The sequence below is a fragment of the Barbatula barbatula genome (genome assembly GCF_947034865.1).
Source record: "Barbatula barbatula genome assembly, chromosome: 19".
Taxonomy (NCBI): domain Eukaryota; kingdom Metazoa; phylum Chordata; class Actinopteri; order Cypriniformes; family Nemacheilidae; genus Barbatula; species Barbatula barbatula.
Window position 1 is genome coordinate 21,311,538 of NC_136782.1, and position 144,179 is coordinate 21,455,716.

At 38.2% G+C, this 144,179-nt stretch overlaps 4 protein-coding genes across 10 annotated transcripts in view; 1 reads left to right on the plus strand and 3 right to left on the minus strand.

Moving 5' to 3' along the window:
* taf15 (TAF15 RNA polymerase II, TATA box binding protein (TBP)-associated factor) overlaps window positions 1-526 on the minus strand; it is a 6,236-nt gene extending 5,710 nt beyond the window's left edge. The window contains exon 1 of one of the 2 annotated variants that reach the window (XM_079482202.1): window positions 390-526. In XM_079482202.1, the coding sequence (XP_079338328.1) occupies window positions 390-399 (10 nt within the window). In that variant the 5' untranslated portion in view covers window positions 400-526. The remainder of the gene's footprint in view (window positions 1-389) is intronic. The other variant, XM_079482203.1, reaches the window with a different exon arrangement.
* Window positions 527-2,849: 2,323 nt separating this feature from the next.
* On the minus strand, window positions 2,850-24,673 carry porb (P450 (cytochrome) oxidoreductase b). The gene is made up of 16 exons (XM_079481468.1): window positions 24,594-24,673; window positions 22,001-22,190; window positions 15,327-15,375; window positions 13,533-13,661; window positions 13,276-13,425; window positions 11,577-11,701; window positions 10,850-10,939; window positions 10,502-10,600; window positions 10,160-10,276; window positions 8,966-9,084; window positions 8,696-8,877; window positions 7,675-7,824; window positions 6,428-6,695; window positions 4,572-4,717; window positions 4,016-4,101; window positions 2,850-3,924 (listed from the first exon to the last, which is right to left on the minus strand). Exons 2-16 carry the CDS (start codon window positions 22,174-22,176, stop codon window positions 3,780-3,782), a joined length of 2,031 nt encoding a protein of 676 aa, XP_079337594.1. The 5' UTR covers window positions 22,177-22,190; window positions 24,594-24,673; the 3' UTR covers window positions 2,850-3,779.
* Window positions 24,674-27,310: 2,637 nt separating this feature from the next.
* sbds (SBDS ribosome maturation factor) lies at window positions 27,311-30,631 on the plus strand. The gene is made up of 5 exons (XM_079481469.1): window positions 27,311-27,916; window positions 28,168-28,297; window positions 28,367-28,567; window positions 28,707-28,871; window positions 29,766-30,631. The coding sequence occupies exons 1-5, from the start codon at window positions 27,789-27,791 to the stop codon at window positions 29,892-29,894; spliced, it is 753 nt and encodes a 250-aa protein (XP_079337595.1). The 5' UTR covers window positions 27,311-27,788; the 3' UTR covers window positions 29,895-30,631.
* A 538-nt stretch (window positions 30,632-31,169) lies between these two features.
* On the minus strand, window positions 31,170-103,177 carry dock10 (dedicator of cytokinesis 10). 6 transcript variants are annotated; one of them, XM_079481320.1, is made up of 56 exons: window positions 102,935-103,177; window positions 78,721-78,840; window positions 73,538-73,627; window positions 72,513-72,595; window positions 69,598-69,670; window positions 68,647-68,778; window positions 65,313-65,447; window positions 65,009-65,195; window positions 62,497-62,582; window positions 62,253-62,336; window positions 61,915-62,067; window positions 60,783-61,019; window positions 59,836-59,958; window positions 58,948-59,030; window positions 58,740-58,862; window positions 58,577-58,656; window positions 58,303-58,490; window positions 57,219-57,284; window positions 57,032-57,124; window positions 56,822-56,945; window positions 56,616-56,737; window positions 56,453-56,536; window positions 56,283-56,375; window positions 55,980-56,098; window positions 55,814-55,883; window positions 55,212-55,325; window positions 55,058-55,129; window positions 54,505-54,651; window positions 53,078-53,161; window positions 52,830-52,926; window positions 52,676-52,708; window positions 51,525-51,703; window positions 50,742-50,858; window positions 50,529-50,646; window positions 50,086-50,207; window positions 49,712-49,826; window positions 49,340-49,406; window positions 48,025-48,072; window positions 46,389-46,490; window positions 44,666-44,775; window positions 44,221-44,336; window positions 43,543-43,680; window positions 42,214-42,396; window positions 41,369-41,479; window positions 40,421-40,636; window positions 40,179-40,236; window positions 39,819-39,917; window positions 38,012-38,118; window positions 37,799-37,921; window positions 37,607-37,720; window positions 35,738-35,884; window positions 35,363-35,573; window positions 34,885-35,075; window positions 33,589-33,689; window positions 32,405-32,543; window positions 31,170-32,025 (listed from the first exon to the last, which is right to left on the minus strand). In XM_079481320.1, the coding sequence occupies exons 1-56, from the start codon at window positions 103,040-103,042 to the stop codon at window positions 31,978-31,980; spliced, it is 6,483 nt and encodes a 2,160-aa protein (XP_079337446.1). In that variant the 5' UTR covers window positions 103,043-103,177; the 3' UTR covers window positions 31,170-31,977. The 6 variants fall into 6 exon arrangements, with proteins under 6 accessions (XP_079337446.1, XP_079337443.1, XP_079337444.1 ...); XM_079481317.1 differs by having other exon boundaries at window positions 35,738-35,974; XM_079481318.1 differs by having other exon boundaries at window positions 35,738-35,974; window positions 78,721-78,837; window positions 102,935-103,123.
* Window positions 103,178-144,179: the final 41,002 nt, after the last annotated feature.

The window sequence follows — 144,179 nt, forward strand, 5'->3', positions numbered from 1 at the left end:
AACAAACACCGTTAGACAGGTAATGAGTGTTAAAGCCTCATAACAAACCCGTGCGATTAACAAAAATACAACAAAAACTTAAGCATATAATATTGTGCTAATGCTAACACCACGCCAAACTACAAGCAACCACAGACTTATCACCCAAATGCAATTTACAAGTATCAAAACAATATAACTGTATCTATTAAAATAAAACGACGTCGACGTTAACGTTTTTCTAAACGCAACACGTATTTATCAACAAGAAAATACACATTTATTAACAAAACACGCGCCATCCAGTTAGCTGCTAATGCTAACACGCGGCTATAGCTAGCCATACTCAACAAAACTCGGTAACGTAGCGAAAAGTCCGTTAAAGCGATTCTTCTCGCTGAACGTCTTACCTGAGGCCATCTTTCTGAATTTAATAAAAGCAAAACGGCGATCTGTTTCAAAAAATAAGAGATTAAAACCCCGGCGCGACCGAACCGCGCACTGCAGCTCTTATGAACTTTGACACCAGACCTGGCCTGTACCATCCTCTTACCGGATATGCGGGAATTCAATTGTTGAATATTTGGAAACACGCGTGAAGCGGTGCGTAACTGTGATGCGCAACTTGTTATAATTTTGAGGACTTTAAGAATGTAGAATTTGTGAACACAAACGCCTTTCGTCGAATATTTTAAGAACGTTTTTTTAGAAAGTGGTACATTCCGGGCGCCTTTTCTGTCACGTGACTAAGACGTCACAATACGATTGCGATTACGTTTCCTTCCTTTTTTTAAACGGGTCTACTTTTAATGTATATTCACTTACAGTAATGCAATTACTATTTTTTCATTCTGTGCTTTTTTCAACCGTTTTTATTTTCATGCTAAGAACAAGAAACATTGACTGCTGTGTGTTAGCAGCACAGTGTCATGTCACAGCCTGCGACTACAGTGAATCTGCCCTGATCTGATGTCTGACCTTATGCCATATTACATATCTTATGTTTCACCCCCGGGTCAACGGGCACGCGCGTGCTGGATGCGATAAAAGATCAAAGAAACCATCGGGGTCGCCAGTTCGTCTTCATTAGGTCACCGTAATATCACATTGTGACCGCTTCTGATTTCTTAGAATTTTGCTTACGTTCCAAAAACGTCATAGGCACGTTCCTCAAATAACGTCGTGAATTAATCCCACGGAGAACGTTGTAGCGACGTGACGTACTTGTTTTCGGATAACACGGACACTTGTTATTAGATTGAATCTGGTCATTTTTATTTATTATGTTGTTGTATGGAACATTTATGATCAGAGTAAAATCCGATATAATGTCAAGACGAATGCTATAAATCCGACTTCTGACAGATATTAAACAACTAAAACTGCGTTTCTATTTTTTGAGTGCGCGCACGCGCCTTCTCTGTTATGCAAGAGCCGCGCGCTCGCGTCGTTTAAACGTTAACGGTCTTTTCTTTTTACCTCAGTGCATGATATTACTTTAGCGGTTTATTCATATGCTTTCTTTACTTTATACCTTACAGATGTGAGATAAACACATATTTTCGATGATCGATTTGGCGCGTTTAATTGAACGGACCCTGATGTTTGTGAGTGAGACTAAAGAAGCTTGATTGTTGTTTCTAAAAACTTACAACCTGATAAGTATGTGATAATAACAAGAATATAATTTGAATCTTAAACATAATGTTTATTCATCTCTGTCAATGAATATCTGCTTTAATTCCTCTATAGTGTGTTGAAGTCTGTGATGTACAGTGCTGTGTTGAGTTTTATAATCGTTATACTGTGCTTTATACATATTTGAATAGATAATTAGTCCAATTATGCACAGATTAAATCACAAATTAATTTAATCCTCCATGTGGGGGAGATTTTAACGTGACTGTTTGGTCGTTAAGGTGTGCTCATCGTGTCCCAGAAACGTTGGTACGTCGCTGCGACAAATATGGTCCGACCCAGGTTTGTCTTCACCACTTAACTGTCTTAGCTGGGCGTTTTGCATCGCGCAAATTATTATGATTTTTTTATAGTCATTTGTTGCATCGCGCGACTCGCGTGCGGTGTAGACAGTGCAATGGTTTATTATCTGATGCTTAAAGTCCCAGTGAAATTAAAAATGACATTTCTTATTTCGTGAAATATTGCAGCGATTATAGTAAACAGTTTATCAATGTGGGTCTTTTTCTTTTTAAAATGTGTGTACTCTCATAATCTTCAGTTAAAATCTGAAAATGCACTTCCCCCCTGAAATGACCATCCATCTCAAGTGACGTAAACTAGACGGCTTGCGCGGAGCACCGGTTACTTCTCCTCTTCAACTGTCAGTCTTCCGCCCGTTTCATTTCAAAACAAATGCAACAGCTGTTTTTACACATCCAATGATATCGCAGTGAAAACACAAGCCACTCCCACTATTTTTCTCCGACACATTTTCGAATGAAAAGGAATTTCAGAGTAGGGAAATAAAAACGATCTCAACTTCCGGTTCATGTGGGCTTTAAAGTTTGGCAACCAAGCTGTGCACTTTGGCAACAGAATGGTTTGAAGCTTTAAATCACCGCGGAGTTGTGATGCATGTCGCGCTACAATTGTGCAAAAGTTGCAAGAATTTAGGACCACATATGGAAGTGGCTCAGATCAGATTGAAAAAGATCAGATTCTATATGGTTTGTCCGGTTCAGAGTTTCATGCAGCAATCCGATCTGGGTCACATATTTAAAAAAATGAATAAAATAAATAAAATCGCACCCCGTAATAATTACCAGATGCACCGCAAAGTTCGTATGTTATTTTATCCACTTCTCAAATAGCATGGCAAATGTTAAGTGTAGGACAAAAAAAGAAAAGATAACCGTGATGGTAATTTTTTTTATTAATTAAAAAGACATGCCTAAATAGTAGTGATGTATAAGAAACAAAAGTTGCATATGATGGACAATTGCCAAAACCGTCAAAGAACAACTATTAGAATTTATAATTTTATCATCTTTTCCCAAGCAAGGCTTCTATGCAGGTTAACATTAATAACTGCAAATAAGGCACTACAGCGGGGACTTGACAAAAAAGTTCCCAAGACCAACTTTTATAATAGTTACCAGTGAACAGATGAGAAAGAATAGGGTAGACACTTGTGAGCAGCCCAAGAAAAAGAAAATGCGTAAGGAATATCAAGATTGAGCATTAGTTACATCAATCTTTTTAAAAATTAGGACAAGCTAAACGAGTAATCCGCCTGTTGCATTATACATTCTGCAGCCTTCAGATTTGAGGAGTTACTAGTTTATACAATTTAAAAGACAACAATGGATAATTGTCCATTTCATAGTACAAGAGTGTTTTTCCGCATGTTAACTGTTTGTGCATAACCGTACAAGTCAAAGTCTCTTCACACTTATAAAAGGCAGAACAGTCCTACTTCTAGAATAAAGTTGAGCTGTAGTTATGCCATTGAGAGAGTCAACAAAAAATGACCACAAGTTTCTATGCATAATATGAAATGCTACATTCACCCACCTCTAAATTCATGAATCACACCACCATAATTAGAATTAAAAACACAATTCCACAGGTAACAACCTACTCAATGTCTTTGCTTTATATTTCTGCTTTTTGGTTTTACAAATCCCCTAACGTTCTGCATGGTTTCACTTTAGAATGAGATGCTGTGGTGTCAACGGTTTCCTTTCTTAGACAAACGTGTCAAGAGTAAACGTATTTAACCTTTCCATGTAAAAATCCTCAAATCAGGAATGTTTAGAAGAGGAATGTTGTTTGGCCATTTAACTCCAGACGTCCTGCGAGTAGCGTCCCTTAGTCATCAGTTTCTTGATGTAATCTACCGCTTGTGTGCGGCTCATACTGCCCAGCTCCTCAGCAATCTCGTAAAAGGAGTTCTGCACGTCTCGTGCCATGTTACGAGCATCTCTGTGGGGACAAATGTTTGCAACATTAAAATAGTTTCAGAGGCACATCGGCCGATAAAACACCATTTTTCTCAAATCTTAGGTTTACCCACCCGCAAACATAGATGTGGGCATTGTCTGTGTGAACAAGCCTCCAAATAGCCTCCTTGTTGTTCTTGAGGAGATGCTGTACATACACCTGGGAGTAAAAACAACTAAGCGTAAGTAATGCGAAGCAATCAGGTATGACATACAGGTGTGTTTATCTCAGCAATTTTGCGATGTTAAATTGAAAACACTGACAGCATTAGTCGTAAAAAATTGGTGTCTAACCAACTATAATTCATTGTCCATCCCCATTCAATCCCTCTGAAACAACGAATTCTCTTTTCTCCCGCTTTTCATGCTTACGGTTTTGCAAGTCTTTCGAAACATTTAAAAGAAAAGTGGCAAATAAATTCTGTTTATTTGTGGTTCATCACTAACCACCCACTACTAGCCACTCAGCAGATCAACACGCTTTTGATCCAGTTATTAATACATTACTGCAAACCCGTAGCTGTCATGTTTACAAAAATCACATCGATTATACTCATTATGAATGACTGCTTGGCAAAGATAATGGAGACAGACATTGACTTCAACAATTCAAATGAGTTCATGTGGTACCTTTTGTTCTTGATCTCTGGAGAAGGCTATATTGAGCTCGGTCAGAACTCTGTTTTTTTCAAACTCCTCGAGTTCTTTCTGGTAGAGGAAATCCTCCTTCTTATGACGACAGCCAAAGTACAACACAGTCTCTCCTACGTCCTTGGCTACAAATAAAACGTGTTAAAATGTTAGATGCTTAATGGCGAGTATCTAAGGCTTTGCAGAGACATTGGGATCAAGTCATCTACTTCCTTGATCTTTGAGTCTAGGCCACGCAGCCCATAAAACAGTAGACATCATCTCTATTTAAACCCTCTAGCACCACCAACAGTGCAAAGTTTCATTTGTGTTTATTCTCATTCATTCGGACATTCAAGACACTGATTCCTGATTTGCATGACATTTTGTACACATAATCTGGAAAGTTATTCTTGCATCACGTAAATGCATTTGAAAGCAAGCACATCAAATCACACAAATTCTTGTCCGATGTAATCTACTTTAACACCATTTACAGGACAGGTATGTGTATTATCACTCATCTCTGAACTACTGACAATGTGGTGCTTGATCTCAGCATCACTGAAGTCAAATGCTTGGTTAGTTGTTTGACAGAACAACTGGGTCTGGTTGAATTTTATAGTTTTATTTAATTTACACTGATATAGGAATTATAGTCTGTCTGATATTTGACCTGTGTTTTGACTTGCAGAACCTTATATGTTTTGCTTATAGTCAATGTTTTCTTGTACAGCTGCTTTGTGGGGGACTAACATGTTCTCTAATATAATTGTGCAAATACATTTTTTATTGTTCTTATTAACTGGCTCCACAGATGGAGCCGTCTTTTATTTAAGACAACTATTCGCTGTCTCGCTGCCAACATTATCTTTATAGACGAAATATTTATAAACCTTCATTACTCACACACCTCATTTGTTTGGTATCTTCCATAAACCAATGGGGAAAATTCATAGGTTTTTGGTTGAGGGAACCATTGCGGCACTAACTGCCGGGTACATCCCTGTGGCACTCTACTAGTGGATTTGTCACAACACGCGGGCAAAATCATTTGCATAAGACCTGCCCTACACCCTACATCAACTTTTACATCATTGCATCGTTGGCGGATTTCTGCGTTGGCTGAATACATTTCACCATTGACTGGCTTTGCCCAAAAACATTAACTTCGGGCTGTGCCAACTGTTGTGGACCCCAAAAGATGCAAGTAATGTACTACTAATACCTAGTGTCAGTAAGTACCAACTTCGACACACTAAATGTTCTTTTAGATTTAGCAAACGCTTGCCGCATATGCATTACGATTTTAAAATGAGACACTTACATTTTGTCCATAAGCTAATTGCAAGTGTAGTCTACAAAGCCAGGTATACATGTAGTAGAAAAGCTGGAGATAAGTTTTGTTTGAACAAAAGCTTAAGAGTTAGTGGTTGGTCAGGTGAGCAAATAACAGGTGTGTTTTCAATTGTTTCTTGAAGGTTGTTATGAACTCCACAGCTCAGGTGGAGCTTGGCACCTCATTTCACCATTTACATGACATTTATGCATTTGGCAGACGCTTTTATCCATGTATAGTACAATGCAATGTGTTTCTGACTATGTGCAATCCTCTGGGATCGAACCCACGACATTGGCGTTGCTAGCAGCGTGATCTAACCACTAAGCCACATGAAAAAACAGTGCAAGTGATCACTAGCCCTTTATTAATATGTTCCCATAATGAAGAAAACTAACCGTGACTGTTTGATTCCCTCACACAATTTGTTAAATAAGATAATTTGAGTAGCTTTACGTGCAAGGTAAATCTCTCTATGAGCAGCAGCATGGCTTTCTTAATCTTGCATAACTCTTACCTTGTTCTTTGAGCCACGCTCGCTCCTGAATGAAGCCCATGAAGGGTGCGATACCCGTCCCAGGTCCAATCATAATGACCGGGTTTGTGGACTTGAATGGGAGGCGGAACTGAGATTTACGGATGTACATGGGCACCGTAGCCTTGTGTCCATTGTTGGTCTGCATTTTGTTTTTCAGCCAGTTGGTGGCAACTCCTTTGTTGACACGGCCTGTCTTGGTCTCATACTCAACCACTACAGCACAAATGTGGATACTGTTGGGATGAACCTGTCACATAAGGAAACCCTTTAACTACATGAACAATACACCGTTTGATAACAATTGGCCAGTTCATTTAAAGGGATATCGCACCCAAAAATGTTCACCTTCGCGTTGTTCCAAATCTGAAAATAAATGTCTTTGTTCTGATGAACACACAGAACGATATTTGGAAGAATGCTTATAAATAAACGTATCTCGACCCCCATTGGCTCCCATCGTGGAAAAATACTTTAGTTGAACACAAAATAAGTCATTTTGAAGAATGGTGGACAGCAAACAGTTCTGGGGCACTTTTGACTACGATTGTATTTTTGTACTATGGAAGTCAATGGGGGGCGAGATCTGTCTGGTTATAAGCATTCTTCCAAATATCTTTCTCTGTTTGCATCAGAACAAAGACTTTTAAACAGATTTGGAACATCTGGAAGGTGAGGAAATGATCACAGAATTAATTTTTTGGGTGAAGTGTCCCTTTAATTTAATGGTGTTGTGTGGAATTTCTGGCTATAGAGTGCAGCCTACGATCTTAACACTGTTGAACACTTTTTGTGTGCAACAACACAGAAATAACCACTTTATTGAATTTCCTCTTTCCCCTGTCCACACGCATGCATCATGAGACTGACGAGGAAGAAAGGAAATTGTTAAAATCAGTTTTATTTTATTGCACATATAAAAGTATTCTCATATCTTTGTAAAATTAAGGTTGAACCACCATTTTACAATGTTTTTTAATGAACTTTCTGCTCTTTGAGTGTACAGTGCATTGCTGTCTATGGTGGGTCAGAAAGCCCTTGAACCTCATCAAAACTCTTAATTTACATCCCGGAGATAAACAAAGGTCCTACGGTTGCAGAACCACTTAATTAATGACAGAACTTTAAGATCACTATGTATTTCAATATTTTTTATAAACAATAATGTTAAGGTGAATTATTTTGGCCACGATAACCGTGAAGTGAAAATCAAGTAAAAAGAAACTGACCTTGGAAGAAGATGCAATGGAGTAGTAGCGGGCCTGGAGTCGTGGTAGAAGCTCACAGAGGTGATCAATGGGCGGTCGTAGAGATGGTAAATCCTCTAGAATAGCCAAAATATTCCTACATGAGTCCAGCACCCAGCTCTGGTACAGTGCCTGAAAGATGACAATTTCATGACAAATACTGCTACTCATCTTATTTTATCTTTTTTAAAATGAAATAATGTTTTTAAATTTTAAAATGGTGCATTGCCACCATACTAAGGTGATGCAGATAGTTACCAGGCTGTTGCCATGGGGTTGCCAGAACATTTAAGGGCCGATTGCTGTCCCAAGTGGCATTACATTTACATTACATTCATTCATTTCAATCAACACTTTTATCCAAAGTCATAGTCTTTATGATTTTGGGTCTCTGGATATGCCATGTACCCTCCTTCAGTGCTTTGAGGCCGTTTACACGAGACCGTTTTCAAAACTGAAAACATTTTATGCCTTTTGGCTGTTCATTTACACGAAAACTGCATTTTTAAGGACTGAAAACGCAAACTTTTAAAAACGGGTCTCAAAGTGCAAGTTTTTGGAAACGAAGGCATTACCGTGTTGTTAATAAGTGTTGTTTTTTGTAAGGAATGTTTGTAATCTAATCACTCTCCGGGAAACCGAAGCTGAGTGTTCAGGTGAGTTTTGTAAAATTGCACAAACCTTTAAAGGGACATTTGAGGCAAGATCCAAAATCTCCCCATGTTTTACTCATCCTTAAGGCATCCTAACTGAATACGTCTTTCTTCTGTAAAAATTATATGATGCATGGTATTATAACTCTGACTACAGTTTTCTTCCTAAAGAAAGACATATTCAGTTAGGATGCCTTAAGGGTGAGTAAGAGAGGCAAATTTAGAATTTTTACTGAATTGTTTCTTTGACCCCTAGTATGATCTTAAAAACACCACTAAATATTGATATTTGTCCGATTCTGAGCAATGAAAGCCCACAAAAAGGTTTTTTTAGTGATAGTGATGCTTACTTTGCCTTCAGGTGAGGAAGAGGCCATCTTCCGCATACTCTCCTGTTCCTTGGGTTCAGAGGCATATTGAGCCAGTTCATACAGCACATTTGTGCGTGGAAAGTTTGTGATGTCCAGATAGTGAGTCAACGCAGTGCGATATGTGGTGGGACATGGGAACGGGTGTTTCTTATTTGATTCCTCTGAAAGAAAATATACACACAGCTTTAGAAATGTTGGCAATTGGTCTCACATAAATGAGTCATTATGCTCTCAGGGTCACTGGCGTACCGTCAAGGTTGTTGAGAGAGATAATAGTGTCAAGGTCCACACCAAGGATATCACCAATCTTGTTCACTATGGCCGTGTCGTTTGTGGGATAAACGGCAACATGGTCTCCGGATTCATATCTGCAGGAACAGTTTTCTCTTAGTTAGCTACTGTAGCAAACATTTTAAAATACATTAATTAACAAAAAAAGCATTTTTCAGTCTAAGGGTGGGTAATATTTTTCTGCCTTCTGGTGATATTGAGATTTTCTGATGTCTTAGACATTTATTGTTAATTTCAATCAGGCTAGAAACATGGGACTTTGATTAAAGACTACGAGGACCACTTTTGAATAATAACTTTTATTATTATAACTTTTAGCAGCTCTTCCGCTTAAACATCCTCCCATCAAGGTGGGATCAGTTATTGCAATAGCTATATGAACTCTCACCTCACCCATCAACCACCTGTTATATAGACTGAATAAAACATACACAGTGTAACAGCAGGCTCAGTATAGAGAATGTGATGCTGACGTCACCTCATGTTGCGCTGTTATCTTGGGAGGATCATACTCCACTGCTATTATTGTTTTGTTATGCAAGTGCGTGCAATGTACATATGAACGCTACAGGAGATGCCAAGAGAGCAGATTGTTTTTCAGTGTTTTTTTTCTCTGACAACAGGGAGAACACAACGAACATTGTACATGTGTATTAGAAAGCTGGAATGGGGAGAAAACGATATGCTCGACAAATCTTTAAATCAATGTAAAGTTGAAATCCTGTCAGGCTACCGCGCCTTTCTGAATGTTAATGCATTATGTCCGTAGATGACATAAGAAAAGTAGGCAGTCTCTTGTGGCTATTCGAACGAATTCAATCACATGAGCGTTTACACCACAAACAAAATCCGATCGAATGAGCTTTCGACTACGTCTGGAAGAAGTTGAAACTGGACAATATCAAAATGTTTTTCACCCCATATACACCTTTATTTAGCGTCGCCCACTTGTGATCAGACTGACCAACACGCAACTTAATACCAGGTGTGAAAAGCTTATCAAGCATTTTATATTATAGTAAATATGAAATGTGATGCCCTGGAATCCACCTTGATTTGAATGCATTATTATTATAGTCATAAGATGCATGCATACTACTGGTAGCTTTTTTAATCCACCATTTTGAAGTAAAGCAGATAAGATCAAGGTACCTAATTTTAGATCCTGTGATGTCAAGCTCCAGATGCATCAGGTGTCTCTCGCCGCCCATATTGAGCTTGCGGTTCACAGTGACCAATGCCAGGAAAGGGTTCTTCGAATCAAAAGGCCTGGGAACACAAACAATGAACGACTTCAGACAAGAACACTGAAACAGTTGTGTTGTCTAGACCATACCAGCATTGAGCGAGCATGAAAACTACATGGAAAAAAAGGATCAGTCTACACTTTCCTGCATCCCCAAATTCAGCATCTCAAGTTTGCAAATGAAAATCTAAACCAGTGTGATACATTTTGCTAAATTTGATTAGGTAAAAGAAATGTATTTTACTCACGGTTTTTGGCTCTCAAAGCTCTTCAAGCGTCCCAGCTCTCCAGTATAGATCTTATTCATGTTTAGATCAGTGTGTTCTTTCAGCTCATACTGACGAATGCTGGGATACAGAGAGAGAGAATGTGATTCGGTAGCAAAATATGTTTGATTCATACAGCTTCACAAAACAAAGACTTCTGTGGCAAACTGTTCCTCGTTCAACTATGGAGCATTGAATTCTAATCTGAAAAGGCCGGTAAGTACTCTTAAAAAGCAGAGAAGAGGATCTTACAAGACTGGGTCACTGTGACCCAGCAACAAAGACAGAAAGAAGAACAGAAGGTGCTGAAGAGATGGAAAAAGATCAAACCTGGATTCATCACCAGTGGCTTCAACTCCAAAGTGTTCACAAACGGCTGGCCAGAACTGGTCTCTCCACGAAACAAAGTCCTCCTCAAGACTATGAGAAACACAAACAATAAAATCTATTCAATGCTTTGTCAAATCAAGTCTTTTTATGTCACATAAGGAATAATGCTCTACATTAGCGCTCAATAATATTGAATTTAATGATAGACATTTATTGATACTTGATGTTGATGTTTCTGAATGTTACCAAAGATTTTTGCTGTCACGATGGGAATATCAGCCGCTTTGTTAAAAAACAAACGTTAAAACTGAAATTCATCCTGAATGATGATAATAAATGATGACAAAAGCCTTGGCTCGCTAAAAACCATGTCCGTTATAAGCATTTTCACCCCAAAATGCCAATTGTCCAGTCTCCTAAAAAGCACCAGTGTTTCTATACTCTGATGCAACAAAGGTTTTCAGATCCTGTTTTCAAGTAATCCTTAAAATATTAAAGAAACCTGTCACATTTTGAAATGCAAACAATGACAATTATGTGCCTAGCTGATATGAATTATCGGCACCTCGGAATCTTATCTGAACCGATCCGCCACCAATCTGTACCACCAACTCCTCCACGATGTGAAAGGAGCTGTTTTTTGGGGGGATTTTATTATCCCAGTCTGTTTAAAATTCTTGTTTTTTTTAAAGACATTATTAGACAGAAACGTTAAAATGATACTCACTTTGCATCATCGTCTCCCATTCCTAAATCAAAGATCCTCTGGGCACCCAGCTCGGCCAGTCTTTTGTCAACATATTTTCCCATGGCATTATAGTGCTCGTACGTCTTATTGCCAAGTGCGAAAACCTTAAAAATAAGTTTTAGAATATTATAGCGTTCACCAAGAAACCTTTATTAGATTTTCCATGAGATGCAAAAGGGGATCCAAAGGTTTAAAAATCTAAGTTTGTTTTATTTGAACAGTATATGATGGGAGCTATAGGATAAAATAAATATGCTGGCCTGTATTAATTCTCACAAAACTATATTAACTAATGTCTTTTAGACCCGGATGATCTGACTTCTGTAGGAAGAAACAATTCAATTAATGCACATAAGAGAATGTTTTTGTGTGATGTGCAAAGCGACTATTTCACATTCATTCTAGAAGATCTATCAGAGAAATCCTTTTGTAATTACAAATTATTTGCTTAAATGAAATGCTTTATTGTCACTCTGAATATTTCTTAGTTTTTTTGGTTTGTAGAATGATGGCTCAAACCTTCAAAAGGGACCAAATTTTGATATTTTTTACATTTTTGCAGCTTTGGTGTGATCAGACTTTGCTTTGAGTTTGTAAAAATTCACTCCTTCCATTTTATTATGTAGCGTATTGAGGTCTCACCCTGAGATGCTTTTAAAACAGTATGGAAGGAGATCTATTTTGGGCTCTATTTGGATGCCTTTTCTACATTACTGGGGTCAAATCATTCATTTCTAAAACATTTAGTTTTATTAGATATGGTTTAAGTTTTTTTTTTTGTTAAAATATATATGTTGGTACTAGTGATTCCCCGAAATTTCATCTGTCGAAAATGTTCGGCCGAAAATGGCATCATCGGTTTCAGCCGAAAGAAAAAATTGTCCAAAATAAAAGCTGAAATGCCCAAAACATTCACCTCTTAGCAGGGAACACATATTTAATAAAGTTTGAAAGAGGTTTGGTGATGGCGGCGTTGATATAGAGCATCAGTTCATAGCATCGTGTTAGCTTTTTACCTCTGCCGATTGTATTTCGGCTTCAAAGGTAACAAATGGGGTGTTAATTTGTAAAGATTATCTTGATAGACAAAACGTGAGAACATCACAGAGCTTATTTTTTGCGATTCCAAAAGTCTACGGGAAAAATGCACAGGCTTTCAGTTGAGGGAACCAGCGCGTTCCGGGTTAGCCTACAAAAATACATTATCTCTGATCCTCTCCATTGTTGGAGATCACGCCCATTGACTCATGCATGTTTTAAAGCCGAACTCTTCATATGTTTATGATCTGTCAGTAAATGGTGATGTAACTGAAGCTCATTTTAAGCCCGTTTACACGACTCTGTGTTCTGCGTGTTGTTTTCATTAAAACGATTATGCACCATATATAAGATTCTGAGTTTGCCTATAACTTGACTACTGTTATGCATACAATAATTCCAATTCAGAGTCTATGTGGCATGCTTGTGGTTTAGCTGGTTTTAATGCGTGTGAGACTTTGGCTCATAGCAGCATTACTCAGCATTTACTTCAGCTCCGCTGACACTGTGTCAAGGTTCTCGACTGCTTTAGATAGGTATTCACATTACAGGAAACTGGTTTCTGGTCTAAGAAAGCTCCCTTGCGCTGACGTTTTTTCATGGTGAAAGCTGTTTGATGTTATTGTAATGAAGAACTTACGGTGTAGTTGACCCCACTGAGGTCAGCGTCGCCCTCTTGTAACCAATCATAAAAGTCCTGAGCATTATCAGTAGGGTCACCCTCTCCATACGTAGCCATGCAGAAGATTGCTAAAGAGTTCTCAATCTCTTTTAGCCGAGACAGCTCACCCTGGAGAGAAAAAGTTTGATCAAATATTTTTTGGGTATTTCTGTTTTGAAAAACAAAAGGCGGATCCACCTCATCTCGTTTGGTGCAATTAAAGTTTGAAGCATTACCATGTCATACTCTTCTGGGTCTGCAGCCATTCCCTTCATGCCGTAGCGCTGAGCATCTTTTGCGAGTCGATTGCTAAACTCTTCACCTGTGCCCGTCTGCGAGCCGTAAAACACAACGATGTTCTTGCCCTAGCAGGTGATCAAAAAAAGAGCGTTATTTTCTCATGGACACACTTCAATAAACTTTAAATAAAAAAGATCACTGACAGAAAACACAATGCCATCAAAACGACCACGTTCGTCATGGACTTTTGCAGGTTTGTCTTTACTTTCTGCACAGAATGTAGATAAGGCCACCAGATAAAACGTGCGTTAGCAAAGACTAAACAAACACACCGTCTCTCTGTGGAGAAATATTCAACCCACATAAACATATAGTTCAAGTCATTATTACTGAAAGATTTTTTTTTTTAAATGTACATAATAAACCATAAAAAAAATGACTGTGGTTTCATTAATGGTGACATAGATGGTGTTGTTAAAAATGTATGTTTGTACTCTTAAAAGTAAAAATTCAAAAGGTAACCAAAATCGCCTAGGAAGGATTTAGAGCAATAATTGTTTATTTCTAAGGGTGTGACGAAACACTTATCTCACGTGACAAGACAAGACACGAGACTTGGTTTATGAGAACGAGACGAGCTTTTTAGGTTATTCCTCAAAGATGAAATATACAGGGGGAAAAGTCTTTTATTACCTTATAAACATAACATGCTAAATATTTTGACATTATAAAATTATCTTGTACTTTATGAAACGCATGAATCTTTTTTAATGAATTATATTAATTCAGTAATAAACAATATGTAATCTAGGGATGCACAGATATGTAAATTTTGGCCGATAACCGATATATAAGCCGACATACAGTATGTCGATATTAATATAACATTTCCTAAGACTGAAACAAAAGGCAAAAAGTGGACGACTGCTTTTACATGAAAACATTGACTGCAGAACACAAGGTAACCGTTAGTTCTCTTTTCTCCTGAAAATCATGTACCAAGCTTACTTTACTCTAGTTAAACATTCTTTAACCTTCAAACCTTTCTGGTATATGTTTTATTCAACAAACAAATGATAAATGTTCTTAATAATCAGGAGTCTAACAGATCTCAAGACAGAAAGCATTCAGACAGCAGTCTGATTCAAACAATATGCTTTTGTTCCTATAGTTCACACATTCAGAAATACTGTATCTACATACTGTACCTACATCAACAGTGTTTTGATAATAGCAGTATGTGAACGATCATGACAGAAATACAGTTCAGTATTTTAACTGTGAGCAGCGTGAACCTGAAGACGTTTAACCAGAGGAAATGATTTAGGATTTATCGGCTATTATACTGTAAATATATATATTTATATCGGCATACATTTTATTTTATAGATAAGTAAACGATAAATTGTATTGGCCGATAAATGGTAATTTTTATCGTTATCAGCAGATACAATTTAATCGTGCATCCCTAATGTAAACACTGCAAAAAATATTCTCACAACCTCAACTGACAGGCGAAAATGTTTTGCTTTATTTTCGTAAACACTAGTGCTTAATGCTTGAGGCGTTGTAAACGGTCGCAATTTTGAGCCCAGCACTCCATTATGCCAATTGTGTGAGGACTAATCTAATCTTGCGAGACACATCGGATCTCTTTACATCCCAATTTATTTCTGTATGATTATGAACATCAAACATGTGTAAAAGGTACATTTGTAAATCGTAATGTTATACCAAGACAGGCGTCTATATAAGTAATATTTTTTGTCGTTCTTATAACTAAAACTTACCGTTTTTTTCATTTTTTCAATAAAACTTGTATCCCTAGTTGTTGGAGACCTACAAAACATAAATCAATTACAAAATCATTACATTTTGGATAACTCACACAAAACGTAATAAAACCAACACGTAAGCTAGATGCTACACCTACCAAGCTAGTCCCTTCCTTTGAATATCAAAGCATTTCAATTATTCACTGCTTGATTTATGACTCGAGAATGTTTCAGATGGCAATGTTCCAGATGAAGAAAACAAAGGCTGATTCATGAAAATAAGGACATGATCAAAAGTATTTAATCAGAAATAGATCTCAAATACTTCTAATATACTAACAAAAAGCAGTGTCCTCTCGTGTATGCTAATGCATACATTTGAATAATCCGATAAATCCGAACGGTGGCAACGGTGTGTACTCTCATTACAAAGAATAAAATTGTACTTGTATATTTCTTTGGATTCACGCGCGTGCCTGTCCTTAAGTTAACTTCCAGTGTGTGTTTGGTTGTAATATAAAAATGTACTTTTATATGAATATTTAATGATTTATGGTAATATTTTGTTGTATATAAATTGTATTAATCAAAACTAATTGATTCTTTGTGAATGTGTTCTAAGTTAAGTTTGGGCCACATAATATTTGTTCATGTTTTTTTGGCTAAAACACTCCATCTTAAAATAAGACCATGGACCAGTAGTAGTATTTTCTTAGGATCAATCACTTTATAATTAACACATTTTTGATTTTTGGGTCAACTAACTGTAACAAAGACCTTGCTTGCTTTTCTTGTTGCCTTTAGCAGTGATAAAAGTTAAAACAACAACAACCTACTCTAGAGGCAGATACTTCATTATACGATTGTTATCGTTCATCTGTGGAAGGTCCTGCAAACAGCAAGTGTCTGTTGCAAAATGAAACATGGTGCTGTGGTAGCCACTAAGATTAAATGCGGAAGCCTTGTTCAAGTCCATATGGTGTTCAAACCAAAACTGAGCTGATTTGACAGAGTCTGAAAAGGGGGTAAAACAAACGTTATGTTGTGGTACATGCTAAGCCCCTGCCTCCAACACCACACGAATACAGTGAAAGAGTGAAAGAATTTTCACATTGTAAATGCTCCGGGCTGGTGTCCAAATATTGCACAAAGACATGCACCACGTGATTTCAAGAGTAAAAGCTGCAGTTGTATGTCATGAGGAAACCCAGAGGCCCATCATTTATCAAGAAAAAGTTCATTTGAGAGCTTCCTGAATTGTTAGCTTGCACTCTCACATGAAGAGAAAGGTCTAAGATCAAGACAACAACATTACAGTTTTCCTGAGGATACGCCACGATATAAATCTGGAAACAATGCTGTGTGTTTACATTCACACTAGCAACTATTGACATGTCTTTGTGAATGAAAAGTTTACACATAGTAATAGATAGACTTTAGGAAAACAGTCAATAAACACTCAAAAAATATTTTTGTAAACTAAACTAAACAAACATACTTATCTTAAATGTTACTCATTACCCTTTCTTCTCTCTTTGTTACAGATATTTACAAAGTCTTACTCTATTTTACAGTATAATCAATATTCAAGACTCAATAATAATAATAGTTACAGTCTCTGGGAGGGTTAAACATGTTTTAGCATTAGCATAAAATCAGTCTATTCAACCAAAAAGCCAACTCAAAATGAGCAGTGAATATAAACAGACTGAATGTGTAACTGGGCAGTACTTTAACAGACTAGTCACAATCTTAAGGCACTCTGTTAAAATTAAACTGTGAGACTTACTGGAGTAAATACACACCTGTCTACAGCAAGTAGTCGGTCCTCCGGCAAGGAGAACACACAACCCATGACGAAAAACACTACAGCAATACTACGAAGCAACTCGGGTTAGACGAAACCAACTACTACAAGCTCCCACTGGAGAATAAAGGCACTGCCGTGGGTAAGAAACAACATTTACATGCATGTTGGCTTCTTGTTTACAAAGACAGAGAAATAATCTCCCACTGAACAGAATCGGAAGCTGACGCCAGCCATGAGTCACAAGACAAGAAAACAGAAATCCAGTGCAGGAAGAGAGCTTGACAATTTGTAAAGAAGCCGATTACAAAGACAAGCAGCGTTCCCAACAGCGACAGAGTTTGTGAGGGACCTTTCCACTGTCCCGCCTCCATCGAGATTAAGAGTACTGACAAATCCTCGGATGGAGAAAGCCATTGATAAGGTGAATCATTATCTCAGCGGAGCTCATTTCCTGCGTCAAACACGAAGCGCAATCGCAGGCGTCGGCAACATCTGGACACTACAGGACAGCGAGCAAGACTCTTTAATCAAATCTTCCATTAATAAACAGCAAACTCAATCATAGAAAGAAAAATTCCATCCCGTTGTCATCTCAGAGAAAAAGACAAACATCAGCACAACCATGTAGCCGCAGTCCGACAGCGCTGTTGGTTTTGTGAAGAATTAATGATTTGGTCTGCCTCCCCAATAGTGGGTTTGATCACCATGGCAACCACATACATCATAAAAGGATTCTCTTGTGACAAGCCAGGCATTGAGAGCAGCGAGACAAATTGGAAATGGCTCGGGGGAAAAAAACAAAAGAAAGTGAACATAATGGGGGCCTGTGTTTTGTCTCAACTTCCTACCTTTGGCTGAGCTCAGAAAAATCCTTGGAAACATAAACCACACAAAGCTTAGAAAACATACACAGACTGTCAAAAAAACACTTTAAAGTTTTATATTCGGTTTCTTTTTTTGTTTTAGTTTGAAACATTTTGTTGAAAGAGGCAAAATAAACATCTAAGGTGTTTTTTGTTTCTAAAACATATGACGCATATGATAACCTCTGTGTTACAATGATGCAAAATTAAGATTTTAATGTTAATGTTTGTACTGTCATGGATCATACTATCTCCCATCTAGTGCACTAAGCACCATTCACCATAGGACATCATATATGTGAGGACAAGTGGCTGATTTGAGGCACCGCTTCTGCTGTTCACATAGTGAAGGGGCGGGACTCTTGCAATTCTAAAAGCGAATTTGATTGGACAAGATTTCTGACGAGAGGCTGAAGTGTAGCGTGATGTCATGGAGTTTCTAGATTTGTTTTATACGAACATGCCAGACTGTCAGTTTTGAACTCTTATCTTCTAAAGGAAAAAAACTTTCATCGTGTTATCCATTGCAACAAAGTCCTTATTTTTTGCTTTTTTCCCCCTGTATGTGATTAATTTTGTACCCCAAATGAAATTGTTGACCATAAAAATTACATATTTAAACGTTTTTTCCTGTTAAAATAATTTTTCTTCCGTAAAATAGCATGAATGTAACTCTACACGGGGTCGGATGAGTTCATGTTGTCCTTAGGCCCGATTCACATTTCTCGTAAATAGGGAATGACACCGATCTTTCTGTGTTTTCCGGTATTAGACGCGAAATGTGAATCTGGCCTTAAGCAGATAAAAAAAATATATGTATTGTTCCAGACAATACTTTTAATAAATAAATTATATTTAATTAATCGAGCCCAGTCAAATCTGTATGTAACAAGTTAACATCTAATGTTTCTTAAGGCAATTTATTTTCAATATAATACTAATACCCACAGTATATAAGAAACATAGAAAGGCCTGGTAACTGGAGAAAATGTGTTGTAGGCTCTGGTGCTAAAGTTAAATCCTAGTGGCCTATATTAATATATTTAAAAAACAACAAAAATGAACTGAAATGAATGTATCATGAGCAGAAGTACCTACAAAGTTACTAATAGGTCATCATTCAATGCCATTCATACTAGAACTGATTCTAAATAATATCAGATAAAAAAATGATTCATTATGAAATGGTCTTAACATGCAGATTATGAATGCTATTAATATAGTTAATGCTTAATAAAAAGCCAGGAACCTCTGAGTCATATTTGATGAACAGCTGTCCTTCATTGATCACTTTGCAAAGACAACGCAGTCATGCCGATATGCTTCATTTAACATACGAAAGGTTAGACCCTGTCTTACTGAGCACGACTCCTCGTCCTGGCCCTGGTGATCTCAATCTCTTCCTGCAAACGCGCTAGCACACCACTCCAGATGGTTCAATGCAATTACATTTTATTTATATAGCGCTTTTCACAATGTGCATTGTTCCAAAGCAGCTTTACAGGGGAAAATAAGAAAAACTGAAAAGCACAATAAAGGTAAAACCACCGCTCAGTGCATGGTGTTTATATAACAAGCAAGATTATTCTAGTAAATAATATCTAATGTCAGCATCTCCCGGTGGTTTATTTAGTATATTCTGCTTTAAGTGAATGCTTGGCTGAAAAGATGCGTCTTTAATCTAGATTTAAATTGGGCGAGTGTGTCTGATCCTGGAATAATATCAGGAAGGTTATCCCAGAGTTTAGGTGCTACGTATGAGAAAGCTCGACCCCCTTTGGTGGATTTAGTTATTCTAGGTGTTATCAAAAGAGTTTTGAGATCTTAGAGAGCGTGATGGGTTGTAGTGTGATAAAAGCTCTGTTAGGTAGGTAGGGGCTAAACCCTTTAAAGCTTTATAAGTGATTAAAAGAACTTTAAAGTCAATACGATACTTAATGTGTAGCCAGTGAAGGGTTGATAACATTGGGCTTATGTGATGGTATTTTCTGAACTAACTGTAGTTTGTTTATTGATGATGCAGGACAAACACTAAGTAGCGCATTACAGTAGTCAAGTCTTGAGGTCATAAATGCATGAATAAGCTTCTCCGCGTCAAGCAACACGTAGAAATGTTGCCAAATTACAGAATATTTGAATGTGGAAGAAAGACGTTTTTTACATTTGAGATGTGATTTAGAAATGACAGGCTGTCTAATATAACGCTTAGATCTTAACAGTGCAGCCTTCAATACACTCCTAGATCCCATCAAGAACCCTGCGTTCAGCAAACCAGCGGCGTCTTGTAATGCCTTCTCATAAGGGCAGTAAATCCCTTTCCCGCTCATCCTGGTGGAACGTTCTTCTTAACACGGTCCGGTCAACCACATCTCACACAACCTTCAAAAACTACTTAAAACCTCTTCTGTGAATACTTGACAGACAAATGAGAGAAAAAACTAACTCTTTCTCTCAACAGGTATTGTTCTGGCTTTTCTTGAAACTAGTAACTTAGTATTAGCACCTATTGTACGATTGCTACTGTATGATATATCGCTTATTGGTCCTTGAACTCTCTGTAAGTTGCTTTGGATACGCTATAAGTACACAAGATTTACATGACATTGGCTGCATGTGTTACCTCCGCTTTAAGTCTGAGGGATAGAATTTCAGCACAGGATTGCAGGGAGTGTGCATATAATATTCCCGCAGGCAGGCCCGGTTTAAGTATTTAAAGGCCCCTGGGCACAAGTGTCTTGTAGACCCACTCTTACACACATGTGTGCACGAAGTTTTGAATTAAAAAGGTACTATAATGTGTTGTTTGTATAACAACACATTGACAAGTATGATCACAACATCAACTGTACAAATCATACAGAATTTACACCACATTGCAACAGTGCTTTCCTGAACCATTGGCAACAATATCTACATTTCATACTGTAACTCCCTGGCATATGCAATAGGAACCCATTCTCATCAATTGCGTATAAGCATGTAACTGATTGCTTTTAACCTCTAATTCTTTTCTGTCTTCTTATTAAACTAAATAAATAAAAATTATATATTTATTAATAGGCCAATTACTGACTGCTGAAAGAATGTATTATACACTGCAAAATGATTTAAAGAAAAAACATCCATGCAAGCAATTCCGACTGACAACCATTTCAGTTCATGTCTCTCCTCCAAACTCCGCCCACAAAAGCTGGGATGAACAGAACATACTTTGAGAAGTTGTTTAGGAAGCAGTGTGCACACCACCGCTGTGTATGATGTCAAAGGATGTCTCGAGTGGCGGGGCTACTGTCAAACCGCCGCTCCAGTCTGAAGCTAACGACCGGCATAGACACTTTCAATCAGAAATGTACTGTCTTTCTCTGAGACTTCTCTGGCTTATTTAATATAATAATTATACCATTTCCGCATATATTTGACTAACTGTCTGTCTGTATTAAAAGATCCGCTGCTTACTCCAGCTTTACTCCAAAAATCCTTTACTTCCTCTTAGTAGCATGGCCTTGTAAACTAACAGTACTGTTTAGCGTGTTGATGTTTTTATGCCCTCCTACTTTAAGTCGCTTTGGATAAAAGCGTCTGCCAAATTAATAAATTAAAAATAATAATACAAATGAATATTAACATAAATTCAATAAAACAAATAGTTACATCATTAGACACTAGCCAAACACAAACTGGAAGATAACTGGGGGTCAGGCGTGAGCGCGTCCGATGAAACGGTCTATAAATGATAAAAACAGATATTCTTGTCAGAATCTTATTTTCACGATTCGCTAGAATGGCATATTTTGAATCAAAACATCGAATTTCGGCGAAAAGTGGCCAGTTTGCAGGCATGAGAAACAACATGGTGAATTCCATTCCAGGGGACCATCTGTACGTAGATAGAAATAACTCATTCTATTCTAAGCATAATGCTTGATTATCTAAGGTGTTTATACAGTACGAAAAATTTCCCATGTAAGCATAATTGTTACACTCTTACTATTTTGATAAACAAGACAGGTACTCACACAGAATCCAGTTTTTTAAACTCGGGTATGGGGTCAGATTTCTTGCGAAATATAAACCAATAGATGAGCAAACCAGCGATGAGAGAGAAGAGGAAGATGTCCAGGTTACTGAAGAGAGGCTCATTCTCGTCCGTTAGCTCCGGCTGAGTGGAAGGGTCAGGCTGTGTGTCTGCCATATTTATGAGAAGCCCTGTTGGATTGAGAACGATTAACTCTGGTTAGCAGTTAATTCTTGTATTGACTTGACTTTCCAACAAGCTTAGGTTTTTAGCAAAAAATTCAAGTATCTATGTACCTAACTGCAACATTACCAATTGCTTCTATCGCCTCTTGTAGGCCCAAGGTCTATGTACAGCCTCTTAGGGCTCAAATGTTCTTTTACACCAGTACTTACTATATATTACAGTTTAATTCGTAACACTCCAATGACCAGATCTTATGACTGTTTGCAGATTGTTTTGACGAAACGCATACGAACATTCATCTCCACAAAATCTAATTTGAAGGGAATCCAACAGAACAATACACAAATGTGACCACAAAACCAGTCAAAAGTTGCACGGGTATATATTTTTTGTGACAGCTAGCAATACATTGTTCTGGTCAAAATGATTGATTTTTCTTTTATGTCAAAAATCATCCGGATATTAAGTAAACATCATGTTCTATGAAAGGGCTGCTCGATAATGAAAATAATCATAATCACGATTACTTTGGCCAATATTAAGATCCCGATTGTTTAACACGATTACTCATTAACCTTCAAAACAACATAGAAAATAAAAAACTTGACTTTAAAACTCTGAATTTAACTGAAAACTAAATGTAAAGAAATAGCACCGCTGAACCGCTGTAAAGAAAAGGGTTCCCTGTGGATTTATACTACAAGAGAGGATCCTTGCTAAACGGAATGCGGCAGAATAATCGTTTATTCTGTTTTTGTAATGAAAGGCCAAAATTTACGATTACGATTAATTTTGTATTAATTGCACAATTCTATGAAAATATTTTGTCATTCCGACTTCAACTGTAAATATATCAAAAGTTTTTTATGAACAAAAATGGCTGGAAACACACCTACAAAGTTTGCCCACTCGTCTGAAATAAACCCACTAAAGTTTAGCATCTATGTGAAGCTTAGAATCTCAGTCTTCGGGTTCATAATCTCCACCAAATCATTACAGCGGTAAACAAATCGGTTTCTTCTTCGCAAACAACCTGCTCCAACTTCTCTGATAAAAAAGCGAGGTGATTTTCTCACTATTATGAATTTTTACAACCTTAGATTCCAGATTTTCCAATAGTCATATCTCAACCAAGTATGGTCCCATCCTAACAAATCCCAACAAGGAGCTTGATAATTCAGCTTTCAGATGATCAAAAAATGACCCTTATGACTGGTCCAGGGTTCCATGCGATGCAGAGCCATTTAACAAAAAACATGCACATTAACTATACACAACTCTGTTAAACACTTAATGGGATGCTGTGATACATATTTAGTATAGTATAGTATAGTATATATGATCCAAAGAAAGATTTAAGCAGAAGTAACTTTCAGTCAGCTCTTGCTTAAAAGCAATGACGACACATTAGTAACGCATCTCCATATTACCACCACAGAAACTGGTTTCCTATGCCAACCCATCTTCTTGGCAATACATTGAAATTCCCTAAAGACCTCAACAGTTGCGCCGAAGACACATACAGTGTTAGCACTCAACACTGTAAACATAATGTAAGAAACACGCTGTGAAGATCTCACGAAGCAAGAAGAAGCAAAAACGAGGAAGAGAAAGAAAAATAGCGAAGACTACAAAAAAGTGACCTACTGCATTAAAATGACTGGACATTATTTGACAAAATCCCATGTTAGAAACTGTCATAAACTGAGAAATCTGCTGTCAGGGTGAAACATGACATGAACATGCTGACACATATAAACTATCATGACACAGCACATCAATCAGCCAATAGAAATCTCGAAATAAACAAATATTGGGGACAGATAACCAGGCATCTTGTGAGCTTTATAATGTTTAAAAGCAACAGAGGATACGTCTTGGGTTCATTGATAAAAGTACATTAATGTACACATTTAATGAATCTGATTCCTGTGGTATTTTGATCAAATAAGCATGTTTGTCAACAGATAAAGATCACATATTTTCAATCAATATAACGTTACTGAGAGGAAAATCCTCTTTTACTGACATGACAAGAATCAATGAGGCTCAGAAATGAAACCTGACTAACGTTACAGTTAGAATCGGCGTTTATGTAAATTAGATTCAACTTTATAACCTGAATGTTGGTTAAACTCGAATTTCCGATAATAGCAACAACATATGAAATACACAGCAGACTGAAACTCATTATTTGTGTTTGTTGACATGTTTGTATAAAGCTAACATCAAACTAACAACTTAAGATAAAATAGCGTTACGTTACATGGCCGCATTGCTGACTAACCTCGCGGCATTTAACCGCGCGCATTTTCGTAATTATATGAATGTAATGAAAGTGTATTTAAAGTAGTGTTAAGCGAAAAAGTTTAGTTAGAAAACAATGAAAGTTTAAGAAAAGCTCGTACCTGCTCACTTCCACACTCACCAGCGATCACTGGATGCGGAAACCTGACGTCATCGCTGCGTCATATACGCTGGACCAGTCTACTCCGTTAAAGAGGGGGCGGTTATATCTGTTGTTCACGTTTATTGGGAATAAGCAAGATGCCGTAGCGATCTGAGGGTCATTTCTAAAATCATTTCAAGTGTATGTGGCGTATTTATAACTTGGGTGTTTTACATCACATTGACATTTTAAATAATAATTCAACGTAAACCCTATCTGGACATGCGATGGACGAATCCAGCAAAGACGTGCAACGTTAAGTAATCGATCTCAAAGTGCAGCGTGTTAAAGGTGAGGGTTATACAACCACGAGGACGGTACAACATGTCTGTGTGTCCCTGAATCCGTAACGTTTCTACTGTCGCGTCGAACTACTTGAAATCATTGACAAGTTAACAAAACTACGTGCCCCCCCATCTGCGTGAAATCTCCCCCTCTCACTTTATTGGATTCTTGTAAATGTAGTTTCTTAGTAGTGGCGCATGCGTACCGTGAGGGGCGCTAGTTATTATACAACTATCATTTGTGTATATTTTTAATTGGTTATTAATCAAATGTATGTATGCCTAGGCGCTCTCGCGAGCCATCCACTTAAGGTTACTAACTTGGTTGCCAGATCTTCATAGACAAAACCAACCAACTAATACTCACCGAAAAGAAACCTAAAGAATCCAAATAGGTTATATTTTATAAGACCAAAAATACTCAAACCTCTGTAACTTACCATTTTTACAAATAAAGTGCTGAGCTTTATGATTTAAAGTCTGAATCAAGCATAAAAGCGCTGAAAATAAATGAACATGGAAACAGTTCAAAAAAGCTATGCGTGATGCAACCTCCCGAGCATAAACAAAACAAAGCACGTCTGTCAGCAGTAGTTTACTTAAAATGGACAGACAAAAGAGTATTTAGCTGAAAATAGCAGGCCTATATTCTTATTTACAAGAACATTGCTATGGTTAACCCTGATAGCACACACATTTGACGTCTGCAAGACATCTGCAATACATAGTTTGCTCATCTGCAATTTGTCTCCGAGAACTCTGCTGTCAGACGTCATATAGACCTCTAGAAGATGTCTGCAATATGTTTATGATTTGAACAAGATGTTTAGCAGATGTTTTTACGCAGCAGATGTTTCCAGATCTCCAGATCTTTAGCAGACGTATTACAGACGTTCAGACGTCTCCGAGACGTATTGCAGATGAGCAGGTGTAAATGTATTGTATTGCAGATGTCTTGCAGACGTCAAATAGACATAAGCCAGATGGATTGTGCTATCTGGGCACAGTGTGTCAATCATCACTTAATGCGGGTGTGTGACCACATACACACACACACATGGACGATCGTTTAGTGAAGGTTCATCCTGAGATTAAAATGAACAGCGACGAGGTGTTTGGGGGGGAGTACACTTCCATCACTTATGAGCATGGTTTATCTCATATTAATAATTTTTCTTTGTGAGGGATTCTGTGCGTACCTTGGAATAAAATTCTGCAGGTGCCCCTGGTTCTTTTAATGTTACAAAAGTGATCACAGGGCTTCTAATTGTAATTGTTAAGCTTTCTTAACGAAGTACAAACAGTAAAGAACTACCATGAAGATGTAATATGGGTAGTTGTTGAAAATGTTGAAAAACACTAATAATGAAGATGCATCTCCCTTATGCTATTTTATATTATAATAATATACAATAATATATTGAGTTTGTTTTTTAAATTTTTGCTATCACACCATAGGACATGGGTAGCCTACAGTATATTTGTCAACTACCCATATGTAAATACAATGATTGTATCTGAAAGTACATCTACATTTTGGTAAGAAGAAAAATCAATGCTGAGTACAGTTTTTTTCTTCAAGATTTATGACTGATGCTAGACAATTAAAGCTATTTGATATGTTATCTCACTTTCATACTCTGATATGATCAAGGACGTGTTCCCTTTAATGACCAATTGTTAGCAGTAATTATAGAACTGAACTGTGTTTTGGAGTGTAAGGTTGAACTACCAACATTACATACACATTAGCTACAATCACACATGTACACAGTCTGTAATTTTGTTGATAGTCAAATCGTTTTCCCTATGTCCGAAATCGTCACTTCCATACTCAGCAGTAGGCGAAAATCGAGTCATTAAGCTGTGTGTTGTTTCGTAAGGCTGCGTCCTTGTGTCCTCCTGAGGTATCATCCTCTAAGGATGTGGTATACGGAGGATTCTCAACTTTAAACTCAAATTAAACGAGACGTCCTTCGTAGGACAAACTGGCAGAAAAGGAAACAGGAAGTACCACGTTGCTATAACAACACGTTGAACACCTGTCAAATTAATTAAAATAATTTCTACATGATTTGAGTTGGTTTCTTTCTACCCTAAACAATGGCAAAAGAGTAAAACAAATGTACAATTTTTTGCCATACTGTTTAAAATGTTTAAAAATCACGAAACACCCCTGATAGCACTCGTACACCTGGCAGACATCTATGTGATGCTGCTCATCTCCATTTGACATATGTACCTGTGCTAGCTGCGACTTGTAAACCAATTTACAACATATGCCTGCTTAGATTAAACAAACGTAAACTGTTCACATTTAAAGACCACATATTTCATTGAAGCTGCGGCTGCTGCAGTTTATTCAAATAACAGAGGTTGGCAGACGCAAAGAATTGTGGGTTATCTCTAGCAACGAAGGATACACTTCATGTGTCCTCTGAATTCTCATGAAAGTAGGTCGCATTTTAAGGGTGCATAGGGAGTGTCCTACCTGCTTTTATTAAACGAGACCGCCTCCATGACGTAGCAGGCTTCAAATGAGACCCCCGGAGTACGCAGCCCTCCGAAAAACGCGACACAGCTATAGTATGACTGAAACCTCAGTACACAGAAAACAATAGGAGAGAAGTACTCGGATTCATAGTTCATTATATACAAAGTCTTTCTTACTTACGTATTTAATATCTGAAAATAAGTTTTAGCTTAAGGAAAACCGTTCAGTTTGTATTTATATGGCAGTCTTGTCCTGACCTCTAGAGGCGCTGTGGCGACGACGAACGGTCCATACTGACAGATCGCACGCGCGAGGAAGACACACAGGAAGAGATTCAAAGCAGCGCAGCGTCACGTGAAGTTTGTTCGATTTAAACATGTCGATATTTACACCGACTAACCAGATTAGATTAACAAATGTCGCCGTCGTGAGGATGAAAAAAGGAGGGAAACGGTTTGAAATAGCGTGTTATAAAAACAAAGTGATGAGCTGGAGATCTGGCGCGTGAGTGTGATTTATTTATTATATTGTATTTGAGATATAATCAAGGTTAAGACATCTATATATATTATCTTTTATCTAGTCATGGCTGTCAAAAGACTGCTACAGTCTGATTGAATCACTGTCATACGAATCGTTATATTGATCAATTAAAAACGAGTCATTCCCATTAAACAGATGTAAGAAGCGATGTCGTCTGCTGTCATACTGCTTCATTTGAGCTCATTCGTGCTGTTGTTTTTCATGTTGAACAGTGAGAAAGACCTCGATGAAGTCCTGCAGACAAACACAGTGTTTGTGAATGTGTCGAAGGGTCAAGTGGCCAAGAAAGAAGACCTGTCAAAAGCCTTTGGCACTGAGGACTTAACAGAAATATGCAAACAGGTAAGTTACAGGTTTAGTTTGTCCTGATGTGACCCGCCTGTCCCTCGTTTCATCTCAATCTCTTTCCAGATTTTAGCTAAAGGAGAACTGCAGGTGTCAGACAAGGAGCGACATAGCCAGTTGGAGCAGATGTTTCGTGATATTGCTTCTATTGTTGCTGAAAAATGCGTTAATCCTGAGACCAAACGTCCCTACACAGTGAGCCTCATAGAGAGAGCAATGAAGGACGCGCACTACTCCGTCAAAGCCAACAAAAGCACCAAACAGCAGGTCAGTAACGTTCCTAGTCATGTCAAATCTTTTGATCCACAATGAGTCCTGAAGAGGTCAAACGGGACCATGAGATAGTGTGGGTCATAGTAGTTGTTGGAGCAGACACACCAGTGATGACCATTGTCACCCCCTCCAGGCACTAGATGTTATCAGACTGCTGAAAGAATCCATTCAGATTCAGAGAGCTCATATGCGGCTACGCTTCGTCTTGCCGGCCAAGGACGGGAAGAGACTCAAAGAAAAGCTCAAACCGTTAATAAAGGTGGTGGAGAGTGAAGATTTTGACGATGAACTTGAAATGGTAAGAGTTTAATCAACCCATTCATTTATTCCTTGAATCGGGAGTGACTTTAGTATTTTAAATAGAATTTTTGTTCCTCGAGAAATAGCTAATTAAATATGGATTAATAGTTTTCAGTCAAGTGCATACAGCAGAGAGGAGACTTTTCTTGATAGGTTTGGTAGGTTTATCCAAAATCATCTGACCGGTATCAGTACTTGAACACATGGCATCGTAGTAATTGTGGGCAGCTATAGGAAATATAGGAATTTAAACATATTATTGATACTTACCATACCATTTTTGTATCTCATGCACCTTATACGACCCATTTTTATTTAGGCATTTGGCAGGCGCTTTTACCCAAAGCGACTTACATTGCATTATCCTATACATTATACACAGGTATCTGCAATCCCCTGGGATCCAACACACAACCTTCCGTTGTTAACACAATGCTCATACCACTGAGATACAGGAAAACGTTTTTTACTTTGATCATATTACATTACTAAGTGGTAAATGCCTGCTTTACATCTTAGTGGGATTTTTATGAAATAAATGCTTATGTGCTGTAAAATAATTGTCCAGTTGTAAAAATATATCTGTCTTTGCTGATAATACACAATTCCAAATATCGACCACGGCAGTATATCAGTCTATTACTAGTATAATTACCATCTATGGTATTTTTGCACCGCCAATGTAATGCTCTACCTACTGAAACCCCATTTCCAACCTGGAAAACAGTGCTTTTGCCTTCGCCGTAGACAAGTAATTTGGAAGAAAATTGGTTTTCCTTTGTCATTTGAGTACAATAAAACCACATAAAGCATCTTGGAATGATCCAGCAGGGATGACTGTACAGAATATTGTCAGTGTGTTATAGTTCATGTTGTCCTATCTCCTTCACAGGTGTGTTTGATTGATCCCGGCTGCTTTCGTGAGATCGATGAGTTTATCCGCTGTGAGACTAAAGGAAAGGGAACGCTGGAAGTGCTCAGTCTCAAAGATGTGGAGGAAGGAGATGAGAGAATTGAATAACATCCCAATGTGCTCCTCTAACACATCTGCAGTTTCATTTGTATTTAATTAAGTCAACGTATTACAGCCTGTGTAAGTTAAACAACCACAGGCTAGTCCAAGTTTAAAGGACAGTCTGCAAGTCACTTACATGTCAAAAAGACAGCTCAAGGTTGCAATAAGGGATTTTGTTTTAAAGAAAATAAAACTATTCACATACTTTGAATGAAAAGCTTATTTTTATATTTAATTGCTCATTATTTATATTTACTGATTGCACAGGAATATGCTCCGACACAATATAAATCAACTTTCCCTGTTTGAACTGTGTGCCTAATAAAAATAAACTACTAAGACAATGATTTCAAGCATACAATTTATCATCCTAAGAGTATTCCAAATGAATGTGTCCTAAATGATAGCATGTTGAAACGAGTATCCTTAATGTTTCTGGATGGTCTACTGTTTCTGGTTATATATGGGAGCGCCAATTCCTGCTAGATGGAGAAGTTCAGTGATGCTACACTGAATTAATATGTTAAGTGATGCTTTACTTATTTTATAAATAAATGATATAGTGAAAAGCTCATAAGCAAGGAGTTGTATTTTGATGTGTGATTAGCAATTACGATGTGCTTCTAGGCAACTGCATTAATTCTGTTACAGGTTAATATGTCCCAGTAGCCGCATACTCTGTTCTTTTAGTGGGCAGTATAAAAAAGAAAACTGGGGAACAGTAACAGACAATTCCTGTATCCAAACTTGCCAACATCAATTCTACATAGTATTTGAAAACTAAGTGGACATGTTCCCCTGAGGTGCCTGGAGCTCTTCCTTTACAAAATCCAGATTTTTTTTCTGTAACTGTAATAGCTAGTCTAACATCATTATTGATGTGGATATATGCCACCAAAACCCATGCATATGCCTGAAATGGCTTTTTGAATAGCTGTTTACATGAAAGGTCTTTGCACATACAGTCTGAAATATTCGTATGCGTTTTTTGTATTTGGCGTTCGTTTGTACGGTGGCTCTGAATTGTCGAAACGCCTCTCAAAATGCTCGCTACGGATTCAAAAAAACGCAGAAAATCAAACCCAGTCCGATTCTTTTGACGGACGAAAATATCGGAGGCAGTTTGTAAATTTGATGACACAACGTGAGGTCGTATTTACCGTGCGGAATGCCTTAAAATGTGCAGATAAACTCATTTGTATTTTATCAAAGGATTTTTCTCTTTTACACTTTTGAACAATTTAATTGAATGTCACACATACGGTAGAAAACGGTCAAACGAACAATCAAATATTTTTAATATAAAAAGACTTTTAAATATTAATTATTCTTATTTACAGTATTCAACAGTTTACATAAAAACAGCGACACGTTGGCAATCATAAAATTGTTATTAAACAGCACGTGTTCGTGAAATGTGCGAACGGGGTCTTTAAGAGAGTTTGGACTGTTTTACATTCACTCAGTCAGAAACTAGAGATGTGTTCAACCAGACTATGTGGACCTTGAAAATAAACAAATGCTGGCCATCGTCCTAAACTCTCGAAACAGTCTTAATATTAGTCAAATGTTTACGACAGAAGACAATGAAGTGAAAGCCTTATAAAATATTTAGAACAGGGATTTGCTTAGTTGAACACATCTAAAGTTAATCAAAGGTCACCGTTGTAAAAACAGTGGGGTCTAAAGGCATGTGTGAATTTAATTCTTAAGTTCTTTCTATATAGTTCTTGAGACAAGAGTCCGTCCGTGTATAACAGTCTGATGTGCTACATAAGCAAAGATCTAGATAACTTCATCTAAAGGACCCTACAGTTATGTAATGTCTAGATTTTTTTTTGTTTACTCTCGTCAGACTTTCCTTACAAAAAACGATTTAATTGTTAAGTTTTCACAACTCCTTATGCCAATAAATAATTTTCTGAGATGTAGATCGTAAACCATTGAAACCATTGCCCTGCCCAATATAGCATACATTTCAGCATTCATTGCGGCGTCTTATGTATGTGTATAGGTGTGACCAGCAATAGTCCTCCGCAGCCATTTTGGATCAAAATGTACATCTGCGTGTTTCCAAAACACTTGCAGCTCAGAGGGCGTTGTGTCTTTCTGCTCCGGGATGTCTGGTGTGTGGAATCTTTGAAAAAGAGAAAAACATGTTTATTTACAAACAATATAACAAGGGAAATGGGCAGAGTGATTACTAGTAATTCAATCATTTAAAAACGATGAGTTTATGTCTCACTTCAACAGATATATTGTAAAGGTGTTACACTTCTGCCAAGAAATGACAGCTATTGACGCTTGAGGTACAGTGTTTACAAATAAATGTGTTAATGTATCCTGATGTGACAGCAAAATGTATTTGTAAATGTAAATTGATATTATAAACATAAATTAAATTACATATTAACAATTTGTTTTCTACATTTTTGCTGTCACGCAATAGAACACATGCACGGTATATTGTCAACTACCCACATATACAGTAAACCTTAAGTAAAGTTTTTGCTGACCTGTTCATTCATAATGGCGGACAGTTCGGTAAGCATGTCTTTATAGTGAGCTTTCATCTCCATCTGATACTCCAGCTGATCTTCTTTTATTAGACGCTCGTTCACATTTAGGGCCTGACCACATGCGTCTGAAAACTGCCTGCAGGAGAGGAGAGAGAAGAGCGGTCCATATGAGCAGATCAAACATAATAACAAAACTGTTAAGAATGTATTTCATTTGAGCAAATAACAAAATACAGCAGAACTCTTGACGGTGGTGAATATGTGTATTCAACAGTTCATTAAGAACAATGTATTCGTCTTTAAAGTCCCAGTGAAATAAAAAATTACTATCGACATTTTTCATGACATATTGCAGCATTTATTGTAAAAAGTTTATCTATGTGGGTCATTCTCTTTTAAAATGGATGTGTCGTCATAATCTTCAGTTAAAATCTGAAAAAGCACTTCGTCCTAATGACTATCCATCTTAAATGATGTATGTTAGACGGCTTTGGCGGAGCCTCCGTTAACTCCTCCCCTTTAACCGTCAGTCTGATGCCAGTTCCATTTCAAAATGCAACGTCTGATTTTATACATCCAATCCAATCGCAGAGAAAGACGAAAGCTACGCCCACTCACATTCCATTTACCACAGACATGCGTCAAAATACGGAGGTAAAAACGATCGCAACTTCCGGTTCACAGGGACTTTAAAGTTAATTTCAACATTTACATATACAAAAGTTTCGTATTTGTAATAGCCTAGCATGGATGAACAATAAACAACAATATTACACCATTTGTAAATCTTGATTGCATTAGTTACAATCTATATCTAATGCAATTAATGTGTTAAAGCCTATTATCTTTTTAAATGAAACAAAATCAAAACTGCTTTAATCAATTGCTCAATTTTCAATCAAATGGGCAGTTTTGACTTGAATAAAACTGCTCATAAAGAGTTTTTACTACTAATTCAAATAGGTTATCATTTTGAAATGTAACCAATCAATCCTTTCATTACGTGTATTTTCTGATTTTCCGACAACCAATTTTTACAGTTGACCTCATTTATAAGTCCCTTTGGATAAAAGCGTATGCTAAATGACTAAATGTAAATGTAGAGTTTAGTAAGAACCTTTCCAGAGCACTGGCATTTATCATATGACAAGCTGATGGACAGAAACATGCAATATAAGTACCTGAAGATCTCTTTAAGCAGTTTGACTTGGTTATCAGGGTATTTCTTGGCATTTTTCTCCTCGAGGAAGGCTCGTGCATACGCCATAGGCCCTGCGTTTACCTAAAAATTCACAAATTTAGTGTCCCAATAACGGTAAAATAATAGTTGTAGGAAAAACATTAATGAATATAGAATCACAGCTTTTGTAAAATATCTGACAACAGATGAGTATTTTGGGATTTAAATGCAGATTTATCAGCTTTAGATCACTCTTCTTGGGATTGAAACTTTTGCCTTGGTTTGGATTCGTGTTGGGTTCAGATACAGTACATGATCTTACTCTGTGTTTCGACCCTTTATTTTAATTCAGCAGAAAAGGGAACGCAACATAAAGAACAGACACGTGTAACCTAAATACCACGCAAAAAACCTAACATAATGCAGTTATGTCTGTAAACGTGCACATTCAATAATGCTGTACATTCAATAAGTCTCATTCACTAATAATTGCGTAAAACATAAGATCAGATATATAAACACACAGGGACAGTAGGTGGCGGTATGTCCTCTTGACACAAGCCTGCCTGCCATAAAAGAAGAACACATTCAGTATCAGTAAGCGCCTGTTCAAGGTAAGCGCGCATTAAATCATCGCTTTAAACGAAAACTCTAAAAGTTAAAATCTGGATAAAATGCATTGTATAATGGCTGAAACATATAATAAATTCGAAATGATTTTGGTTATTAATATGCATATTTGTATTGTTTCTGACAAATAGTATTAAAATGTATGAAAATACACCAAACAGCATCTTTATTTTCTTTCTTTATTATTTGAGCATTATATGTCTATATATTATCCTACAAAACCTTATATTTACTGAAGAACTGATTCATGTGTCTGTGTTTAGTTTGGCTGTCTAGCTTTGCGTGCAACCATTAAACGTCATCGAAAGAAAACACGGCGGCCTCCTTAGGTCAAAATGAGTATTACATTAAGGTTTTTTTAAGAATTGAATATATTTGATGTGTTTCTAACGACAAATGCTAGTAGTGTGAGGCTAATACCACGCATTGAGCCACACATCTCTCTACACACCGGGTTCCCTTTAACCTCGTCCTAATGTTAGTGAATTTGGACTATTCTCAATGAGCGGCCACGTGCATGCATTTAGCGTATGTGTTCCCATTTCTTTTCTTATATTCAGAATACATTTAGTATGAATGTTTCAGTGAATCATGAGTTGAAAACATTCGTACGCAGGCGTAGTGAATGACACCCAATGTTTGTAGTGGTGAATACGAGTCTATTCACCTTTACACTGACGCTGCCCTGCAGTTTCAGCTGGAGACGGATCATGTCCACCTCCTCCATGTTACATAGCTGATTGAGTTCAGATACTTTACGGCTCATCTCATCTATTGCCACCTCAATAGGGTTCATCTCCGTACTCTGCTGTTCCACCACCTCTATCCGTTTCTTTAGAAAGGGAAAACTTGACCTTGCTGTAGAAGAGAGAGCGAGAGACAGACATAGAAAGATGTGGGATACTGTAACACATAAACTGGTATCAGTTGCTTCTAGATTTAATGAGAATACCAGAATCAGTTTTGAAAGAAGATGATACAAAGGCAGATTAGAAAACAGTTAAAATATATTGTTATCAAATAAATAACAGTCAATATCGGGAACAATGTCTAGTGTGCATCACTACAACTGAGTGCCCTACAGGATCAGACCCATATCATAATAACAAAGTGCATCCATGTATCATGCATTGAGAAAGTCTTACTGGTCAAGATGGTCCGTCTTTTGCACTGTTCCTCCACGTCTCCATGCTTCTTTCCAGAAAGTGTGAAGGGCGTCTCGAAGACAAAGCGATCGATGTTGTGATGCTGCTCAAAGTCAGTCTTCTTCTCCAGCTGTTCTTTAGCGTCGAAATAAGGCACTACGTAGGTCACCTGGATGTAGGCAAATCTTGGGTCCAGGTCTTTGGGATTAACCTGGGAAAAACCACAACGGCAATGAATGAACCAAACTTTAACCCGGAAAAAGCTTTCAAAGCCTACGAAAAAGTACGAAAGCAATCTTTTTTGTGGAACTGCAATAAACCCTTTTAAAGTAACGTGAAGAGGAAACATAAAACGCAAAAGAAACCTGAACACACCTTGTTAGAATCTTGGATCATCTTGACATTATCAGCTCCAAACTTGTCGGAATAGAGTTTGAGGAGCCGTTGAGAAATCTCTGACAGTCCTGTGAGTTTGGGCTCCTTATAGATGAACTCCCTGCTCTCCTCGTCTTCAAAGAAGCCCTGTCGACACACAACTCTGCACATCTGAGCCATCACGGACACTGAAGCAGATCTCAGCAAAGCCCAGGCTGAGGTAAGTGATGAAGTTAACTGTGAATGCCATACTCTGCTGTTAAAACGACAGCGGCGTTCAGCAAAGCCCCTGCTTCACAATGCTTCAGGGTACATCCACACGCGTTCAGGATTAGACGTCGGGTTTTACAGAGGACAACGGCCATGTTCAGCAGAATGAGGGTACATGTATAAAACCAAGTATGATATGAACACACGGCACACATATTAGCGCTTGAGGGGAGATTAGGAGGGTTAAACCACTGAAAGGTCGGCAAAGAACAAAACAAACCAATAACCAGAAAACTTACCACTGCCTGATATACGTAACATACAGGAGAGAAAAGCACAGGAGGTGTTTAAAGTCCAGAGGAAAATCTCCAGTTTTGGTTATTTGAATCAAATATCTGTTTGCTTATATTAGTAGAATCAGCCTTAAAGGGACAGTTCACCCAGAAATGAGAATTCTGTCATCATTTACATTACATCATTTACTAAATCCCCCCATTGACTCCCAAAGTATTTATTTTTCCAACTGTTGGAGTGATCGGAGTGATTTTCCAAATTTCTTCTTGCGTGTTTAGCAAAAGAAAGAAATGTAGTTATGTCTGGAACCATCTGAGGGTGAGTAAATGATGACAGAGTTTTCATTTTCGGGTGAACTGTCCCTTTAAGTGTATTACTACTGGAATGACTGGATTGGACTGCGACCTATCCTGGCTAAATACTCAAAAAATATGAATTGATTTTACTAACAAATCATTTCGCTATAGAAAACATTTATTAAACCCCCTGGAGTTGCATAGATAGTTTTATGATGGAAATATGGACGTTTCGGAGCTTCAAAAAGTGGGTTACACTACAATGCTTTTACTGAGCTGTGAAGAGCCAGGTCATCCTTCACAATGACTCAAACTGTGTCCACCTTAAGAAATAAACTCATATACACCTAGGATGGCATGAGGGTTAGTAATTCAATTCAATTGAATCGAATTCATAGTTTTTTATTTTTGTCAAGAACCGCTGTCGACCTATCAGGGATTTTTATTTGTTATTTATTATAGTTTTTTATTGCTATTGTATTTTTCTGTGTGATTACTGTAACATTGTTTTGTTACAGTAACAAAATGTTCAATAAAACAAAGTTATAAAAAAATCATAGCTTGGTGAACTATTCCTCTATGTTCCCCTACGCTGTTCTGTTTTAAGTTTCTTATGTTATGTCAGTGATGTCATGATGTTGTGTTGGCTGTGTTTGACATGAAACCTGTGTTTTTGCATTTTCCCTTCCAATTGGTTTAGAACATTATTGCTTTCTTCTGAATATTAAAAATACATCTCCTTCATTAACTTGTATGTGTTTATAGAGGCGTGTTGCCCTTTCCATCATGGCGGTGAAGCTGACGTACAATTCAGCTGCTATTGATCTAGACATACTGTTCCTCTTACAGGCACCAACATATTTTTTCCCATATTGTGGAAACCATCAAGAATCAAAAAGTGATCCCCAAAAAACATTCAAACTATGTTATATATCTGAACTGCGTGAGCGTAAATCAAAGACAGAATGTAAATTTTTGGGTGAACTATCCAGAACAGATTAAAACACCTCAACAAACACACATTTTCTATACTATACAGTGTGTCAGTTTGCCTGCTTGAATGTCTTACCTGTCCATAAAAAGCCACACGGTAGTATCGACCAAACAAGCGTTTCTCGGTGTTCACCACTTCTGTCACCTTCAGGTACGAGCGATGAATGTCGTAGTACAGCTCTGATAAACGCTACACAACACACAAACACAGGCTTGATCAATAAACCTTTCCCTCCCTCACGAATCCACCAAAGAGCAAATACAGCACCTTGAAATCTCGTCTCTTCTCAAAGACGGCTATCACGGGTTTGTTAATATCTGCAATGAGCTCGTATCTCTCAGACTTCCACAGATAATCCACACACATCTCCAACTGCTCCACCAGTGTGTCCTGAACACCAGACAGAGAGAAAATTCAGTCTGTGTGACTGAAGGATTTTGATGCTTAGATCATTTTCTGAAATATATATAGACGGTAAACCTCAGTGTAAGGAGTGTCCTGAGTTCCGGCGTCTTCCTTCATCGCGCCCTCTTCTTTCACATTAGGAGAGATACTCATGAAGGCTGCGCAGCCCATACTGAACAAATCTGTAGTTTAACATACAAACACAGGACATATATATATATAGTTATGAATATTGGCAGAATATTGTGCATTGTATCTGTCAATTCAATCTCATACTGGACATGAAACCAAACGTTCATTTCCCCAAATCAATCACTTTCACCAGTTCAACTTTATCCATCAATAAGACATTATTATTCATTCCAAATCATGAGTCTAACAGTAACAAAACAGTTCATTATACATCATCACATTAGTTTCAAGGACATTTGCGTCTGGTTGAGGTGTAACAAAATCTGCTTTTGGACGTTTTACCTCTGGAAATATAGTCAAACCAAGAATTCAGACACCAGATATCATTTTTGATATGTTTTTACTAGCAGGTGCAGGACACTGTAGTTCCTTCATGTAAGACATATCAAGTTAACTGTACACAAATATTCTCCATCCCGCAGACTACCAGTCAAATTTGGGACCAAATTATTCAGACACCTTGACCTGAGGTTATTCCTTTAATTGCTAATGCCACCATTTTACACCGCAGACTGTTCAAAATTAAAGTCCCAGTGAAATGCCTACTTTTTCATGAAATATCGCAGCGTTTATCGTAAATAGTTTATCAGGGTGGGTCATTCTCTTTTTTAAATTTGTGTGCACTTATAATCTTCAGTTAAAATCTGAAAATGTATTTTCTTCCTGTAATGACTATCCATCTTAGATGGCGACGGTTAGACGGCTTGGGGCGGAGCATCTGTTAACTTGAAATCTGTTCAAAATGCAAAGGATGTTTTTATACATCCAATCAAATCACAGTGAAAGACGAAAGATTTTCCCCTGTAAAGCTGCTTTGGAACTAATTGTGAAAAGCGCTATATAAATAAAATTGAATTGAAAGCCACGCCCACTACTTTTCTCATTAGAAATTCCTTTTCACTCGGAAAAGCGTCAAAATACAGAAGTAAAAACGATTGCAACCTCTGGTTCACGGGGACTTCAAGCATTGCTTATAGTAACTGGTTGCCATAAATTGGTATTACTGTATCTAATTGTGTCCTTAAATTTCACAACTGACAACTTTCATTAGATTATTAATGATAATCTTAAATCTAATTATTTTGTTATTTTGTCTTGTTGTGCGCGGACTGTCGAGCTTGTGCAGAGGCTGCAGTTTTTGCCAGAGAGGAACTGGAATCCCCTGGTTAGTCCTGGTTTCCCTCTGAGGTTTTTTTCTCCTCCAATGGAGTTTTGGGTTCCTCGCCACCGTTTGCAGACTGTTTTACACTGTTTGCCTGGCCGGGGGTCTGGTTGAATTTTATAGTCTTATTTAATGAACACTGCATATAGGAATTTATTGTGTGTCTGATCTTTGACCTGTGTTTTGACTTCCATAACCTTATATGTTTTGCTTATAGTCAATGTTTTCTTGTACAGCTGCTTTGTAACAGTGAAAATTGTAAAAAGTGCTATATAAATAAAGCCGACTTGACTTGACTACATACCTTTCTATCAAAGTTATCTGATATTATCGAGATGAATTTGTTCTCACACAGTGTCTGAATTATTCTTGCTTTGACTGTATAGTGTTGTTAATGTGATAGACTACACCTTGCAATTCATTTGGTACTAGTTACAAGTAGTTGCCAAAATGGCTCAGAAAAGTGAGGAAAATGTAGAATGCTGGGTAAAGAATACAGCATCTGAGGGAAGGCAGAGGGGAACTCACTTTCTCCATCATGGGGAGTTAGTAAGGGGCAACAGTTAATGACACAGGCTTCCTCTTTGCTCACGCTGGACATCCGACCCTTCTCAGGCTTCCAGTAACCTGCGGTTGCAAAGCGGCATCAGGATCAACACAGTTACGTAAACTTAAGGTTGTCTTGTAGCACTCCAGCCATGCACTTAACGTTATTTCTTGCGAGCATGCACACGCACGGTTCCACGATGAACCAAACCACTGGAACAACCAGAGCAATTCTGAACAGGAGAGCTTATTCATGCTAACTTTTCAGAAAACAAGACACTGACAAGCGTTGACGTTAGCAGGCCTTGCTGTAAAATTCATGGTCACAAGGGGGAAGCTCACCTCTTCTCTTCAGAGACTCTGCTATAAGGGCTGAGATGTGGATGTAGCACATTGCTGCCTAAAATATACGAAAGAAAGAATCGTTTGATATCAATATGCACACTTATAGATATATATTTAATAATACATATTTAATAGTATTTCAAACGGAAACCAAACTTTAGAATTAAAGTCCCAGTGAAGTTAAAAAGACAATGCCTATTTTCCCATGAATTTATTTTGACAAATGATCTCATTTTGACCTCAGACAAGTCTCCATTTCTAACGTGAATTTTGGCCATGCTCTCTAGCCAGGTTCGTCTGAGTTCTGGTGTGCTGGCGTAGGAGTTGGCAAGGCTGTACTGCAGGTCCACCAACATTTCTGGGTCCTTTTCGTGTTCCTTCATTTGAGATGTGGCCATTAGCACAGTGCGGATCCTCTTTGTCAGGTCCTTTACCTCGGCTGGGAATGCTGTGCTCTGGAACGTAGCCACATATAGAGATATTATACATTACAGCATGTGACAGCATTTTCTGGACAAAACATACATGGACACAAAACGTTTTGTCCATGACGTACAGCCCCCTTGGTAAATATGAGCGAAGAAGGCTCATGGTAAGGTGAACACTAAAATGTCAATCTAATCAACATGTACAGTTAATACAAAGTTAATAAAAATACAAGCATACTGAGAGTAGTAGTTAAATGAGAGTAAACTTTAAAGTGTGCTTCTATAGACAACAACTCTACTTAAGAAAAAACTACTTAACTACAAGTTTACTGGTACTTCAAAGTGTACTTAACTAAATAATAACTAAAAGTATTAAACTGGAAAACTAGTTATACCAACAGTATACCAAAAGTTTACTACATAAATATACTTGTAGTTAACTTAAGTATGCTTAATAAAATTTAATTAAATGTACTTTTTAGCAAGGGTAGCTAACATTAGCATTATTACCATTACAACAAAATAAAATATATATATAATGATTTATTTCTGGAAATATCATATGATATCAAATCTACAATTATATATCAAATGGCACATTTCCTACAGGGGGAGATATAAACAAACAAACATGGTGGATAAACTATGTCAACAATGTTTATAACACATTCAGTGATAATGATGACTGTGTATATAGCAAAACCTCTGAAGGTTCATTGTGGCATGAAAACACTTGACATTGTGTTGGTAAATTCTTACTTTGAGAGGAGCATCCCCATTGGCAAAGTTGTTGATAATGGCTAGAGACTGCTGAAAGCGTGACCCACCGATGCCCACATCAGCGATTAGCTGACTAACTGCTTTAATCACCTGCATGAGAAGAAATAAATGTTTATTTCTATTTATTTGTTACGCAGGCCTAGTCCACATGTACACTGCTTAAAAATATTTTTATAAAGTTTTCCCTTTGTTTGAAAAAAAAAACGTGTCCACACGACAACGCAAAAACACGCTTTAATAAAGCGCTGTCAAAAGCATGCCAAACCAACAGGTGGCGATACAACCCTGACCGTAAAGCCGTGCTAGCCAATCAGAAGCCTGCAATCTGACGTGAAAAAAGGATAGCGGCACGCATTCCAAAGTCATATACATAATCTCACGGTTTAACCGTCTATAAGACCAAAGAGTTTTAAAAACAGTTGTGTTTCAGTGATCGAGTAATGCGTTTACGTGTGGACAAACTAACCAAACCGATTACGAAAATACAGAATATTTAAAAACACACCATTTTTAAGATGATCTTACATAAATAATGAATGAATATAAATGTATTTCCATATTTCCTGATATAAATTTTTAATTAATTAATCAGTCACCCTTAATGTTAACATAGTATTTATTCATCTAATATAGTGCAGTGTTTCGGAAGGACAGCAACGATTAGCCTATTGACATTGTGAACCTCAAATCAAATAAAAAAAGAAAGTTAATTTCCTACAGACAAGACTACTCGTATGTATTAAACATTTTCATCAATTTGGCTAACACAAGGCATACAGCAGGATGTATGCATATATAATTCAAGACCAAAATGAAATACTGACCTGAAGATGCGAGCGGACGATGGACTTGCCCTTTGTAAATTCAAAGTTTCTTCTCATGAGGAAGTAGAGTAACGCCGCTGCCTCCGTCTGTGTGGAGCTGGACCGATGGTTACAGCACTTCAAAATCTCATAACACAGACTGCCACACAGATCAGCCGTACCCTGGAAAAACGCTGACGGGAACTAAAAGAAAAATCAAGTGATGTAAACTGAATCTTTGAAATATAAAACGAGACATGGGGTCTGTAAAAAAACATTTCGTTGGGAAAATCCCAACAGAGTATTGAACCAAAGTAGAGGGACGCCCCTTTCTAATGAACTGGTTTGACGTGAGCACAAATCTTAATGCCATAGCATATTATGATATTCTAGAAAATAGTTTGCTTTTAATTTTATTGCCAAACAAAAACAGTGACAGTACACAATAAAACGAGCAGACTGAACGGAAACGATCATTAAAAATGGCCGCGTTTCACGTCATAACACTTAAGGTAAAAAAACTACTGTATTTGTTGGTGTGGGTTATGATTTGGGTATGTCTCTAAAAATATCTCACATCAGAAACTGGGGAACAATGTTATTTTCACGTAGCGTTATCTTTTGAACGCAATACGGTATGGTATTTATACAACTAGCAGTTAACTATCGTTCAGAAACTAAACATAAAGGAAACTGTTTGTCATCTCTTCGTTAGTTGCTACAAGTGCATTAATAATAATTGAATAATTAATATTTTATTTTATTTATGTTACTATACATTTTTTATGTTACTATAAAATTTAATTATTTTACCGTATAATAATTGTATCAAATATATGTTTGTTCAATTTTTTTGTTAGTCCAATTGATTAAATAAACAATTTGTTTGGTTCTGCGGTTTTGTCGCATTTAAAGAAACCGTATGGCGCATTGACATCTAATGGTTGAGTTCGGTATCGCAGTCTAAATTAAAGGTTTAGCCAAGAAACGGCTCTTCTGGGTTTCTTTCGCTAGTTATCAGAAATAATCTACAGGCGCGTTATTGTTTGTGAATGTGTAGCGGAAGTTCAGTTGGGGTCACTAAAGTGCGCATGAGCAGTAACGTTTGTTTATGTTGTTAAGATGAAACCGTCTGTACAGTCTCATGGCATACTCACAAAATGTAGAATCTATCTGGTCTGGAGTGAAAGAAGTTGCCTGCTCAGCGTTAAGCCTAGACCTGAACCCCGATAAACACCTTTGGTATGACTTGCAGTCTTTGAGCAAAACGCTCATCACCCGAACCCAATGACTTGTACACAGAGGTGCAGAAAGGGAGAAGAGAGAAAGGCCTATAAAAGCATATTAAACCTTCTGAATAAGCAGGCGCAGAGCAGTGAACACGTGTCTGAGGGTGGTGGTGGACTGGTTGATCTGGAGGAATTGCAGGTACGTATCAAATACTTTTTTCATCAAAGCGTTTTGTCCTTCATCATGCTGCAGCAGTTTCTGTTAGAAGGCAAAAAAAGCTAAAGTCAGTCGTCTTGAAAATGAAATACTTTATGTTTCAGCATAACCTGGGGTGTCATAACAGCACAAACACAATGTTCCTCAAACCGCTACTGACTACGACGTTTACAGAATAAATAACCAACAGACCTGCGGCATCTCACATAGTTGATAGTGTTTATCGTTAATCGTCTAATCTTTAAGAGATTCTGATTGTATTTTTGAGTTGTTTACATAGAATTATTATATTTAAATACATTAACAAATTTGTTGCATTAAAGCAATAAATGTATTCGGGAGAGACTTGTGCATTCACTTAGGCTACACATATCTGTCCGACACCCGGTGGCACTGCAATTTGTTATCAAAGGTGTTTTGCATCATAGCTCTTGAACTATAAGAGCTAGGAACAAATGTGCATTTCCATCAAATCCTTAGGTAAAGCTATGCGGCGTGAATGAGACGTTGTGTCGAGACGACACTAGGGCTTTGTTTTTGGGAAACTATCATGTCTAATCATAATGCGACTCCCAGTCTGACCTTGTGATGTTGGACGAACAGGCCTAGAACATCCAGAACGGTTAGGGCTACTTCAGTAGAGAGGTTAGCCTCAATGTCTGTAGGGCTGAAGTTATCTCCCTCGGGAACATTGCCATCTAATACAGGCACACACACGAAAACACACAGACAACGCCTGTTTTAGCACTGTGACAACAATGTCAAACTTCAGTACATTTCTACCATTTCTTCCAATGCAAACACCTCAAAATGTATATAGAAAAAAACAAAATTTGTCATACTGTTTGTGATTTATGTTGAAAAATAATTAGTTTTGTTACCACTATAATGACAATTGTCAGGCTTGAAAGAATAACAGAACGTATATAAATCTGGATAATTATATATTACATACATATTACAAATACCATTTTAATTCAAAAAGTGAATAGAGATGAACAGTCTGTTGAAGTGAAAAAGTCCAAACCTGCTTCCATCATATGCAGCAGTTTAGGGTTGGTGAGGGCGTTCTTCGCCCTGATGATGGGCATGGTCTGAGAGCGGGCATGCCTGTGCCCATCCTGAGTGGACGTCATCCTGGGGACAGTAACCGATCCCATTATTTAGTGACCCCTGGGTTTTGTAAAGAGCTTATTTCCTTATACATGTACACAGATGTTTAAAATGTGGTTATGTTCATTTAAGCGGTTTATTTTCTTTGTAGACAGATATATGATATCAGAGGTGAATGGGGGCCTGGCACAATACGACATACATGAATCCCACACTATGGATGTAACAGAGGCACATCTACATAAGGACTATGAAAAGACAAGGAAACACAAATGTTTTGTGCATGTAATGTATGTTCGTGTGTGTTAGAGGGTTATAACCAGTTCAAAATGCATATATTGTTTGCATTTGGGTTGTTGACAGACTAATATGCAAATTTGTCCTATGGTGTGATGGAGAAAAAACCATGATAAATCTCTCTTTTGCTATTTTATATGATAAATATAAATAAAGAGTTTGTTTCCAAAATGAGATGACTTTTGTTTTGATGTAAGCCAAATAATAACTCGTAAATAAATAAATAAAAAACTCAAAATATGAATAAATAACAGCTAACTGACGCACTAAAAGACAATTAAAACATGATAACATAACGAAAAACATGATTTTTGAACATGTCTTTAAATTATTATTTTTTAAATTCTCATTTTGGAAACAAACTTTTAAATAATATAAAATGATGTAATATCAACAGTTTGTTTCCTAAATTTCACTGTCACACCATAGGACACATATGTACTTTATGATTTATTCGTCAGCTACCAATTTACAGTCGTGGACAAAAGTATTGACACCTTTGGAAAATACGGTTAAAGAAGGCTGTGAAAATAAATCTGCATGGATTCTCCTTTTCATCTTTTATTTAAAAAATGCACGAAACTCTGATGTTTCATTCAAGTAACACAAATGAAAGTGAGGTGAAATCACATCATTGAAATAAATGTTTTCCTCTAATACACACTGGCCCAAATTATTATTATTATATTATATTCTTTTGGCAGCAATAACACAAAATGCAGATAAAAAGTGCACCATGTTCACATTTAAATATACCACCAGATATTAAGTCATGTGACCATTGAGTGTATGAAAATAAACTGAGATGACTGGAAGTTTAGACAGATCCTGATGTCTTGTTCAAATAGATGGGTTGAATCTTACAATAGGACAATAAACCGAAAGCAAATAAATCTAAACAAATGTGGGTCACTGATCAAAAAACGAAGCTTCTGCCGCATGGCCGTCCCACTTTCTACACCTGAACCCACCCTATAAAAAATGAGTGACTAGAGAACAGGGTCTGGAGCGATTCTGTCAGGTGTTCTCCAAACGTATTAGCCATTATAAGTGAAGACGAAGAGCTGGTATCTTGTCCAAAAATAAGAAGTTGTAAAAGGGTGTGAATGATTATGAGCAATGTGTATTAGAGGAAATCACATTTATGTCTTATTCTCCAATGAAAGGTTAGATTTCTGTAACAGTTTTCATCTAGAAAAGATCCAAAAGTTTAACGGTGCAGATTTATTTTCACAGCCTTTCTTGATCATATTTTCCTGTAGGGTATGCAAACGTTTGAGCACAACGGTGTGTGTATTTCATGATTTTCTGAGCTCTATGTAGACCTGTGAGGTGTTTACCATTGAGGAAAGAGCCCTGAAGACTGGGAGGATGTGTTAGTGCCCTTCAGGGTGCCATTGTTCTGCGTGGCCTGAGCCAGCTTTAAAGCGGCCGCTAACTTCCTGCGTACACAACGAGCCAATCACAGCGGGGTTAATGCCAACTCTCCTCCTGAACTGATCTTTCTCACACAAGCCATCAGGAAACAAAAGCGAAACTACATCAGAGTTTAAGTGCAAGGGAGGCACAGGTTGTGCCGTGATGTGGTTTAATAGCTGTTAATAGTCTTAAGTGTCGTTTTTGAGCGAGCTTAAATGACTCTCTATCAAGGTCCTAGGATGAAAATGTGCAGTGGCTCTGGAAGCCAGACAAGAAAGTGGGAAGACAGCGATCGAGATGAACATGACCATGAACGGAAAATGAGAAAGGAAGACAAATACACAATCTCTGAGAATGAAAGAGGAAGAGCCTCGTGTGCTATTATATACTGGTAAGAACACATTTAAATGCACAAAAGAACGATAAAAACAGCCCAAAAATACATCAATGGAACCAAGAAAGATTTAAAACACACACAAACCACATACTGTATTATTATAACACATACACTAACATGAACATCACAGTCAACTCTTAGTACAGCGTGAAACATGTTCTCATGCACACAGCCATTTTATATTCACAGAATTCCTGAAATACGATATTATTTATATTATAAAATGTGAATACGGTCACTTTAATACAGTAATAATAAAAGACAGACAGTGAGGCCACATCTACACCATCTATACGAGTTTCCCTATCCGATCTTTTTTTTGCCTTCCTCAAGAAATATCTGTGAAACCGACTCAAAGCGGTGTAGCATACACTCCACATCAGTGTGTGGCGCTGTCCTTCTGCCACACAGACATACGCTTAAAACCGAGAAGAAGATTAGCAGCATGCGCATAAACTTTGCGCGCCGTGATGACATCATCATTTTAGATAATATCCGGATTCTCTGTACACATGAAAACGCAAGGCTGTTTCTTTAGATTTGAAAACTAGCGGTTTCAGTCTCCCAAAACGCCGGATCCCTGTGGACGAAATGTAGATATGATACATAATCTTTACAGATGAAACCCGTCTCCGTGTGGATGGCCTCTCAGACAGGTGGACAGACCTTATGTTTAAAACACACTACATTAATATTATGGAGGGTCTACAATAGGTTATACACTACAATGCTTCGTTCCTTTCCAATTTGTATACTATAGTTTTACCGTGGTGAAGATAGTGGTTTACACTTGAAGACAGGTGAGAGACCCCGGTCATTATTAACTCATCAATCGTGAACTGAACATTTTTTACAGAGCAAAGGATGTGAAGCATAAAGGCTGAAAGTCATCACTTTAGACTAAAAACATTCATTATTTACCTTTACTAAGGGAAGCAGTATATCAAGTGCCTGGTAAAATGGCAAAATGTAAATCTTTCTTTCTTTAACAACCTTTACTTATAACCTTTCTTGTTTTTAACTGACTGCTCAGACCATAGGACGTCTGTTATGAGAAACACCGGGAGAGGTAAACAAGAAAGGGCCGCATGACTTAACGTTGTGCCACACAAACAGGAAACACACATCGAGCTTTTGAATAATCTTACAAAGGGATTTACCTGGCAATGTGACGCTTTCCAAGGAACCGAAAGTGTTGGAGACATAGTCTGTTGACAAGAGAAATGAGAACAAAACTGACAATTTTGCTTTAGCTTTGCCTACAACATGTTTGCCGCTGCATTTCTACACCCTTGCAATAAGTAAAGCATAATACACAGCTAGCCGTGCGTTAAAGGGTTTAAATGAACGACGTGGAGGCCAAGAAACGCCCAACACGACATGGAGTGCATTAAAACCCTTCTGTGGATTCTCCCTCTTATACCATGGTTGTTTGCCAAGTTAAAGCTTTTATTGATGTTTACAGTGTCATTTTACATCAAACAGGTGAAAAGTAGTTATTTTGTTAGTTCATTTAAAATGTAATCAAACTGACTGCTACCCGTGTGTTAAAGGGTTAATGCACACCTTCCAGCCAATCAGAATCAAGTATTCAAACAAAACACGGTATAACATATTTATTTGCGTTCAGAGTTGCATTAGGCCTAATCTTTAGCTGAGACTTTTCCAGCATTCAGATTTACGAGACATGATTCTTGTCTGGAAATGAATCCCCACACTGCCTGAACCGCCATTTTGAGCGCACCGAATCTTGGTGTTTAAATTGCTGTAAAATGTCTCAAGAATTCGCTCACTCGTTCACTCAGTCACTATTCTCTATATAGCGAATGCTAAATAGTCCACTATATGGGGAAGAAGTGAGGGAACGATTTCAGACACTGACGAAATATAACCTGTGTCTTACAGTACTGTCACGGACATTCGTCATAACGCTTATATTACACCTGCGCGGCTTTACGGATTGATAAATCCTTAAATTTAATAAAATGGTCAAGTAAATTTTTACCTTATTATCAAGTTTTTTTTATTAGTTTTAATAAAGTTAATAAAGAGAACAAAACAACTGTTTGCCACATTTATTTGATAACATTTATTAGGATTAGTTAAATATATTTATAATTTATTTTTATTCAGTTTATTCTCAAAAAGTAGAAAATAAGTGTCAACAAGAACAAAGTATAAACGTGCATTCGTGGCATTAACAGTCAGCTGATTCTCAGACGGTTGATTCGCGCTGCATCGTGGAAAAGTAGTATTTGAACGAGTGGACATCGGATGTACACTCAAAATCAGAATGCATTGTGGGTAAAGAGTAGTGAACGAATGTAGGGAATGAGTTGTTCACTCAGAATTCGGACAACACAACAAAATGGCGGACAGCGATATAGTGCGCTATATAGGAGAAAGATATTCAGACACAGCTCTCGCCTTCTCTCATCTATGTATTTTGTTTTAGTGTATAAAACAGACACTTACTCCATAATCTTGAAGAAATCGCTGATTTCCTGTGGAATCGCCCGATGCCAGTATGAAACCAGCACCTCTGCAACACAAACACCAAACCATCCTCAAATGTTAGATGACATTACAGATGCTTGAGAATGTGAAATACACCAGCAATGTTCACATACGTGCTGTCGAACACAAAAGGGTGGTCCTGAGTAGCTTACATTTCTATCTAAAGGTTGTTGGCCGGTCAACATACGTCTTACAATGAAAATAGTTCCAGAAAACAAGACATAAGCATAATCATACGGTACATATATTCAAACTATTTGACTATTTATTAAAACACTGGCTTTATTATAAGACAGATGAGAAGGGATATCACAGTTTGCGAGGTCTCACCCTCTGAAATGGTCTTCATGATGTGCAGAAAACACATGAGTAGGCTTCTGGTCTCCGCTTGGTCCAGTTTGTCAAAGCGAGAACCAAACCCAATGAGGGACTGAGGCCTGGCAAACTAAACACAGTATTACAGACTCAATCTCTCTTCGTGTAAACACAAAACAATTTGAATGCTTGACAACAGTTGAAGGGACGGGTCTCAACAGAAAGACATTTGCCACCATTCTCTGTAGCAGCATACAACACAGACAGAGTATCAATTACATACCTAATGCACATTAAAGGGATACTTCACCCAAAAACCTTTGAGTTCTTCCAAATCTGTATAAATGTCGAACTTCCAAATATAAGACCGGACTTGTGAAGTCTATTACCTTTTCACACGCATCCATCTTCTCACTGTTCTGGTCGCTGTTACTACGGTTCGACTCGATGCTGATGAGTGAACCTCTCGAGTCTGCATTGTTCGCCGTTGATACGGCCAATGAGGAAAATGCTGGGATGAGAAGTAGGTTAATGGGAGTTAAAACAAACACTTTAACACTTAACAACAAAACTGCACGCTCCTCATTTTATCAGCGAAACATAATAAAATAGATATCATATAAATATCATTCACGTTGTAATTTGTGACTCGATATGCATAATGCACTGTACAGTCATGATATTTTTTATTCAAAGCATATCTTCGTTGTGCGACTGAAACCTTGTATCTCGGTTTGCACATATTTAACATTTCTTTCCTCTGAGGTGGCAGTTTTAGAGATTGAGTCCGACAATGAGAAATCTGTGAAGCTCACATTCAACCTCCCCTTACCTGTAATGGAGTTGAGCACTTCTTTGGAGAAGGACGCATCCATTAAGTTGCCGTGGTTTAAAACGTGGGCCATCTGACCTGCTAAACCTCCTGCGACAGACAGATCTTCTTTGGATCCCTGCATAGGAAATTGCATAAATACGAACCAAATGTCGATGTTATTTGAGTCTAAAACAGTGTAGTAACGTTTGTTTAAACTTCAGGATTTTCAACCTGATCACTAGCGGTCAGACAGATTGGAAACAGAACTCTCAGGAAAAACCGAGGCATGTTGTCAAGGATGAGTCCATAAAGGGGCAGGTACAGAGTGGCTATCCGTGCCTGTTTCTCCTGTGCAGTAAACACACACAATACAGTTAAAAACTAAATAGACTTACATAAACAGTGCACAATATTTCATTAGACTTTATATTATGTTGTCTTAACTATCATGTGATTGACCATTTGTTCAAATGTACTTGTGCATACACGTTGAATGAAGATTGCATTCATGAACATGCACTTCACAATATACACGTGTAGTCAGATGTTAATGTTACCCTAAAGCTTGAGGTATAGTTCCTTTTTCACGCGTACATTTCACGCTGTCATTTTGTTACCTCGTGTACAAAGTATGCGCAGGTCGCGCATGCGCATTCCATTTCTTGCAGTAGTTTGTTTAACCACCAGGCGGCGACCGTGTCCTTGGAGCATAGATTTAAGGTAGTAGTAGAAAACCTGACCCCTTTAGGCCTGGAGAGGTATTGCAATATGTCGTAATGCGCATGCGTCAAAACCCGTGCGTACACTTATGATTTGTAGGAAGTATACTTTACAAGGCTGTGCGTTCAGCAAAAAAAGAAGTAAGCCACAGGCATAACTCTAACCCCTAATCCTAACCTTAACCGTGCCCTTTATACAAATCACATGGCACAAAAATTGTACAGCACATATACAATAACCGCCACCGTATCAAATCGTTACGTTTTCCCATGAGATCAGCTTGACATTCATCACCTTTTCAGCATAGCGGGAGTCTAGAGAGTGTTTGGCCATGAGGTTCTTCAGGCAGGCGAGGGCGAGATGTCTCAGGTCTTGTTCATCTTGAAGAGCTAGTCCCAGCTCTCTCAACAACAATCCTGTGAGAAAATGCTTTCTGCAAAACTCTTCCGTCAAACTGTACTCCGGAATGGCCACTGAAAACACATCATTTTACTACTTGTTACTACAACATCACTTGAGATAATATAAAACAATGAGACGTCTCGGACTGACAGACATGATACAACGGGCGACGACAGCAGATAAAAGCTTCACGATGCAGCAGTTCTTAAGTACCAGTGATAGACTATTAGCCCTTAAAGCTCCGGATGTTGCGATCTTTTTACTTCCGTAGTGAAATGGAATTTCGAATGAGTGAAAATAGTGGGCGTGGCTTTCCTCTTTCTCTGCAATTTGATTGGATGTATAAAACAGCCGTTTCATTTTTAATCATTACAGGACGGAAGGGCATTTTCAGACTCACACACAACTTTTACAAAGAGTATGACCCACATTGATAAACTTCTGATTGATATTACAATAAACACTGCAATATTTCATGAAAAAATAGTCGTCATTTTTTATTTCACTGGGACTTTAACTATCAACCTGATCAGTTTTTATCTGACCAATGCAGAGGATAAAGTATTATACAGACATTATGGCTATATAATGCGCATAAATTCAAGGCAACAAAACAATTTTTATTTTGCAAAACTGTATTAATATTATTTTATAATTACTTTAAAAACATAAATACAACATCTAGTGCTGTGCCACCTTAAATGCTTTAGACGACGTTGCTTGAGCAATTTCTCAACGATATTTTTTTTTAAATCACATAAATGGTTATATGTACACATTTGTTTATATTGAACGCATATAAAATAAACATAAAGTGAAATAATAATAAAACGTATTCTGAAATCTCTAGATCATTTCAGAGAATTCCAGTGTTCACCGTCGGACTCTGTTATCACATCACGGTGCATCACACATTACAGGAGCAAAACGATTAAATCTAGGATTTGTGGTCTCTGGGAGTTTGAAATCTTGAAATGTTTTGCCGTGGCCCGGCATTATGTCACAAATATAAAGTATTCTCATTCATTAAAAGACATAGTTACCCTGAGAACTTCTGGTTCCCGGTTCTGCCTTATCTGACACAGAGAGAAATGAGACGAATGTTACACAGGATGTAGTCTATGATAATGAGGACTAAGAATTAAGACATGAAATGATGAAATAAAGAGGTTGGGTTTGTTGTTGTTGTCCTCTGACCTGTGATTCGTGCAGATGGGATGGGTAGGCTGAGGGGGATGTAATGCTCATAGTTACAAACTTCCCTTATGAACTCAAACTTCAGCTCACACAGCATCTAGAAAACAAAACAAGCCTCAAAACCAACATTCAAACACAAAGATTAGATTAGATTAGATAAACCTTTGTTCGTCCCACAATGGCACATATCAGTGATACAGCAGCTAAAAAAAGGAATTGCAAGTATAGAAGAAAAAGCATTGCTCTACCTTGTTGTCACTGGCTGTGATCATGTTGATGTAGTTGCTAATCAATTTAAAGGTGACGCCTCTGTCCATAAATGTGAAGCACCGCTGCGGAGAAATTCAGCATTTACTAGTTTGCAACAAATGTATAACAAACTAGAACTCTCAAAGAGTGTTCACACCAAACGCGGTAAATCGTGTGTAGTTGGACGCTTGAACATTTTCAGTTTACTCGCATCATTCACGCGTGAAATTCGCTTCATTACAGACGCATATTTGCGTCATAGGAGGGGCTTCTGCACGGCGGCTCCAGTCTCGTTGAAAAATGGCTGAATTTTGTTGAGAGGATAGCTGCGCATTATGTGCTACGGAAGGCTGAAGAACGACGTAGACTCGTTCGGCGGCGTGTCTGGGTCCATCAGATCCTTCAGAGGCGCAGTCCTTCATTGTTGTTTTGGATTTCTGCCTCCACTCGCTTTGTCATAATCACATCACTACCAGAGCAAGCTCCTGATTGGTTAACGTGGCGCGAATTCTCGCCAAAGTTCAGATTTTTCAACACGCTCAAGTTGTGCGATTCGAGTCATTTGCGCAATTCGCGTCGCTCGTGCCACCTCATTCGCGCAAATCATGTCATTCGCACCGCGTCATTCGCGAAAATCGCACCGCAAGTCGGCCTATCGCGTCTTTGCATTGACTTAACATGTAAATCACTCGCGCTTGATGCTTCATTCGCGTTTGGTGTGAACGCACTATTACTCTCTCTTTAACAATTTAACAAAATATAAAAAGAAAGATTCTTCTCCATAGGCTGTGCAATTTTAAATGCAACTACGCATTACTACAAAATGAAACAACTTTATACACTTTATTTATAGGTGTAAATAGCAATCGATTCTATTTACACTAGCAGGATTTCTTAGCGATATGCTATTTACATTAACGAAAATAGCTGTATTTTCTTATATGCTCGTGGTACTTCTAAATAGTGGCAGATAACGTTACTATTTGCACCTCAGAATTGTTGTAATAACAGAGAAAAAAAATGTAAGGATGGCAACTTATTGAGATATTAAAGCCCTTAACCCAAACCCAAACCTAAACCTAAACTTTATGAATAAAAATTAATTTTAAGTCTTTAATCAATTGTATTGAAAACAAATGCGTTTATGATCTGTAATGTGATAGAAAGAGGTAAAAGAGCATTTTCAGCAAGAGGTGGATTAGATCCAGTATCAAAGCCATAAAGACTTTACACCTTACGACACTGGAGTCGCTGTTTTCTTATTCCAATCACAAATTGGTGGGCGTAGCTAGTGCAATAGTCTCTGCCAACAAGCCGGCTTTTTGCACTCGGTGTAAATAGACACTCTGTTATTTATATCTTTGCTTATCATGACATTTGCTGTTTTGTGTAATGATCTTGTCTTTCTGTAAGTGCCATTACCCACCTTCACAAATGCAGCTATCGCCATATTAGCCCTACGAGTCTCCTCAGCCAAGTCTTTATTCTTCCAGAAGATATGATCGGACATGGCCATGATCAGGGTCTCGAGTCGACTCTGGAAGGCTCCGGGGAATCGCTGCGGTCGGGGGAGCTGGACAATTGTACGTTCATATCACATTTTGGATTTCTGACTTTGATGATAATTTGCATGAATATTTATTTTATTCCTTTTACGAAAATGTTTCATGGTTTTATTATTGCCCGGCTGCTACACGTGGACCTTAAACTACACAGCCTGAATGGTGCCAGTGTAGCATGTGCCTACCACTTCTGATAGTCCATCTTTGCCTGATTTACTCACTTCGTCATATATTACCAAAACCGAACACTGGATTTTGCAAAAAGCCTTTTCTTGCATATGCATGTGCATTAATGACACAATTACACTTCAACAACTACTGAGGACTCTATAGTTCTTCATCCTATACAATGATACCTCTTTTGAATTAAAAGTGACAAATATGTGTTGCTCGAGTTTACATCCTCCCCACGCTTACCTTCACCTTTCCTGAGTCCACTAGGTGCTGAGCCATAGACTTTGCCATGATCTCCAAGAAAAACCAAGAAAACTGTTGAAAATTAACATACGACGACATGTTATAACATGTTTATCACTTCATTCTGAGGGGAGATCATGTCATGTCTTCTCACCCTAAGGGTGTTTCGGATGACTGTCTGCTCGTTGCTCTTGAGGTCAGAGGTCATTCCCTTCGCAAGCTCCTCGTGAACCGTTCTGAAGCCACACGCTTCAGTCTTAAACACAAACTGGATAAACAAAAGACAAACAAACATGTGCATGAGTCCCTATACACACACGTGCGCTATCACGCAAAAGAGTTTACTCTTAAAAACAAAAAAACAAAGAAAGCTGCAAAGAGCAATTTCTACTAAGGAATAGAAAGAAATCTTAAAGTCCCCATGAAATTAAAAATGTTTTCTTTCTTAAAATATGCCAAGCATACCATGTTCATCAGTTGCCATGGTAACAACGCCTCCCATCCCTTCTTCCATGTCAGAGGTCGACTATGACCTCTGCTGGTGAAAGTGTGGGAAAGCGCTGTGTCGCAAAATGTTTCAAAATGGACATACACATTCATTTTGCAATCAATAATGTTTTAATGAGTGACTGCATGAACTGGTAGATTAGTAAATTATTTGCTTCCATTTCATTACAGTGAACGCCATTTGTCCGGCAGTTTCTAAAACACAGTGCCTGAGTGTAGTGATATGAAGTGATGGTTTGGCAGACTCACCTTTATGTAAGAGTGCAAATAGTGGTGCAGGTTCTCCTCGTGACACTTTGATAAAATGTGGACCAGGACCCTAAATAAAAGGCTTGTGTGTTATCTTACAGCAAATTTAAATCAAACCCAAACAACTTTTGCACTGTTCAGAAGAGTCTGCGATGGGTTTCTGTACCTAGTTGTAACGGTGGTCACCTCGTCTGTGTCGTTGTGGGTGATCACTTTGAAGAGTTGGTTGAAGATAATGGGAAGGAATCGGACAATGACATGAATCCTGTCCATACTAAGAAGGCCCTGAGAGGACAAAAGTCAAGGAGACTGGTGAAGTTCTGGTGTCATATGGAAATGTTGCTACGCATACAGTTTGCAAAACATGACATATAGTATTGCTCTACAGGAGAAAAGTTGACCTGTTCATGAATTTAGGATAATTTCCTGAAATGTCTGTACGTAAAAGTAATATGCTCAACTGATATACCTTAAGGGAATTGAGAAAGTTTGAGGTAAGAGGTTGAGAGAGGTCTGCCTCTCGTTTTTGGCACTGCTGGAAAAAGCCATTCAGATGGGTGTCCTGAAGAAAAGATCATCCAATGAAAACAAGATGACAGTAGACAACAGTTATTTATTGTATATGTCCCTCTTATGTACCTGAGTGTAAACTGTAGAAAGCACCAAGGTGGAGACTTTGAAGATTGGTTTACCCCCATCCACCCATTTCACATCTGAGCCGTTCTGCGAAAACACAGAAAAAAAAACATTTTGAAAGATAAAGCAAAATCGTGAACCTGTTTTTATGTCCACCTGTCCTCACCTTGGTGGACGTGGGTTCTTTAATGAGAAGATATCCACCAGGCAAAGTACAAGAAACGGAAATACTGAATTCCTGAGAGGAAAGACGTCCATCCTTCAGAAGAGGAAGCCAGGCGTAACCCACTATTACACAAAGCCACACAGTATTATGCATAGCACTCGATTATCGCGTGTCATATACGGAAAAACAGCATTTGTGGTTGATACCTGGAGTTTCGAGAGCTTCTCTCTTTTTAGAGCTGGTTTTGGCAGTGATGTCACACGTCACGTGATAGAAGGAGAAGAGCAGATGGTGTTTCTCATGAAGATGTGTGGGCAGCTCGATCTTCACCTGAGCAAACGTTCAAGGAAAAACATTTCAGAACCAACCATAGTCTGAATCGAACAGTGCCGACGTGTGAAAATCTCCAAACTAACCTCATCGTAAAAGTCTGGGTTCTGTGAGTGGTGCAGAACTGTGGAGCAGGCAGTCGTGGTGAAAACTGGACCTCCTGGTTTTCCGTAGATGCGCTGTGAAAATAAAATGGGTTTCGATTAGTTTCAATTAAAACAATGATCCTATTCACATTTAAAACATCATTGAATGCAGATAGAGGGATGTTACCTTTAGTGGCTTGGTATGTTCATCATCAGAGCTTCTGAACTCCACGTAAACGGCAATGTTTCGAGCCTGGCAAATAAAAGAAGAACGGACATAGCATCTGTCTCCAAACATTTTAAATAGTATTTCATTTCTAGCATTTTAATATACATTGCAAATTAAGTGAATATTTAACAGAAAGAATTAAACTCTCATATAATTAGCTCACCATCCCAGATGTATATGACTCGTTTAAAGTCCCAGTGAAATAAAAATGAAAATGCCTTTTTTCATGAAATATTGCAGCGTTTATTGTTAAAAGTGTATTAATGTGGGTCATTCTCTTTTTAAAATTTGTGTGTCTTCACAATCTTCAGTTAAAATCTGAAAATGCACTTCCGTCCTGTAATTACAGTCCATTTCAAATGATATGTTAGACTGCTTGGGCGGAGCATCCGTTAACTCCTCCCCTTTATCTGTCAGTCTGCTGCCAGTTCCATTTCAAAGCACAATGGCTGTTTTTACACATCCAATCAAATCGCAGAGAAAGACGAAAACAACGCCGACTATTTTTCTCATTACAAATTCCCTTTCACTCGGAAACGCATCAAAATATGGAATACCAACTTCTGCTTCACAGGGACTTTAACACAGACGAATATTTTTATAAAAATATGCTTATATGTCCATATAAGGCAGTGAACGTTGCTTAAAAAAACTACAGAGGGTTGTTCCTATGCTGTTTGTCTCCAGTATGGTATTTTGTCAAAAGACATGTAAGAACCAATAAGAAAAGACGTTTTTATTTTAATCCGGCGCTGATAAAGTCAATGGATGGATCCTATTAACCCTTAAAGGATTACTTCTATGAAGGAGGGATGGACCTTATACCCCATTCAATTGCACTACAAAACCTAGAGAAGAGCTAGGATAGTATGTCATAACCGTGTGCTGGGCTAAAGAAATCAGAATAAGCTTTATTCGGCAAATGAAGTCATACACACCTAGGATGACACGAGGATGGCTAAGTTATGGGGTATTTTAAATTTTCCTCTTTAAACTTTGCACTCTGGATAAATAACCCATAACAAAGAAGAGTCTACCTCACCTTTGCAAAGCTCTTCTGACTGTCATACTTTAGGTGTTTAGGGTAAACATAGATGTGATTCTTGTAGACTCTGTAAGGCTGGGCGAACTTGGGCGTGTCCTGCAGAAACTCCTCTACCTCCACCGTAGGAGCATATAGACCGCCTTCCTCAAACGGCCTCAGAGGAACATATGATGACGTCAGACAATCTGAGGAGAAAACACATGTGGATATACAGTCATAGGAGCATACAGTATAGTCACAGATGCATTTGGGAGGATGTTACAAAACATACTGTGACACTCCAACGGAACACAATCCACATTTATTTCAAGGCTTCCCGGGATGGTCTGGAGTTTACTGGTCTTTTCAGCCCTATCAAAGCAAAAAGCTTTACTTTTCAGGATTTGATTTCATTTCATTGTTAGGAATGTGTGCAGGAACGCGGGAGTTTCTACCTCCTGTACTCCGTGATGAGCTTCACGAGGTCTTCTGTGGAGATCTTGTTGCTTTCCTGTTTGAAGAGAGGGGAAAAGCGAGATTCCCTGTCCACCATGCCCTGGTTATCCTTAAACACTGACCTGGAAAATACAGTGGAGTTTAATGGGTGTCAAGAAATACGTGTATTTCATTTTGCACTCGCTTGACATCTCTTCTGCTTCTCACCTTACAGACCAGGCAAAAGGCATTCGGTACTTTCCAAGTTTGGTACAGAACTGCTTATTGGATTTCAAAATTTTTTGAACAGTCTGGTAAACAGAAAAAATGAAAGAATGTTTGAATGTCTGTCTAAAAGGTGAAGAAATATCTTCTTACTATTTAAATGAGATAATACAGTTAAGTGGAATATTTCAGAATATATAGTAGACACCGTGTCTTATTGCCTGTTAAGCAAAGATCGCAAAAGCTAAAGTAGCTTTAGAAATGCTATTACCCGACAAAACAATCTGTCAGGGTAAGACTTACGTACAGTCTGGACGGAGTAACATGTAAAGAATTAAAGCATCTGAATGAAATGTACAATTTAAAAAATTACAATAGTAAACACTACAACAAAGTGAAAAAAGACATTCTCCACATGGCACGAAGGTGTTGGGTTTAATTTCATTACTTTCCCCTTGAAAAAGTTAAGTAAGGGATTACTCTCTTTTTAATGTAATTTAGATACAGTTACTTCGGATGTAAATTGAACTAAATACTGTGTAATGTATAGGATAGTGGAATTGACATTGAAATTCAAAGTCTAACTTTAAAATGCACGTAACACATAAATGTATCTTAAATGTACATAAATGTTGTCGTTTAGTGTCTAGCCTTGAATCACTTAACTAACCAAGTAATTACAGTATTAATAAATTAATTTGTTCTTAAGTAGTAAATTGTACAGTCATCTAATTACACAATTGAATATGTCATTAGTAACTAGTAATTCATTACTTTTTCAGATTAATTTACCCAACACTGATGGCAAGGAATGACATTTTTAAAGCTTTAAGATCAATATAGGATTAAAATAGACAAAATCGTATTCATTATACCATACAAATGTGATACCTTGCTAGAATCTGTGTTTTTAATGTAAGGTTCTGCACCACTCGTAATATTTCCCATCAGAACTTTCTCCAGCCGGGCAACCATCACGATGTCTGTGTGCGTGTTTGTAGTGGAAAAAATTGCCTGGAAAAGAAAGATACATGTAAACCACACCAACCGTGTAAACATAAACATGTATCAACATATAATAAATATAATATACACCAAGACATTAAATACTATTACAATAATATCATCATCACATCACACACTTTCAGCAAATTTGCTCCAAATCTCCTTATCAACCACCTTCCGAAGGTGCACTATTAAACTAAAGCAGTGTCAAGTTTGGCTAGTGTCTAATAATCAAACTATTTATATTTTATTTTATTTATGTTCATATTTATTTATATTACTATTTTACTGTATAATAATTGTAATAAATAATAGATGTTCCTTTGATAAAATAAACAATTTGTTGAATGTGTCCTGTAGTTCGTTCGCATTTAAAGAAAGCGTACGGTACATTGACATCTAGAGGTTGATCTTGGTATTGCAGTCTAAATTCAAAATATCAGAGAGACAAGTTTAGCCAAGTAACGTTTCTTCTGGGTTTCTTTTAAATGTTATCAGAAATCATCTACAGGCGCTTTATTGTTTCTGAATGTGCACCGGAAGTTCAGTCGGGGTCACAAAAGTGTGCATGGGCAGTAGCGTTTTTTTTATATTGTTAAGATGTTTATGTTACTTTAAAAAGGTAGAAATGCTTAAAGGAGTAGTTCACTTCAAAATTTGCCCCATTCAATCATAGTAATTTTTAGTCCTACTATAGAAAGTGATTTTCGAGTGAGCTACTCCTTTAACTTACTTAAATGAGTTGAACTGACTTGTAAACCGCAAAAGCAATTTGATTGTACCTAAAATGTTTACAGTGTGCCCACTACTCTGGGGGTCCCGTGCATTGCTACCTGTTTAGGAAAACGCAGCCAGTTCTCCAGGTCTGGGTTCAGATGGCAGTCTTCAGTTTTTTTCTCTCCATTCTCCTGAAGCGCATCATTACCTCCGACCAGCCCCTGATCTCCTGAATTACTCCAGCTGAGCATATTCCGCACAACCTCGTGGTTTAAGTCTACATGAAAGTCAGCAGAAATCTTCCTTCCCTCACGAAGGTCCAGCAGAGCGACTGTTACAAAAAAAGGCTCGATCTGCAGAGAGACAGTGGCAATGATATACAAACACATATACAGATGGCCCAAAAAGAATAGTTTAATTCACCCAAAAATGAAAATTCTGTCATCATTTACATCATTTAATTGCTTTGTTCTACTTGGAAATATTTGGAAATACGCTAGCAAGTTTTGATCAGTTCTGTGAGTATGATTGACAGCCGACCGGACCAATCATAACGCCGATATTTTGCGCCCCCTATTTTCACCCGTCGCCTAAACGTGTCAGAAACCAGTGGTGCTATCCAGACGTTATGTCGTTACAGTAAAGCGCAGTATGTTAGGCTAGAGCTTCCATCTTTGTTTTGACTTTATTCCGAGTCGCTTTCACATCCTGAATATTAACTTCAAATGCATATTGCAGTGGGAGCGGTTTGGCTGATGTCGGACATGGCTAAAGGGGGCAGGCTTTGCGAGGGGTCAATTGAAAATGATACTCAAAGGTGCCCAGATCATTTTGCCATCCGATATTTAAATTCTAATAGATACTAATTCTGAAAATCAAATTCAACAGAAAAGCATTTTTTCTACTATGATGTCTCAGAATTCACAATCGCTAATATTCCTCCAAATATCGTTGTTTGTGTTCATCAGAATTTATGCAGGTTTGGAGGCGAGTAAATGAAGACAGAATTTTCCTTTTCCCCTGAACTATCCCTTTAAATTTGTCATATTAATTAATCACATTCATTCGTTTTAAAGATAGCGAATTTAGTTCGCATTTTAACAATTTCACAAGAAGATGCTTGTTATTACAGTAGGTTTTACATGATGAAGCCACAGATGTGGCTTGATGAGCATCATGCATTTCGCTTTGTTTTATTCATTGATCGTATAAAGGAACGTCACGCAGATGACGTGAAGAACTTCATACATTAGTGACCGGCTCAGTGTTGGCCTCGTTCAGGCATCCCTGCAGCGTGAGGTTGAGCGAGCGGCAGGATATCATCAGTCTCTTCCCCAGTTTCTCCTCAAACTGCCGGATGGAAGCAGACTCCGTATGCTCCATCTTTGGGCTCCTCGAAACCTTTAAACATAAAGCATCCTTCAATGATCCCATTTCAACTTCATTTTATAAACTAAAAGTTTAATTTAATCTAGACTCAAGTGACATGTAAAACTAATTTGATTTAACTTAATTAAACAATAATGAATCATTTAAGGCAGATTTTGAAGTAAAGTTTTAAAGTTTTTCTACGACGGGAGACATACGGGAATGTCAGGGTCCAGGGAGAACAGGTTCAGTCTGTTCTCTCTTCTGGCAGCTCTCGCCAGCTCTTCTGTCTCTGAAATATACTAAAACAAATAACAGCAAAATTAATAATCTGAATCATTTCTGTGGTTATAACACACCATTTATAACATCTTTAGGTTTATTATTATGTTTAAAAGACTCTGTCTAAGTAACAAATATTTCTTTGTGTCTTTTAGAAAAACATAGTTTGGTTTAAATTACCTTGGCCAGATCTGGGTGGATTCCATTTTCAGTTGGTTCCTCATTTTCAGCGGCAGGAACAAGATTCAAAGATATATCCATTATTTCTAAAAATAAAAACAAACAAAAGGTTTAAAACCTAAATTGGCACACCATCCATAAGGTGTGGATGAAATCGTAAAATTGTATAGCTAAAAAAATGTATTTACATACAGTACTTGCAATTTAAACACTGTTTTGTCCATAACCAAACTAAAAAATAAAGGTTTTGGGACAACTCCTGAAGATAATAGTGTATTAGTAAATTGGTATTAGTATGTTGATAAAGAGTTTTGATATCACGATAGAGTCATTTTAATGCGAGGCCTTCTACAAATGTGTATAGAGCTTGTTAATCGAAGTCACGCCGTGTTGAATGTTGCGCCATCTTGGGAGGCTGGCTGCTAGCGCGTTCAATGCATTGTTTCTTGTTTGATTAGGCAAAATAACTTTGGTAGGTCGGTCTTGCTGTGTTAAAAAATATAATTTTGCAGAGTGATTCAGGAAATCCCCTGGTTCTTTCACTTTCAATTTCTCCATATATCAAACAAAACAAGTAATGGTAGATATCAAAACAATACTAGAAGTGGAGTATGATCCTCCCAAGATGGCAGCGCCACTGCAACATGCAGCAAAGAGCGTGATGTCAGCATCACATTCTCTAGTATGTACAGTACATATGTACAGTATATGTTAACAAGCCTGTGGCAAACTTATTTTTGTACGTCTACGCGAGGGTACGCATACAGCCCAAGGCACAGCCTTGCAAAGAATACTGCTTTTGACTCGTATACATACACACGGGTTTTGACACATTGCAATACCTCTCCGGGCCTACAGGGGTCAGGTTTTCTTCTATTACTTTGAATCTCAGGACACGGTTGCCTCCTGGTGGTTAAACTAACTACTGCAAGAAATGGAACGCGCATGCATGACCTGCGCATACTCAGTAAGCGAGGTAATAAAATTTAGTAACTTTGTATTAGCACCTAATGTACTATTGCTCTTTTATGACATATCGGTTATTGCTCCATGAACTCTGTGTAAGTCGCTTTGGATAAAAGCGTCTGCTAAATGACTAAATGTAAAATTCAGGTGGTGTGCGTACAGAACGCGCATACTATCATGATGACGAAATTTGCATCACACAAACTTAGCCTCAACCTAACACTTTGCAAAATATGCTTGAATCTTTCCTTATTAATACTTCAAATCTAGCTTTCTTTTACGAACTGCTTTCGAAACTACCTATCCTAACTTTAAGTGGTTCAGGCTAAAATTAATTGCAGATGTTTAATACTGAAGAATGGGGTAAAACGTAAACCAGATTGTTTGAGGGAAACATTGCTGCCTTGTAGGCACTAGAGTATATTTGTGAAGTACAGTAAAAAATCTTTCTGTAGTTTTTAATGCTGCGGTAGGTTATGTTTTATTCAAAAGCTCAGGCACAAGTACTTGATCTTAGTATTTTTACATCTGATGGAAAGATTATGGAAAGAGTAACTTTTACAAGTACTTGGGCATTTGGATTGATGATAAGCTTTTGTTCAATGTACAAATTGCTAATCTAAGGAGGGAAGCTCAAACTGAAACTTGTAGAAGCTACTTTCCTCAGAAACTTGTAGAAGCTACTTTCCTAAGAAACTTGTAGAAGCTATTTTCCTAAGAAACTTGTAGAAGCTACTTTCCCGAGAAACTTGTAGAAGCTATTTTCCTAAGAAACTTGTAGAAGTTACTTTCCTGAGAAACTTGTAGAAGCTACTTTCCTCAGAAACTTGTAGAAGCTACTTTCCCGAGAAACTTGTAGAAGCTACTTTCCTAAGAAACTTGTAGAAGCTACTTTCCCGAGAAACTTGTAGAAGCTACTTTCCTGAGAAACTTGTAGAAGCTACTTTCCTCAGAAACTTGTAGAAGCTACTTTCCCGAGAAACTTGTAGAAGCTACTTTCCTAAGAAACTTGTAGAAGCTACTTTCCCAAGAAACTTGTAGAAGCTATTTTCCCGAGAAACTTGTAAAAGCTACTTTCCTAACTGTGCTTGATTATGGTGATATATATGCATGCAGCCTCTTCTATCTTAACAAGCCTTGATTCGGTATAGTATGCTTCACAAAATCCCGTACTCATCATTGCATTTAATATGATATGGTGGGAGGGAGGGACATCATTGAGTTTGCATGGAACTGGGGAAAACTGCTTTTTCATATTATGTACCCTGGGCTTGGAATAATTAGCAAAAAGATCTAAAATGAGATAAACTTGTGTCTATTTGTGAATTTAAAGGCATCATAGTGATGTGTGAGTGGTATTGGAAGCTTGTGATTGTTTTTGTTGAAAGGATATTGTCTAAATATTGTTATAATGTGTATTTTAAATTTGTCTTACTGTATGGCTGCTACCATGGCCAGGTCTCTCTTGTAAAGGAGATTTTAACTTTTAATGAGACTTCCAGGTTAAATAGAGGTTAAATTAAAATAAATAAAAAGAATCACTCACCTTGCTTATTGTCGCTCAGGTCCACACTTTTGCGGTCCAGAACTGGGCCATCTGGAGAACTAATCTGTAGGATGCGTGTAAGAGTGCCGATCCAATCGTCCATGTCCAGCTCATTCTCTGCAGCCAGGACAAAATATGTCACCTCGTTCATTTTCAGCTCAAAGGCGTGTTTTCGCAGCCGGCTGTTCTATATGAACCACAAATGAAGCCGAAAATCGAATCAAATTCGTATGTTTAATAGGTTAACTGGAGGATTTTGTGCTGTGATAATGTGATGTTTGCTGAACTGTTTTAAAGCACCAACCTGAACAACTCCCGTGCACGAATCTAGAAAAATGCAACCTTTGGGTTCTTTTGAGATTTTCTCATCTTTGTAGAAGTTCATGATATACGAGTTGTCAGTCAGTTGTGTTAATTGAAAATATCTCCTCTTGAAGGACTGTTAAAGTAAAAGAGACTTACATAAGAGATACATTCTTATACCACATATTGTCACGGTGTCGCGCCGGACGAGACAGACGAGAATGCAGGTTTTACAAAAAGACAGGTAACTTTAATGAACAGACTGGTACACGAAACGCAAGACTTTACACGACAATCAATAACCGACAGGGGAACAAAGGAAACACAGGGTATAAATAGTCTTAAATGATGACAATGATCGCTGGCAGGTGCGGGAAACGGCGTGATACAAATGACAGACAGGTGCGGGATAGCAAATGAGTCCATGGGGAAAAACAGGCAGGGAAACGGACGGGAGTGTTACAGTACACCCCCCTCCCCAAAGGCGCGTCCTCGCGCCAACGAAACACCAGGGAGGGGGGGTGGGCAGCTGAGAGACTCGTGCGGGACATACAGACTAGGACGGGACAGGGAGTCACTCAGCTGGCTTCCCCCTGGCTTGGGGTCAGGAGGCTTGGGCTCGGGCTGTGGGTCCGGAGGCTTGGGCTCGGGCTGAGGGTCCGGAGGCTTGGGCTCGGGCTGAGGGTCCGGAGGCTTGGGCTCGGGCTGAGGGTCCGGAGGCTTGGGTTCGGGCTGAGGGTCCGGAGGCTTGGGCTCGGGCTGAGGGTCCGGAGGCTTGGGCTCGGGCTGAGGGTCCGGAGGCTTGGGTTCGGGCTGAGGGTCCGGAGGCTTGGGTTCGGGCTGAGGGTCCGGAGGCTTGGGCTCGGGCTGAGGGTCCGGAGGCTTGGGCTCGGGCTGAGGGTCCGGAGGCTTGGGTTCGGGCTGAGGGTCCGGAGGCTTGGGTTCGGGCTGAGGGTCCGGAGGCTTGGGCTCGGGCTGAGGGTCCGGAGGCTTGGGTTCGGGCTGAGGGTCCGGAGGCTCGGGCTGAGGGTCCGGCGGCTTGGACTCTGGGCTATCCGGGGCCATGGAATGACTTGTGGGTGCCGGGCTCCCCGGATAGGCAATGTGCACCCCCCCAAAAAACATTTGGGTTGGCCCCTGGGGTTCCTTGGGCTCTGGAGAGGGCTCGGGCACGGGTTCGGAGGCCTGGTGAGGCTCGGGCACGGGTACGGAGGCCTGGTGAGGCTCGGGCACGGGTACGGAGGCCTGGTGAGGCTCGGGCACGGGTACGGAGGCCTGGTGAGGCTCGGGCACGGGTACGGAGGCCTGGTGAGGCTCGGACACGGGTACGGAGGCCTGGTGAGGCTCGGGCACGGGTTCGGAGGCCTGGTGAGGCTCGGGCACGGGTTCGGAGGCCTGGTGAGGCTCGGGCACGGGTTCGGAGGCCTGGTGAGGCTCGGGCACGGGTTCGGAGGCCTGTTGAGGCTCGGGCACGGGTTCGGAGGCCTGGTGAGGCTCGGGCACGGGTACGGAGGCCTGGTGAGGCTCGGGCGCTGGCACGGGAGTGCATCGGGGCGCTGGCACGGGAGTGCATCGGGGTGCTGGCACGGGAGTGCATCGGGGCGCTGGCACGGGAGTGCATCGGGGCGCTGGCACGGGAGTGCATCGGGGCGCTGGCACGGGAGTGCATCGGGGCGCTGGCACGGGAGTGCATCGGGGCGCTGGCACGGGAGTGCATCGGGGCGCTGGCACGGGAGTGCTTCGGGGCGCTGGCACGGGGGTGCTTCGGGGCGCTGGCACGGGGGTGCATCGGGGCGCTGGCACGGGGGTGCATCGGGGCGCTGGCTCGGAACACCAGAGGGAATCCAACTCCCGGAGTGCCTCTGGTGCGATCAGGACCGGTAGCTGTGCCTGGGAAGGCCGGGGATTTTGACCCTCACGGCCTTCCATATTCCGCTGCTGCGGAATCTCAGGAGCGCACTCGCGCTGCTTGCGCTGTAGTGCCCGCCGACGTGGATGGCGCCGACGGGACTTCGTGGAGGAGTGAGGCGCGGTCCCGGAGTGAGTCAGAACAACCCCCACGCGGATGACCGGTACCGGACGCGAACCGCTCAAGCCACCGTCCAGCTCCCCAACGCGGTCCACGGATTCCTCCCCCGGGAGAACCTGATTGATCAACTCCTCCAGGGGAAGGTCGTCCGCGTACGGGAGCAGAACGGCGGCGAGCAGGTCGTCGTCCAGACCGGTCAAAAACACACGGTTAAGTGTGGGATTGTCCCAACCCACCCGGTAACACACCTCAACAAACTCCTCCACATACCTCTCCAGTGGCCGTCCGTCTTGAAGAAGACCCACGAGCTGGTCCACTGGAGAGACGTAGATGTAATCCATTCGTAGGTCGGTTATTCTGTCACGGTGTCGCGCCGGACGAGACAGACGAGAATGCAGGTTTTACAAAAAGTCAGGTAACTTTAATGAACAGACTGGTACACGAAACGCAAGACTTTACACGACAATCAATAACCGACAGGGGAACAAAGGAAACACAGGGTATAAATAGTCTTAAATGATGACAATGATCGCTGGCAGGTGCGGGAAACGGCGTGATACAAATGACAGACAGGTGCGGGATAGCAAATGAGTCCATGGGGAAAAACAGGCAGGGAAACGGACGGGAGTGTTACACATATAAGATGAAGCTTGAAAAATTGGTAAAGAAACTGTAATGTACATCCAGTCACGTCTAACCAATCCGAATTCCAGAGAGCCGTTTCATAAGAGCTTTTAAAGGGATACTTCACCCAAAACATTTATCCTGTAATAATTTGATCGTCTTCGAGTTGTTCCTAATCTATAAAAATGTGTTTGTTCTGATGAACACAGAGAAAGATATTTAGAAGAATGCTTATAACCAAACAGATCTCGCCCCAAATGACTCCCATAGCAGGACAAAATACTTTATCATTTTTTCTTCTTCTGTTGAACGCTTATAAAGACATTTTGAAAAATGTAGGACAGCAAACAGTTCTGGGGCACTTTTGACTACCATTGTATTTATGGGAGTCAATAGGGGGCAAAATATGTCTGGTTATAAGCCTTCTTCCAAATCTTCTGTGTTCATCAGAACAAAGACATTTATACAGATTTGGAAGAACAACATTTTTTGAGTGAAGTATCCCTTTAAAAGTAAAAAAACCTTTTGTGTAGATTTCAGAACTGGACTGAAACAGCAGATTGAGTTGGTTTGTTCTTGAAGTAAATACTCACCTTTATCAGTATAAATGTATGATTGTGAGCCTACGTCTTTTCTATAGCCTGAAAGGTATGTGGAATGCGTTTATAGAAAAGTCACTGACCCGAACAGTGATACTGTTGTTGACGGTGCTGTTAAAGTTCCCTTTATACAGCCAGCCAGACTTAAAGACACCAATTGCCCCTCCACACCCACTACCTCCTCCGCCTTTAGACGATGACAAAGACGTGGTGTCCTACAAAACAGAAGTGATGTGAATTATCTGTTCATTCATATGCAGGGCCGTGGCAAGAGCATTCTGGGCCCCCTGAAAAAATATTGATGTGGGCCCCCACCGCCTTCCAATAAATAGAAAGACATCTTATATCAAGTTATAAATCACATTACTTTGACCTAGTCTATTTACATCTGACAGAAAATGGTAAATCTTTTGTGAACTTATGAATTATTATCTTAAATAAATGCATGAAGACTTTTATCAAACTAATAAAAGAATAAGTGAGAGATATCCTTGGGTCAACACCATGTAGAACCTGGGAAAACATTTCATTCAACCAATCAGATTTGAAGGATACGTTTACAGTTCATGCGAAGTTTAAAGCCTCTTTTCATTTCAAACCTGTATGACTTTCTTTCTTCCCCAGAACACAAAAGATGATATTTTGAAGAGCGTTGTTAACAGCCCCCCATTCACTTGCATTGGTTACAACAGAAGTGAAAGGGGGGCTGTGCTGTTCGGTTACCAATGTTTTTCAAATAAAGTTGTTTTGTGTTCTGCAGAAGAAAGAAAGTCACACAGGTTTGAAATGAGCTTACAGGGTTAGTGGTTTGTTCACCATTGTAAATCACCTATCATCTAGGTTTTGGGGCTTTTTCTACAAAATTGTTGTCCCAGGGTCAACAAAGCATGTTGCCCAAAGTACGTCTCTCACCTTGCAAAATCAGGTCGAGGGTCTTTATACACATCTGAAGACTATATAAGTTATAAATTACACACGGCACCTTTAAAATTAGAGGGAACTGTTCAACTAGAGAGGTACTGTACTGTACTGACCTCATCCTTGTCAACATCTTCATGATCGATCTCAAATGAGTGTGAGGGCAACTTCTCAGCTTTATTCGACTCCCTGTAGAGGGAAAAGAATTATGGACAGAGATGAGAGTCGTGATGAGAAAGAAAAGGTAAGGAAAGGGAAATAAACCCCAATCGGTTTCTTATGCAATCCAATCCAAAGACATTATACAGTTACAGTATACGTTATACTAGACGGCAACAGTATACAATTGGTAAACGCCCTTGGTATTCATTTGTTTATTAAATAATTTGGTAACAATTCAGTTTAGGGGCCAATTCTTACTATTAACCAGTTAGCTATTAGCGTGCCTATTATTGGCATATTGGCTGTTAATTAGTACTTATAAAGCACATATTCTGATGGATGGAGATATTGTGTTTATTGAGATATTTCAACACTACGCCACAGTCTAATTTGTCCTGCCATACAGGTAGTTTCAAAACAAACACAAAGATCTATAATTCATGTGTTTACCATCGTTGTTTCAGCAAAGCATCTGTCACTCACAGTCAGATCCCACACCCTTCATTGTAAAAAATCCAACTCGAATAGACGGTTTCAACAATAACCCAACAATAACCCATACATGATACTTGAAAATATACTTTTAAACGTCAATGAAAATTGATCACCAGGAAAAATATTTATCAACATTTAATACTCCAGTGTAACCAAGTTTTGGTTCGCCCAAACTTTTTATAGTTCTTATACAATTCTGTGATGCCAATTATTATGGTTATATTTATTTTCACGTAGTATCAATGTTTTAGTGTATGTTTAGCTCAAGGAAATTTGAGCTAATCGCATGAATTACGATATACAGTATCGGTATATTGCAAATAATCAAGCGTTTATGTGAAGCGATGATGGGTGACTACTTCTGGAACTTGGTTTGTGAGGACAGTATTAGTCATAAAAGACAAAAACGATCAAATGTACACTACCGAAGTTTTGGACGATACATTTTTAGTAACCGTTAAACTGTTGTTTTGAGCTCAGTGGTATACCAGTACCTTGTCATTTCAGTGTATGAGTAATAACACCGAAATGTATAAATGTGTGAAAATATTTTGTAGTTTTTGGTAAGTTCCGTCGATGGTAAAATATTATATTGTGATTTCTGTAGTCAGTGTTAGCAAAACATTGTGTGAACACTCTGAAAGATATTTCCAAGCATCCCCAAACCCAAAACATAATAGCGCTGTCGTTTTAAATGTCTTAATATAAAGCATGCTTTGCACTTCAGCAATGGCCTTTCAGGTCCCCAAGGAAACCTAGTCTGGTTAGAATGAGCACCTAGCCAAGAAGTCCCTTTAAGAACTGTAGGTGGTATTTTCCACATCATTTAGTATATCTCACCACTTAAAATATCCTTCATTCTGACAGAAGCCCACACACAGGAATTTATTCTTTGGTCAGCCTGAGCACACTTTAAAACCACACCAGACCCAAGCACTAATGTCACAAAGATTCACAAGCATTTAATCTGCCCGCATCCCCCTCTGACCTTTAAAGGGATCCCTTACAAGGAAGACTTGTATGCCTTAATAGCCTTACACTAATAGCAAATGTAATGTAATGTAATACTCATTTTAACTTGTTTTTGATGACATTAAATGGTTGCACACACCGGCAGACAAGACTGAACACAGATACACTAGTTCTTCTGTAGATAAAAAGTGCTGTAAAGTCAAGAACAATATTGCTAAAATAATAAAGACAAATTAATAACCAAACCGCAAGCATCTTGCTAAAGTGTTTATCAGTATATTCTCATAATGTATGAAGTATACTTTATGGCAGGCAGGTAATTCGTTTATTCATATTTTGCATATAACTTGAGTGAAAGACGTCATATTTATTGTATTTAATAAATTTTCTCTATGACATTTTGTCGACTGTATTGACATAAATCGTCAAATTGTCTAAACTATTTTGTATATATTGACAACAAATCCAAACTAAATGATTGTGCTTACATTTAGGTAATGTCAAAATACGCCACCATATTTGGTAGATTCTTAGAAAAAAATGGTGTCCAGGACCTCGAATAGGTTCAATGTTTGGTCCAGATTTACGTCTAAGTTTATAGATCAAATCTAACAAGTCCCAATCAGAGAAGAACCAGCTGCCCCGATCATATCAAGCATGTTTGATGTTAAAGATTTAGAATTAGGAAGATGACCTCAGATTTCCTTAAAGATACAGCAGATGAAGATGCTCTGCAATATGATATTTTATTTCAGTCGAATTAAGAATAATATCCGTAACATCTATTTGCTTATGAATGGTCTGTAATGCTTGTCTAAGCACTAGTTGTCATGATTACTGGTGGTGAGACACGGACAGAGGACCCAGGTGCAGACAGCGGGTAAGGGGTTAACAGATGTTTAATAACAAATGACAAAACAAAGACCCACGAGGGGGTAACATAACAAAACATGGGATGGATACAATAACATGACAAGACAGGACTAAGACTAACTACACTAAAACAAGAGTAAAATTAACTTTAAACATAAACTAGACTAGACTAGACTAGACACAGGAATTCGCCACACAACCACAATGTACCAGCACAATACAGAAGACACAAGGGCATTACGTAAGGGACCAAATCAAGAAGGGAACAGGTGAAGGGCATGAATCAATAGAGACAAGACCGGAGAGAGCGTATGGCAAGCCAAATAAACAATAGTCGCCTCTCTCCACATTAAACATGAGGTTCTGTCATGATCCTGCCACTAGACCAAGAGAAACAAGACATGATGTGGCAGAATCATGACACTAGTAGCCAGGGTCAAACAGCAACCAACAGCAAAAGCTACCATCCAACACAGTGTAAAAAAGTTTTTATTGTAAAAAGTCCAATAAAGCAGCAATTAATGTTTACCTGGGCAATGTGCGGTAATCCCCGGCGTACTCTTCATGTTTGTATTGTACAACATGCCAGGGGGAGTTGAAGTATTGACAGGCCTGTAAATTTAAAACAGAGTTAGATACAATCATGTTCATGTGTTATATAACAACTACAAAAAATCAGGAAGCATTGACTTTGTGTCATTCAACTTTAACCTCCAACACAAAACTTTCCACAGAATGATTGTTTGATGAGTATCTTAATGAATGTAGGACAAGAACGCTAAAATAGTTTTATAATCATAAATGTATAGAGTAAGGGGCGATCATTTTACGTAAGGTGGACTGCTTTCTCATGCGGTGCACGTGTGGCATTCTGTAAAGTGGAAATATTTTCACCTCGATGTGGCGCAGACGCACCTAGAAAAACGGCGTCGCTCCGCACGCACATTGCAACCCTGTTACTCGGGTATTTTGTCAGTCCACATTAGACATTTTACTCACCATAAGTCTAAACTACACGTCAATTGACGAGTACAAAATTAAAGCCTGTTCAGACTGCGACATGATCTCATTCATTTCAATGGTCGCACGGCGACATCCGGTGACACGAGCGACAGTGAACGTTGGCGACAAGAAGTGACAAAAGTGAAGAAATCTTCAAGTTTATGCAAATGAGAAGCGAATTTCGCGAGTGACTACCAATAGGAGTAAAGCATTGGGTGGGACCATGACACGGCGCTCCACCGCAGACTCTGGCTCCACCGATGAGTCCTTCTGCGCATGCCCAGGCTCCAAACTGATGTTTTCAAACTGGGTTATCAGTTTAACACTACGTATAATTTACCAGAGGTTAAGAGATATAAGTAACCCAGGGTTCAGCGATGTACAGTGTGAAGCATGTGACCCAGGGTTATCACTTAACCCCTTGTCAATTATAAGCAGTGTGAAACGTGAAACAATTTTGAGTGTGAAAAGCCCTTTTGTGTGCTTATGACCAGCTGTTTCATATGGGATTACGATCAAATAAACGCACATGGTTGGATTGCACACACTTACCTGTCTGACCAGCAGACATTCAGCCTGTTCATCAGCTCCTTCTGGCACAGTGGACTTCACTGTTCTCCTCTCTATGGGAGGAGTGGTCACCTGGAATGAATCAGAGACAAAGAGTTCAAGACAGCGTGTGTGCTTAGTCAATGTTTTCTATTTAGTTTTCCTGTGTCTTTAAAATAAACCCATGACAAACAAAACCAAAGATGTATTGTGGCCATTCTAGTCCAGCGCCTGTTGAATTTCAACAAAATCAAACCTCAGGAGTGACAAAGTCATCCAACAGCAATGTGACAGTATGACAAGACATATGAAAACTGATAAAAACGTTGAGGTTATCACATATATATTTTTAACTTTTCCTAAATACATGATATTGATGAGATATCAAATGTGTTCTGGAATTGATGTATTTTCTGTTTGATATTCACATTCATGTGTCTAAAAACAACCATGCATCAACATTCTCCTTTTTTTAAAAAAGCACTTGGGTACCGCGCTCTCAAGGCATCTGCAGTTGCTAAGCAACTACAAGCCACGCAGCTCTCTATATGAGTGCTCTTTTAATACACTCATCTCTATTTGACCTCTAGACACACTGGAATTAAGATCAGTTTTGGTCGATCGCTCACAAGCGGACGATTGAGACACATAGCTATTTTAATCTGTCTCTTTTTACCATATTTGACCACTTCTCTTCTGATTCATGGGCGGGTAAATGTATAGGCCTTTTCTAATCGTACGCTCTAATGGACCAAAAAAGCCACGCAATTTACATACTGTATGAACATGACGGGAAATGGTGGAAAAACCTACAGAGAGCAGCAGTTTTCACAGATTTCTTTCCTTCCCTGTTGATTTGACACTTTTCTTCAGAGAAATGTTTTTGCGCTCAAAACAATTAACACAACTATCTAAACCCAAACGTACCTTAACCGAGCAGTTAAACTTAACTGCAAAATGAAGCTCTGCAATCTATCCTAGTCCATGTATTCATTAAAAGTCAATATTAACATGAATCCTATAGGTGTGTTCTCTGTTGATTTATAGGCTGGAGACATCAGGGCTGATTCCAACAACGCTTTATTTTGTTCTCTACACAACATTGTAAGCGCTTATGGGAATTATTTCTTACGTCACTCAAACCCATGAACACATTTACCACTAAATAAACATTTTGTTGGCTTACTCTTGAATCAAAACAAAGAATAATTCTTCTGCAACACCATCTTTCTATATTACTACATTCTTCCATCTATAAACATAATATCTCCCAGCCATACTACTTGTCAATATAACCTGTTTACATGACAACATGTTTTTTCTTCAAAACACAAAGTCTTCCGAGTGTTAGGGCTTCAAAACAGTCATTCACTCCAGGATTGAACTCATGGTTTCCTTTCAACAGTCCTGTGTTGGTCCTCTTAAGAAACAATACACATTGAAACGGTCGTAGTCTTTCTACAAATAGAATCAGTCCCACTACACATTTACATGTCTAACGCAACATCCTCACACCCACTCCTGTCTGTCTGTTAACCTTCCACCTCCTGTGAGAGAATTTGATGTCTACGCACTGTTTGCCATCTCCGAGCATGACCTAGTACGAGAGAGGGCCTGTCACTCTGGCAATGAACCCAGGAATCCACTTGGGTCCATAACTAAAGTTTATTGTCAAAACTGCAACTTCTAACTTGCCATTTGTTGTCATGATACTGCTTTTGTTTGTCAAGTACCTTCCATTGCAAGTCTGGATGCAATCGATTCGTCTTCCTTCCCAACAGCATTTCGCCAGGACTGATTCCTGTGGTGTGATTCAGCTGAACAGTACACTTGCCACACTTCACCTAACCTGACTTTTTCATCATAGTTTTAAATGTTCTCAAAAAATAGGTATCATTGTCAGAAACAAGATGTCTGGAACTCTTAATCAATTCATAGTATTTCCAGAGGATGCAGTGGAAACAGGATACACATCTCGTTAATGGAGGTAAAGAGTTCATTTCATTGCATTAAATTGATCTCAAGATTGACAAATTATTTAAAATATAAGTTTTCATACACCCTCCAACAAACAACCCCTTGGTCGTTTATGCAAGGAGCTTCTTACAATCAATTACAATTTTATAACAAAGTCTATGGCAGTGTTGTGTTCCGTGTCGCAACAAATCAAACCGAGTTATTTATTCATAACATACAAAATTTGCTTTAACATTTATATCTTTGGTAGATGCATTAGATAAGTGACTAACAGTAAATTGAAGCCATTAAATAGATAATTATGTCTTCTCAAAGTGCTCTTAATTTCCCACTTTTTCAGTTGCCTAAAAATGCTAGACAAACGCTTTACGTCATTTTTTTTTAAATATATTTTATATATTCAAACATCATTATTGGTCAGCCTTTAAGTCTGCCTCTAAGTTTTGCCAATATTGACCTCACGACAGGTTTTTGTGAGAGCTTGTGACTGAACCTTTTAACTTCACTGGAAGTTTGTTAAACCCTATTTCCGTCAAGAGTAAATAAGGAACTGATATTGTCTCATGATTTAACTGGGTTTTATTTACATTTTATAACATGCATCGTTAATCAAAATAGTACTACAGTAGATTTTTCTGGTATCCTTACTTTACTTTATTTTTCTGACCACTTTTTACTTTGACTTCTTACATTTTTCCACAAATGTCTTCTTATACTTTCAAACCAATCTCCTTACTTTAGTTTTTTAATCTGTATTCGATGCACAATCAATATTATTTCTTGTCATAACGTGACTTTTTCAACCTAACGATAAGAAGCCGAAGTGCTGTGTGAGGTGCAAACAAATGTAAAAAGGCGGGACTTACTGTTTACAGTGTCCAATCAAATTTTCCTGGTATTTATTATATTTTGTCATCTTGTCATACTTTATAATAAGGACGTGGCATAGGTGATTTCATTTTTTTCCATTAGTCTTTTACATGTTTCTGTTCTACATAATGGTGGTTCAGTTGTGCGGTCAAGTTACGAGCGTGACCTTAAAACAGGTAGTAGCATTGGACGACTTCTTCCATTTTTAGAGCCCATACTTCGTTACTTTTACTTGAGTAAACAAGTTTAGTAAGTATTTCAATTTTAACCAGAGTACTTTTAAACATGAGTATCTGTAAGTCATCTCTGGCACACAGTACATGAGAGCAATACAAAGTGTTAGGTGTTGGGTTGGTGTAGCTGTGTGCAAACGGTGTTAATATGTGTAGCCCAGATCTGAGTGTGAAAGAGGATGTGGTCTGAATAGGCCATCTTCTCGGCTGTTCTAAATGCAGCCTACAGGGAGAACACACACACATGCACAGAATTATCAAGGCCTGTGGTGACTAGGCAACATCAAGTTGACATAAATATACAAGAGGCTTTGCTCTTTGAGAGTTGTGTAAGCCATTTTCTCATGATCCATCCCTGAATTTCAAAATGACAAAATGTTACACTATAGTCCATGGGTTGGGAACCTTTTTGTAACGGTGTGCCATTTAAAATGTTTCTTGGGCTGTTGTTCAATATGCCTTCTTCAGCGGTCTTGTGTCCTCGTCTTCTCGCTCTACGTCATCAATAACCGTCTGGTTCCAATTCTCAAGAACACAAAATCAGAGAACGCATGATTGTATCCGGATGTGTTCTTGATATCAAGAACTGAACCCGCTTGAAGTCCCACAAGTCTTTGCATCCAGTTCGTTCTTCCGAGGCTGCCTCGCGAAATCTGTCTCTGCGAGAACACAAGTCCGTTCTTTGCTTTCTTAAAATAGAGAAACGCCCTTGGTGGAAGTGAAATAGTGTGAAAGTGACCTATTTGTCAGTTATGGTGACCCATACCCGAAATGTGACCTCTGCAAATAACCCATCCAGAGAGTAGTGAACACACACACAGCAAATCGTGAATACACGTACACCCGTAGCAGTGGGCAGCTATCACTGCAGTTCCCGGGGAGCAGGTGGGGTAAAGTACCCTGCTTAAGGGCACCTCAGTCATTACCCAACAGCCACTACGGATCGAACCGGCAACATTCTGGTACGAGTCCGTCTCTCTAACCATAAGGCCACGACTGCCCCAGTTGGTATTCACTGTGCCATAGTAAACATTAACAATATAATTGTCCAGTAGGATATGTAATCTGTTTACATAACATTACTTTTGAGAACACAACGCAGCAAAAAAGCATAATTGAATGTATTAATAAATATTGATCAAATGCAATCTTTCAAATATGATTGATTAGAGTTACGTTATCATAACCAGATAAATAAATGTTGTAGAAGTATTTAATACAAATAAACTTGACCGTAGAGAATGCGATAAATGTATCTGTTTGGGAATAATGAAAAGAAACTGTGTTATAATACAGAAAGTCTTCATTCTACCACATTAATAGCAGATGCAGGAAAACTATAACAGATTGAAAAACGTGATATAAGACTATTGATTAAATAAAATTCTTTAAAACCACTAAATAACAAAGACCACACTGTTTAATATGAAAAGCATAAAATTAAGTTGGTCCAATGTGCATCGAGTAGACTTTGAGCTTGATGTCGTGCATGTAAGGGTATATGTCTGGTATGTGATGTGAGCACATGTGACGCAGTGCGGCGCGTCTGGTTTGCGAACCTATTTACAGTATATTTGAAGGCATAAGCATCATGTGAGCTAATGATATGGACTGTATCATAACTTCAGTTTGCGAAGCTTAAAGAAACACTATATATCTTTTTAATGTGACGTCATGTGCATACCCCCTATAGACAATTAAACCCATCACTGGGGCGAGGCCTTGTGTGAGATATATTATTAACATACCAGTAAAATAAGATTATTGAAATGGTTTTGCCCATAAATGTATTTAAAAAGCATAACCCGAACTTGTGATGTACTAGTCGTACATATGATTTAGCTGTGATTGACTTCCGGCAAACGTACTGCTTCAAATTTTTGCATCGAATTCAGAAATTATCACTTTGATACTTTGGAAAGCAATACACCGGATGGCTAGAAGCCCAAATCAGTCACTAGCTCATTAGGATGTCCCAAGATTTTACATCGTTATTATATTTTTATTATTTCCCCTTCTTGCAGGGCCCCCTAGGGAGGGGCCTGGTGCGGTCTTAACGCCCTAAAGACACATGCATACAATTGCTTGAAGAAGTTAAAAACTTACATTGAAGTCATCCTCTGGAAATAGTAGCAAGTCCTGCTGTGGGTCTTTTCTGAGCTCAGGTTCAAGCTCTGAGATCACAGCCTCGTAGTCCAGAGGGTCAATCAGTTTTGGTTTCTCCTGCTTAAGGACACAAAGAGAATCATCATCAAAAACCGTCTTTGAAGTCTTAGAAGCTCCAATCCTATGTTTTTATAGTAAAAACTATACTAAATCTATATCTTTGGTTGGTCAAACGTATACAATTGTATTTGACACTATAAAGTTTTAGTCTAATTGGATTTATTTCATATGCAAAGTTGTTATCCTACCATATAATATGGCATTATTTAAGGCTAGTGTTTAATGTATTCTTCTCACAGTATATTACACACAATTTTATATAACCAATTCCATTCCGTTAAAGGCACTTACATGATTAATGAACTTTACTGAACAGGTACTTTAAAGCTGTATTGTACCATACAAATAAAAAAATGAATTGTGACTGTCAAGTTTTGAATTGGTGTGAAAGTAAGGAAATGATGCAAGAACAAGTATAATAAATGACACCAGTCCTGGCAAATGTGTGACTATTTTCTGTTATTTTCTGTGAAATCAGATCTCGCACTACCATTAAAAGCAAGCAGAACATGGCATAAGTTAAACTGTAGATGTAGAAAGTATTTTGGCACTGATGTTTAATCAAAAGCCGAACTCCAGCAGAACACATGAAAGTTCCTGAGCTGGTATTACAATACATACATTATATCCCCACAAACTTCTAATAATACAATAAACAGAAAAGAGAAGAGGTTCCAAACAAATGAATCAATCTGAAGCTGAATTGTGATACTGTAATAACACAAACCATCTATTTTAAATATGCTATATGCATGATGCTGAGGATAAAAAGTATATTGAAAGTTTTTAAAATTATTTGAGTAAAAGTAGATGTAATGTACTTAAGTATTAAAGGTCAAAAACATGTGAACATTTATTTTATGAAATGTGGCGGATATTATACATGCTTGAATAATGACTTGAAGTAGTAGAATTGTCCCGAAATAAAAACACACTGATCATGATACTTGATAAATGTACTCGGGTGAAAAAACTCTGAACAAGTCACAGGTGAAAACAATTAGGGAGGGAAACGATGACAGAACTACAGGAGACTGGAACAAGGACTACAAAATAAAAGTCAACCAAGATTAACACCCTGTAGTGTTCTATTATATAACACAGTCATCTAATCATGCAGGGCTTCTGGTTGATGTAAAATTTAAAATGTTTTTACTAATCGGATTTTAACAGCCAATCCAGTCCACATTAAATCTGAACATCCAACAGCTCCATCTGTCATTAGTCTGTTATGAAACCAAAAGAGGTCTATGAGATATTAGTGTCCCTTTTCACAAGTTATTTCCCTCCAATTCACAACCACTAACTGGTGTTTGAAATCAACGATAATGACTTCACAAGTTGACATATATAATCTGGGTGACCTTTTTATAGCAATCTTTAAATACTTGCTATTCTAAATGCTATTCTATACTTAACAGAAAATATGAAAAGTACATATGCAAAATAAAACGATGAGCCAGACAAATGAATGAAATAAGACAATAGTGGAACAATAACCAGTGGGTAAATAAAGATGGCAAACAGCTGTGGCACTATTTCATCTGAACGGCTATTAAACGCCATTAAATCTGATAAGAAGTTAGTCCAAATTAGGGCTGCTCGATTATGCCAAAATCATTCATTATTTGGGCCGATATTGAGATACCGGTTACTTAACACGATTACTCATTAGCTTTAATAAAACACGTGTGTTTTTGTAGGTTGTACTTTTATACTACAAATAGAATGGAGGATCCTTGCAAAATGAAATGCAGCACAATAATGTTTTACATCGATTATTTATTTTTTGAAATGTTGACGATTATGATGAATTTTCGATGAATTGCACAGCCCATTCCAAATGTTCCCATAAACCACTGAAAATGGACAGGAACAACAGGTGTACACTCTTAAAAATAAAGGTGCTTCAAATGGTTCTTTGATGCCATATAGCAGAACCTTTTTAGTGTAAATGGTTCTGTAAAGAACCTTGAACATCCGAAGCACCTTTCTGTCTCGCAAAAGGTTCTTTGTGTTGAAAACAACTTCATCAGATTATGAAACGGTAAGAAAGAGATGATTCTTTAAAGAACCTTTCGAGGAAATGGTTTTTCTCACTGAAGACACTGACACAAGATTCCCATTTAATCTCAATGGAACTTAATAAGCCAATAGAAATGACCATGCTGACACCATCAACAGTGCAATCTATCACAATGTCACAATACAATCTACAAATAAGACATGTCTGGACCACTTTTTACTTTTTAACTGCCAAACTGTTGTCTAGCTTTAGGTTGTTCTGCTTTCTGATGGCTATTCTTTGTTGGCTGTGAAATAACCTTTTTATTTGAATCGACCATTGTTCCAGAGCTTCCCCACTTGATATGACACTCTTGCTAGGTTATTTCTACGCATTTCTACGAGCAAACACCGGTCAAAAGTTAACCAGAACGGTTTGCTTTCCTACATTCTTCAAAATATCTACTTTTGTTTTCGACAGAACATAAAGCAATTGTCCTACTATCGTAGTCAATGGTGGCCAAGATCTCTTTGGTTACAAGCATTCTTCAAAACATGTTACTCTGTGTTCATCAGAACAAAGAAATGAATACAGATTTGGGGTGAGTAAGAAGACTTGCATTTTGTCAAACACATTAACATACGATATAGTCACAGTCATATATCATTACAGTCCAGTATCATACCATCATATATCATACTGTAATGGCAACTACAATCCTATATCAAAGGATTCTTCACTTGAATCACTGAAGATCAAATGTTCTTGACTTGAATAAAGGGCACATTTAATTGAACACGGATGAGTCTTTCTCCATGGTTACAAGCATTTTAATCAATCAGTTAGTGATGTTTGTACACCAGTTACTCAACTACCAGGCTGTGTATGCCAACATGTGCCCATCACATTTATATGTACTTGACCAATTATCCTTAGGTCAACTCAAACTGATGCTAAAGAGAGCCAGCAGTATCCATGTTTCAAAGAAAGAAAAATAGGTCACTGCCAGAGAACAGACAGAACAATGTTCTCACACACACACCACACAAATCAATAAAAGTGTACACTACTGATGTAAAACAGATATGCAACAACACCAAATTAGCAACAGAACAAGACCCTTGAAAAAGCACCTTCTTCCTGTAGAAGTAAACTGATGTGAGGACACTGAGAGTCAAATAAAATAATCAGAAAGATCAAATACATACACAGCTGACTCGAGTGCAGTCTGCTCGCAGCCGCCTGCCTTTTGTTTTCTTACGAAACGTGATTTTACTTCGAAAACTCATAATCACACTCGCATCCACAAATGAGCATCGAGAAGAGAAGCTGCACTTTCCTGCGTGCAAGTGCAAGTGAAACCTTGCACGCACGTGGTTGGGGAAGTAGACCTTTAGTGACGTGTGACCATCAAAGATAAAGACAAACACACAAAGGATCAGCTAGAAATAAGAAAGGAAATGACATATTTTTTGACACCTTAGTTGAAAGCACATACGCCTCAAGAGGTGCATAGATGTTCGTGCATGTAATCACACATATTAAGGCCCAACTGTACAGGCAAACAGAAAAAACTACTAGTCCCACACATTTCATATGCTAGGAGTTCTTAATAACAGTGACAAATTATATCGTCTGGCCAAAAAAAGAAATGTAACTTTTTTAGGTTACCAGGAAGTAAGTCTTTCTTCTTGTCTGATTAACAGAAGCGGTATTTCCCCCTTTTGTGAGTTTAAAAATCTATGAACAGTGTTGTCGATAAATAGAGTACCCTGGCAAAATGTCTAAATCCCTGGTAGCCCGACGGGGACTCTTCAAACATTTCCCGAAGTTGTTCATTAAGTCATGATTCTGCCTCCTTTGATCATGACAGACCACATGTTAAGTGTGGGGAGAGACATGGAATTGTTTGGCATTCGATGTGTTCTCACCGTCATTGGCCCGACCCCTTGTTTCCCTGTTTAGCTTCCCGCCGTGTCTCATTACCCACACCTGCCCCATGTTAGTTTCCCTTTTGAATGCCCTTGTGTTTGCTTTCCTGTGCTGTGTCGTTTTGCTAAGTTTGCTCTGTGTCCATGGTACACGCTGTCTAGTTCGCCATCTCCATCGCCAAGTTTACCTTGTCATGTTCTTGTCTTGTGCCTTGTATCAGTTTACCTTGCTTTCTGTTTTGCCCCCTCGTGGGAAGTTTTACATTTGTTTAGTAGCCTTTCTGTTCAGTTACCGTTTACATTTTTTGTTGAAACTAGTAACTTTGTTTTAGCACCTATTGTATTATTACTCCTGTATTACATATCGCTTATTGCTCCCTGAACATCTCTGTAAGTCGCTTTGGAAAAAAGCGTCTGCTAAATGTAAATGTATGCTTTAACCATGTTTTTGTCAGGACCACTACCATCAAAGATTTAAACAATAGCAATATTTCAGGCGGGCAGAATGAAAGTGTTCTGGGCAAACTCTCTGCCTGTCTATGGAGCCTTGCACAAACAAAGCATGAGTGCAGCAATAATAATATCCCCCCACATGGGGAACAAGAACAATTTTCAAAACGGGGATATACATCCCTTGGCAACAGTGATATGCAAAATAAAAAAAATTAAAAGACATCATCTAATAGAGGATCCATAAAGGATGAAATTAAAGGTTACCTGATAGGTGCAGTCAGATGAGGAGGAAGTGGGGATGGGGTGGGTTTTTGAGCGTGGCATGATTAAAACGCTGTAGAAGAGCTATAAGAAGATTAATTTCAAAACACTTAATAGCTGTGTAAACAAAACCCCTTTTGCCTCGTCAAATCAGCTATGCCCACAGCAATCCGTTTTGGTGCATGTCTCTTTAAATGATAATGAGTTACAGCGCTTAAATACAGAAAAATGGAGGGTTTTCATCCAATGACACCTTTATGTAATGTCATGATTCTGCCGCATCATGTCATGTTTCTCTTGGTTTAGTTGCAGGATCATGACAGAACCTCGTGTTAAATGTGGAGAGAGACAATTATTGTTCTTATGGCCTTCCATACTCTCTCTCCAGTCTCGTCTTTGTTCCCATCCTCTCGTTACCCTCGTTATTGATTAATGCCCTTCACCTGTTCCCCTCTTGATTTTGTCCCATATTTAATGCCCTCGTGTCTTCTGTCTTGTGTCTTCTGTCTTGTGTTGGTTCATTCTAGTCTAGTCTAGTCTAGTCTAGTCTAGTCTAGTCTAGTCTAGTCTAGTCTAGTCTAGTCTAGTCTAGTCTAGTCTAGTCTAGTCTGGTCGTCATGTTATTGTATCCCTGTTTTGTTCTGTTACCCCATGTGGGTTTTTGTTTTATTTTTTTGTTAAATATGTTAACCCCTTACCCGCTGTCTGCACCTGGGTCCTCTGTCTTTGTCTCACCACTCGAGAACCATGACATGTAAGGTATTAGTTACTCAGTTGCACAGCTAGGTCGGAGTATTGTGATTTTTATGGTATTTACATGTTAGCAAATTATATATCGCGGTGCTGCTTTAGTTATACTTTTGTTTTGCGCGCGCCTGACCTACAGTTAACTTCCGGTACACATTCGCAAACAATAGTGCACCTGTAAATTATTTCTAATAACAATCAATAGAAACCCAGAAGAACCGTTACTTGGCTAAACTTGTCTCTCTGATATTTTGAATTGAGACTGCAATAGCAAGCTCAACCACTAGATGTCAATGTGCCATACGCTTTCTTTAAATGCGATAGAACTACAGATCCAAGTCAGTCAAGAAGTAAGGTAATAATAACTGCCTATTATTAAAAACTTGTGTTTTTACACCGTGTTTGTGTGTAAACTTGTTGTTGGACACTCCATAAACCAAAGTAGGACCTCAAAAATCACAAAATATTTACTGTTTAAAGATAAAACATTCATTAGATCAGTAAACAAACAGTGTGGCTTCGAAAGTGTTTGGTGGTTGTGGTTTGCTCCCCTAAAACTATTGAAAGGAATGAAATGATGTTATCAAGGCAATCACAATACACTTCTAATGCAAGTTGTGTTTTTACAACTTCCCATACGCCATACGCCATCCAGCTACACCCACCATCCCCCCGGTGTCGAAAAATATCACTCCAAGCTGAACAAAAAAGTTGGCAGCTCTGCATTGTAACCGATGTAAACACGACAGCTAATTTCTTTCATCAGATAGATTTGTTTCCAGGTGGACCGTTAAAGAACGCGACATTCGCGTCTCCCAGAAATCCTGCAGAAATCAAAGGACGACTTCGACTGGAGTGTTTCTCATAAAGGGTGCCATATACATCACAAGTTCAGCCAGCCGTTCACAAGTGTGACGTATGAGGCCGAGACTAGTTTTACTTTAGTGACTCAACCACTGCATGAGATCCAGTCTCGCTCGATTAACACAGATCCCAAACCAGTCTCTCATTCACAAGAGCATTGATGCACAGATGCTGCTTGGCTTTTCACAAAGAACCTTTAGCAGTCTTCCGCAAATCCTTTTTCCCCAGGGCATGGCTGCTGAAATATTTCTCTCTCTCTCAGCTGGAACGGAAACCACTCTGCAATGCTGGATCACACATCTTTGCCTCCTTTCCAAGTACAGTATGTTAAAGAACACGTGTGAACCATACACACAAGTTAATCTTATACATGACTACTACTTTAATCAGAAAACAGTAGGGAAAAAACGCAATATGACGTAATCTCAGCCTCAAACGTCACGAATACGGACCGTTGGCTGAACGTCTGACGTTTCTGGAAACACTTCAGCAAGTTCCAAGTGATCATCTGATTGGTCTAATTTTATGGCGCGCCCGGAAAACAGCACGAAGCCGTCTCTGATCGAAGAAATATGCTGTCGTGTTTACAACCAGACGCTTAAAAGTATGCAAAGATCACGGCATTAACTCAAACGGTGTTGCTGTTAACTTATGTCACGTTCGTGAATGTACACAGGTCTGTTACTGCAGGGACATTCCCACGCCTCTAAACATGATGCGGCACAAAGTCAAACGTGATTGGATTTCCTGGGTGTTGAGACTCGGAAGTTCCCAGACTTCCAGTATGTAGGTTTGTCTACGCAAGACTAAATATGAGGTAACTTGCTAAATAACGTAATATGCGATACAATAATGGCATTGATTTCTACGCAAAAAGTTGCACTTTCTTGATGGATACTCACTACAACTTCTGAAAGTGAACTGTCATGTAATACTGTTGCAGTACATTAATAATAAAACAATGCAGATTAGCATGCATATGTCACTCATGCACACACCAATCCTAGAAACATTTGCACGCCAAGTTTTTCTGCATTGACTTTAAAAAGTTTTGCATATTCAAAGTATTGAAATCATTCAGTTTAGCCGTGTGCAAACTGTGCCATTTTGGCCGCGAGTGTTGACCATCTGAGACAAATTTTGCAAATCTTATGCAATTCCTATGATCCTAGGCTAAAGTCAGGAGTCTTTGATCGCTAGTTCGACATGCTCGCTGATCAATGACCATTGCAATCAAACGTTTCCTTTAATACAAATCTGCCAGTATCTTCTCATACATCAACCTTTAAGCATCCGACATTTACTGTCGTACAGACACTACTGAGTTCCTACAGCGGGACATGGTTTATACCTGAGATCATGTTAGCGCAGTGTGACGAGCAACAATCTCAAAGAACCATTTCCAAAGAGCTTTCCTCTAGTTCAGTGGTAAGACATGGCACTAGCAATGCCAAGGTCATTTGATCCCAGGGATCGCACATACAAATGTATAGTATGATGCACTTCGGATAAAAGCGTCTGCCAAATGCATAAATGTAATGTAAACGATTTCAAATCACACTCCCGGCTTTAAAGGCATACAGAGATTTGCACATTTGTGCTATTTCGATCATTGCTATATACTTTATAGCAGACCTATTTACCATGATGATCGTCTGTCTCCTCTTCCAGTGGCGTGATTTCCCAAAAAAAGTATTTCTTGCTGGTGAGAACAGATGTTGGAGTTATTGCGTCTCAGTATGGAGTGCAGAGCATATAGTAGAAACACACTGGGCGTGCAGCCCATGCCTGAAGATTCCTAATCCAGCTCAGGACTCCATGGATTTCACCAACAGACTTTTAGAATTAATAGTGGCAAAAAGGCTAATGTCCACCACATGAGCTCTTACGGCCTAAAGTCAGGTATGTGTCGCCCCATCCTTCTGGCATGTACGTCTGTCTGTTTAGTTCTGCCTCTGCATTTCTACTCACATCCTGTGTGTATCTTCCTAAAGTATGTTCTCTCTCTCTCTTTCTGGAAGAATGAAGACCAGGAAACACTAACAACATTGTCCCACACAAATCAGCCTTCCCTGCAGCTGTGCACAGCTGGACGCACCAATCAGCACCCGCCCTTCGCATCAGCTGACCAGAACAGAGAGCCAAAATCATGCTGGCAGCATACACACTCCCACACTCCGCTTCTGTACTTTGTTTTGCACATGCCCAGTAAGTCTTCTTTTTTTCTGCTTTGTTCTGCCAGAATGTAATGCATATGAAATGTTCATCTTAAAGGAGTAGTTCATTTTCAAAATACATTTTTATGACAATTTACTCACCCCATTTCCGTCAAGATCTTTATGTATATTTTTCTTTAGTCGCAAAGAAATTAAGGTTTTTGATGAAAACATTGCAGGATTATTCTCCAAATAGTGGACTTCAATGGACTCCAAATGGTTAAAGGTCAAAATTTCAGTTTCAGTGCAGCTTCAAAGGACTTTAAATGATACTTCACCCAAAAATGAAAATCCTCTGTTCATTTACTCACATTTGAGTTGTTCCAAATCTGTTTAAATCTCTTTGGAGATATTTGGAAGAATGCTTATAACCAAACAGAGTCTCTCATTGACTCCCATTGTAGGAAAAAATACAATAGTAGCCAAAAGTGCCCCAGAACTGTTTGCTGTCCAACATTCTTCAAAATATCTTCTTTTGTGTTCAACAGAAGCAAAAAAATATAAAGTATTTTTTCTGGGCTTCAAACACTCTAATAATTCTAATCCTATATGGGGAATACCTTAGAATCCTTTTCAAATCCTTTGATTTATGATGAGTCCACTGGATCCGGACTGCCATGATGTTCTTGCAAGCAACTTTTTGCTTTATATTGCAAGATTCTCAAAGAACTGGTGTTAGTCCTGTTAAAGCTGTAACTAAATCAGCATACTACCATCTCAAAAACATTGCGAGCATTAAATGTTTTAAATATCTCCAGTCAAGACTAGATTAACGCAATGGTCTTCTCACCAGCTCATCCAGGATTCTGACTAGAACCAGAAAATCTGAGCATATTCCTCAGGTCCAAACACTGGCTTCCAGTTACTTTTAGGGTTGATTTTAAAGTAATGTTACTTATTTATAAATCATTAAACGGACCGAAATACATTGCAGATATGCTCACAGAATACCATTAGATCATTAGGATCAAATCAGTTAGATATACCAAGGGTTCACTCTAAACAAGGGGAATTTCCGCCCGTGGCTTCCAGAAGAGATCAGAAGTGCATTGGCATAATTTCAATCCAGACTCAAAACTCATCTGTTTGGCATTTTAAAGGTTTTGAATTCCTTGTTTTTATTGTTGTGATTATTTTAATTATTTTTAAATAATGATTATATATATATATAAACTTGCCTTGCCTAGCGTACAAACATACTTGTGCTTAAAGTTGGAATCAAGTTTGAGCCAACACTTTATGTGAAACTAGTTACTTAATAATTAGTTGAAAAAAGGCGCAATACTTTTAGTACGTGTGAGCCACAAACGAATGCATGTGTGTATGAGCGGATACTTCTGAGTAAAACCTCAACACACAGGATATGATACACCTAGTGAAACTTCTGAGAAACAGAGAGTGTTGACAAAACTACAGCTTTTTTGCCATCCAGTGTCTGTTCAACTATGTCACATGAATCCACCCCGTTTCAATGGCTATATGAGTGGAGTGATTAAGTGTGTGTAGAGAGAGAGAGAGAGAGAGAGAGAGAGAGAGAGAGAGAGAGAGAGAGAGAGAGAGAGAGAGAGAGAGAGAGAGAGAGAGAGAGAGAGAGAGAGAGAGAGAGAGAGAGAGAGAGAGACAGACAGACAGACAGACAGACAGAGAGAGAGAGAGAGAGAGAGAGAGAGAGAGAGAGAGAGAGAGAGAGAGAGAGAGACAGACAGACAGACAGCATTTGAAAAGAGGAGCTACACTTATGTAAGTGGCGGTGAAAATCAGAAAGGCCTGGAGATGGCAGTGTCAGCCAACTGAGACTCTGAACAGAGAAGGAAACTATTAAATAGTCCTCAGGGAGGAATGAATAGCCTTCAGACATGAAGGGTGAGGGAAGATAAATACTGAAGGGTTTGAAGAGTTATTCACACTGACAGCTGCTTTACTCTTAGTTCTTGTACGAGTTGTTTTACTTTATTTTAGCAATGAATGAAGACATACCGAACATTGAACACGGATCGGAATCTGTTAATGATAGTAAAACACTTTGATCGATTTATACTACTGGTTAAAAAATGATTAGTTTTGATCCAAATTAATAAGCAATTGTCGCTGGCGTGTTGCAGTACTGCTTTTAAATGAAGTGCATTATGGTGGCTGCTCGCACTAGGGGTCAGTAGTAACCTTCAGGTGGACAAAGAGAGTCTGAGAGCAAGAATAAAGCCTGTTGTTGCAATAAGGTGCGTGCAATAAGAGTAGTGCGTTAACATTGAAATTCATAAAAAAGAAGTGCACTTTAAATTCCCGGATGATGCACTTTTTTAACCAAAAATCTGTGGACACTTCACGCACTCAACACTAGCAGTTTTGCTTTCGTATTTGCAAATCGCTCAAACAAAACTCTCCTGCAAAGTGATAACGCTTCAATCTGATGATGACTAAAGTAGTGCTGAGCAAAACAGATGAAAACTACATTAGAAGTTGATTTTTATTGATGCGCATTGTGCCGTACGAGTGATGTCATTTGCGTCCCATACACCGGTTAGTATGAAACGGTTTAGTATTCCATTTGGGACGATGCTACTCTTCTGAAATTCATACACTAGATAGTCGAGTGCATACTACATAGTGTATAGTATGTCATTTGGGAAAAAGCTTAAAGGCCATTGCACAATGAGTGCGAAAAATGGGTCCGTAATATCTGCATAAATAAAAAAGACCTGACGTTGTGTTAATCACATTTACACACTCCCACCGATATTTTCGCCCGTCATAAAAAAAACGGACTGGGTTCAATTTTCTCAGTTTTTCGCATCCGTAGCGAGCATCGTGAGAGAAGCTATGCGTAGAATGGAAGATGCTTAAACAAAGCACATTAAGCACTGTTTAAAAAGTATTAGAGAATAGGACACTGAACAGCACCATAAATGAAGTTTTTTATTCATGTGCTGCTCATTTCAAACTGTAGAAACGGTACAGAGGTGTTGAAAAGGTTTGTTATGTCTGGAGTGTAACGCACATTGCCGATCACGCGACCTGCACCAGCTACTCACGCTCACCTGACTTCTGATTGAACCTGTTGCCCATTACCCAGCATTCAATCAGGTCTAGTTCTTGCATGTTGTTGTTAACGTCTATAGGGATCTTACCTGTGCATGTGTTTTGTACAACCGATCTGTTTACACACTGTCTCACTCAATAATGGACGCAACATGACAATCTGCTTCTTCTCAATGGGTTTGTCGTGTCGCATCCAGTGTGGACGTTTTTGTTGAATTATAACGGGCTCTGATACGTTTATATTGTCGTGTTGTAACGACGTGTTGTTATCGTAAGTCACGGTTTGGTTTCTGAAACGGTTTCAATATCTACAATTGATGTCAAAATGAGAGCATGCTCATGCATGATGTATAGCTAGCATTATGCGGGGTCAGACCTTTGTTCATTTGTTTGTGTGAGGACCTTCTTATTCTCCGCTGGCACTGGCTGAGGATGGAGGTGGACTGCAGTAGCTGCATACTAGCTTCCCACTCAAGAATGCAGAGAACCCCTAGAGAACGCAGGAATTCATTCAAACAGCAGCGCAGGACTGAAAGACTATTAATACTCTGTGCTGATGGCCCATCCCCCAAACAACAGGCCCAATTTGTTTGTGGCCTAAACATCTGGCTTGTTGTTATCAGAATCTTCTCTAAACAACCATCATTTCTAAACATTAATATGAAATGAAGTGGGCGTCTTTCAATGTTTTAAAAACTAAGCTCTAATGGAAAAAGCTACTTGGAACATAACGCACCAAAAAGTTCAGCTAATGTGAAAATTGCCATTATTTACTTTCTTTGTTCTTCAGAATGAAGACATTTTTTTATTGTTTGATGAAGCATTTGTGTAGTTGTGGAATAAACTGCACCATAAACTGCCTTTGAAAGGACAAACATGAGAAAAACACGCTAGTTGCCCATTAGCCATGTGGGCGCATGCGCCTGGCCCGAAGTAAACTTCCTGTCTGTGTTTGTTTATCGGTCTGGCTAGTGATATAACGATCTATATTTCATTTATATCAATATTAATTAATTGTATTAAACAAACAATTACTTGAATGGGTCGTGTGACTTTGTCTCATTCAAGTTTAGCCAAGTAACGTTTGTCTATCGTCAAACTGGGACTAAAAAGCAAGTGGCCCTAGACTTTTCCGTTCACGTTGCATTCCCATTCTGTCTGGTGCGTTCTCGTGAGGTGTCCCACTCCGTCCGTTCACAATCGTGTTCAAGTCTGAGATCGCGTCCCCGCATTAGCAGCAGTCCATCAGGAAAACTCAAGTCACTCAAATGATTTATAACATACGTCACATAAATATTTGTACAACAGACAAAAGATTGGATTTGCTCAGAACAGATTGTTGCAGACACAAAGTACCCAGTGTTCTGAGTACTCCTGAATGGTTCCCTCTCACAGTTAACTTTGCGAGTTATATTATTGTAGTGAACCATTTGTCTTGTTCAATGCCGTGAGACTCATTTTTTGTGTCCCTGGGGTTTAATTTACGGGCAGTCATGACCTAATGGTCAGAGATTCAGACTAGTAACTCTAGTAAACGGTTCTGTGTGTGTTACTCACTGCTATGTGTGTGCACTTGGATGGGTTGGATGGGGAACACCATACTTGGCCACATGTCACTTCACTTTCACTTTCACTTTAATTACATTTAAAATGTATCAAAATACATTTGCAGATTACTTGCATACAATCTCTTTTCTGAGGACCAAGACGAAAGAAAAAATCTAATTGAGAGAATATTTGGGGGATGATTGCAGAAATGTTAATGCGGTGCAGGACCGGTCCAGTCTCTGTTGGTGCCCTTGGCATGATAGATCCTATTAAAACATTTATAAATAAAAATATCATAGTTATTTCATTATAACATGAATTGGGATTAACATTAACAGGAAGTAAATAAATAACAACTAAACATTTTCTAATTAGGCTACTTTCTCATTGTTTGAAAATAATGCTGATTACTTTTCTCAGTAATACTGTATTTGAATGTAAAGCCCATAACAAGAATATTTGATTATTATTATTATTTAGATAAAGTTTAATGAGAATCTTTCTAAACATTTTGTCAACCTCTGCGCAGATGCTGTAGGGACACAAAATGCTTGTTGTATTGTTTTAGATTTTCTTAAATAAATGTAATGGACTAGTCACAGCGCCAGTAAACACAAGTGCGGTTCAAAAACAGCACACAGTGTCAGTGTTACCAGTAAAAAACTTCTAAAAACGTTATTTTAATATTGTATGTGAAAATAATGGCTGACATGAACTTGTACTTCTATTTTGCTACATTTCATGTTTGTCACCCTTTCGCATCTGATATTTTTGTACTCACCTTTTGTATCAATGGTTGATGTGGTACCAAATAATTGATCTTGTCTAACACGGTGAAATTCATATTTAAAAACCATATCAGCTAGCTTGGCATAATCTTACATTAGCCCTATTAATAGTAAATAAAAGTCAATGTAATGCCATTGTTCTGAATATTATAATCAATTCGTGGAATCAAGTCAAATTCATGAAACGTCAATGCGGTTGCAATTGTGTTAATATTATGCAAGACACGTAATAGAAAATGAAAGCCCCTGCAGACACTAACTGCTGCATGCACATGTTAGTAACTCTTTTTAAAATGTGAGAGTCAAGATAAATGATGATACTTTTGTTGGGCAATATTAGTTGAATGATTTAGTTTTAATGCATATTTCTATTCCATTCACTTCAAATGTAAACAATATATAATATCATGTCATTCACATACTATATAATATACGCATTATTGTTACGATTGTGTCTTTCGTGTTTGAATGACTTAATTATGTAACATTGACACTAACAGAGTGTTAAATAAGTTACTTTACCAGGAAAGAGATGAAGGGGTGGATAAAGGTAAAAATATTAGTAAAACATATCAGTCGATCTTTAATTAAATATGTTATTTCTAAAGCCAACATACAGAATCACTGAATTTGATTATTTGGGAAAATAATGACTTGTATCCACTCCACACGCTTTACATACTCATAGACATCAATGCATGTGAGATCATGCCACATGGGACAGAGGAGCGCAGCACCAGGCCCCTTCATGACATCAGAGTTTAAACACTGGAACAATTGAGACCTATTTTCACACACAGAGACACACAAACACCACTGTCTACTTACACCTCCCTTCTTTTTCACAGTTTTGAAAAATCTGAAGATTCTTGTTGTGCTGGTTTACCGAAACCAGTGACCTCAACAATGCAGAGTTGATGCAGATAGTGGCTCGCAGCTGGCTAATGATAAGAACCGCCGGTAAATCTGGCATGGAAGGGTCACCAGTTACACAGCATGAGCCTCCTGCCCTCTGCCTCTGTCTATTTAAAGTCCAAGATTTAGATGCTTTTATTTTTAGCATCACTTACAATCTCTTACTTAAATTGAAACACAGAACCTGATCTGATGATACAAACTGATGCAGCCAAGGCATTATAATATAAGTGATGCATGCTTAGCAGAACATCAAAAAGAACATATCAGCTTACAAAAATATTGAAAGACGTACTTAAGCCAATATACATACATCACATTGGAATGAAACAAAGTGACTTAAAGTATCATTTAACCATAAGGAACTTATGTTGATTTAACCTGTAAGAATAAGATGAAAGGAAAAATGCCAGACTCCTGGTGTAAATGTTCTCAGTCACTACATCTCAGTTCTGAAACTTACACCAAAATACAAATTTCAATACCACAGTAAAAAGATATAAGTAATGCCTTTTTAAACAGTATTTACTTGAAGTAATTATTGAAGGAAAAGTCAGCAAGACAATAAGAACAAATATAAATGGAAATATAGCTGCAAGCAGCAATTACGGGCTCAAGCCCTTCAACGGCACAAAGGGAAATTATTTTGACATGTCAGATCATCCGATTTTGAAAACCAAGTGTAAAAAAATTGGGAAAGGAACTAGAACACATTAAATTGCTTATAACATTTGACTACGCACATTTTTATGAGTCTGATGAGATTTGTCGGTGGTAATAAATACCAAATTTAGTGTCAATCCACAAAAGAGTTGCCATGCAGCCACATGACCCTTTGGCACACTTGCCTTAGAATTGGTTGATGTTGTATACAAGAGCCATTTGATCAATCAAAAACCTTTAAATAACTTTTTGTCTGTACTTTTTCCAGATGCAACATACCAAATTTCATGCAAATCTGACACATTTTTAGGGAGGAGTTTGAAAAGGTATGTTTTGTATAATTGATTATGGCGAACAGGAATTACGGTGGAATATGACAAGTTTTATATCAAAGTACTCGGCATGAGGCAACAAATATATTTATGTAAATTACATTGTTGTTTTTTCATTACATTTTTATAAGCATTTGAATGAGTTTCATTATACCTCTTGACCACTAGGGGGCTAGATACTTTACAGGTCCTCTCAGAACTTGACCTTGATAAACCATACCTAGTTTCGCATCGATTCACCATTGCGCTTGTAAAATACTACGTTTTACAACAAAATTCTAAATAGGTGACAACCACAATGGCCAACCAAGGACTACTGGGTATTATTCCTCTAGGGGATCCTATGATTTCTTTACCAAAGTTTTCACAAGCTCCAAGCAAAAATAGCCATTTTATATCACAGGACCACTAGGTGATATTTTGCCAATACTGTTTATTAGGGTTGGGCCAATAGACTGGTTCTAAATAAATTTCACTTTCATCACGTGACGTTGCCTGCAGATCGCTTTTCAAAAAAATATGAACAAAGCTAAGGGGCATATAAGCTCGCACACAATGTACAGATCAGACTGGCCTGAGCAGCCGTGTCTGTGCAGCCAGCACTCTATATTATATCCAATTGCTTCTATTGTTTACCTCATTTATAAGTCGCTTTGGATAAAATCGTCTGCTAAATGACTAAATGTAAATGTAACTTGTTTTATTGAATATAACATCAGAATACAATTAAGCCTCACTTTAGAACTGTGAATCTTGCGCTCTACAGAGGACACACTGCTGAACAGCCCAGCTCACATGGTATAAAGAAGATGTGTCTCTGCGCAGCTTGTGCCTATACGCACCTCATTTTATGACGCCACAGGGCGATGTCATCGTCCATCACAATGCACAAACCTACTGTGTATGTAACCTCACTTCAAGACTCTGATACCATATACCAAGATTATGAAAGTTTGGTGAAGATACAGCATCCTTTTATAAACTAGCCACTTTGAATGATACTGCAGTTCTAGTTAACCAATTGCAAAACTAGTCAGAGCAGATAACAACCATCAGTGTTTTTATGTGCGGCTGCCACTCTTGTTTATACTGTAACTAAAGTCAAAAGTTTGGCATTTTATCATTTAGCTTCTTGAGGTCTTAACCTGCAAACCTTTTTAAAGAATACCAAGAGAATTTCCATCTATTCGGGGCTCCTAAATATGCTGCTTTTTCTTCCTTCTTTACTTTGTCATCAATTAAGTTCATTTCGTTGCACTGTACTTGTATGTGTGTAATGACAATAAATTGAATCCAATCCATCCAAATTCATAAAAGTCAAATATAATTTTTTAGTAATTTTATTGGAAACATTTCAGTAAAGTGTTTCCAAACTTCCAAACCGGTATTGTAAATTGTGCAGTCCAAACAGGATTGACAACCCTATTCTACTGTGGTATGTACATTTTATTTTTTGTTCTGTTTCTGTGTGTGTTCCTTGTTAATGACTCAAATGAAATGCCTGTCTTATCTGAGAATTAATGATGACAGGAAAGAGACAAGAGACAGGAAATATTTCCTAGTTTAAAATGATAGCTCAAAAGGATAGTAGGCTACACAGTGCAACCGTTGATCTTTTAGACTTTTTTCAAGCCAACGGCCCTTCCCACTTTGCCTATACTTTACTAGGAATAATTTACTAAATTACTAAATAACTTACTTAAAATAATATTATATATAAGGACACGTTCTTCCCTTCAACTTTATTTAGACTAGGGTTGTTGCAAAATACAAGAATGGACAGTAAATGCGATCGTTCTATTGGCGATTGTTGCTATTTAGTTAATTGTACACATATTATATAATATCGTACATGGGTAGTACTGTACGTGTTGTTATTGCACTCGTTAAACAATTTGCCTTAAGTGGTTACAGTGCTTTCAGACTTTCTCTCCGACTCCCTAAATTATTGGCCAAAAGCAATTATAAATAATCAAATTAAATATAAATTTGACTGATAGGGCCATTTATTTTATTCCAGTAAATATCATAATCATTTTGTTAACATAAATTCTTTTGACGTCTATAACCATGTTTGTAAGTACAAATCTGATATTGTGTAAGCTCTAATTCAGACAGGATTTCCCTATCTCTGTCCCCACCCTCTCCAGTCTTTAAACCGCTTTTTTTGTCTGTGCCCGTGTAGTTTTTGTTTCCTAGTTTTGTTGGTGCCTATTTTGTGGATGGTGTTCTCTCCTGGGGGCATCCCTTAGAGGGGGGGTAGTATCACAGTACAGCATTGTCTGTGACATTGTTCTAGTTTTTAGTGACAAGATCTTTGACAACGACAAGTTTTCGGCTTAAACTGGGATTCTTCTCAACATAAATTTGACCCAGCCCCAGTCTAATATTATCTTCAGACTCAGAGTCCATGTCCACTCTGAGTTGAACAGTGTCCTGCTCCCTAAGCAGGTTTTTCCTGCATCGAGAATTAGGACGTGAATTTGATGGTTTCAATGTCGGAAACAATGGAGCCTTCACAGAAAAGACCTTTCTAGGTGGCTAGTACTTTTGAAGTTGTAATACTTTTCATTTACTATGTAGATAAAAGCAACATATCAACTGCAACATATAATCACTGTCACGGTTCTGTTATATTTTTGTTCCCATTTTGCTCATTCATTTGCTTGTGAAGTTCATTCATTTGCTTGTATTCATTCCATAGTTGTAAATTAGTCCCGCACCTGTTTCTATTGTCCCTGTGTATTTGTTTTTGTAATATATAGGTAACAAATGCATACATTTAAAAGCATATTTAGCACTTTCAATATTGATTAGTAAATGTTTAAATATAAATTGATAAAGGTATGATTATGTATAGAGTACATGTGTATATGTTTAAACACATTATGTATGAACACATAAATATTTTGATTGGTAGTGACAGTCAAACGTCATTCCTGTCACCATTCCTGTCTGCATTTACTAACCAGATCTACCAGAATCCCATGCACCCTGTCAACACTATTTGATTACCACCCGGACCTGATCACCGTTACAGAATTCTTTGTAAGCCCACCCCGGAGCCTGCTCTCATCTCAGAAATAGGTTTGGTGCCCGCTCTCACTTCAGAGCTTAGTGCAGTGCCTGCGCTTGTCCCAGAGCACAGCCCAGTGTCCGCTCTCATCCATGACCTTATCCCATGGCTAAGAGCCAAGCCTAATTCCTATTCTTACCCCAGAGCCCAGCCCGGAGCCTGCTCTCAGCCCAGAACACAGTCCAGTGTCTGATTCAGCTCTTCAGAACAAGAGCCCAGAACAAAGGTCAGTGTTAGCTCAAGCTCTTGACCACAAAGGCTGTTTAAAACCTGTGTCCCTGTTTCTGATGCCACAGATCTGCAAAATGATGAGGGCCGTCCCTAGTGTTCCCAAACACGACCAAGAGGGCCGTTCCCTGAATCCCCAATGTTCCGAGACTTGGCCAAAAGGGCCGTACCCAAGTCCCCAGTTTTCCCAGACTTGACCAAGAGGGCCGTTCCTGAGTCTTCTGAGTTCCTTGCTTTGGCCAAGATGGCCACTTCTGAGCCTTCCAGGTCCGTAGTCCGTCCTGACTCCTTGCTCCGCCGTGGCAACCCTGCTCTGCTGCCGGCTCCCCTCTGGCTCTCTGCTCCCCCTTAACATTTTTCACATTTATGGCCGATTCATTGCTTTTTACAAATGAAAAATAAATAGCTTTTTTGCCTTTCCTATTCATTTTCAATGTGGGGGCATTTTGACCCTCAATGCGCTGAAAGTACAAATAACACATCTTCAGAACAATCAAACCTCACCTATGCTATACACAGAAGATCAGTGTTAAGGAACAAAGTCTATTATACTCACTTTAATCGTCAGATGATGTGATTCTCTTTATAATAGTTGATGCTGAGAAACTGATACATTAGCTTTTCCGCATTCAGTTGGAAAAGGTTGTCACTACAGCCCTACTCTGCGTTTATTCTGTGCAGTGTAAGTGATAGATAAGCTGCACATTCAACAAACTAATACAGAACGGCATATCCAAGCATCTGTCACTGTTACTGACTGTTTGGGCACACGAACATGGTTTGCTATAAATATGCACATTTGTTTGTTTGACTTTGAGCATGTGAAATTCGTTTGGACGGTGGTATGAAAATTGGCAGGAACAATTACTCCATTTTTAACATTTCTGTACCAAGAAGTATAACTGTGACATTTTGATCTGCTATTGGTTTCAAAATTGCTTGCATTTCCCGTCTGATGCAGTCGCATGCGTATGAATAGAAGCCAATGGAACAAAAAGTAAAGTCTGACAGCAGCTTTGTAGTTAATAAATAATAAGTACTGTTTAATAATAATATAGAGCCACAATTACTGCCACTCTTTACCGTAGCTGTATGGTGGTTTTGTTAGATGACAAAAATCACATAAAGCCAAGTTTAAAAGTGGCCAAGTTTTAGATTAAATTTACACCAATGCTTGCGACAATTGGCTAGCGATACTTTTAGAAGATGAACCCCTGCTCAAATAGATGTACTGTTTTTACATTTTCTATGTATTTCTGTTTTCTTTTCACCTGTAAAGCTGCTTTGGGACAATGCACATTGGACAGAAGCTCAGACTTTAGACAATCACACACACAGATGACCTCTACCTAAACTCATAATTTTTTAGAAAACATAGCCTACAAACGTTGAAAAAAAATGTTGGTATTATTACATTTAAATTTAAACACAGTCCTATGAAACTGGTCCCAGTTAGCAGTACACATAGGTAAACCCAATTTTATCTGTATGAAAAGAAATAAGTAAGTGTCATTGCACAATGAGTCCGAAATTTGCGTCCGGAAGTCCGGAACAAATCAAAACCTCCTCCACGCGAGGAAAACCAGTCGATCCACGATGTAATATCCCTATATAATCCTGGATACATGGAGCATATGAGTTAATTGATATCCTTAAGGCTAACATATTATTACCAAACAGATCAAATGTAATCTTGATTTCATGGAGACTTTAAAATGCATGCTTGCCAACAGAATCCAAACAGTTCTCCTTTCAAAAACTCCCTGTCATCTGTATTGTATTCTCATATTTAAATACCTCTAAATTTAGAGTTTCAATTCATAGTGATAACTGTTTTATTCAACACAATAGAAGATTTCAATTGAGATACAGTATCCCATATACAAAGAAATATAACTAACATTGGCACTGTTTATCATTTATAAATAATTTACAAAACAAGAACCTAAATGTTTCAATTTAGCAGTGAGCAATTGGAGAAATCCCCACCCCCAAGTGTGACCCAGACTCACCCTGCTCTCATTAAGCATCATGAGCAAGGGCTTGTGGGGGAAGTGTAGGAGGTTTCTTGTTTTTTCTCATCTGAGTGCAATGATTGGTATCAGACTTTGGCTTCCTGTTACTTCTTAAAAAAAGACAGTAAAGAAACCAAATTGATGGAGCAGAGTTATAGTTTTGATTTTAGTTTCATTCATCTTTTCAATTAGCTTTTAATGTTAATTTAATTTTAGTAAAAGTTTTAGCAAACTCGGTATATGCTTTTGTCTTTTTATTGTTGCTGTATAAGACATTTTTAGTTAAATTTTTGTTTAATATTATCATTTTTGTGCTTTCAACTTCTTTTTGGTTATTTATTAGGCAACATTTCCATTTTGCATTTAGGTCAACATTTTATTAGATTTGTATGAACAGAAGCCTTTTCAAAGTTTTAATTTTAGTAAACTAAAATAACCTTGTGATGTAGTACTGTGGATGCAACAAAAAGATGTACTAAAGAAGAATCAATATATAAACACTATAGACAAAAGTTGCCAAAAACGTTGACATGTTGTGGTGGAATGAACTGTCAGCCTCCACCCGGACCGCAGCATCTTTAACAACTTTCAAGAAACAACTCAAAACCTTCGTCTTCAGCATTTATCTGACTAACCACCAACCGTCTCCCATACATTCATTTATTTGTGGTGGGTCGCCACAAAATCATCGTGGATCTAATGTCCTAATGTTTGTCCTAATAACTCACGGGACTCACCGTCTGAATCCATCATATCAGTTACTCAAAACACCTCAGAACATAAATGTGCTTACTTAGGCCAGAGTGGTTAGTAAGAATTTGACAAAATTGCCAGTTTATTATGCCACAATGTGTAGTAAATTACCTATAAAACCACAAAGTTTAGAAAACAGAAAGGGTGAAACCAGATCACAAGTTGTTAGCTATAAGTAATTTAATTTAATTGTATGTGGTGAAAATAAGAACTGTCATTTAAAATTATTAAAAAAATAGAAAATGTGGGTAATTCAATTTTGAATGATACTGATATAATTATAGATCAAGTCTGGCAAATAAAAATCAATGAAGGGCAGTGTTTGACTGGTAATATGCATGTTGTTTGTTTGTTATCAGGCGGCGGCAGTGCGCAGCAAGAGACAAATAAATGAATCACTGCCGCCCTTACTGTAGCTGTATAGTGATTTATTGGTGGAAGTTTATAAATCAGGATATTAGCAGCAGTTAAAGTGATTGCTGGTTGGTGATTACTGGGTCAGGTTGTTTTTTATACTCATTCACGTCTGACAACAGAACAGAAAATATGTGAGAATGGCTTAATTGGGCATTCAGTTGTATTAAAATACAATCTAAGCACAAAATCTATGTGATGACGTCACAGATATGCTAATTAGCAAGTGACATCGCCAGCACCACAAGTCTCCAGTGGGAAACACTGCAGTCCTTATGCTGAGTCAGTCCAATTTGATTACTGTGTTCCCAGAATATCCAGACCGAGCTGCAGAAGGTCCAGTATGTTAATAAAATGATTATTATAGCCAAGAACCACCCAGTTAGAAAGGAAGAAAGTTGCCAATGCGTTGAGTGACACTGACACGCAGTGGCAAAATCATATGAAATAACACCAGATGGCACAAAGGCACAGATTGCACCTTTAACGCTTATTCACATGTACAGTCAAACTGTATAGTGATGAATTTGCTTATTATGTGTCAGGCAGGGTTTTTCCTACATTGAGATTGTACATGTGTACCATACATTGAAAGTTTTATTTGATCATTCAATGTGCTTTGATAAAAATTTACTTTGATATCATATGGCTGCGATTTAGGACAAAATTATTAGATGACCATTTTTTATATATCCTTTCAGCCCCATCATATTGCAACAACATCCAATGTTACGCTGTCACAATGAATTTGGGAATGTCGCTGGCATGAATATGGTCCAGTACAGATTCACCCTCACAACATAGCATAGCTGTGTTAACCGGGCATCAGTTTCTGTGCTGGAGCATCATAAGGGATAAATGATTCATTTATGCATTTTATGCAAGTCTGTGAATTTCTGTAATCGACGTGTCGATCAGGTCGATGTGATCCCTGATAGCACACTTCATCTGGCAGACATCTATTTGACGTGATGAGCAATAGGCCTACATAGTTTGCTCATTTGCAATACGTCTCGGATACGTCTGCTGTCAGATGTAGGGCATATCTAGGCGACGTCTGTAAGTTAGAATGGATGTAAAACTGCTCTTTCTAAGATGTTTAGTAGATGTTTTTACGCAGAAGATGCTTTCCAGATGTCCAGATCTTTAGCAGACGTACTACATGCGTACATGTGCTTCAGCCTTCATTTATTTTTGTAAATATGTGTCATGTGCATGTTGCAGCACTTCTGTAGAATGAGTCATTATTACACATGTTATTACATAATTATAACTTGCTTAATATCAACACATGTATATTTACGCCATTACACATTCCTTAATATTGTAGATATGCAAAATCATGCTACTGTACATCAACTGTACTCGTATCATGAAAACATGTCAGTGTGTCACTGAAGTCCTCTTCTACAACGTGATGCGACGTTTTTACTACGAACAACTTACGTCAGCCAGACGATCATCATAAGAATGACATTTGAAGGGTTTATTTGCGTAACAATAGATATCGCATCGAAATAAAATGCGCAAAACACTTGGGACATTTATTGGAATAGCCCCACAGATGATTCACAAAAACCGTCAATTTAAATACAAGACAGCGTAAAAGGCAACTTAAACTGATCTTACCTCAAGAAAATAAAAAATAACCATGTAAACGCAACGCTTGTGAAAACAGATGAATTTCGCTTGTTGTGCCCAGTGAGATGTAATGAAGGCAGTGGGCGACACACGCAAACCACTGGATATAATGTCATGTAGATGGTCGCGTCGAGCATGCAATAAAACGTAAGAAAATAAGTCAAGTATCACTGCATCTATTTGCGCATGTCATCACAACCAACCTTACCGTTATAGTTGAGTTCCTTATGGCATTACATGCGGTTTGCCGTATCTCTGCGGCGCTTCCCGGTTTCAGTAGGTTTTTCGTAAATCTCCGGGTCGATTCCGCTGCCATTTCTTCATCTGTCAAGTCGGGGATATAACCGTACGTCCTTCGAAACCGTGATGATGAATCGTGTTGAAACCGAAAGGCTGCTTAACGCGAACCGTGCACAAACGTCCCCTCACGCGTGCAGCGTCTTTAGCGCGCGGTGGGCAGGGTTCAGTTCATACAACGCTCGTGCTCGTACTGTAAATTCATTCCAGTGTAATCTCCTCAGGCATCACCAAAGAAACGATTGAGAAGACACTGAGAAAAAAAGAAGAAGAAGATTGTAGCCAAATATGAATTAGTATTCGTGTAAATGACACCCTGAAAACTTGACATTAATGTCATTACAGTGGCAGACAGATCACCGCCAGTTTGCTTTGGTTACACATGCGCAGTGAGGACAAACATTCGTTTAAGCAAATCATTTTATCGCCAGCAATAGTAATTGATTCGTCAGGTGATGAAAGTACAATGTTTCCAAGCAAAAGAACATGATGTTTTACAGCGCCACGTCGCGGTGAATATGCAATGGCTCTAATAACAACGTCAACGACGTGAAAAAACCCGTCCGTGACGTGAAATCATGAGCTTGGCTTTGGCGCCATCATGCGACGTGTCTTCAGAATGTGGCGCAGACTATGGGCCAGTGGCATAAACATAGTCCGTTAAAGGATTGAAAATTCTGTCAGCCTTTTGACATTTCAAACCTGTATGACTTCCGCAGAACACAAAAGAAGATATTTTGAAGAATGTTGTAGAAGTGAATGGGGGGCTGCGCTGTTCTGTTACCAACGTTTTTCAAAATATCTTCTTTTGTGTTCTGCAGATAAAAGGTCTGAAATGACAAGAATGATTTTCATTTTGAAGGAGAACTACTCCTTTAAGACAGTGTCTTAACAATAAGTCTCGCCGACTACCTGTAAGTTAAGACGAATTAGTTCTACTTTTAAGATTTAATTTAGATCTACATCTTCACAATTGACTTGACCAGTCAAGAAAACAATAGATGAGACTAGTATCTGGTTCATAAAACCGGCCCAACTGCTGTAACAGCTAACAATCTCAGCTGTTTAACAAACGTTTTAAATCGTAAAGTAAATACTGACAGCCGACGTCTCAGAGACGTGTTGTTGATGAGAAAAAAATAAAGAATCCTTGCTAGCACACATACATCTGGCTCACGTCTATTTGACGCCTGCATCTGCAAGACATCTACAATACATAGTTTGCTCATCTGCAATACGTTTCAGAGATGTCTGCTGTCAGACGTCATATAGACCTCTAGATATACGTCTCTAAGATGTTTAGGATTTAGAATGGATGTAAAGCTGCTCTTTCTAAGATGTTTAGCCGATGTTTTTACACAGCAGATGTTTCCAGATCTCTAGATCTTTAGCAGATGTATAACAGACGTCTCAGAGACGTATTGCAGATGAGCAAACTACGTATTACAGACGTCTTGGAGATGTAAATCCAGATGTCAAATAGATGTATGGCAGATGTATGTGTGCTATAAGGGCCTTCTTCCCAATGACAGATACAAACAGTAAGTCACCTTTCCCCTTTTGTGGTTATTTGTGAAAAAATAGTTTATATTTGTGATATAAATAATAAATGTTAACATTAATAACATGAACACAGCATCCCTGTACACAATTGAAATGTTTACATATTGATGCCGCGTTCTGTGAACATGTAAACAGAAATAACATTTATACATGTTTTCTGCATACCACTAAACTTATATTCATTATTTTGACAATTTGATCCATGTGGGCTCCTGTAAATGATCTCGTGATCTGTTTCAGCGCTAGTGACCATGTAGGGGAGACTGTCGCGAGCCAGATTTGAGTATTACAGCTGATACACGATTAAAGAGCACCCCGGCGGCATTATAGGGACCTGTTATGTTTAATCTATTACGTGTTGCTATGTATATGTCCATGTCTTTTGAATTAAAGTGCGCAGTGAACTATTTGTTTTATTGCAGTTGAAAGAATAACAATAGATTTGAAGCAACAGGGGGCAAACGGACATCATCACATGAAGTTAGATAAAATACTAAAGGAAAGAAAGGATCTTTTAATGATAGCTTACAATAGACTCAATTATGTTAAAAGTATTTGAAGCCTTTGAGTTCAACGGATTTGACATTTTCTTAAAGGAAGTAAAAGGGACTTTATATCAGATGAACACATTCTAAAGTTAGGTTTGCAATGGACGGCTCTGGCTTTATATAGGTGAAATTTACCCAGAAGACAAACTAACAAAACAATATGTTCTAGATTAATGTCCTCGGAATGAAAATATGACACAAACATAATAGATTCTGTTTTTTCTATCATTTTGTTACAGCAAGAAAAAATGAACATGGTAACGTCTGACCAAAAAGATTTGGAGAATGGGCAATGATAAAACAGATGTAGAATAGATTCTTCATCAGAATTACAAAATGAACACATTGAGGATATATTCAACAATTTTGAAATGGAGCACTTGGGATAAATAGTTTGTGAGAAAAGGTCCATAAGTTTTTTAATTCAGAGTTCGGATAACAGATCCTCCTTTTAGATTGTGCTTTAAAGGGGCATCCTGGAGTTGAACAAAGTTACAGTATTAGAAAGTTTGTAGAATAAAAAAGATATTGCATTTTTTATCTAATAAATAAACACCATTAATCGTAAGTGTAGGATAGTTATTTACACAGCCATAACATAAATGCGCTTTAAACAAAGTTTTTAAACTGACACAGATACTTTTAGTCACCTTATTAAAATATTTTAGTGAGATTGTAGCATCTTTCAAAGTCACAAAGTCAGAAAAGAATATTCCCATCAGCATTGAACAAATCAGAAACAAAAAAGATATTTTGATTCACCCATTCAATGAAAAAAAATGTGATTTTAATATTTTGCGCATTGCGCTCTTTTGATTTGAAACTCAAGCCAGCGCCATTTTTTCAAATTCGCTTCCGGTGTTCGGTCGAATCGTCACACCGTGTCAGATCTCTTATCGCGGGGGATTGTGTAATATAATCTAAACCACATCGACAAAATAAACAGGTAGGATGATTTTACAATGCAAAATACCCAGTCACATAGTCCTACCAGTTTAAAATAAACACAGAAAATAAGTTTACACCGTAAATACCCTGTCAGATTATCCCACAAGCGTAAAAGAAACACATCGGATTAATTTACAGCGCTGCGGGATACCCTATCACATTTAACCAACAGTATTAAATAAATATGTAGAATGATTTAACAACAAAAATACACTTTCAGATTCCCGTAGCGACAGTTTTAAACAGTTGGGATGATTTTATAGCGCAAAGAAAATGACGTAACATTCATGTGCGCATGCCCGGTAGGATCATCTGACAGGTAGGACGGAATTTCCGGACACCAGCTTTTTTTTATTGATTAAAAACAATATACAATAATAACAGTCAAAAACAGAACAAGAATAAACAAAAACAAAAATCACTAAGGCTGAATCGTATAATTTACACATGTTGATAAATTATGAGAATTACATGACACTTCCGGACACCAGCTGTCCTTGCCTGTTCAGTGTCACGTGACCTCCGGAGCTGGGAAGTGTAGTCCTGTAATATGTGCAGGTTCTTGTGTCGTCACATACAGTATTGCGTGTTTTGAACACAATACTTTAAAACTATTCTTTAAAAGCTGTAATGCTTACATTTGAGATGATTCTTAACAGCGCTTGACTGCATCAGAGTGTCATTGAGTGCAGTTACATGCACAAAATAAACGGATATCATAAATCAGCCTTTAAAAGAAATCGGGTTTTACGTGTTTAAAAAAACACATTTACATATATATGTATACGTGTAGGACTTGTCAGGTTTCATCACCATCGATAGTCAGTCTAGCAAAACTTGTGGGCTTAACTACCGGTAAATAAAATAAAATGGTCATCGGAACAAACAAACATATCTGCTGCTTTTGCTGTCACCAAATGAAAATGTTTTGAATTGTTTGTGATATTTTACCTGTGCAGCAAATGCAAAAATGTATTGTGGTATATTAGTAAATGCTAAACACGTGATGTATAGTAGGTCTGCTATTTGAAGAGTTTTTCTTCCAAAATGAGATCAATTAAAATAAATTGTTAAAAAATGATGTTTTCTAAATGTGCATTCTAATTAATATTAATCAAACTACAGTAGTTTTGATTGGATTCAAGCCATAATCAACCAATACAGCTTACTAAGACATTAAAACACAATAAAGACATGATATCATTAAAAAACTGAGTTATCTCATTTTGGAACCAAACTCTTAATTTATTTACCACTATACTGTAACTAGATATATTACTAACCTCTGCAAAACTATTGCACATTAGTTCATGTACGCCAATGGAGCGTCAGTGAAATTCTTTGTCGGCACCTCTCAAGTTTTAGCACCGTTTGCGTTTTTAAATGCAGGCTTACATAGGAAATAATTAGCAATGTCCATAACTTTCAGAAAATCATATTGAATCACCTCTGTATCCCAGAGGACCACATCACAGTGTTCATTTCACAGACAGTTTCTGTTTAAAGCAGAAATTATTCTATTTAAAGTTACCAAAAAACTTGTACTATTGAATCCTTGTTTTCCCATTATTTTATAAATGCTGGTAGTAGGTTTATTTGAAAGAATTTAAACATTTTGGGATAGGCAGCAAAATATGCACAAGGAGCAAATACAACAAAAAGAGAAAATGTGTCCCGTTACAAGAAGCAATATCCATGTATTTGACAGAATCCGGGGCATTTCATGCTTATTACATTATGTAAAAAGAGGGAGAGAGAGAGAGAGAGGGGTAAAAATAATCAAAAATGTATCTGGAATAATGCACTTTTCAGAGTCTATCCATCATTGTTTCACCACGCTCTGTCCTTTACGAGGAGAGATGAGATGAAGGGGTAGTGCATTGCCTCCTCTGTTTGTGATGTTTCTCTCTTTCTAAGGCTGAAAGTGTAATTGAATTGAATAAGACTATCTCAGGAATGGCCCACATGAATTCTATTGCATGATGCCATAAGCATGACCTGTATAAAGCAAATGGGTCCGTAATTGTTTTAGCTTTGTCCTCTGTATCTGTCTAATGGAAACGTCAGCAATCCTGTGTAAGTAAAAAACAGAAACTTCAACTTCAACTCCTTCTCACATGGGGGAATGATTGCAATCAAATGTTAAATAATTGCATCCAAAACAATGTTAATGCAAACTTGAATCACGTAAAAAGCACACTGTGAGCATCACGTACATCAGTAACACTGGTATTAATATTTCCAAGGTTTACATTTTTAAATAAATGTCTGTGGAAGAAATATTAGATGCTGATGTATGCTCTGTATTTTATTCACGAATGACATTTTGTGAAATTTGCACATTCTGGGTCTTGGATTTCGACGAGCAGGTCCTTAAGGAAAAAAGCACCATTGTGTTAATTATTAAGAAAAATGAAGTTACATACAGATAGAACATCATTTAAAAGTATAGTTCACTCACAAAAAATGTTTGCACAGTAGGTGGCGATATGCACATATAGGATGCAATGTGAAAAACAAAAAACAATGTTGTCAATGTTTTACACTTCACAGGATTTAACAAACCCAACCATTGTTAAAGCCCATTAAAATATCCGCCCTTGTCATTCTAAAGCAACTAGTCCTGTGAGACATTTTTCATGCAACCTCCTCCTCGCAATAAAAAATATACTGTAAAGTTAACATTTACAAGCTCCTCAAAGCAATGCTCCATCCATTATTCCAAGCCCTTACATAATGTTTATACTTGTTATTTTATGAATTATTTTATTGTAAAAACAATTGACAGACACCAGTATTTATTCTCTATTTTTTATAAAAGTAAAGAAACATAAACAGGTGTAATTGTTTTAACATGTACAATAAACATGAGAAATGAACAGTGGGAAAATAAACTTTTGAGGACGGTTTCCCGGACAGGCATTATTTTTAACCAGGACTAGGCTCACATTAAGTTACATTTAAGTCGTATATTACAAACAGAACACAACACAATACAGAACACAGAGGCACTGATGTGTTTCAGGATATGTCCGTGCAAGTTGTTTTCAGTTTGGACAGCTTTAACTTTTATTTGAGTCCAGGACGAGTATTAATCCCTGTCTGGGAAACCTCCCCTTATTGTATATGAGACAGTCCATAAAGCCTGCGCACATATGTTTATACAAGTGACGAATGATGTTTATGATGCGTAGTATTTGCATCAGACTCTGAATGAACTCACGGTAGTGAACAAGTGAACAATTGTTGTTGCTGCTGTTCTCTAAAACATTATCTTATCTTTTCTGTTTCACTATAACCTTATCACCAAATAATTGTGGTAGACAGCATCTCATTTCAACTATTTAAAAAACATCTTTATTTCATAAAAAACAGCAGTTTTGCCGTGAAAAATGTCCTACCTCTCCACATAGCAGTTAATGGTTAACTTAATATTAAAATGATCGGTAATTGTATTTTTTTATACAGTAACATTTTCAGATTCTTTGTTGCTTAATTTTTTATAAAATTGTCAAAAAGAAATGTTTAAACATGATTAAAAATGATTATTTCTGTGTATTGTTTTAGGCATACTATTGCACATAGTTTCAAAGTACACATTCGAATGATAAATTATGAATACATAAATATATACATATTATTTTCATATTGTTATAACAATGAATCTGAACCTGGTTGTGTTAAATGTATGTCAGTAGATGGCGGCAGGCGCCTGTAAAGTACTTTATAGTTATGAGCCTTCACATGAGCCACAGAATAATGCTGGACTGACTGACTGACTGTTTGATTCGGATAAACAACCAGTCTTGACAAAAACACAATTAATTCAATCCAATAATAAATCACAGTGTTTCAGTAACAAACACACTGTCTCAGGACTGTTTATAATTCAATGGCAGACATATAAGAACCCTGAAAGTGCACTGTTATACAATAACGTTTTATCAGTTAACATAACAGTTAAGCGCCATAACTAACATGAGAGAAATATAAGCAATATTGTTTTCATCATGTATTTATACTTATCAATGTGTGCTCATGTCAATACAATAATTCATGTCATGATTCATTAGCTCATTTTACAAGTGACAGTGTTTGATTTGAACAATGTACTAAAATAAACATGAACTAACAATAATACTAATAATAATAAGTACTGTTCCCTTCAATGTTCACTTCCAGTGTGGCTGTGCGTTGGTTCATTGGTATTTGGCAAAGTTCCAGCTTTTGGATTTCCTGAAAAGTTTTTTCAAAATAGTGTCAGACAAAAGAATGCATTAAACGTAATATGAAATAAAATCAGCACAATAATACACATTATTCCATACGCTAACCAGAACAAAGGTGCACAAACAACAGGCAAAACCTCTCTGTATTAATACTCATCAAGGCTCCGGGGTAGACACCGAGAACACCTCGTCTCCCTAATCAGGACCCCCACATGAGGAGCAGCACACCTCTGGTTTCAGCATAATTACAGACAGGCGATAATCAGGTCAGCCCGGCGGGGCCAAGTGAGCCGGCGGAGGTGTTAATAAACATTCCTCCCCGCTTTTTTTGTTTCTTTTCCTGAGGAAAGAAAGAGAGACGAAAAGAGAGAAGCCCGCCCGCTTGGGCACGCTGGTTCTGTATAGATACCCTGGGGCACGACACCCCCCAAAAGGTTACTCTATAAGCGAGAAGAAAAGACTGCGAGGGAGAAAGAGAAGGTGATGTACACAAGCCTGCTTTCCCTTGGAGTTTAGGGAGGGGAAAAGATCTTAACAAAGTTTCAAATAATTCAAATGCTCACATTTCACACATTAGCATACGGATTGCTCGCAGTCACAATGCTGGGATTTTACACTTGGCATTTTGAAAATAAAATATCTATCAGCATAATGTTTTTGTGTTTTCTGGAAGAAAGGAAACCAAAGATAGACACAACCCAAGGTGCAGCCTATAAGCAGCGTCTTTCTTTCTAAGAAAGCAGACCCGTAAAGAAAGAAATCCTAAAACAACTGGATTCTAATGACTTGTTTTTCTTACTGAGGGTTGCTTGTTTTCAAAGCCGTGAAAGATGGAGCTATACATCGTTTTGGGTAATTCATTAAGAAGAAAAGTTAACAAAGTTTAAAGGCATTTTCGAGTAAAAGTAATTACGCATGTTTACGGCTCTTTTTGGAAAAACATATTTCAGTTTGATTTCAGTATTTTCAATGTTTTTAATGACTATACCCTGAAAACCTGACAGTCAAGGCTCATATTCCTGTCATTCCTTCTGACCCACAAATTATACTTTATTATAATTATAATTACTATAACTATTATAAACATGAAGTTTATCCTCACAAAGTTTTGTCTTAAAAATGTGTCATTCTTGCCCTACACGGCTTCAAAAGATTGTTCGATACCATAGAAGAACCTTTTGGATCCATGAAGAACCTTTAACACAAAAGCTTCTTTTAACAGTTCTGGGGCGCTTTTGACTACCATTGTATGGGAGTCAATGAGGGGAGAGAACTGTCTGGTTATAAGCATTCTTCCAAATATCTTTCTCTGTGTTCATCAGAGCAAACACATTTATACACATTTCGAAGGCGAGTAAATGATGACAGAACTTTCATTTTTGGATGAAGTATTTAAGTCTCAAAAATGCAATGAGATAGCAAGGATTAAAGTTTGATTTTAAAAATGAACATCTATGAATTCATCCGTAGTCAGTCATTTTATTAAAGATATATAGGATGGTTTAATGTAGAAAACAGTATATTAGAAAAAATCCCAATAAACCCTCAGTTCCAGGTTTAAAGGTGATTTTATTTGTCTTCTTTCTAAGGGCCTTCCCTGCTCATGTCTCTCTCTTGCACTCCCTCGGGGTTACACCAAGAACAATATGGGGGGAATTTGTTTTGCTGTCTCTGATTGAATTAGGATTGATTTTGCAGCCATTGTGCCAGGAGACTATTGAGACTTTGGACTTCTTAAGTGTGTTTATTGGATTAACGTTTACACTCTAGTCAGCAAGACCCGCAGTTTGTTAGCCTGCCATTTACTATGAAATAAAAATCAATAGTGCTAAAACATAATTTTCTGTCTCTTCATTATTGAGGGCAATGATCGTTTCCAGCCGCATGGGATGTCAAATGGTAGGTGGCGACAGAGTGTGAGAACATGTGCAGCTACTGTAAATAAACCACATCAACCTATATCCTATATTAAAGTATAAAGAGAAAACGTTTTAACATTTTATTTTAAAAAACCAAAGCCTAAATGTTTTTTTATTGTGCATTGCAAGTAATATCAATCAAACAGCAGTTGAGTTGTTCTGATCAAGTAATAATGAACAAAAATTCAGCCGACTAGCGCAGACAATAAAACAAGTCTTCACATATTAAGCAACATTTAGGACACATTTTTCGGGATGCAACAATATTATCGTGGTCACATGACTGTATGAAGCGATCGGTCTTCCGGGCCTAACATAGAGAAAGTTAGAAAAAATAATAGATGTTATCTTTCGGCAAGGTCCATCTGGTGCAATGATTTAATTTATAAAAGGGATGTTTAGGTCATCTGACCCGTCTTATACTACCACTAAGCAACAGTTATGATGAGAGGATGAAGAAAAGAGGATGTTTCCAAATCAAAATTTGTCATTTAAAAATAACATTGTAATATTGTTAATGAAAATTAATCGTATTGGTCAATTTTGGCCTTCTTCTATTACAAAAACCGAATAATCGAGGTAAACGATTATTGTGCTGCATTTCAAGGATCCTCTCTTTTATGTAGTATAAATCCACAGCGCGCACTTTCCTTTACAGCGTTCAGCAGTGCTATTTCTTTACATTTAGTTTTCAGTTAAATTCAGAGTTTAAAAGCCAAGTTTGTTTTATTTTCTATGTTGTTTTAAAGGTTAATGAGTAATCTTGTTAAATAATCGGGATCTCAATATTGGCCAAAACTATATTTAATAAAGTTTGAAAGAGTTGTCGGAGCTCGTTGGTGATGACGTTGATATCGAGCGACCTCAGGTGTAGTCTGTTTATAGCATCGTGTTAGCTTTTTACTTATGCCGATTGTATTTTGGCTTGAAAGGTAACAAATGGGGTGTTAATTTGCAAATATTATCTTGATAGACAAAACGTGTAAACATCATAAACCTTGTTGTTAATCACGGTTAATCTTCCAAAAGTCATGATATAAAATGCATATGCCTTCGGTCGAGGGCACCAGCCCGGCTCTTCCTTCCGTATTAGCCTATCCCTCTCCATACATGTGAACTGGTGATGGAACCGGCTGTGTTCAGCTGTGTGTAATGACCCGAACACAGAACTTACAGAGTGTGGGTAAAAGGAAGCAGACAAGCACGTGTTCATGGTTTTGTATATGTACAGCAAAAAATCAACATGGATTTGAACAAGTTGTTGGGTCTGTGCTTGACTCCCTTTTGCTTTAATCCTCTCTCTCTATTTCTCTCTCTCTCTCCCTCGTAAGATCACAGAGTTCAATTTTAAAAATGGAATTTGATCAAGCTACAAGTCAGTTTGTTCAATAGACATCCCATAAGAGATTATCTACACGTAGAAATTGTGTTTGTGTAGGCTTTTATGTTGCGCTCAAATGCTTTGAGGTCGAAATGTATTTTCAGTCTTATAAATACACCATTTAAAATCAGAAGGTTGTAGGATATGGGGCTTGAGCTCAATAATCCAATACTGTAAAGCCTGAATGTAATGTCTACAGCAATGTGTCACACTCTCCACATAACCTTTATAAAGGCCTGTGTCATTAAAACAAACACGCTATTTTAGCAATTAGAGGCATGGAAACAAGGATAAGATTTATGTTACGTTTGATGAAAACGCTCAAAAAAATTAAAGCGGGGCCATAGAAGAACCATTTTTGGTTCCACAAAGAACCTTTCAGTCAAAGAACCATCACTTTCACGCCATTTTCATAATCTGAAGAACCTTCATTTATTTTTAAGAGTGTACGAAGAGCATGTTATTCAAAATGATTGTTTAATTGTCCGGCTGAAGAAACAAGTCATATACACGCAGGATGGCATGAGGGAATTGAAATCAGGATTTAAAATTCAGTTCTGGTCGAACTATTCCCTTAACGGTTACTCAGCAATTCAATTAAATATTTAATCATCAAATGAATTTTTATAATGAATGAAACAACATTTACACATTTTGTTTGTTTCTTTATACTTTTCTTAGCCTGATCTTTTTACAATGCCGTGGCTCCAAACATCTCTCTTCATTATACAGTAGCTATAAGAACAGAAAGGAAAACAGAAAGAGGGGAAAAAAGAGACGTTTCTGTCATAACCACTGGTTTGGAGTCACCCCCCATTACACACATACACACACTTTTATATGCTCAGGCACAGGGTGCTTATCTAATGTTCAGAATTAAATTTAGTTACCCTCAGGGGATTTGGTTAGGAGATGTCAGAAAGATAGATGGGCATCATGCTGGAATACCAATGCCAGAAATTATTTTGCATGTGCACGAGTGTGTATGTGTGTGTGCGTGCGCACATTTTAATACCAATATAGACATGTATGTCCTCTCTTCCCGGCAGCATTATGTAAACAAGGAAATGGAAATGCCATCACAGCAAAGAATTTTTACACAGCCTATGAATCACATTTAAACTCATATTTACTTGATTTCCACCCAAGTAATAATTAGATAAAAAGAAATAAAGTAAAAGAATTTAAGCAGAAAGCAAAACAATAACGTCTTTGTTGATATATTCATCAATATGACATCAATAAAAGAAAAAGGAAAGTAAATCAATCCATTCAATCGCTATCAATAATTGATTAACGGATTATTATATTTCAAATGTCTTTATTTTGTATTTAAGACATATTGATGTTCTTTATTGATCAACAATAAAAATAATTACGATTATTTCTAGAGTCAAATTAAATGAAGACGTAGAGCTTTTTCTTGCAGGTTGCCGGTAAGTCTTGATTATCATCATACGGTACTTTATGTCTCAAAAATAAGCAAGAGACTAAATAATATTTCCTATCAACTAAGTCACCGCTGACCTTTAAGGGCAGACTTTCAAGCATTAACTTTTTAAAAAAAAAATTAAAGCTAAATTGTTGTCTTTCTAAAAATGTACAGTGGCTTATATATAATTTTACTAAAATAAATGATATATATACTGATGTATTTCCCTCGGACACATACGCACACATCTGTGCCTGTGTGCTGTGAGGGTTCTCAGGAGAGTCTGGTGCCTGAAGTACTGGCTGGTCATACCTGTACTGAAGAGCTGCTTTGTGCCTCAGGCCACTGCTTAGCAATTCAACTCTGACTACAAATCCACAGTCTCTGCCCCTTTATATTGTGTCTGTTTCAAAGACACTGCACTGTAATGAATTTACAGACCTTGGAACGCTCTGTTTGATATACTTCAGAAAAGACAGTCTATCCCCTTTATTTCCTTCAGCCTCCCCCCCTCTCACGGCTCATAGTGTGTGTACTTACCTGAACCGCACATACCACAGCTCCATTAAAAATGCGTTGTCAATATTTCTGTCAACGGCGGAGACAATAGGAAAAAGGTAGTAAGTTGCTAAAAGTGACTACATTGGCAGGGACATTAAACGTCATCACATGTAAAAATGTATAATAATTCGACAAATCTAAAAAATAACGGGAACGGGGATTTCATTGAGTAGTTACTTATTACTTTCCTTTCTCTTGGAAATACCTAGCCCTAGACTGTTCAGCCTAGCAACTTGGGACCATTGGGACCAGCACCTTGAGCAACTTGGAGCCTAGCACCTTGGGACCAATGGGAACAATATAGCTGCATGCAGCGATTATGGGCTCTTGCACCACTTTTGCAACCGCTACATGGTGGCTCTCAGAAATCACTGCACGGTAGGCATGTGCATTTAACATTTAGACATTTTAAACATGCTAAGAGCTTCTAACCCTAACTGCGCTTTGTCATTTAGTTAACATATAACTCTAATTGTCTCTCTAAAGTATTACAAACTCATTATGAATCCTGGCAAGAGCATGGCAATAGTAACGCCAATGTCATGGGGTCAAACCCAGAGATTGCACATATTCTGATACAAATGTATAGTATAATGCAATGTAAGTTGCTTTGGATAAAAGTGTCTGCCAAGTGTGTTAATGTAAATGTATGAATCATTAGATCTAAGCAGCGAATAAGAACCAGTGGTGCTCTAGCCTCTAATGGAAACATCAATAGGGAAGAAAAGACAATATGAGTTGTTTTACTGTATCTCTGCTTAAAGCTAGTGAAGATAATTTAATCTAGAAACATTTGTGAGCCTGTCCCACAAAACCAGGTTTTGTGGTCCAGGGTCACATTTGTAGTTATGCTGGTTGATTTTGCATCTCTCTCTTGTTTAACACACCTGATTTAAATCACCAGCTTGATAAAAGAGAACTCCGTGAACAATGTGTTCCAATTGACTTGGTCCCTACACAGTGTTCACTGCTCTTTCCTCCCTGCACACAGGACATCAGCTGAAGTTGAAGAGCATGAATTTACGCTACTTGACTGCCTGCAGTGCCCTCACACATAGACAAAACTTTCTACAGATGTGTCAAGGGTTATTAAAGCGTAATCATGAGATCTGAGTAGTAGTCACATCTCGTGTGCTTTAATGCCGTTCGAATGGTAGATATACGCCCCTTACGAACTATGACTCATGGCGTAGGATTGAGAACCACTGATCTATAATACTTATCTGTATCCTGTTCTAGGGATTTTCTTTGCTTCTACTCAGTAAACTGCAATTAGATTTGACATTTTTTACATTTACATGAATTTTGTCACCATCTCTATTGCAACAGTTATAGAAGTACCCTTTCTGTGCCAAAGTGTACTGTACCACAGCGTACAAGTCATTGGTGATGGGAGATTGGTCACTCCGACCAGTCGAGTTCCTCCACACTCACTGAATCAATCATTTCTTTTCGTAACCTTTCCTTAAAAAACAAAGGAATTTTCATGTTGGAATAGAAAAGAGACATTATGTAGGAACTAGACTTACATCAATGGCTCACATTAGCATTTGAACCATAAAAATTGGCCTTATACGTGGCTATCCAAAGCTTTTTCTTCGTTTTCTTTAAATACCACAAAGCTGCATGTATGTAGGCATCTCAGCCTGTCTGTTTTCAATTACGCACATATACAAAGCAGTGTAGTGGTGTATGGGTGTGTAAATATAAAACCTTCACTTCCTGCCTGGGGTGGGCTGGTACCATTATCGAAGGCGGTGGGGAAACCTAATCGTACTGTGCAGCAGACTTCTCATCAGTCACTGCACAAGGGCTCAATAATATTCTCTCTCCTTTCTAAAGAACGAGTAGTGGATCCTAAACTTTTGGGTGGTGGTGTATGTATTTAAAAAATACTTTCTTTTCAAGAAACTTATATTCAGACTAATACTGATGACCCGACATGTAGTTAGGGTTTATACAAATTTTGGTCATATTAGTCAAATGAAAATGAAATAACAAAGGCAATTTCCTAACACAACCTACACCACACAGTTTAGCACGTATCTTACACAAGTATCTGATTTAGTGACCATTGAGAGAGTCTTTGTTTATAAAGCTAAAAAATTCATTTCCTACAAATATGTGAAGAATTATAGGGTTTCAATTCGATGGTATGATTGTCACATGACCAGAGTAGTTGACTTCCTGTTTGCACCATTTAGCTGCATCATAGCCCGAAATGAAAGGCTTATTAAAGTATGTAAACATAAAGATATGACAAAGATTTTTGGTCCACATTATCTTTGAGGTGTCTATTATTAATATATGAATTCACAATTATTCAGTTTTGTCGAGTGGTCATAGAATGAGTAAACCTGTTGATTGGAACAATAGTAACCGGTGGACAGTGACTTTAGGTATAGTATACATTCAGTTGTAAGTTCAAATTTTACCCAAAAGTTAATAGAATACTGGTTTCACCAATGTAACAATTCGATGTTAGAATAAAGTAAAATGTTTATATATGACCGAAAGGACAAGATCCCGGATACAGGCAGCCGAAATGAGCTTCCTCCGCAGGGTGGCTGGGCGATCCCTTAGAGATAGGGTGAGAAGCTCGGTCAGCCGGGAGGAGCTCGGAGTAGAGCCGCTGCTCCTCCACATCGAGAGGGGTCAGCTGAGGTGGCTTGGGCATCTGTTACGGATGCCTACTGGACGCCTTCCCCGGAAGGTGTTCAGGGCCCGTCCGACCGGGAGGAGACCCCGGGGAAGACCTAGGACATGCTGGTGGGACTATGTCTCCCGGCTGGCCTGGGAACGCCTCGGTGTCCCCCCGGAAGAGCTAGAGGAAGTGTCTAGGGTGAGGGATGTCTGGGCATCTCTGCTTAGACTGCTGCCCCCGCGACCCGGCCCCGGATAAGCGGTAGAAAATGGATGGATGGATGGGTTTATATATGTTGATGGTTGTTAATTTTTATACAATAGTGATTTTTTATAAGTATTGATTATTTCAAAGTGTAACTAATGACACATCATTTGGATATTTTCATGTTTCGCATATGTTCACATTTTAGGTTTTTCAAAACATGCAGAGCTTAAGCCCCAGAAATTGGGTTATAATGGTTTATTATGCAAAGAAAAAACATCTTGACTGCAATTTAGAACACAAGAAAAATATTGAGGAAGAGAAATGATTCAATTGATTGAACGTGACGGACTGAATGCATTTTGTTAGAATTTACTGTTCAGCTAGGCTCACAAACAGCCATCTCTAGGTTAAAGAGAGAATGGTCCGAAAAAGAAAAAATACCCAGTAGACCAAAAATGTAAAGGTCATAGGAGAATGGTGGACTGGTACAAGCTTCTAGAAAGGCCACAGTATCTCCAAAAACACAAACAAAAGCAGAATAACATCTCTGAATGCACAACTCTTCTAACCTTAAAGCAGGTGGTCTACAGCAGCAGAAGACATAGCGGCTAAGAACAGGAGAGTAAGGCTGCAGTGAGAACAGGCTCTTAAAAATGAAAATTTTGCCCTAACATTTCAGATTGTTGGGTTGAAATTAGTTTTATACCCCACGAACATGTGCATCTATCATGCCTTTGTATCAAAGGTTCAGGCTGGTGGTGTTATTATGATTATTTTCCTGCCATACTTTGGGCCGGTAGAAGCTACTGAGCCTCTTTTAAACGCAACAGCCAACCAGAGTATGGTTGCTGACTATGTCCATCCCTATGTCCACTAAAGTTCTAATGGCCATAGGATAATTCACCAATCTCTGGCCAACTTGCACAGTTTTTTAAACATGACAATAAGTTATCTGTACTTCAATTGGCCTTCACAGGCACCAGATCTCTACCCACAATGGTGGGACGGGACTTTTGCATTGTGCATATCTGTGGCAGGTGAGGGCCGTTACTGTGTCAATATAGACCAGAATATCTAAAGAATGTTTCCAGTACCTCGCTGAATCCGTCAAAGAATTAGTGCAGTTCTGAATGCAAAAGGGGGTTCAACACAGTCTTAGCAAGGCGTAGGTAAATAGTCACCAAAGTCACCAGTAAGTGTACAGTATAAATTTCGCAGATGACCCAGTCCAGCATGAGCGGTCTGTGATTATCTCAGATCCCTTTTTTTAGCCTTGACCTTGCATGGGCTCAGAGTGTTTCCCAGTCAGCAGAATGCTTTACCTCTGAAAGCAACAATCAATAAGGATAATTAATGATGCCTGCTGCAATGATAGCCTCAGCAGTCATTATGGCGCATTAATCCATACAGTCAGCATGGGGTCAAGGCCAGTCACCGCCACTCACCTGAGGGTGGGGCGCAAATTAAAATCATCTCCATGACAGGCTCAACTGTCGGCCACGTTCTGATGCATTTACCCCTGTCACACTTTAATTAAGGACTGGCCAATGCCCCTGCAACAACCTCATGTTTAATATACAACATTAACACGGCTGAGCAAAGCCTGACATGACTAGTAATCCAAACGAATTCATAGCTCCGCTGTTGCTATTTTTTTATTCAGAGAAACATAAATTATCTGTAATACCAATTCACTTTTCCAAGCAGTCATAAAAAATGCAATTCAGCAGTGAGAATGTAAATTGAATGCGGACAGAGGAGGTACCTGCAGAATATCAGAAACATTAGTTAGGATAGTTTGCCACAGTCTATTACAACAAAAACGACATTGAAGCAGCTTCAAATACCAAAAAACCAAATGCCTTAAGTAAAACAACTTCTAGCGGGCAGTCTGACATTTTATGGACTCAACATGAGACTGTGGACATTAAATCTCTCTATTGCATTGTGTAAAAAGGTAAACGAAGATGATGTTCAGAGCAGAGTCTGAGCAGACAATCCCTTTCACAGACTGTGAAACATAAACGATAATTGAGACCAGATTAAGACCAGATTTTTCATTGAATGAAACACAGTCATTAAAGACTGTAAAGTCATTTATTTAATGTTTTTCCACTTTGATTTTTATTGGCTAATTGGTGTCCCGTTACTGCATTCGAACATTATCTGCTGTGTAGTCTGATGTTCCATGAGACTGTAGTGTATAAATGTTTCGAGTAAATTTATGATATGAATATAGAGGGGTCATAAATGTCTGTTTAAATAGTACACTCACTTGAAACGAGTAAAGGCTTGGACCTCGAAACAGTATTCCATACGTCATGACTTAACAAGTGGATGGAGTAATGCTAGAAAAATGATATACAGCTTAACATTAGAGCTGGTAAAAGCATTTCAGTATTTGAGTCTTAATTATGTTGTTTTATTGTGACACGCAAGCGATTTTAAAGATCTTTGTTTTTCCCTCTTCAAGTAGATATGATTTGGTCCCGTAAAAAATAAATATATTTTGCGTGGGAGCAGCTTTATTTAGTATTTCGTTTCAGTAATCCTTATCCCGGCTGAATGCCGTCTTTCTGCCACTCAGTGGGCGTGACTCGTTTGACTTCACATGACTTTGCGTGCTTGCCGATGTTACGCGCATACTCTCTAATGAAAGATCAGGGTTTTTTCAGATGGCTAAGAGAACAGCTTGGGTATCTCCATTTCAGCCCTGCCCCCAAAAATCAATACAACATTCTTACCAAATAGTCAGACCACAGATCTAGAAAAAAAAGAAAAAACACACACGAGGAAATACACAAAGCAAAGCTATAAGTAAACATTTCTACTCGAGCAAATATAATTTGGAAGTTTAATAAACTGAATCTTACAATATTATCATTGCCCTTCTAAATGTCTTAAGTGTTGACAATACATTAATCTTTAAGTTTGTATGAACTCCGTGTAAGTTGTGGTTAATAGGTCATAGGTCAAAGAGCATATGGGTCACATGACCATAAAATATGGCGGACACAGTATGTACGAAATGTATAAATTCTACACCTACTCATACTATATAGAACGTGCTGTTTTAACGACCGATAGGTGTATACTTCAAATTCAGTGCGTACGGTCACAGAACGCAATTTCGGATGCAGCCATGCCTTTCCCACGTTCACATTGTGAAGTGTTGTCAGTTTATCTGCATATCAAGCATTTTGTTTAATTTTTTCTGTCCGCTGTTCATGAACCCTGTTATGAACTTTTTGCCTGTTTTACTGGTTTAGTGTTGTTGGATTACCTTTTGGTTTGATTGCCTTGGTTGAACTGTCTTTTGGATCTAATGGATTTAGCTGCCTGCCAAAGATTTGGTTTGTTTGCATTGTTGTATTTTAATAACCTTTCTGCAATTGGATTCTACTCAATCTCCACGCATCGCTCCATACAGTTCTGTTGAACACAAAAGAGGATATTTTGAGGAATTTAGGAAAGCAAATAGTCTAGGGTACCTTGGACTACCATTTAAATTTTTTCTATAATGGTAGTCAATGATGTCCCAGATCTGTCAATTTCTAACGTTCTTCCAAATATCTTTCTTAATAACAAGAGGGTTATTCATGACACAATTTTCATTTTCGAGTATCCCTTTAAGCCTGTAAAACGGAAAGAAATGAAATAATTGTGGATTCTTTTGGTAACTTCATTCATCATTTAGTGATCATAACTATTTTCCAGTATAAAAGAAAGAAATTTATACATTTGTTCAAGAAGTGGTACCTGGGCCTTACTGATAAAGCTTCTGGGTTCTCATGGTGGACATTGCAGGTTTAGCCCGGATTCGCAACGCAAAGGGCTTAATGAGCTTGGAGCTTCATATGGAACATTAGAAGACTTTGTGCCTGAGGACTGATATTGATTATTATATGCACATCTGGGGCATTACCTAGAGAATATATTATTTTAAATGATATCTACAAACCGGCCTGGCTAGACAGGAAGATGTCCTAGGTGGGCATGGGGGTGATAGTGGGTTCAAATTGTACACACTAAAAAAGCCTGTAAGGCTTCTGTTTTTCTTATGTAGTTTCTGTTTGAATAATTCTGAAGAAGAAAGGCCATTTAACCCTTTATTTTATGTGTATACCTGAATTGGTGATTAAAATAATAACCTATGCATTGCATATATGCTATTAGCACTAACATTAGTAAAAACTGTGCAATACTTCAAACAGCTGTTGGGCCCCCTCCAGCCTGTGTCTCAAGCTCATGGTTCTCTAAATGATAATTTCACAGCTGCATCTGAAGATCTTGGGAAGCTACTGTAGATAATTTCTCATTAGCTCTACATGTGACGTGTGAACGCGAGAAGCCAGAACACAACCGCATTAGCTCAGCACATGACTCCCAGGGGCCAATGAAGCCCTCTGGCTCGTGAAGGAATGCTTCTGTTGGTCCGGTTAGACAGCGGACGTGAGACGGTTCATCCAGAGTTGTTAGGAATGCTCCATCTCTATGTTCTCAACATCTGCCGGCTGGAAAACTCCACCCTCTTCTGATCCCTCTTCGTCCATGGTCACACCTGGGGTTGGATTTCATCACCGACCTGCTGCCGTCCTCTGGTAATAGCTGTGTTTTTGGGACTGAGGACAGATTTTCTAAAGCTTGTTGTTTGATCCCCCCCAAGGGTCTGCCCATGGAGTCGGCTGAACTCCTGTTCCAGCACATCTTCAGACATAACTGCATCCCAGAGGACGTAGCATCAGACCGAGGACCTCAATTTGTCTCCAGAGTATGGCGAGTCTTCTTGACCCTCCTGGGTGTTTCCATAAGCCTGTCATCTGGCCATCACCCCAGTCCAATGGACCGACGGAGCGAAAAATCCAGGTGATCTGAAGATTCCTCCGCACCTGCTGCCACGGACCACAAGGAGTCCTAGAGCAAGGACCTCTGCTGGGCCGAGTTCGCCCAGAACTCCCTGTGCCAACCAGCCACCAAGCTGACCCCCTTCTAGAGCGTGCTCAGTTACCAGCTACCCCTGTTTACCTGGTCAGGGCAACCGTATGAAGTGCTCGCCATAAACCACTGGTTCCAGGAGAGAAAGAGATAAAAGCATCTGCCAAATGCATAAATGTAAATGTATACGCTGTCAGAAGATCAAGGCAGATGCCCGGCAGAAAGAGACCCCGCAATACCATCCTGTACAGAAATGATGTCTCTCCACCAGGGATATTCATTTGAGGCTACCTTCCTGAAAGTTAAGTCCCACGAATTAATCCTGTCACATACCTTCTGCAGTTGCCCCCCAGTAATCTTATTTATCCTGCCTTCTACGTTTCTCTCCTCAAGCCCTATCACTTACATCCCTCTGATTCCTCCACAGAGTCTGGTCAGACGGAAGAACCCCCTCCTCCTCTGGACATCGGAGGTGGTACCATCTATTCAGTTTGTGAGATCCTGTAATATCTCTGAACACGGTCTTTATACGTAATGGGGCGGTTTCCCAGACAGGGATTAGCTAAAAACCAGGACTAGGTCTTAGTTTAATTAGACAATTTAAGTCGTTAATATAAACATTACTTGTGTGCATTTTAAAATGGCGCTCATGTATTTTCTGATATGTCCGTGCAAGTGGTTTTGAGTTTTTACAGCTCTTACATTTATTTTAGTCTAGGACTAGTCTATCTCCTGTCCAGGAAACCAACCCGATATGGCTTTGAATTGTGCGCGTTGTTTTACTTCTTTGACCAGTTTAAAGAGGATGAAATACAAAAGCATGTAGGGGACAGAAGACCCAAGAAGAAGAGATTCGAACTCTAATCTTCCAAATGGGTATAGTGTATGGTTACTAAATCTGTTGCCGTAAAACATTTACTAGGAATTAAGGTCAAATCAAATGTGTGCACGAGCATGTCCCAAGTTACCATGATTCCCAGTTGATTCATAACACTGGCACTCGGGAACAAATCAATGCAGTATAATGCAGCGCTCTGGACTTCTTTCTCTTTCAGCCACGTTTTGAAATCAACATGGAGGAAAGCTCAATAAAGTGTATATTTCATTAACTTTTAAATAACACAATAAGAATGTACTGTATGTGGTCATGAACTCAATACTTAACAGGCTTTGTGAGAATTTTTTGGGCTGTTCCATTGAGAGCTTCCATACAGGAGTGTTTGCCATGCAACTGTTGACGTGTTGACGTGATCACTTTAGTAAATTGATGTTAAAGACCAAAAATATTGACATGAAATGAGTAATACTTAAACTGATTAGTTGTGTCTACATCGTATGGGGTGCGATGCGACACGTCAAAAGACAATACAATGCATTAGAACACATTATAATTTTTTATCTTATCCCCACTGGATGCGACACAACGTATTGGTCGCATCCGACGTAGACACAATGAATGCGAGTAGTGTAAGAATATCATTTGTTAGTTCAATTCTTATTTATTTTATTGGAAAACGTAATTGTACATTTTACACAAAATGAACTGTTTTTTTTTACATATTTTTATTTTTTTAATTTAATATATCCAACTAAAAATCATCACTACGGGTATATTTTTGTTAGTTAATATTGCTTTTGTTTTAATTATATTTACAAAGCAGCCGAATCATTTTTTAGAGTGTCTGCTGTTAAATGATTTAATAAGTGTGATGTGATTCATCCTTAATTTCACTATTGTCCAGAAAGCCATTAACATTGTAATTTCCTGTCTCTCAACTGAGGGCTAATCTACTGGTTAAAATGATTAAAAGGTTCCTTTGGTTTCCAGCACACATAATAAGTCTGCCCCACCAAAAAAGAAAGAACCTGTTTGGTAAAATGCAGCACGGTCCTGACTGTTCAGAGATGTGTTATGTTTATTATGTTGGTCTGTCTGTTTTTGTGCCTGTTAATGTACAGAAAAAGTGTTTGGCTATCATGTATTCATCAGTTGAAAACATAATGAAGTGTTTCAGCGTGTGATAGCTATAAAGGTACAATTTAAAAAGTCATTAGCGTGAGCAGCGTCACAGCCTGTCAAAAAGTCAATACTCAGCTCTTTATGTTTGTGTGAGCAAACACAGAGTAATTATCCCTTTATTAGGCAGCAGAGCAGCTCGCCAATAACCATTGTCAAGAATAAGCCATTCATTACTGTCAGCCACACCTGACTCTGGGCTTATTAAAAACATTAATAATGGAAAATAAAATCTAATTAGTAAACAAATGCAATCACTCAGATGTGTGTTCCAGATAATGCACACTTGTGACTTGGATTTTGCACTTAGCTTTTTGCTCTCTCGCTCTTTTTATGCATACACGCATACAAATTAAATAGAGAGAGAGAGAGAGAGAAAGGGAAATGAAGTAAGAAGTAAGAAGTAAGTATATTTGGAAGGACACAAGTGGGCAGAGGAAAAAACCTTCCTCTCTTCATTTCCCTTTCTCATCATTAGCTACAGCACTCTCTCCGCTGCTACTTGCCCCTCAGCGACCAAACATTCAATTACTATATAATGAGGCTTAATGCATGGTAAATACATGCACCCGCTAAAGGCAAATGAGCGCCTCGGCTGGGGCGCACAAATAAGAGACACATAACCGTTGTCATTAATAAATAAAAGGAACGTTATATCACTATTGCCAGGGTCGAACCAGTTTTTAAATACCGAGGCATCAGGGTCAATTCTTCTTGACCTTACATTGTTTTATTAATGCAAGTTTGTGGAGGACATGGCATACTGGCCGGCTGGGTGCAGACTGTTTAGGGCGGATATCAATGGTGTTCTCACTTCTTCTGGTCACATTATAAAAGGCATATTTCAATCTGTAATTTTTGGTCAGGGCCTTAATAATGAAGCATGAATTTATGCCTATGCGCCGTTAAATTCGTTACATAGAACAGATCATTTGTTTAGCAGAAATTCAAGAGATGATGTTCAATCAAATGATCATTAATGAAATAGAGATGTGTTATAATGTTAAACCCATGTGTATGCGTGAGCGTCTGAATGTCCAATTGCAATCGTGCTTCTTTGTTCCATTCTGAAATATAATATACGTAAATACAGTAAGCCATCACACAATTTACTCTGATCTTGCTGTTTTAATTAAACATAATCAGTGTCTAAAAAAGTTCAGGCCATGATGTTGTTTTGAGGCAAGAATAGGTAAGCAGGAAATTACTGGAATGCTTGTGATATCTGAGAAAAACAGACAAAGAGAAGCAGAGATGAAGGAAGGGAGGGAGGAACGGCAATAAGTTTCATCCTACCTCCTAACTAACACACACACACACACACACACACGCACACATCCAAAGTACTTCACATAAGATTTATTACAGCCAAGCAGAAATATTATCTTCTGAAGGTGCCATTCATCAACCTCACTTTGAAAGCCACTGAATTATATGATAGAATTATGCAGATCAGGGTTGTCTGAGGGAGGATTCGGTTTGGTAACCTTGACAACCTCAGGTATTTGTACCCCAGTCCCGAACACAGCCCTGCGCATCAATTAATGACCATACTTCAGAGAACCAAAAAAAGAGAGGTGAGGAAAACCAACTCTTCTTAATTGGTCAAACAAACCGTATGTGACTTTTTTTAAGCCAATCGCATTTTATTTTCCGAGAAGTGCGAGCAATGTATACATTCGTATGAATATGTGTCTTATATTACATTCCACGTACCAAAAAGTTTCGCACTTAAGGGGAGCAGGGACACCAGACCGCTTAATAGAACATCATTATTGAACAACACCGAACACATCCCAAACAGCCATCTTTGCTTGACTGAATGCGAGCAGCCGCTAACTCAATTAGAATGTGAGTGCGCCTTTTTGAAATGTGCGGCCCATTGTAATTAAGATACACTCAAACCTATTTGTAGCTCGCGTCCTGATGTTATGCAAATAGCATGCAAATCTTTTCAAATGATCCTGTGTTAGCTGTACCAGAGGTGGTCTGCTGAGAGACTCAGTCTATGTAAGTTATCCACGGGGCAAAACAGAGGAGAAAATAATGATGACTCACAGAACATCTCTTTTAAAGAGAAAATATTAATAATAAAGGCTGCGGTATATTTTACAGCGAAGTCTGTAATGAAACAGAGATGGCCTAGAGGCGGGTATGTTTTCTCTTTCCATGCGCTTAAGCTTTGTGCATTAATTGCGCCTGAACGCTGCCACATGCTTCAATGAAAAATGAATTGCTTTTAATTTGTGATTTCCTTTCTGCTATTGCTGGCGTCACTTAATTTCATTAGCTCTGAACCTGTTGATCGCTTTTCAAAGCATCAGCCGCTCTCGAAAATGAAAAGACGCGGGCTCCTTTTGGTTATTTATTTATCCGTATATTTATTTATATACCCCCCTTCCCCAATTAATAGATCGTTCCCTTTCAACTAAAATGAATGTTATTGAAACCAATTAGCATAGACTGGAAAATCTCTCGTTAATGAGAGGAGCGCGGGTGAGTAAACAGAAATGTAAAGATGAAATTAGAGGAGAGCCTCTTCTTGTTGGCCCAGAATAATTACACGCTTAGTCGCCTAATTGTCTGGTGAAAAGCGCTGCGGCGATAGTAACAGATTGCCGTGTTCATTAGGCTGCAATGGGCCACCTGCTGCTGGGGCCACCATGCCCCCGCTCCCCATACACGTGTTTATCCCAGGGGGAAGGGTTTGTTGGACCCACTCACGGTGAAAAGCAAATGAGCCTGCCAATATGCCGCAATGATAATGAGTCTGAACGCGTTCGCTTTAAAATGGTCCAGCGATTCCTGCTTCCCTCAGATGTTTTAAGGGATGTGTGGGTCCTTTTGGTCTCACCCTTGAAAATGTAATCGATTAATTCGGGTTAAATTGTAGCCGCGAATTCTGCTGCAGTCTTATTTAACCGTGAAAATTGTGTTTTCTTAATGAAATATTAAACGTATACGCGTGGAGGAAAAAACCCACGAACGCTTAATGAATTGCATTGTCAGGACCTCAATTCAAGAAAAATACTATTAATACTATTCCATATTGCATTGCTATCATGACCCATGGGCCTCGTTTATAAAGCGTAGCCTACGTTTTAGTAAATATGAAAGTTGCCGTGGGTTTTTGCGCGCACTTTACGATCAAATCTGTGCATACCCAAAAATCCATCGCAACTTTCACATTTATTAAAGGCGGTATTTGGCGTGGAAAATATTCGTACGCACTTTGCTTGTTTGCTTGAAAATATTGACATTTATATTTACACAAATGTAAGCCATTCCTGGCGCTTGTGTAAGATTTAGACGTTGCCAGGCGCTCTTTCATATATCAACGACGTTAATTAAACATCGTTAAACGGCGGAGTTCTGAATCTGTTCAGCTGCGCGCAGTTTCTCGATCGTTTACGATTTGTAGATTTCACATCTGCGCTTTACGCACTTTGTGAAATGATCGTAAAATCTCCTTAAGGACAACATTTTATAAATGAGGGCCCTTGTCTGTAAGTGTAGTTTTGTGTCGGAAGCGTGTGTGTAATTTGTTTGTGGCACGTGCCATCTTCTGAACTCTCTTCTAAATGAGCTGTATGGTATCTGCTCTGTCTTGCTTATTAATTACTCCCTTTGTTCCCTGCCACCACCACCCACGGTTGTTGGCCATTAGTATCTTGCTCACACCTGAAAGTGTGCGATTAATAGTTGGCTTTTATTCTCTGTGTGCTAGCCGTATATTTCACACAGAGAGAAATTGCTTTACCGGTGTGGATGGTGCTGTAATTGTGTGTGTGTGTGTGTGTGTAGGGGCCAGAGATTGACTTGATAAAGTCAAGGTTCTCACAGGACATTTAATTTCCTCTCAGTAATTGAGATGGCTGTTCAGTTGAGCATTATTGAATTACATTCCTAGCACACTTTCATTTAAAGCACCAGGTCGGCCAGTGATGATACAGTTTGTGACTGTTTAACAATAACATCTCTGCCTACTTGCTATTTTTTTAACAGGATAGTTACTTGTGGTATCAGTTGGTTGTTTATATTGATGTGTGACGGCAGGACGAACTAAACATTACTCATTTAAATATATGAAAATACAATTCACAAGTCTTTACAATTTACAAGTTTTGTTTTCACCTTGAATTAAGATATATTTTTGTCGCTTTTATAAAATGCCTCATACTGGTGTGCATCTTGGGACAAAACAATGGCACTGACATATATATTCATTTTAGTCTGGGACTAGCCTTAAGCCTAGTCTATGATACCAGACCCAAGTATTTTCCTTTACCTATTATGTCTGTTCTGAGAGAGAATTGTAGAAAATAATAAATGTGATAATGATGAACTAAAAGACCAGCCTGAAGATTACACAAACAATTCATCCCAAAGGGTATCCATGTTCATTCATGTGCGTCTGCTTCCTTTTAGTCTCTTGGGACAATAGTCTTAATTGATTTACCCTACATATGTTTAGACATGCAGCATGCACACAGGTGATGTGGAAGTTTGGCACGATGGTAATTGAGGCATTTATATAAATAGATACGTTTATAAAATCATTTTCACAGGGCAAAGAATACAAGGCCAAAGACATCCACGAGTGTTTGTCGATTTATAATGTACAACTATACAGACATCTGTGTGGTTAAAGAAATGTTTTATCCAAAATCATTTTTGTGACTTAACTAATATAAATAAAATTATGTCTAACAAGTTCCAACCAAATATATTGTATTTGTTTCTCATCAAAACAGTTCATACATGAAGTTGTTTCGTGACTCTTTTGAATTCTTTGAGCTTTACTCATTGTGACCAGAAAACCCAAAACAACATTTAAAAATGTGTTTATGTTCCAAAGAACAAAGAAATAACATAGAATTTCAGCGAAACTATATTTCTTTTTTGGGAACTATTCCTTTAAACATATTTAATAATTTAACTCTGGTGTGTCTTTCGTAAATGATCATGTATATACATTTCCTTCTTGATAAGTAACTAATAAAATATTTTTATTTGTTGAACATTATTTTAATTCTTAGTTTTCAAACGAAGTAAAATACAATATAATTTAAAGCTTTACATCTGACTCTAAAAACGATTCATCGTACACAAAACCAGCACACATCCTCTCCTCTCAGGGTCCTTAAAATGATGCCAATTAGGAAATAATTTAGAATAATTTGTCATAAATATTAAAATCGATACAACTACAAACAATCAATAAGACCAATATAAATTGCATTGGGTATTTTACTATCCTTTTCATTTCAGGAATATGCCTACGTTTATAAAACACCTCTTGACAAAGATTTGATGGTTTTGATCAAGGAGGTTATCGTTCTTTTTCAACAATCTAAGTACATTAAATACAAGGACAGTAAAAGACTGTAAAAGTGTTTTTTGTAAAACATCAGGCTTATACGTCTTATATGGATTTATTAGTGCAATAATTGTACAAGAACATTATATTATTAGAATAAAGAACTTCTACTGACCGTAGTGCCAAACAGTCGTCACTCAGCCATTAACAGTGTTACGATTAAATGTACGATGAGGTTTTTTCCTTGAAAACAAATCTCTCTTTCTCTCAACAGGTATTGTTCTGGATTTTGTTGAAACTAGTAACTTTGTATTAGCACCTATTGTATTATTGCTCCTGTATGACACGTCGTTTATTGCTCCCTGAACTCTCTGTAACTCTCTTTGGATAAAAGGACTAAATGTAAATGTAAGTAAATAAAGTCACATACACACATACCAGGATGCTGTGATTCGGCTAAAAGATCACATACATTTCCTGATGATGAGGGTGTAAACTGTATTGGTTATGATATAGAAAATCTGACTATTTACCTCAAGCATGTTCACTAGTTTATAAGAAATGGGCCTGATCAAATATATGATGGTATATTCAGGATTATAAATATGCATTCTGATATATAATGATTTCCTATTGGCTGTATGTGTATGGCAGGGGCGTTGCTAGACCTAAAGCTCCACTGGTGCACAGGCACACGTCACTTTTCTTCTTAAAAACACAATGCACAACCTTACCCTGTTTAAACCACTATTGCAACAGTGCAAGTATCTTCCACATACTCAACATAAACTTTATCAACATGTTTGCATGCACTGTATGGAAAAAATGAAAGCAGAGAGAATTTATAATTACAATATTTCAAGAAACCAATCGTCATATTGCTCCAGATAATATAAATAACATATTTCTTCTATAAACAAACAAACAATATTTTCTGTTTTTTTAAACAACTGTACTGAATTAAACTGTCCTGTCTATATAATAGCAGCACATAGTTACTGGCAACGTTTTATGTAATGTCTTAAACTAGAGGCAGTAAATTAAATATTAATTTAATTTCTAAAAGTACAGAACTTCTAAGCAACAATGTGTGTATGTGTGTGACCAAACTAAACTTGAACCCAATGGGGGAACTGACCTTATTGTTTAATGTTGTGCATTGTTGTGTTAATTGTAGACACAAAGTATTATTAAATAAAAAAGCACATAATATAACAGTGATGTGTAGCGATGTGTGACTTAAAAAAGGTTTAAATGTACACATATCTTCAACTGATAGCAGTATATCGGTAAGTTGTTTGGGTTCCATTTGTGTCTCTGTGTTTTATCTGCCTTTCCTCTGCTGTGAGTAAGTTCAGTGTGTGAACAAACACAGATGCACACGCACCCTGACTCAATTAGGGCCCTGGGCACGGGTCTACACCCTGCCGTCACCCGCCTGTTTCCTCTTGGAGATGAGATGGTCCAGCCAGTGTAGCATGATGGGAAATGTCCTGTCATCACCACGATGGCCCGCCGCAGTTGGCTAATCTGATATGGGCGTCAGAAAGGCGGTTTTGCAATGGCAGAGCTTGGCTGCACCGAAAGTCCATTTGCAGCCTTTCCGGGCCTTGTTTCCTCCGGAGTGGGTGCATAGCTTTAACTGACCAGACAAGGCAAATATTTACCCCCTGGAGGGAAATGTGTATTTCCTGTCACTGTGAGTACAGAACAATAAATGTCTCTCTCTCTCTACAAGTGGAGATGGAGTGAAGTTATTGCTTTGGGTTTCTCAGAATAGCAGCAATTATCACACTTCCCTTTATTATATTCTTGTGCCCATTGTCTTAGAAATGCAGCGGTGAGTTTGAGTTTTAAACTGAAAGGCTTGACTAATGGTTGTTTGAGCGGACAGCAGATGCAGGCCAGTGTAAGATGAATGAATACCATTGGAGCTGTGCTGTTAAAGAAAGAATTGGTCCCCTATACGCCTAATAATCCCTAAATTCATTCGTCTAGGAAGTGCACGAACGTGTTTAAAATGTGTTCTTATGGTACATAGGCATCTATTGTTTTGTTACACTCTTAAAAAGGAATTTCTGCATTGTTACACAGTTTGTCTTGTGCTTTTTGACACATTATGTGTCATTTCAACGTATTTCGAATTTATTTTGTATTTAATAAATGAAAGCAACAACAAAGTACTTTTCTACTTATTATTTCTCCCACTAGGACTCTGTGGCAGCCCATATAAAAGGCTTTTAGTGAAGTTGTTAAAAGCTACAGTGTGGGTAGGCAATGTCTTCTCATTCTGATAAAAAAAATGTTGTTATATTCCCTCGCTTGTAATTGTTTTACTTTAATGATATGTTGGAAATTTGTTGATTTTTCAAAATAAAAGATCAAAAGGAGAAAAAATGCAGATGTATGTTTACAGCCTTCTTTGCTCATGTTTACCAAGGGTCCCAATAATAGTGGAGGGCACTGTATGTGTTTTGTATTATAATGTTGCCTCTGTAACTGATTTGTTAAAAATATCATTACAAGCAACAGCTCGCATGGACGCCTCACCCACATTTAACTTCCCGTTTGTGTTTGGTTAGTGTCTAAAAATATAACTTAATATTATAATATTAATTTGTATTATTAATTTCTTATATAATAATTGTGTTAAATATTTGTTATTTTTTATTTTCTTGTTTGGACGCATTTAAAGAAAGCGTACGGTACATTGACATCTACTGGTTGAGCTCAGTATCGCAGTCTAAATTCAAAATATTGGAGAGACAAGTTTAGCCAAGTAATGTTTCTTCTGGTTTTCTTTTGCTTGTTATCAGAAATAATCTACAGGCGCTCTATTGTTTGTGAATGTGCACCGGAAATCCAGCTGGGGTCACAAAAGTGCGTAACGTTTGTTTATGTTCTTAAGATGACACCGTCTATATCGTCTTCCTTTTGTTTTCTGCCTCTGGACATGTACAGTTTCACTCTTTAGATCTGACTAAATCAATGTCTATAGGTTTTTTGCAACAGTAGGACCCCTTCTGCAAAAAGAGACAAGGCCAGGGTAATGAGCGCTCTTTCTTTTAACAAGCAAAAATAAGTATTGTTGAAGCAGTCAGAGAGAAAAAAGAAGAAAAAGTGAGCAGCATGTAAAGGATCTGTGTTGACTCACTGTTTTTATCTTTATTTAAACCTTTGATTGTTTGCTTGCCAAGCAATTTAACAGCTATTTGAAAGCATAGCAGGATCAATATTTCACTGCAACAAATGGGCTTGTAAATAGAGTGAATGCATCAGCTCTGAATAATAGCCTTTTCCGCAAGAATCAGCGCATTGATTGGAATCCCAATACCACTCAGCAACGGCATGTCATCTGAATTAATGCGGCCTGGCAATAAATGATAGGAATTAACCTTATTTTGATGCAACTAAACCAATCGGCAAGGAGGGGATGCTATTTTGATGTTTGAAATGGAAAGAAAGAGCGTGCAGGGGTTGACTGTCATAAACACACATTATAAAAGCTGATCGACCATCAGTTTGGACCCCTCTGTAAATTTCATTTTTACGGCGACTTGACATTTCATCGAAACTATATTATATTTTCAATAACAAATAAATTATGAAAAAAATAATAACAAAGAACCATGACATTGTTAGTATGCATACTTTATCTCCATTCTCCTTACATTTCCAATAAGGACGGATGTGCTGGTCCGCTCGTACCAAGAAAAACACTCCCCGTTCACTTTAAGACTGTGTTAAATTGTTAAATTTATCATCCAAGCTAAAACTGTCGCAGTGCAAAGAATATATTGCATAGAAAAGTCGCAAGCATAATGGCGTTGATGTAATTTCCATAAATTTTCATTGGAAATTTGATATTTCTTTCATTGGTGAACAATAGAAACTGAATGAGAGTGAGTGAGAGAGTGAGAGAGATAGAGAGAGAGAGAGACGGAAACTTTCTGATCCAGAAATGATAGAGCCCATTTTGGCTTATGATGGATAGGGCACACACACACACACACACACACACACACACACTGATGGAGATGGCATTAGAAGCAACAAAAGCAGCCTGTCAGGAGGCATCACACACTGACAAATGCCCCGTAATCTCTCGAGATTGTCAATATTACATTTGGCTATTTACTCTCTTTTCTCTAGGGCTTTCTCGCTGGTCTGCTGGGCTGTATGTCAAGCGTATACAAACACATAATGCTGTTTGACTTGCCTGCACCTCTATGAGATGATACAGAGAAGATTTACATAAAAAGCATTAAATGAAGAAATCACATGATCTGGCTGCATCTGAATGATGACATTAGCAAATCAGGCCATCATCAGGGGCGGACAACCAGTAACGTGTGACAATACTGAATGTCACTAAGGTCTTCCATGTTTTATTTTAGAACTCAGATTTTACATTAGACATCCAACACCAATGCCGTCAGACGCACTAGCAAACGTGTCCTTAGCATGTCTTTAAAAACAAACAATTTGTTCATATTTAACCTATGTCATTTTATTAATTTGAGAGATTTGGCGTGCAATCTAACCTGTCCGTACCATGAGAATGACGAAATACCACCTTGAATTATGAATGTGTAGGGTTACTGGTGTGAAACAAACATTAAGCCATGTAGGAGCTGTATGTGCTGGCAGTAATTGTTTCATTGCAAAGTGCTTAACGTTCCATTAGCAGGGTGGCTGATCTATGCAGCAGGGCCATGGAACTTGATTTACAGTGCGATAAAGAAAGCATCAAGAGATTTACCATCCGCACACACACAGGGGACAGTTCCTCTATTGACCCGGAGAGAGTGCGGCCACTTGTAACAGTACATGTTGCTTCCTGTGACGGAGGAAACATTTGCTACGCTAACATGCTACGACACACCCTTATTTTCATTTACACTGCACACGTGTTTGGAGTTTATGTTATGCAAGTCAGCTGAATCTCTGAGTTCTAAGCGTTTTAAATCAGTGTATCGATCGTGCTGTATTATGCATTTACTGATTTGTGAAACTCTACAGATAAGAGGTGTTGTGGACAGCAGAAGGTTGAGTGTAAGGTGAACTTCTAAGGCCATTGAGTCAGAAATTTCTGCACGTTAAAAAATAAAAACGACCTCGACGTTGTGTCATCACATTTACACACTGCCTCGGATATTTTCGTCCGTCATAAAAAATTGGACTGGGTTGGATTTTCTTCATTTTTTGCATCCGTAGTGAGCATTTTGAGAGGCGTTTGGACAAATCAGAGACACCATATAAACGAGCGCCAAATACAAAAAAGCGTATAATCTTCGGACTGTGTGTGCAAAGACCTTTTCACCGAGTCTACACCGGACGCCATGCCATGCAACAAAAGACGATAAAACGCAATAGAACCCATTATAGTTTTAGATTTTGTCCACGCTGGTTGCGGCGCCATGTCGCGTCCGGTGTAGACACAGTGTTACATTTACTGTAAGATTCATCAAACGGCCCAACGCTGTTCTGTTTTGTCGTGTGCAACCATTATGCTTTAACATTTAGCATTTTCATACATTTGGAACAGTGTTTTGAAGTGTATTGTGTGGTATTTTATGGATTTGTGTATTTTATGACTTTGACGCACAAGTTCAGACAAAGCAATAGGATTCTATTAATTTCACTCTTGGCGACACGAGCGACAGTGACCATTGGCGACAGGATGTGGGCGTGTCTAGCGACGCGATAAAGTTGAGAATTGCTACATTTTATGCAAATTGTGAGCGACTTTTGGAAGTGACTACCAATAGGAATAAAGCAGCTGAGCTCACGTCATCCATCTCTCCTTAGTTAAAGTTTGTTTATTAACTGTTTCATTGGAGGCGTGCGCGCATGACCCCCAGTTAACTTACGTTTTGGCTAGCGTCTAGTAATATAAGTATTTTTATTTTATTTTATATATGTTTGTATCGCAGTCTTAATTCAAAATATTGGAGAGACAAGTTTAGCCAAGTAACGGCTCTTCTGGGTTTCTTTTGCTTGTTATCAGAAATAATCTACAGGCTCTCTATTGTTTGTGAATGTGCACCGGAAGTTCACTTGGGGTCACAAAACATTTGTTTATGTCGTTAAGTTGAACCGTATAAATGTCGTTGGCGGTCTGAACGCACAGTGACTTTGTTAGCGCCATTCAGGTTCCTTTATCTATCCGATTTATTGTCCTTTTATGTGGGGAAAAAAGATCGATACCACACTCATCAAGTATCATTGATATCTTTTTTTCCAGCAAAGAGAAAACGTTGTCAGTCCCTTAATATTTTGGTCCGAGAATATCTCAGTTTTATTATATTAAAATGATTCATTTCTTTGATAATTAGTTATTTATTCACTTTATGTCTGCGACAGCACAATTCTGAAGATTTCTACCGTATGTGTCCATACCGCTCCATTTTTTGTCAAAGTTGTGAGTATTCAAAGAGAGGGAGACAACAACAGTGACAGGATTTAAACCTCAAAGCATTGTGTCCTGTAGAATGTCATTACTCTCTCTGAAATCAGCCTGCGTCCAGATGGCCCTCCAACCTGTTCTCCACAAATCGCCAGACTACAGCCCGTGTTTTTGTGTATGTTCTTACCACTGTTCATATATTGCTGTGTTGTGTGCATACATTTTAAGTACAGTCTGAAAGCTCTTTAATATTACATTTGCTAGTGTATTTTCTCTCTATTCATTTTGTCTCTCCTTCTCTCTTTTTCTCCGGCAGCAGGTGAGTGGGAGATGCCTCAGGGATATGGATGAGCCCAGTTCACACAAGCGTCTCATTAGTGAGCACTGAATTACACTCCAGACACGTCTTTATGTAGACTAATCATATTACAGCGACCAGGGGAGAGAGAGAGAGAGAGAGAGAGAGAGGGATGGCGGTGGTGACGGGCCAGAGGTAGAGTGGGGTAGCTGCTTAACCTTTCAAGCAATCTGATTTGGCTGGGAGAACTCAATGCAATTGAAAAGCAATGCGTGACATCGTTCTGGTTATCTCTCCATCTATCTACGCACGCCTCCCGCCACTTCTTCTCCCACTGCGCAATTCTCTCATCCCACGGGACCCTCCTTCTCTCCCGGCATTGTGAATTCAGCCTAGCCGAATATAATCGCCGGTGTGGCACACGCCTCTGACCACTGTGCACAGTCATTAACCTTGACTGCCATAATTGAATTCAAGGTTGATTGCTTGTGACCCCTCCTCGGCTCAGGTCCTTAAAATGTACATATTCATTACAGGGCGCTAGTTCTAAATGGATGGCACAGGGAAGGCTGTACCGCGAACGCCAGATCTGGGGGGGGACTAATGGCACATTGGAGGGGACGATTGGATTACGAAAAGAGTGAGAGAATGAAGACAGATCTTAGTGACACCGTCAAATTAAGGTCGTCCGTGTGACATGGCCAGATGCAGAAATGTACAGTAAAATGGAAGAGAGAAAAATAAAGCAAGAGGGAGTCATAAGGTGTCTTTACACAGGCACGTGAAGGCTGATTGGAGGATGCTCGGTATGAGTCCTGTGATAATATAGCTTAACATTTTACCTTAAGTATGCCGGCTGTGATTCTTCTCACGTTTATGTTCATGCTTAAACGTGTATTATATACTTAAGTAGATGCTTAACAAAAAGCAACAATTCATTATATTGCAAAGAATAGAAAAAATAGAATTAAATCAGACTTTATTGCGATAATAATTCCATCAAAATTGCCATAACATATAACATGGCAGGATGTCAAGTTATGTTGACCTTTAGTCAATTAAATCATATTCATATTTGAATTCATTTACTCATAGTTTGGTAAATGCATGTACAGTATACCTCTGTGTAATGTCAACTTTCAGTAAATTAGAACTTTTGCTCGCGTTTTCTTCTGGGTTTCTTTTACTTGTTATCAGAAATAATCAACAGGCGCTATATTGTTTGTGAATGTGCACCGTTCAGTTGGGTTCACAAAAGTACGCATGAGCAGTAACGTTTGTTTATGTTCTTAAGATGAAACCGTTTACCATGTTCTGTTTGAATACTAGATTCTGATTGGCCGGAAGGTGTGCAATAAAACCATTTAACACACTGGTAGTTTCAGTCAGTTTGATCAACATTGGAAATAAACAGGCGTTTTAACTGTCAATTTCCCCTGTCTGCAGTTCACATTGCTGCTTTGTTACACCGTAACGCTAAAACACGTTTTAAAGGGATATTTCGCATAAATAATGTCATCACCATTTTTTGCCACAGTGTGATTCAAAACTTATATATGACTCAATGGTTTTATCTCCATATTATGTTGTATGTCAAATTCTTCCAAATATCTTCTTTTGTGCTTTGCAGATGAAAGAAAGCCAGATAAGTTGGGACTGACACGGTGGTAAGAATGTTACCATATAATCTCTAAGGGCCATTTCCATGTGGGCTCAAGGACAGTGGTGTAAAGTACTTGAGGATTTTTACCTTCAAGGATCAAGTATCTTTACTTTACTTTGGAAAAATGTTACGTCCATACATTATAAAGCATTCCTTATACATATCATACTTTATATTAAAAAGTGCATCATGGTACTTTCTTACTTTTACTCAAGTAACTGTATTCAAAAATGGTTTTACTTGAGTAACAGTGAAATTAATTTTACAGGTAAAATAAAGTAAAAAGTATAATATATGCTTTACAATGTAGCGAAGTAAAATGTTCCCAGAGAACAATTATAGATTCTCGACTAATGTATTAAAGTAATACTGGAGGGGCATGTCTGGTTCCATATGATCTAACTATCATATTAATCGACTAAATGTCCCAAAGTTTCAAAAAAGCATATTACTTTTTTATAGACAACCATCTTTCTATGAGTACAATAACATTTGCATATATAGCTGCAAGCAGCAAAACAGGGCCGCAAGCGCACACCGGCACAGATTAACAAGAGGGAAAATGGCTGAAACAGAACATACCTGAAAAGTAGAAAGGTTGAAAAAACTTATTAAACGTGGACTTGTCATATAAACGTAATAGATGATCCGCACGGGATTCAAACCAACAACCTCAAAGTCTCAAGGTAAGGGGTTTAATGAGTCAAACCCCTCCACACTCGAGCACCATCTGGAGCCACAGCAGCACAGAGCAACAAGAGCAAAGACCGGCGGATATAAAGCATACGTGAAAGCAAATAGGCTAGGCCTGTGCTTTATCAGGTTGACGTGCTTGTCCCAGTATGCCGAGGAGAGCTTTCAGGGCTACAAGCATTGATATTTGCCAATCCCCGAAGGTGTTGAACAAAAATATCACAACTCCAATGCACAAGAGAAACAGATATTAGAGATAATTTTGTATAACAATATAAATGATGTGTTCATTGTGGAAGAGCAAAGTAAATGTAGTAATACTGATTTGAAAAATACTCTTTCAGTTTGTGCAGATTTCCAGCCTTGGTTTATACCAGCATTCCCAGTCCATTGGGAGCCATCCACCTGTCAGGACAGGATTTTATTGTGTAGAAACATAAGTACTTGATTATTGTGTGTGTGCTTGGTGGCTTTCTCAAGGAACACATGCATAATTGGTCTTCTAGCATGTTAAAGTAGAACAACAAATGGTCTCCCAACACTTAACTTAATGTGTTTTAAATGTGTCCCTCGACTCCCACCTCCCCCATCAGCCAATGGATTCTCTTACCTTGGATTGGAGACATTTAGAAAAATGCAGCTAAACATCCAAAACTGATGTCAGTGTGTATTGTGCTTTTTTCTTTTGCAGGCAAAAGATTTATATTTTGATAATGCCAACCAATAATTATAAATGCCAACCAATAATTTCAGCTGGAGGTGCTAGCTAATTTTTGCCGTTTGTACTTTTACATTCTGTATTGCCTGATGTTCTATCTAATCCATGACAAAAGAGACAGCGTCCAAGTCTCTATAATATCCTATAGGGGATGTGCAACAGTGTTTCATGCATTCTGGCTTTGTAGGTGTTAAACGTCTTCTCATGCTTGACATGGTCAACTTGTCAATCTACGAGTTGGAAGTATTACGTAGTATTTCTATGCTCGATACACTCCCCCAACGTTCGTATAGGTTTCGGAAAGGTTTTATCAAACATGAAAACCATTACAACTTTTCTTAGTCCCATCACCTGCAGCTTGTTACTTTTGCAATAGTGAGAGAAGCTGAGGTGTGTTTGTTTGTTCACGGCATTTGGGTGATGAATGTTATATAAACGGTGGATATAACGCTGGATTTGGAGATCGTGTGAAACTGATAGATGGAGCGGACATGAACCGCACACAGTAAGTGACACATGTCTGTGTTTTGTTGGCTATATTTGCGCTCGTGCTTTAGTTTCCCCCGCACGCGTCAAATGTTTTCTGAAATAATAGTATCTGTCTTTTATAAATGTGATCAAACAGATATTTGAAGGGTACCATACTCTTCTGTAAGTACTCAAGATTAACATGAGATATGCGGAAACTGTCTAAGTCACGGACACTTTAATCCAGGTTGGGGACCTCCTTTAGTGTGAGTTAATGGGACTCTTTGGTGATTATGTCATCCACCAGGTATATATTCAAGTACGAAAGTCTCTCTTCAGCAAACTGTACATTTAACGGCATCATCCAAACGGTTAGGTGACGCTTGCCCTAGTAAGCACCATCAATAAATTCATGCTTTAGGTTTGCATCTTTCATTTGTTTTATTTTCATCTCTAAAACCATCCGAACAGGGCACCGTTTTGTGGACTGTCAGAGTTAAAGGTCCTCAGGGAAATGTGACCTCAAGTTGGAGCTTTTTTTGCAGTCGAAACAATGTAGAGCTGCCAATCAGCCGAGATTCCCAGAACAACCTTTGAATGAATGACAGCGTGTGTTAGACAAGCTGTGTTTGTATTCATGGAACAGAGGATGGTCAACTGTCCAAATATAAACGACAAACTACACAGCTACTATGTGATAAGCAAAGGCATAAACTAAACTGTCCACATAAAGTCAATAAAAAGGTAATACAATCTTTTCCTATTGTTTAAGGCAGGATGTTCCATTGTTATGATCCAACTTTATTGTTAAAAAGCTCTGCTGAGACACCTGCGGTCCGAGTTTGTGACAAAGTATGTATATATCAACATGACAAAACTAGTTACTCAAGCAGCTGTGAAAACATTGAAAATGTCCCAGAGATCGACAGTTTTGAAACAAGACATTGTGTATAATAATGGCACCAAAAATAACCTTACCATTCAAAACTAAATAAATGGACAGATTGGGATAGGTCACATTTATATTTATTAAATCATGATGCTGGTTTTAAATAGTTTTCAACAGTTTGAATACTTGCAGAGACATTTAAAACCAAATACTTACTCTACTTCCCAAATCTGTCTTGATTCGTAGAGAGAAATGGTGCCACTAAAATCAAATACATAAGATAATTGAAAAAATGTACTTCTTCATACAAAATATAAAACTGAATGTAAAATGTGTAAAAAAAACTCCCACGAGAAAAATCACATATGAGATTTCTGTGATATCTCAATTATTTCTCCTTGATTTCATGAGACTACACGAAGAGCATTATGTTATGTCTCCTGCGTCTCAGATTTATCACATGACGAAGCCACAGAAATCTCATACACTTTTCGATTCGTTTCATCTAACAAACTGAGCAAGTCAATATGTAAGTCAATATCATTGAAGAGTTCAATATGAACTCAAAGACTTCTCAACCAATTCACTTTCATTTCATGTATTTTACCAATTGCCACAAGTGTTTCTGTTTTTGCAATTTAGGAGAAACATCTATCTAAATGAAACACATCTGAGAACTCCAGGAAATCTAAGTACCGACATCAGAGCAATACGTTTCCCAGTGAGTTTTTCCAATATTTTTTTCAGCCTATACGTTTTTTCCACATTTGTCTGGTCTAAGAGTATTAATAGTAATCTTCAATTTCTTAAGATCTTTGACATGATGTGTTATAACACAATCATATAAATGTCGAGTCAAAGGGGACCGTAGTGCCCCACACGATATCGAAATTTCCCCAGGGATACATGCTTTCTGTTTTTCGTCTCATCCAACGAGATCTTCAATCACCGGAATCGGTCATCGCTTTTCTTACTCCATCCATTATTCTGTGAAATAACTTTGAGCTTCATAATTTTTGCCTTATTTCTCAGTTGTTCAGCTTTTAAATTCTGTTGAGAAATGGCAAGTAACAACAGGCATCAAAGATTCACATTTTGTGAAATCCTCGTACCTGCCTGAAGCACCGGTGGTTCAGATGACGAGACAATATTTGGAAATGATGCATCCAGTAATATATTCCTATTATCAAACCTTAATATTGAACTAATGTTAGTTTTCTGGCTTAATCACACTATGGTTAACACTATACATTATAACTAATAACGATAGCACACGTAGCATAGCAAATCACACCTAAAATGACTATGATAACGGAGACTTCTTTGTTGTCCTTAATGACAATTAATATGAAGGATGTCATCTCTTGGCATATATTTAAATGACACGAGGCATTTCCTGGCATGAATCATTGTGTTTATCAGAGCGTGGGACAATATAATAACTCACTTGTCAGGTTTCCGACAGACGGGTGAGAGAAAATAGTATAAAAAGCGATCTAATGTCTTCCACCATGGGTGTATTTCTCTATAGAATATGCAGGCAAAACGGCCCTGGTGAAATCACTACTATGATGAAATGAGCAACAAGGGTATATCGGGTTCAATTCCTCTTTAAATTTGAGTTATTATGAAGCCTTCTTTGTGCGTTTAATGGACTAATCTAATGTGTGTTACCATCGGCATTATGATATACTGTACTTAAATGTGAGCCTCTGGGAAGTTGATAAGAGCTTTTTATTGAAAGACGCTGTTTTAAAAGTCTTGTTTGGCCTTCCACCAGTCTTGCCGGAGTGCAGTTTCATGCAGATATATCTCACTTAATGCATCCACGGTTGGCACTTATCCAATATGTGTGTAGCACACCAAACACTCACAAATACTCGTAAGACATCTGTTGACAGTGCAACACTCATTTTTGTGTGTGTGTGGCTAACATTGAACCTGTTTGATGGGTTCAAATAATATAATATAAATGAATCCAGGAGAGAGTGTTCCTCATTCTCTTGAGAGCCAAAATGACATTACAACCAAAAGTGTACTAAAAATGACTTTCAAAGCAATAGCTATCAAAGCAAAAATGAATTAGCAGTACAAAGAATTCTACTTTTTTTATGAGCACGTGTGCGACCAATACCCGGAAGCCATGTTTATATTACAGTTTATTAATCTTTTTTACGCAGACCCATGCAAAAGCATTACAAAGAATAGTCACATACACTAAGGATGAGCAAATGAAAAAAAATTCTATTTAGCATTTTCCAATTCATTGAAAACCTTTTGGTGCGGTTCCCAGACATGGACAAATACTACTGTA

Excerpts from the sequence above, each read along its gene's own strand:
- dock10 (XM_079481317.1), bottom strand. The coding sequence starts at position 103,042 with ATGGCAGCGGAATCGACCCGGAGATTTACGAAAAACCTACTGAAACCG. Across the intron at positions 55,130-55,211 it reads TCATCCGAAACACCCTTAGG|TTTTCTTGGTTTTTCTTGGA; the intron begins GTGAGAAGACAT and ends AATTTTCAACAG. Across the intron at positions 52,709-52,829 it reads CCCATCTGCACGAATCACAG|ATAAGGCAGAACCGGGAACC; the intron begins GTCAGAGGACAA and ends TCTCTGTGTCAG.
- sbds (XM_079481469.1), top strand. The coding sequence starts at position 27,789 with ATGTCGATATTTACACCGACTAACCAGATTAGATTAACAAATGTCGCC. Across the intron at positions 27,917-28,167 it reads ATGAGCTGGAGATCTGGCGC|TGAGAAAGACCTCGATGAAG; the intron begins GTGAGTGTGATT and ends CATGTTGAACAG. Across the intron at positions 28,872-29,765 it reads TTGACGATGAACTTGAAATG|GTGTGTTTGATTGATCCCGG; the intron begins GTAAGAGTTTAA and ends TCTCCTTCACAG.
- porb (XM_079481468.1), bottom strand. The coding sequence starts at position 22,176 with ATGGCAGACACACAGCCTGACCCTTCCACTCAGCCGGAGCTAACGGAC. Across the intron at positions 4,718-6,427 it reads AGCGTGGCTCAAAGAACAAG|CCAAGGACGTAGGAGAGACT; the intron begins GTAAGAGTTATG and ends TTTTATTTGTAG. Across the intron at positions 3,925-4,015 it reads GCCCACATCTATGTTTGCGG|AGATGCTCGTAACATGGCAC; the intron begins GTGGGTAAACCT and ends TTGTCCCCACAG.